This window comes from Mus caroli, unplaced genomic scaffold (assembly GCF_978045245.1).
Source record: "Mus caroli unplaced genomic scaffold, Mus_caroli_1 scaffold_17, whole genome shotgun sequence".
In the NCBI taxonomy this organism is placed as follows: domain Eukaryota; kingdom Metazoa; phylum Chordata; class Mammalia; order Rodentia; family Muridae; genus Mus; species Mus caroli.
In genome coordinates, this window is record NW_028227272.1 from 24,280,522 (window position 1) to 24,424,700 (window position 144,179).

The 144,179-nt window shown below is 38.5% G+C and overlaps 3 protein-coding genes and 1 pseudogene across 5 annotated transcripts in view; 2 read left to right on the forward strand and 2 right to left on the reverse strand.

Moving 5' to 3' along the window:
• Nucleotides 1-21,487: 21,487 nt before the first annotated feature.
• Ostn (osteocrin) lies at nucleotides 21,488-66,252 on the forward strand. Of its 2 annotated transcripts, XM_029470661.2 has the most exons (6): nucleotides 21,488-21,650; nucleotides 28,850-28,876; nucleotides 35,454-35,552; nucleotides 38,642-38,850; nucleotides 62,039-62,135; nucleotides 65,698-66,252. In XM_029470661.2, exons 2-5 carry the CDS (start codon nucleotides 28,859-28,861, stop codon nucleotides 62,121-62,123), a joined length of 411 nt encoding a protein of 136 aa, XP_029326521.1. In that variant the 5' UTR covers nucleotides 21,488-21,650; nucleotides 28,850-28,858; the 3' UTR covers nucleotides 62,124-62,135; nucleotides 65,698-66,252. The 2 variants fall into 2 exon arrangements, with proteins under 2 accessions (XP_029326521.1, XP_021041008.1); XM_021185349.2 differs by lacking the exon at nucleotides 28,850-28,876.
• On the reverse strand, nucleotides 56,765-57,589 carry LOC110311802 (non-selective voltage-gated ion channel VDAC3-like; annotated as a pseudogene).
• A 2,737-nt stretch (nucleotides 66,253-68,989) lies between the features above and the next one.
• Uts2b (urotensin 2B) lies at nucleotides 68,990-83,805 on the reverse strand. Its single transcript, XM_085832500.1, has 5 exons — nucleotides 83,706-83,805; nucleotides 79,354-79,437; nucleotides 77,638-77,675; nucleotides 75,912-76,005; nucleotides 68,990-69,015 (listed from the first exon to the last, which is right to left on the reverse strand). Exons 1-5 carry the CDS (start codon nucleotides 83,803-83,805, stop codon nucleotides 68,990-68,992), a joined length of 342 nt encoding a protein of 113 aa, XP_085688626.1.
• Nucleotides 83,806-103,496: 19,691 nt separating this feature from the next.
• Ccdc50 (coiled-coil domain containing 50) overlaps nucleotides 103,497-144,179 on the forward strand; it is a 50,574-nt gene continuing 9,891 nt past the window's right edge. The window contains exons 1-7 of one of the 2 annotated variants that reach the window (XM_021184785.3): nucleotides 103,497-103,719; nucleotides 120,478-120,540; nucleotides 121,482-121,608; nucleotides 124,207-124,297; nucleotides 132,804-132,921; nucleotides 137,187-137,711; nucleotides 143,883-143,998. In XM_021184785.3, the coding sequence (XP_021040444.1) occupies nucleotides 103,671-103,719; nucleotides 120,478-120,540; nucleotides 121,482-121,608; nucleotides 124,207-124,297; nucleotides 132,804-132,921; nucleotides 137,187-137,711; nucleotides 143,883-143,998 (1,089 nt within the window). In that variant the 5' untranslated portion in view covers nucleotides 103,497-103,670. The remainder of the gene's footprint in view (nucleotides 103,720-120,477; nucleotides 120,541-121,481; nucleotides 121,609-124,206; nucleotides 124,298-132,803; nucleotides 132,922-137,186; nucleotides 137,712-143,882; nucleotides 143,999-144,179) is intronic. The other variant, XM_021184786.3, reaches the window with a different exon arrangement.

Here is a 144,179-nt window from a genome sequence, read left to right on the forward strand (position 1 = left end):
TAAACAGGGACACAGTGAAACTAAGAGAAATTATGAATCAAATGGATCTGGCAGATATCTACAGAACATTCTATCCTAAAACAAAAGGATATACCTTCTTCTCAGCACCTCATGGTACCTTCTCCAAAATTGACCACATAATTGGTCACAAAGCAGGCCTCAACAGATATAAAAATATTGAAATTGTCCCATGCATCCTATCAGATCACCATGGACTAAGGCTGATCTTCAATAACAAAATAAATAATAGAAAGCCAACCTTCACGTGGAAACTGAACAACACTCTTCTCAATGATACCTTGGTCAAGGAAGGAATAAAGAAAGAAATTAAGGACTTTTTAGAGTTCAATGAAAATGAAGCCACAACATACCCAAACTTATGGGACGCAATGAAAGCATTTCTAAGAGGAAAACTCATAGCTCTGAGTGCCTCCAAAAGGAAACTAGAGAGAGCACATATTAGCAGCTTGACAACACACCTAAAAGCACTAGAACAAAAGGAAGCAAATTCACCCAAGAGGAGTAGACAGCAGGAAATAATCAAACTCAGGGGTGAAATCAACCAAGTGGAAACAAGAAAAACTATTCAAAGAATCAACCAATCAAGGAGCTGGTTCTTTGAGAAAATCAACAAGATAGATAAACCCTTAGCCAGACTCACTAGAGGGCACAGGGAATGCATCCTAATTAACAAAATCAGAAATGAAAAAGGAGACATAACAACAGATCCTGAAGACATCCAAAACACCATCAGATCCTTCTACCAAAGGCTATACTCAACAAAACTGGAGAACCTGGATGAAATGGAGAAGTTCCTAGACAGATACCAGGTACCAAAGTTGAATCAAGATCAGGTTAATGATCTAAACAGCCCTATATCCCCCAAAGAAATAGAAGCAGTCATTAATAGTCTCCCAACTAAAAAAAGCCCAGGACCAGATGGGTTTAGTGCAGAGTTCTATCAGACCTTCAAAGAAGATCTAATCCCAGTTCTTCACAAACTATTCCACAAAATAGAAACAGAAGGTACTCTACCCAACTCATTTTATGAAGCCACAATTACTCTGATACCTAAACCACAAAAAGACCCAACAAAGATAGAAAACTTCAGACCAATATCCCTTATGAATATTGATGCAAAAATCCTCAATAAAGTTCTTGCTAACCGAATCCAAGAACACATCAAAACAATCATCCATCCTGACCAAGTAGGTTTCATCCCAGGGATGCAGGGATGGTTCAATATACGGAAATCCATCAACGTAATCCAGTATATAAACAAACTCAAAGACAAAAACCACATGGTCATCTCGTTAGATGCGGAAAAAGCATTTGACAAGATCCAACACCCATTCATGATAAAAGTCTTGGAAAGATCAGGAATTCAAGGCCCATACCTAAACATGATAAAAGCAATCTACAGCAAACCAGTAGCCAACATCAAAGTAAATGGTCAGAAGCTTGAAGCAATCCCTCTAAAATCAGGGACTAGACAAGGCTGTCCACTTTCTCCATACCTATTCAACATTGTACTTGAAGTCCTAGCCAGAGCAATTCGACAACAAAAGGAGATCAAAGGGATACAAATTGGAAAAGATGAAGTCAAAATATCACTTTTTGCAGATGATATGATAGTATATATATGTGACCCTAAAAATTCCACCAGAGAACTCCTAAGCCTGATAAACAGCTTCGGTGAAGTAGCTGGATATAAAATTAACTCAAACAAATCAATGGCCTTTCTCTACACAAAGAATAAACAGGCTGAGAAAGAAATTAGGGAAACAACACCCTTCTCAATAGTCACAAATAATATAAAATATCTTGGCGTGACTCTAACTAAGGAAGTGAAAGATCTGTATAATAAAAACTTCAAGTCTCTGAAGAAAGAAATTCTAGAAGATCTCAGAAGATGGAAAGATCTCCCATGCTCATGGATTGGCAGGATCAACATTGTAAAAATGGCTATCTTGCCAAAAGCAATCTACAGATTCAATGCAATCCCCATCAAAATTCCAAATCAATTCTTCAACGAATTAGAAAGTGCAATCTGCAAATTCATCTGGAATAACAAAAAACCTAGGATAGCAAAAACTCTTCTCAAGGATAAAAGAACCTCTGGTGGAATCACCATGCCGGACCTAAAGCTCTACTACAGAGCAATTGTGATAAAAACTGCATGGTACTGGTATAGTGACAGACAAATAGACCAATGGAATAGAATTGAAGACCCAGAAATGAACCCACACACCTATGGTCACTTGATCTTCGACAAGGGAGCTAAAAACATCCAGTGGAAGAAAGACAGCATTTTCAGCAAAGGTGCTGGCACAACTGGTTGTTAACATGTAGAAGAATGCGAATCGATCCATTCCTATCTCCTTGTACTAAGGTCAAGTCTAAGTGGATCAAGGAACTTCACATAAAACCAGAGACACTGAAACTTATAGAGGAGAAAGTGGGGAAAAGCCTTGAAGATATGGGCACAGGGGAAAAATTCCTGAATAGAACAGTAATGGCTTGTGCTGTAAGATTGAGAATTGACAAGTGGGACCTCATGAAACTACAAAGCTTCTGCAAGGCTAAAGACACCATCAATAAGACAAAAAAACCACCAACAGATTGGGAAAGGATCTTCACCTATCCTAAATCAGATAAGGGACTAATATCCAATATATATAAAGAACTCAAGAAGGTGGACTCCAGAAAGTCAAATAACCCCATTAAAAAATGGGGCTCAGAACTGAACAAAGAATTCTCACCTGAGGAATACCGAATGGCAGAGAAGCACCTGAAAAAATGTTCAACATCCTTAATCATCAGGGAAATGCAAATCAAAACAACCCTGAGATTCCACCTCACACCAGTCAGAATGGCTAAGATCAAAAATTCAGGTGACAGCAGATGCTGGCGAGGATGTGGAGAAAGAGGAACACTCCTCCATTGTTGGTGGGATTGCAAGCTTGTACAACCACTCTGGAAATCAGTCTGGCGGTTCCTCAGAAAATTGGACATAGTACTACCGGAGGATCCAGCAATACCTCTCCTGGGCATATATCCAGAAGATGTCCCAACCGGTAAAAAGGACACATGCTCCACTATGTTCATAGCAGCCCTATTTATAATAGCCAGAAGCTGGAGAGAACCCAGATGTCCCTCAACAGAGGAATGGATACAGAAATTATGGTACATTTACACAATGGAGTACTACTCAGCTATTAAAAAGAATGAATTTATGAAATTCCTAGCCAAATGGATGGACCTGGAGGGCATCATCTTGAGTGAAGTAACACAATCACAAAAGAACTCACACAATATGTATTCATTGATAAGTGGATATTAGCCCAAAACTTAGGATACCCAAGATATAAGATACAATTTGATAAACGCATGAAACTCAAGAAGAATGAAGACCAAAGTGTGGACACTGTGCACCTTCTTAGAATTGGGAACAAAACACCCAGGGAAGGAGTTACAGAGACAAAGTTCGTAGCTGTGATGAAAGGATGGACCATTTAGAGACTGCTGTATCCAGGGATCCGTCCCATAATCAGCTTCTAAACGCTGACACCATTGCATACACTAGCAAGATTTTGCTGAAAGGACCCAAATATAGCTGTCTCTTGTGAGACGATGCCGGGGCCTAGCAAACACAGGAGTGGATGTTCACAGTCAGCTATTGGATGTATCACAGGGCTCCCAATGGAGAAGCTAGAGAAAGTACCCAAGGAGCTAAAGGGATCTGCAACCCTATTGTTGGAACAACATGATGTACTAACCAGAACCCTGGAGCTCTTGTCTCTAGCTGCATATGTATCGAAAGATGGCCTAGTCGGCCATCAATGGAAAGAGAGGCCCATTGGACTTGCAAACTTTATATGCCCCAATATAGGGGAATGCCAGGGCCAAAAGAATGGGAATGGGTGGGTAGGGAAGTGGGGGGCGCTATGGGGGACTTTTGGGATAGTATTGGAAATGTAATTGAGGAAAATATGTAATAAAAATATTTAAAAAAAAAAGAAAAGAAAAACCAGCTGAATTCACTTAGTGCTGTCTATATGTACGTGGGTATAGGACCAGAGTCCTCACCAATTTTCATCTCCTTCCTACCCCTCTTATAATTACTTCACAGGTTAAACAAGCTAAGTACAATAATAAAACAACAGGACATAGAGAGTAGTGGTTTCCAGGAAGTATTTGATGATGATAATGATGAATGTCAAGGGCATCACTATTAGACTCAAATTTTGGAGATGTAGAATGTGGAATGTGCCATTGTATGTCTGAACTTCCTTTCCTTTAATCAAGATGTCACTCTAGATTTCACAAGAATGGGGTTCATGGCATGATTTAGAAGAGATAATGAAACTGAGTAAATAGTTCTTGCATTTAGTGAATGGTTTCATTGTGCTATCGTTGATGACTCTGGCACCTCCTATCCACCCTCCCCTTCCACAGGATGGCCCAAGTTCTGCCTAATGTTTGGCTATGGGTCACTGGATCTGTTTCCATCAGTGGATGGGTGAAGCCTCTCTAGTGAAAATTGGGCTAGGCTAGGCATCCATCTTTTTTTTTTCTCATCATATTTGAGTCTATCCTAGGTCTCTAGGCTATCCAACCTCTGGTCCTGGTGCTCCAAGCAGTGTCTGAATGGCCATTCCCACAATTTCTTTACCAAGTACATCTTGTAGGTATAATAAATTGTAGACTGAGGGTTTTGTAGCTGGGTTGGTATTGTAGTTGTCAATTTATCCCTTCTCTAATTGACCTGGTGGTGGCTATGCATTCCTTGATACCTGCCTCAATGTTCTGGGTTCTCAAATGAAACACACACACACACACAAACTTTTATTTTAATATACCTTAAACAGATCAATGGCTGGGCCACTTTTTAACCTCCACTCAGTTAACACTCTCCCCTTCAATAATCCTGACTCATCACTTACTACATTTATATTCCATATTGGCTGCTTCAGACACAGACCTGTAGCCTTCCTGGGCCATGATCCCTGACTCTGACATTTTAGCTATGTTCCCTCTTCTGCATCTCTCAGGATAGGTCTTTACTCGTCTCCTGGTATGTCGGTGCTATCTTCCTCTTCCTCCCTTGGTCCCTTGCCTAGGAATCCTAAAGTTCTGCCTCTGTCTTCCCTCAACAATTGTCCAGCAACAATTTTATTTACCAATCAAAACGAGCTGGGGGGCAGAGACACTCAGCATCTTACCTGTGGATTCTCATGCAATTTTGGAGACTCAGCATAATACAAGTGTTAGACCAAACCCACAACAGGTTGGGAGTCTCAATCCTTTCACTGGAATTCTTGCCTGACCACAGGAGATGGCCAGTTTAGACTTCATATTTCCTATTTCTAGAAGTCTTAGATTTTGAATCAGAATGCAGCATGTCATCCAAAGATCAAGAAGAAAAAATCCTGAAGAGCATAAATAGACAAACTAACTTTTCTAAACATCTAAGATGAACATTCTCTTTCAGCATCAATGGTGCCTAAAAGAAAATATGAATCAGAACCCAGGTTTAAAGTGACCTCAGCCTTCATGTACTTTCCATGAACAAAATCATACCTGCTAAGGTTTGATTCACTGACCTTTCTGGTGTTCTCTGGTCTTCACTTCATAGAGAGAAATAAGCCAAAGAACTTCTCATGGTATTCCGTCTGATTCTGGCTTCTGCCACTAACTGAGTCTTACTATTTCTTTTGGATCGGGCAGCCACTATTGATTGATGGTCAGTGTTTGCCATTGAACTGGACTTCTGGTATTCTGACTACTATTGCCCCAAGGAACTACTGCTAAGCTAGCTGGTCTACAACCCCTTTTCCTTTTAACCTTCTTTTGCCCCTACCTCCATTCCATTTTGATCATTTATGTTGGTCATCTACTGGGAGCCATACGACCTGGCTGTAAGTATGATTTGAATACCCAGTGAATCTCTGCTGAAGAAAACTAATCTTTCATTTGTGAATTATTATCAGTTGGAGATAGCTTCTGGGTTAGGATGTGGCCTTATGTCCATTTCTCAGCACTGGAATTTCTTTGACTCCAGTCTATGTGGCCCATGTACATGATGCTACAGTCTGTCAGCTCATCTGTGTATTTTTCTTGTTGATTAAGAGGGCCTTGTTTCCTTGGAGTTCTCCAACCCCTCAGATCTTACAATCTTTTTGCCTACTGTTCCACTGGTTTCCCTGAACCATGAGGAGAAGGAGTTGATGAAGGCATCCCATTTACAATTGAGCAATCCAGGATCTCTCACTGCACAGTTGTCCTCAAGCAAGCAACTGCCTAACTTAATAAACAAGTAACTTAGTAAACAAGAAGACTTGAATATTAGAAGAGGCCTTGAGAATAGAAGATCACACTGCTCATTGAAAAAATGAGAAGTTGGGAACCTGGAAAATGAGATGCTTGCCTTCAAACTGGTACTTCATCTGCAGAGTGATGCTAATAATCACTGCTCCAAGAGTCACACATTCTCAGTCTGATGATTTGAAACTAGAAACCACATATTAAAGAGACCATGTGTCATTTGACTTTCTGGAGTTGGGTAACCTTGTTCAACATAATTTTTTCTAGGTCAATCTAATTAAACTGCAAATTTCATAATTTCATTTTATTTTATAGCTGCATAGTTATATAAAATAATCATTATTTTATTGTGTATATGTAAACGTGTATCTGTGAAATAACATTTAGGTTGAATCTACATCATGTCTGTTGCAATGAACATTGCTGAGCAAGTATCCATGGAGCAGAACGCTGAGTTCTCTAGAACAATGCCAACAAATGATATAGCTCAGTCATATGGTTGATTTGTTTTTATTTTCTCTGAAAGTTCTCCATAGTGGTTTCCAGAGTTACTGCACATCTTTGCTTTCCTATGTTAACACTGAATGGGGATTTCTTTCTCTACAACCTTGCCAGCATTTCACTTGCTGTGTTGATCTCGGTCACTCTAGCTTGGGTTTTAATTTGTATTTCCCTGTTTGCTAAAGATGATGAATGTATCTTGAGGTATTTCTCAGTCATTTTATTTCTTTAATTGAGGACTATTGGGTAAGATCCCCAGCAAAAATTTTAATTGGGGTAATTTTCTTGGAGTTGGATCTTTAGTTAGTTAGTTCTCTGTATAGTATTCCTATGAAGGTTATCAGACACATATGTGGCAAAACTTGTTTGTGCCCATTTATATACGAGTCTTCACATATGTGCACATATATACACATATATGAACATTTCTTTGTGTGTATATGTGAATATGTGTGTACACATATATATGTGTTATGCACACACACATATGTGTGTATGTGCATATGTCTGTGTATGTGTGTCTGTGTGTGTGTGTCTGTGTGTGTGTCTGTGTGTGTCTGTGTGTGTGTTAGTGACACTGACTTCTAATATCCCCAGAATATCTGTAACCTTTAACTAGAGTTAAGAATTTTGTACTTCATGTATCTATAACTAGTAAGCATGAACTTATGGGGGGAAGATTGAGGTATCAGATGGCAAGGGTGTTCCATTAGAGTCAGCAAAGTGTGAGGCTGTAAAAACAGTGCTGAAACAAGGCTACTCAGGCCAACTGAAGCTCCATCTCTATAAAAATAAAGGTGAAGGCAAATATTCCTTGGATAAATATAGTATCTGTTGGGAAAACCCCTGTTACTGTAGCTTCAGAGGCTCAATGGGCTCAGACATGAAGTAATAAAAGATCATCATGTAGACAGAGCAACTTGTATTTATTTATTTAATAATATATTTAAATACATATCTATGTAAAGCAAAAGGAGGCTATGAATTTGATAAAGAGCAAGGAGGATGTATATAGGAATACTTGGTGGGAGAAAGGAGAGGGGGAAATGATGTATATATTAAAAACTAAGAAAATTAAAAAAAATACTTTTTAGAACATCAGAACAAAGTGTGCAAAAACTGAGAAGTTGCATGGTGCTGCAGAGACAGAAGTTGGTCCCTCAATCATGGGCATCAGGTTGAAACTGAAATGCAGCCTCTGACCTTTACTACAGGATACATGGACAGGGAAACATGAGGAGGCTTTTACCACTTTAGAATCACTTTCTTATGTGTATAATTTATGCAGTAAAACAGGTGGTGGACAAGGTGGATGTCAAATAAAAGACACACTGTAGAGCTTGCTTCTACATAAATGGTCTTGGAATCTATTTAATATCCCTAAAATTGGGATAGAGATGCTACTATCAAGATAACTTGTACTACAAATAACTATAAAAGTATTGGGGAAATTTGTGTTTTCACTTAGTGAATAGAGAGCTTTAAGACTATCCCTTCCACAAAACGATGAAATGCATATATTTAATATATATTTATATAATATATTAATCACAATTTTAATGAATTTGAAATGTTAGATAAGAGGTGGTTCAAATCATTGTGTCCTTTCTTGGGAATGAGTGCATAGAAGTTGTTTCCCATTGGGTAGCAACTTAAGGAAGAGCATTATGGTTATAGTCTAGCCACGACTGAAGAAGTTAAACTATTGTAATTATGACTAAAAAATAAAGTGTAGGCTGCTAAAGAGTAAAGACTTGCTGAAAGTCATGGATGTAAGTAAAACATATAATCATTCTAATCAGCATGCAAAAATAAACACAGGGAAAGACTGGATTCAGAAAAGAAGACAATACATGCATGTTAAGGGTAATCAAAAAAAGTATCAAACTTAAGTACATTAAGAAAGTGTGTTAAAAATATCAGGTTCGCCGGGTGTGGTGGCACACGCCTTTAATCCCAGCACTCAGGAGGCAGAGGCAGGCAGATTTCTGAGTTCGAGGCCAGCCTGGTCCACAAAGTGAGTTCCAGGATAGCCATGGCTATAACAGAGAAACATGGCAGTTGTAGAGTAGTCAACCACTTGCTGCTTGTCCCTGAGGCTTGCCCTATGTAACTAATGCCCAGTATGAAATGTGTTGCAATGTGTGTCACAGGCTCTAGAGAGGAACTTACAATAGTTGCCTTCTAATAGTTATGCATGTTTCTGATAGCCTAGTGTGGCTCTCAGCCCTAATCAGAGAAGCTTCTCATTGCAGTGAGTATTGGGTATTTGGAGACTCCCAAGTGATCCAGTTACAAATAAGAAATCATAGTTGAGTGTTAAGCTCCAAATGGAATATCTATATCACACCCTCTGATGATGCCTAGGGAAAATTGCAGAAGAGGGCACAGAAAGAATGGAAGAGTTAGAGGGTAAGGACAAACACAGTGAAATGGCACTTCCATTGATATGACAGGGCCCACTGGAATTAAAAAATTCAGTGGCTGGGACATCTACACAAGATTATCTTCAGTAGTCTTCAAAGCTCCATGAAGGAAGTGAGAAGGGCTGATGAGGTTTCAATCTTACTTTAGCAACTATAGGAAGTTAATGGCTTCCATGGAGGCAGAGATACTTTTCTTGGGTGTATAGCTGTGGGTCCATGAAAGGCAGACTGTTTTCTGGTTGAGCTAGGTTAAAACCCCGGAGACCCAGCAGATAACTCTCCAAGGGACAGAAGGAAGTTTGCCAAACTCCCAGACACTAGGATCCTTACACTAGGACTCAGTTTCATAATTCTGTGGCCATCACTCATGTAGAGCAATGCCCCAATCCCCTTGTATTCTGTCTGGACTCCACCCCCACAGATACCTGACAACAGCCAAGTATGCTCCTCCCCACAGTTACCTGGTAATAGCCAGGTAGGCCCGGGCCCACTATAAAAGGGTCTGCTTGCCCCCTCCTCTCTCTCTTACTCTTACTCTTCTACTCTTGCCTCTCTCTCTCTTGACCTCTCTACTCTCTCCCCATCTCTGCCTTTCTCTGCCTTTACTACCTTCTTAGCTCCCCTTCCTGCCATGACAATAAACACCTTAAAATCATGGACTGCCTCTTCTCAATGGGAGCCCCATGCTGGAGCAATGGAACAGGTCTTCCTCTGAAGAGCTGCATATAATCCCCTGCAGAAGGCCTCCCTGTATTCCCAGCCATGGCTTCCACGTAGCCAAGCCTAGCTGCCAGAGCAAACCAAAGACTCTTCTCCCTGTGAAAACCAGTCTGAGTGCTCTCCTCCTGCTCTTTTCCCTTCAGCCCCAGGCTAGAGCCTACCCTTGGGCCCCCACTCTGTTCTCAGCCCTTCCAAGGCATCCAGTGGCCTCTGCAGTGTCCAAGAGCATGAGAACTTGCCGTCCCCGGCCACCATGCAGGTCTGGGGATGCCCCAAGTCCTATTCCAGTACTTCAGAGGGAACCTCAGATTTATCTTCCTCATCCCCACAGAGGGATTCTGCAGCTTTCACAGCCCAACACTCGCCCAGCAACAGTGTGGAGTGCACACAGTCAAACTTCCCTTGCCTGCCTCCATAAGCAGCCCTAGCCCTGTAAGCAAGCCAGATATGGGACACCGTTTTAACCCACCTTTAGCCATTGGCAAGTTATATAAAAGCCAGAAAATTGCTCCTTATCCATTCTCATAGAATCACCTGTAATTAAACTCAGTGGGTCAGAATAAAACTAGAAGCAGGAAGAGGAATGCTTGCACATAAGGGAGAATTCAAGAGAAGGAGAGGAACATTAAAGAGTAATAGGGTAGATGTGATCAAAATACAATGCACCAAACTATCAAGTTCTCCAATAAAAATGTAAAATAAAGACCCAAGCCAAATATTAAAATTACTACAACCTAGTGCATCACATCCAGAATACAGCAGTGTTTCTGTCCAATATCATACAGTCCAAAAGACAGATGACGGAACTAACCTACGACAGAAAGAGGTTAGTCAAACTCCCTAAGCTACTTAGACAAAAGCAAAGTATTTCTATTTTTAACTTTCAGTCTAAATGTATATGCCATGTACACATAAAACCATTGGCAACCATGGTAAATGTGACAAATGTAAACTGTTAAACATGTAATTTTGCTACAAATAACTATGTTAGCTAAAAGCAGAATTGTAAGGGACTGGAGAGATGGCTCAGTGCGAAACAGCATTTGCTGCTCTAGCAGAGGGCCAAGGTTTTGTTTGGTTTCTGGCACCTGTAACTCCAGGTACAGAGTAGCCCATGCTCTCTTCTGACCTATGTAGGCACCCATATCCATTGTGTGTGCATGCCCACACGCACAAACACACACACACACACACACACACACACACACTAAAACAAAGCATTTTAAAATAATGATGATTGCAAAGACAGAACACGTAAAGTTAAAATGTATAACAATATGGTAAAGGGTTTGTGAGAGACAATGGATATATACTATGGAAAGATTGTTAGAATACATGTGAAGGAAAGATCTAGTATTGGAGGAAGCTTATGGAGATGTGATGGGGTATAATATGAGCTTAGAGGTGGTTCCATGGTTAAGAGCACATATGGTACTTGCTGAGAACCTGAGTTCATTTCTTGTTAGTTGTTGGGCAACCTCCTGATGCTGCAACATCAGTTCCAGGGGATATTATATTTTCCAGTATCTTTAGGTACCTGCATTCATATGCACAAAATCACATAAATAAATATAATTAAAAATGAAGTGAGTTTTTTTTGAAAAGTAAAACAGCTATAAATAAGTCAAAGTAAGACAGAATCAGAGTAAAAGCAACATAAAACAAACGAGATAAAAGGGAAGCAAAGATAGAAATTATAAGTTACAACATAATAAAAAGAAATGTTCCCAAACTTTTATGAAGCTAAAAAAAATATATCAATCAAAACAAACAGTACTAAAAAAGAAACAGACTGTATAGTTATTTTTATATACATCAGGAGTTCCTTTTTTAGTAATTTTGAAAATTAAGTAGAAAAAATGTCATTAAAATATAGATTAGACCATTATTGGTTACATAAGATTTGTATAGCTCCCTATTTAATAATAATGAGCTAGCACTGTTTTTTTTAAAATCTGCAGGATATACCGTACAACATAATATTGTTAACTATTAAATATTCAAAACTTTAAAACAATTAAAATAATAGAAAATATGCTTGGTGACAACAAAACAAGCTAGAAACCAATAGTATAACAATAAATAATAAAATCATTACCAAAAATTTAGAAGAGTAATGAGATATTTAAGTAACCAATAGTTTCATTTTTACACTCCATATTCCATTCCATTCCCCCCCCCATCGACCCTCCAACTGCTCCAAGTCCTACACCTCATCCCCATCCCACCCCATCTCTACGTGGATGTCCCCATCCCCCACCCCACCTGATCTCTAAACTCCCTAGGGCCTCGATTCTCTTAAGGATTAGGTGTATCATTTCTGAATGAACACAGACCCAGAAGTCCTCAACTGCATGTGTGTTTGGAGGCTTCATATCAGCTGGTGTATGCTGTCTGTTTGGTGGTCCAGTGTTTGAAAGATATCGGGAGTCCAGAATAATTAAGATGGCTGATCCTCCTACAGGGTCACCCTTCTCTTCAGTTTCTGTCAACCTTCCCTAATTTAACAACATGGGTCAGCTACTTCTGTCCATTGGTTGGGTGCGAATATCTATATTTGTCTCTTTCAGTTGCTTGTTGGGTCTTCCATAGGGCAGTCATTCTAGATTCCTTTTTGTGAGTGCTCCACAGATTCAGTAACAGTGTCAGGCCTTGGGACCTACCTTGAGCTGGATCCCACTTTGGGTCTGTTGATGGAACTTCTTTACCTCAGGCTTCTCTCCATTTCCATCCCTGTAATTCTTCAGACAGGAATAATTAAGGGTCAGAGATGTGGCTATGACATGGCAACCACATCCCTCACTTGATATCCTGTCTTCCTGCTGTTGGTAGACTCTATAAGTTCCCTCTCCCTACTGCTGGTCATTTCATCTAAGGTTCCTTCCTTTGAGTCCTGGGAGTCTCTCAGGTGCATTCAGGTTCCCCTCTCCTCCCACTCTCTCCCACCCTGACTACTTTCCCTCCAAGGTCCCTCCCTCTTCCCCTACTTGTGATTGTTTTCTTCTCCCTCCCAAGTGGACTGAGGCATCCTCACTTGGACACTTCAGCTTGTTGAACTTTTTGAGTTCTGTGTACTGTATCTTGTATATTCTGTATTATTAATTTTTTTGGTTAATACCCACTTATTAGTGAGTATATACCATGCATGTCATTTTGAGGCTGAGTTGCCTCACTCAGGATGATATTTTCTTGTTCCATCCATCTGCCTGCAAAACTCAGGATGTCCTCATTCTTAATAGCTGAGTAGTATTCGATTATATAAATTAACCAAATTTTCTACATCTATTTTTCTGTCGAGGGACATCTAGGTTGTTTCCAGCTTCTGGCTATCACAAAAAAGGCTGCTATGACCAAAGTGGAACACGTGCCTCTGTGGCATGATGGGGTATCTTTTGGGTATATTCCTAAGAGTGGTATTGCTAGGTCTTCAGGTAGAACTATTTCTAATTTTCTGAGGAACTGCCAGACTGATTTTCAGAGTTGTGTTATCACCTGAGGTTTTGATCTTAGCCATTCTGACTGGTGTAAGGTAGCATCTCAGGGTAGTTTTGATTTGCATTTCTCTGATGAGTAAGGACTTTAAACAATTCTTTAGGTGATTCTCAGCCATTCAAGATCCCTCAGTTGTGAATTCTCAGTTTAGTTCTATACCACATTTTTAAATTTTCATTTATTTATTTATTTGTTTGTTTGTTTGTTTGTTTGTTGATTAATGTCTTGAGTTCTTTGTATATTTTGGATATTAGCCCTCTATCAGATGTGGGGTTAGTGAAGATTTTTTTCCCAATCTGTAGGTTGCTGATTTGTCTTATTGAATATATCCTTTGCCTTACAGAACCTTTCAAGTGTCATGAGGTCCCATGATCCATTCTGGATGTTAGAGCATGAGCCATAGTAGTTCTATTTCTTAAATAGAACTACTATGGCTCATGCTCTAACTCACACCAGTCAGAATGGCTAAGATCAAAAATTCAGGTGACAGCAGATGCTGGCAAGGATGTGGAGAAAGAGGAACACTCCTCCATTGTTGGTGGGATTGTAAGCTTGTACAACCACTCTGGAAATCAGTCTGGCAGTTCCTCAGAAAATTGGACATAGTACTACCGGAGGTTCCAGCAATACCTCTCCTGGGCATATATCCAGAAGATGTCCCAACCGGTAAAAAGGACACATGCTCCACTATGTTCATAGCAGCCCTATTTATAATAGCCAGAAGCTGGAAAGAACCCAGATGTCCCTCAACAGAGGAATGGATACAGAAATTATAGTACATTTACACAATTGAGTACTACTCAGCTATTAAAAAGAATGAATTTATGAAATTCCTAGCCAAATGGATGGACCTGGAGGGCATCATCTTGAGTGAGGTAACACAATCACAAAAGAACTCACATAATATGTATTCACTGATAAGTGGATATTAGCCCAAAACTTAGGATACCCAAGATATAAGATACAATTTGCTAAACGCATGAAACTCAAGAAGAATGAAGACCAAAATGTGGACACTGTGCCCCTTCTTAGAATTGGGAACAAAACACCCATGGAAGGAGTTACAGAGACAAAGTTTGGAGCTGTGATGAAAGGATGGACCATCTAGAGACTGCCGTATCCAGGGATCCTTCCCATAATCAGCTTCTAAACGCGGACACCATTGCATACACTAGCAAGATTTTGCTGAAAGGACCCAAATATCGCTGTCTCTTGTGAGACTGACTATGCAGGGGCCTAGCAAACACAGGAGTGGATGCTCACAGTCAGCTATTGGATGTATCACAGGGCTCCCAATGGAGAAGCTAGAGAAAGTACCCAAGGAGCTAAAGGGATCTGCAACCCTATAGTTAGAACAACATGATGAACTAACCAGTACCCCGGAGCTCTTGTCTCTAGCTGCATATGTATCGAAAGATGGCCTAGTCGGCCATCAATGGAAAGAGAGGCCCATTGGACTTGCAAACTTTATATGCCCCAATATAGGGGAATGCCAGGGCCAAAAGAATGGGAATGGGTGGGTAGGGAAGAGGGGGGCGCTATGGGGTACTTTTGGGATAGCATTGGAAATGTAATTGAGGAAAATATGTAATAAAAAATATTAAAAATTAAAAAAAAAGAAATATCCCCCTGAGCCAATAAGTTCAAGGTTCTTTCCCACTTTCTCTTCTATTAGATTAATTGTATCTGATTTCATGTTGAGATCCTTGATTCACTTGGACTTGAGCTTTGTGTAAGGTGACAAATATGGGTCTATTTTCATTTTTCTACATACAGACAGCCAGTTAGACCAGCACCATTTATTGAAAATGCTTTCTTTTTACCATTGCCATTCACACTTTTTGCCTCTTTTTCAAAGATCAAAGTGCATAATTGTGTGGTTTTATTTCTGAGTCTTCAGTTCTATTACATTGGTCAAGGCATCTGTCTCTGTACCAATTCCATGTAGTTTCATCATTATTTCTTTCTAGTAAAGCTTGAGGTCAGAGATGGTGATTCCCCCAGCTGTTCTTTTATTGTTAGGAATTGTTTTTGCTATTCTGGGTTCATTGCCTTACCAGATGATTTTGAGAATTGCTTTTTCCATGTCTTTGAAGTATTCTGTTGGGATTTTGATGGGGATTGCATTGATTCTATAGATTGCTTGGGTAGGATGGCCATTTTTACTATGCTAATTCTGCCAATTCATGAGCATGGGAGATCTCTTCATTTTCTGAGATCTTCTACTATTTCTTTCTTCAGAGATGTAAAGTTATTGTCATAAAGGTCTTTCACTTGTTTGGTTAGAGTTACCCCAAAATATTGTATACTATTTGTGGCTGTTTGTGAAGGGTTTTTTTTCCTCTAATTTCCTTCTTAGTCTGTTTATCATTTGTATAAAGGAAGGCTACTGATTTGAGTTAATTTTGTATCCAGTCACTTTGCTGAAGTTGTTTAACAGCTGGAAAATTTCTCAGGTAAATTTTTTTGAGATCACTTATGTATACTATCATATCATCTGCAAATACTTATACCTTCATTTCTTCTTTACCAATTTGTGTATCCTTGATCTCTTTTTGTTGTCTTATTATTCTAGCTAACACTTTGAGTACTATATTGAATAGATATGGGGAAGTTGGGCATCCTTGTTTTGTCCCTGATTTCAGTGGGGTTGCTTGAAGTATGTCTCCATTTAATTTGATATTGGCTGTTGGTTTGCAGTAAGTTGCTTTTATTATATTTAGGCCTGATTTGAATTCCTGATATCTCCAATATTTTTAACATGAAGGGGTGTTGTGCTTTGTCACATGCTTTTTCTGCATCTAAGGAGATGTTCATGTGCTTTTTTTCTTTGAGTTTGTTTATATAGTTGATACTACTCAGCTATCAAGAATGAGGGCATCCTGAGTTTTGCAGCAAATGGGTGTAATTAGAAAATATCATCCTCAGTGAGGTAATTCATACTGAAAATGGCATGCATGGTATGTACTCACTAATAAGTGGATATTAGCAAAAAAATAAAAAAGTACAGAATAGCCAAGACACAATCCACAGAACTCAAAAGGTCAACAAGCTGAGGTGTCCAAGTGAGGATGCCTCAGTGAGGGAGGAGCAAATAGTCACAAGTAGGGGGAGAGAGAGGAACCTGGGAGGGAAAGTAGTTGGGGTGGAGGAGAATAGGAGGAGAGGGGAACCTGATCTATTACTGGGTAAGGGAAAAGGACTGAAGTATTGAGGGCCACCAGAGAGAATGAAAACAAGGAACCTCAGGAGATAGGAGGTAACCCTCCAGAATGCACCAGAGACCTGGGAGGTGAGAGATTCCCAGGACTCAAAGGAAGAGACCTTAGATGAAATGCCGGATAGTAGGGAGAGGGAAATTATAGAGCTCACCACCAGCAGGAAGACAAGGCATCAAATGAGGGAGGGGGTTGCCATCCCACAGTCAAAATGTTGACCCAAAATTGTTCCTGTCTGAAAAAACTCCAGAGACGGAAATGGAGAGGACCCTGAGGAAAAGAAGGTCCATTGACAGGCCCAAAGTGGGATCCACCTCAAGGGGTGGTCCCAAAACCTGACACTATTACTGAGGCTGTACAACAAGACCCAACAAGCAGCTGAAGGTGTCAGATGCAGATACTTGCACCTCACCAGGTGACATAAACTGCTGACCCATGTGTTTGAATTAGGGAAAAGCTGGAAGAAACTGAGGAGGACAGTGATCCTGTAGGAGGACCAGCAGTCTCAGTTAATCTGGACCCCTGAGATCTCTCAAACATTGGACCTCCAGACAGCATACACCAGCTGACATGAGGCCCCCAACACACATACAGCAGAGGACAGCCAGGTCTGTGTTAAATCAGAAATGATGCACCTAACCCTCAAGAGACTGAGGACCCTAGGAAATGTAGAGGTGAGGTGAGATGGGGAGTGGGAGTTGGGGGTTGCGGACACCCTCGTGGAGACATAGGGCTAGGGAGGAATTATGGGATGTGGAGCACTCAGAGGTTTGATTGGGGGCAAATAAAATCTGATGTATAAAAACATAAAATAAATAAAAATTTAAAAGTCACAAATATTTCAAACTACATAAAAGTTTTAAAGTGTATCAAGAGATATAGAAAACTACTAAATTGATGATGCTTTGAAGATAAATTGTAATAATTATATTAAAAGAAAAAACATATAATCAAACCTTTCAGCTCTCACCTTAAGAAAATTTAAAATAATATACAAATTAAATATATATGGAAAAAAGAAGTAATATATATAATGCAGATATCACCTGATTAAATGACAAATAAGCAGAGGAAAAGTAGTGACACATGAGATTAATAATCCAAAAAAATAAAATGGATACAATTCCAGATTAAATGATCAAGACAAAAGGAGGCACAAAGTAATCCTAGAGTCAAGTAGAAAATAGTGACATTAAAATAGTCCTACAGATAACCAAAGAAAAAGAAATAATTGTATGAATTACATTGACTTAATGGTTAATGAAATTCATGGATGTCAGTTGCAAAACTGTGACAGTTTCTTAGGCTATAATATACAAATGAATATCAAAAAGTTAAAGATTTTGAAACTTAATAAAATTTTCCCTCAAAGAAACAAATAGCTTAGATGGATTTACTATTGTATCTCATAATTATATACTGATAGATTTTCCAAATATTCGAGAAATAATACCAATATCTTCAAGATTTTCAAAAGGTGGGTGAGGCTGTAATTTTATGCAGTCATTATGAAGACAAGCATGAGAGTGACATGAAATTTTGAAACATGATTAAAAAACAATGTGCCTTCCTAAAAAGCCAAGCATGCTCAATGAACAACCAAGGGAAAACACATCACCATTAAGGGAAGCTTGCCTCCATAGCAAAGGGAGAACGCACCATGTAGATTAAAATGAAAACCAGCTCAGTAATAAAGCAAAAAGGTAAGAAATACTTAACAGCATGGATAAATGTCTAAATGAAATTATTTTCAGTGAAAGAATCTAGGCAACAGAAGCACATATTGTATGTGTTATTTCTTTAGCCTCTGGAAAGGTGTGCTGTCAGGGTGGCCTTCAGGTCTATAGGGTCAGGAATGGAGGTGGAGGTAGAGGTTGACCAAAAAGGGCCACTGGGGAATTTTGATGAGATGTAGAAATGTTCTGTATTGCTTTTAAAATGTTAAATACTAGTTGTATTTGCCCAAACTCATTGGACTCTGTGCCTTAAAAGGCTGAGATTTGTGTATACAAACTATATATACTTCACTGAACCTCCCTTGACCAAGCAGGATGAATCAGGTAATAAAAAGGATAAAGAAGGCAATTTGCATGGATGGATATGATGTACTTTGATCATCCCATTTTCCTCTTGTATCCCTTTTCCCCCACTCACTGATCAGCCCCTTCCATTTCCTCAATAGCTCCCCTTCTCCCCTTCTGCTAGCATGTAATTTTTTATACTCTACATATGAAAGGAAATGGGTAATGGATCTCTGAGTCTGGCTTATTTCACTTAATATCATGGTCACTGGCTCCACCCATTTTCCCACAACAATATAACTTCATTCTTCTTTATGTCTAAATAGTACTCCACAGTGTATACATACCACATTTTATTTATCTATAATTCAAGGATTGTATAAATTTTCTATTGATAGTAGTACTGCATTTAATTGCCTTTGTGGGTTTTGTTTTGTTTTTGGTTGGTTGGTTGGTTGGTTGGCTGGCTGGTTGGTTGGTTGGTTGGTTGTTGGTTGGTTGATTGGTTGGTTGTTGGTTGGTTGGTTGGTTGGTTGGTTGGTTGTTGGTTGGTTGGTTGGTTGTTGGTTGGTTGGTTGGTTGGTTGATTGGTTGTTGGTTGGTTGGTTGGGTTTTTTGTAGAAGGTCACAGATAACTGTGCCTCCCTAATTCTTCTGTTTTGGAGTCCTATGATCAATAACAAAGCATTTAGGCTTTAGGATACAGGTTGCCTGCCATTTCCTGGACCTCTTGTAGTTATTGAAGATCTCCTTTAGTATGTGAACCCTACTCCAATGACATTTTCAATGGCTCAGTTTGAATGTGTCTTCTCTTTACTACCAGAATCCCAATTAATGAAAACAACAATAGCCAATCCCTGGTCCCATCACTTTGAAGCTATGAGTACTTGAGCTATTCTTTTAAAGATGTGCAGTCTTGTGGTTTGTTTGATTGCTGTGGTGTGAATAATTCCTCCTTAATGAGGTTTCTATCTGAATGAAATAAGGATCTATTGGCTGAAAAGCTTTCATTAATATTTTCTCTCTCTTGTTTTAATTCCCTTCCCCCTACACTTGTCATGGGATGCCTATTTTCTTCATCTTTATATACCTTTGCATGTTCCTACTTCCCTTTCTTTTGCAGGATAATGGAAAATGTATAAGTAAGTCCCTCAGAAGTGTACAATGTACAGAAGCCTATTCAAATGACTTCAATGTACCATGGCTTTGTTCCTGGAATAAACTGCTGCTATTTTTTTTTCTGCTGCAGAACAGTTAAGTTAAACTTTTGAATTAGGTCAACAAAATCCACAAATAGACTGGAATCTTTGGACTGTGTAACAGGGACAGATCTGGAATAAATCAGCTGTAGATATCACTTGTCAGAATGCTGGGGCGGGTGGGACATCACAGATCCTGGCTGTGGTAGCATCATGATGCATCCATTAAAACTATATTGAGAGTTTTCCATCATGTGGATTCAAGCTTAACATAATTGTTTTATGGCGGTAATGTCTAAACAAGGTTCCACAATTAGGTTATATTTTTATCTTGACTTGGGAACCACTGCTGCCAACTGCTCAGATTTCAGACTTGTTGAGACATATGTTACCCCTGGAAGCCCTTCATAAAAACAAAGTGTTTTACTGTCCCACCAATTCAGTGTGCTCTGGTTGGCTCGCCTGTGTAACTCCAAATTAACCATGCAATAGTTCCTATGCTAGTGAATAGTATTTTATATGGCTTGTAAGCAAAACCAAAGAACAATTTTATTTCTATTTGTGCAAAAATATAATCTGGTTTAGATTCTCTTTGGTAGCTTTAAAAATAGACAGAATGCAACCATGGGCAATGAATTGGATATGGAAATATGATATGACTTTGTAATCTAGCTCTGGCAGTGCACTTAGGTGTGTGTCCTCACTGAGTCAGTGAATTTTTCTAGCCTCAGTTACTGTATCTGATAAATGAAGTGCTACAGTGAATCAAACAAGCCAATAATGATCTAATAACATAGAAGGTGCCTATAAGGTCAGTCATTTTTAACTAATGTGCATATGTAGAAAACTGTGATTTCCAAGTAGTGAAGAAAATTTTCAGACAGAACAGGGAATATTTTGGTTGAAATAAAAGACAACAAGAGCAAGATAAGGGCGACTCTAACCTCTGCATTTATAGCCACATGCCACAGTGCTTTATTTATAGGGTTGTTAGTGGCTGGTTTCCTAATATAACCATGTCAGTTAAGAAGTACCTGTCTGATTCAGGGACACAGCACAGTGCTCCCAAGGCACAAACCACTCATCATTTCTGTAGACAATCATCTGATGTAAGATTCCCTCACTCCACCAATAAATCCGTATGTGTCTGATTAGAATCTTTTTAAATCTTGCTCCAACTCTTTAAACCTTGTTAGTGACTTTCACAAATCTTTGTGCATTTAGTTTCTCAAATACATTTTTATTACTCAGAACTCGACTAAAAGCTCTGGTAGAGATGCTGCTGCTGCAGCTGAGCACGAGCTAAGTGTGTACTTAAGTTTTCCAGAGTTGAGCTACTATCGCTACTCAAATACCACAATCAAAGCAACAGATAGAACAAATGTGGAAAGGAAAAGGGAGAATAGGGGAAATGGAGGGGGTGAGAGAGGAGGTGAGAGACTGGAAAAAAGGGAGTGATCAAGGAGGAAGACTAGAGGGAGGGAGTAAGGAAGGGAGAGAGAGAGAGGGAGAGAGAGAGAGAGAGAGAGAGAGAGAGAGAGAGAGAGAGAGAGAGAGAGAGAGAGAGTTGGTAAAATGTTCCGCTGAAAATCTGTGGAACTGATGTAAGAGAAAGCAACGACAGGGGTTGGAGTAAGTGGAGTAGAACTGAGACTATAAAAACACAGAAAGAAACTCACATCAGGGCTAAGTTTGGGATAAGCTGCAGGCAGAACTCTAAAGTTAGGAGCTCTGACTTCTCACAAGGTAAGCCAAATATGAAAACTGATAAAGATCTTGGGATTAGGTTTCTTTCTAACTGTTGCTTTTATTCCACATCCTTCTTAACTATTTCGTGTATTCCTTGGTTTTGATAAAATTAGAAGCAGCTTTTGATAAGTTTTCCTCTCTAGTGTGGAGTGGAAAAATCTAGCATATTTTGTAAAATATATTAGAAAGAGATAATTGGTAGACACTTCATATTTATTTGTGGTCTGTTTGTCTTTTTATTTCAAAAATGAGAGAGAGAGAGAGAGAGAGGAGAAATATTCATGGTTTTGTTTCTCACTCACCACAGATGTCTAGTATCAAGAAATGCAAGAAATGGGTTTTTTCTACATATGATTTAGATAAATTAGAATAGATGAGAAGGTTTTAACAGTCATTATATTTCTAACAAAATTAGAGCTTAAGAGTAACCCTTAAGAAATAAAATTCTATACTTATAAATTCTAAAGCATCTTATTTGTCTTAGTAGAAAAATAAATATATTAGCAACAAAGTTAAAGTAGACATATGTTTTGTTCAGTTTTTGAAATGTTCTTGCTACTTACTGATTGAATTAAGTATTAATAAGCTAATACATATTTTTGTGCTGTGTTTGAGACAAAATTAAAAATTCTACTTCAGGTTTTGATCATTACAGTAACATGTGAGGATGTATTCAATAAATTGAGCTCCAATAGTACAATATTCCTGCTCTGAATTGATTATGTTGGTATGGAAGAAAACTATTATTATTATCATTATTATTAGATATGTGATTACTATGTTCTGGTTCATCCTTTTGGAAATAAATTATAGCAATTTAAATGGATATGCAGTTACTGAATTAGAATCATCTAGCATGCTGTACTCCCAAATCAACTGTGCCTGTTGTCCTTTCTCTTTACTTTGGTACAATTCTTCAAACTGTTTAGTGACTTTCTCCAAGGGCATCATCTGCACAGCGTTCATGTCTCCCCTATAATTTTATTGCTCCATAGCCTCAGTCAAGCAATAAAAGGATTTAAGATTGGCATTTGCTTTCTCCCTTTTATTCCACAGGGTTTTAAAGAACTCTTATAAACTGAGCCATGAGCAATAAAGGAGAAGATACCTTTGTGTGACAAGATGTAGGAACCTCTGAGTTATATTTCTCTTTCTTCCTCAAATCCTCTTAATGACTTTGGTTTTTGTTTAGTCAACTTCGATCACTTCAATTTGTCTCAAATGAAAATATATTAAAAAAAAAACCACTATTATAGTTATGTCCCATCTTCCTATGCACTTCACATAAGCCTTAAGCATAAGAGTAGGACTTGGCAGTACTTTGTTATTGAACAGATAAAATAAATACAAGTGGCAAGACTATGAGAAAATATAATGACCAGGGCTCCTTTACCAATTACTTTTCCCATGTTAGAGAGTAAGTGTCAGTACCAGAAAATCTTCAGGCTAACCTTTAGATGTGATCTAATTTAACTTCTATCAATATGTCGCCTACTGTGTTCTGACCCTCTAGACAAATCTTACTTGGATTTGTTGGTTCAGCCAAAGGAACACAAGCCTTAGATTCTGGAAACTAGATTTCTAACGCCAGTGCCACCCAATAACTCTCTGAAACATGCAGATTGCCTGGGGCATATCCTAGTAAAACTGAAGTCTCTAGAGATGCCATTGTGTAGTAAAGGTCCTCTCCTAAACCTAGCCATTTTTAGGAGAGTACATTTAACCTGGACAGTGGCTTCAGTGTAGGTCAATTTTCAGATTATACACCACACACACTTATCCAGATAAATCTAGAGCTGTGCTCTAGAGCAGTGATCAGCATTGCTTGGCAACAGTTGTTCATTGCTTTGGCTGGCTTGAGCTGGGTTTAACTCAGTACTAATATTTCTTCCTTCTAGACATGCTGTCAGCCCAAGTCTTAAAACTAAGCACCCACTCCTGCCAGCAACAGTGCTCTTCCTCCTCTTACCCCCACTCTTCCAACACTTCTCTGTGTCCCCTTCCCCTCCCTTTCCAACAATGCTATACCTCTTCCCCTCCTTCCAATGTCAGTACACACCACCCCCTCCCTGCTCACACAGGTATTAATTAAATCCTCTCCTTGAATCAAGTTCATTTCTTTCTCTCCAAGCCTTACTTTCTCAGATATTGGGCTAAATTCAAATACATCTAACATTGCCCCTTTCTTTCCTAAAACTCCAGATTCTTATAGAACTTAAAGCCCTAACCATAGGAAAACTGTACTTTTTTGTTGGTGGTGGTTTGTTTGGTTTTTGTTTTTGTTTGTTTGTTTGTTTAATTAGATATTTTCTTCATTTACATTACAAATGCTATCCCAAAAGTCCCCTATACCCACTCCCTGCCCTGCTCCCCAACCTACCCACTCCTGCTTCCTGGCTCTGGCATTCCCCTGTACTGGGGCATATAATCTTTGCAAGACCAAGACCTCTCCTCCCAATGATGGCCGACTAGGCCATTTTCTGCTACATATGCAGCTAGAGACACGAGCTCTGGGGATACTGGTTAGTTCATATTGTTGTTCCTCCTATAGGGTTGCAGACCCCTTCAGTTCCTTGGGTACTCTCTCTATCTCCTCCATTGGGGCCCTGTGTTCCATCCCATAGCTGATTGTGAGCATCCACTTCTGTGTTTGCCAGGCATGGGCATTGCCTCACAAGAGATAGCTATATCAGGGTCCTGTCAGCAAAATCTTGCCAGCATATGAAAACTGTACGTTAAAAAGCATATAATTTTAGAAATTCACTTCATTTAATGTGGTCAGAGCTTGAAGAGTACTTATGGTTTGTGTACAAATGAGATCTCTTTCCTTTGTCTTCTACCTAGGAAAACTGACTAGTTAGAACAGAATGCTAACATTTTCATGGAAATACTACAACTCAAAGTAGTGATAGCACATCAGACATAACCCTGACTGTTGCTTGGAAAAATTGTTTCTGTTTTTACTCTTCTTTTATTTAATGTTTTTAACTAAAAGACAATCATATCATTTACTGCCTTTCTTTCCTTACCCCCAACCTCCCTTCTAAATCGATGGCATAGTTTTCTTTGATAATCGCTGTTCCATATTTATAAATAAACACATAAATATAAACCTATCATGGTAAGTTCATCATTATTGTTTTTGTGCATACTTCAGAGAGCTGCCACTTTGTATTAAATAACCAGTTAGTGATCTCACCCATGGGAGATGCTACTTCTCTGTCTCAGTACTTAATGTTATTTTCATTATTGTCTTGGTATTCTACGACTATACCATGTTTCTTGATTCTAGACACTAATGTTGTTTCTTAAATTTGAGGTCCAAGGATGACAGCCTTTTTAAAACTGTGTAGAATAGGCTTTTCTTGAAGGATAATAGAACTATTATTTATTGAATGATTGCTATTGCTGATGAGTTTACATGAACTATTTCTAATCTTCACAATAAATCTGCAGAGTCAGTCTCTATTTCCTTTCCAAAGTAAATAACAAAGAACATGAATGAGTAACAGGTACTGCTAGAGCTGAGATCCTGTGCTGTGTAACTCAAGGGCTTGCACACTTTCTCTCCTTCTCTTGTTCTAGTAGGAAGTGCAGAAAGTGCAAAGCAATTAGGAGGTTCTGGTCCTGTGGAAACTCAGCTTATCAGCTCATCAGCTCCAAACAAAAGAATTGTAATGCATTCCACACGGACTTAACATGCCTGTTGTAAACCAAAAAAGGATGCACAATAATTTTAAATATTAATATTTTCATTAAACTGTGCAAAAGATTTTTTATTTTATCAGTAAGTATATTTTTAAAACTTCAAAATAGCAAAAACTCTTTGAAGTTAAACATCAAACAAATGCTAATTTCAAGCCCAGTGAGGAAAATTATCAGTAATATTCCCATGATGTTTGTAAAACATGATTTTAATATTTTCAACTGTTAATATTCAAATAAATAATAATTATTTTAAGATATATTTTATTGTTATATCTCCCTTTTCATTTCTAATTTTAATTTGTATACTGTGCCCTCTGGTTAGTCTGACTAAAGGTTTAGCTATCTTATTGACGTTCTTTAAAAAAAAAAAAAAAAACAGCTCATTGTATAGTTCTTTTTGTTTCTATTTGGTTGATTTCAGCCTGAGTTTGATTATTTCCTGCTATATAACTCTCTTGGGTGTATTTACTTCCTTTTGTTCTAGAGCTTTCAGGTGTGCTGTCAAGCTGCTAGTATAAGCTCTCTTCTGTTTCTTTTTGCAGGCACTTGGAGCTATGAGCTTTCCTCTTAGCACTGCTTTTGTTGTGTCCCATAAGTTTTGATATGATGTGTTTTCATTTTCATTAAACTCTAAGAAGCCTTTAATTTCTCTCTTATTTCTTCCTTGACCAAGTTAACATTGAGTAGAGTGTTTTTCAGCTTCCATGTGTATGTGTGCTTTCCATTGCTTTCGTTGGTATTTAAGACCAGCCTTAGTCCATGCTGATCTCATAAGGTGCATGGGATTATTTCAAGCTTCTTGTATCTGTTGAGGCCTGTTTTGTGACCAGTTATATGGGCAATTTTGGAGAAGGTATTGTGAGGCGCTGAGAAGAAGGTACATTCTTTTGCTTTAGGATGAAATGTTCTATAAATATCTATTAGATCCATTTGGTTCATAATTTCTGTTAGTTTCACTGTGTCTCTGTTTAGTTTCTGTTCCCATGATCTGTCCTTTACTGAGAGTGGGGTGTTAAAGTCTCCCACTATTATTGTGTGGGATGAGATGTGTACTTTGAGCTATAGTAGAGTATCTTTTGTGAATGTGGGTTCCCTTGCATTTAATGCATAGATGTTCAGAGTTGAGAGGTCTTCTTGGTAGATTTTTTTTTCTTTAATGAATATGAAGTGTCCTTCTTTATCTTTTTTTATAACTTTTGGTTGAAAGTCAATTTTATTCAATATTACAATGGCTACTCCAGCTTGTTTCTTGGGACTGTTTTCTTGGAAAATTATTTTCTAGTCCTTTACTCTGAGGTAGTGACTGTCTTTGTCACTAAGGTACATTTCCTGTATGCAAAATGCTGGGTCCTGTTTAGGTATCCTGTCTGTTTGTCTATGTCTCTTTTGGGGAATTGAGTCCATTGATGTTAAGAGATATTAAGGAAAAGTGATAGTTGCTTCCTGTTATTTTTGTTGCTGGAGGTGGAGTTATGCTGTGTTGCTATCTTTCAGGTTTGTAGCTGAAGATTACCTTCTTGCTTTTTCTAGGGAGTAGTTTCCCTCCTTGTGCTGGTATTTTCCTTCTATTATCCTTTGTAGGGCTGGATTTGTGGAAAGATATTGTGTAAATTTGGTTTTGTCATGGAATATCTTGTATTCTCCATCTATGGTAATTGAGAGATTTTTTCTGGATATAGTAGCCTGGGCTAGCATTTGTGTTCTCTTAGGATCTGTATGAATTCTGCCCAGGATCTTCTAGCTTTCATAGTCTCTGGCAAGAAGTCTGGTGTAATTTTGATAGGTCCACCTTTATATGCTACTTGACCTTTTTCCCTTGCTGCTTTTAATATTCTTTCTTTGTTTAGTGCATTTGATGTTTTGATTATTATGTGACAGGAGGAATTTCTTTTCTGGTCCAGTCTATTTGGAGTTTTGTAGGCTTCTTGTATGTGCATGGACATCTCTTTCTTTAGGTTAGGGAAGTTTTCTTCTATAATTTTGTTAAAGACATTTACTGGCCCTTTAAGCTGGGAATCTTCTCTCTCTTCTGTACCTATTATCCTTAGGTTTCATCTTCTCATTGTGTCCTGGATTTCCTGGATGTTTTGGGTTAGGAGCTTTTTGCTTTTTGCATTTTCTGTGACTGTTGTGTCAATGCTTTCTGTGGTAACTTCTGCACCTGAGATTCTCTCTTCTAACTCTTATATTGTGTTGGTAATGATTGCATCTATGACTCCTGATCTCTTTCCCAGGTTTTCTAAGTCTAGAGTTGTCTCCGTTTATGATTTCTTTATTGTTTCTATTTCCATTTTTAGATCTTGGATGGTTTCGTTTATTTCCTTCACCTGTTTGATTGTGTTTTCCTGTAATCATTTAAGGGCTTTTTGAGTTTCCTCTTTAAGGGCGTCTAGGTGTTTACCTGTGTTCTCCTCTGTTTTCTTTAAGGGAGTTATTTATGTCCTTCTTAAAGTCCTTTATCACCATCGTGAGATGTGATTTCAAATCCGAATCTTGCTTTTCCAGTGTAATGGGGTATCTTGGAATTGCTATGGTGAGAGAATTGGATTCTGGTGATGCCAAGTAACCTTGGTTTCTATTGCTTATGTTCTTACACTTGCCTCCTGCCATCTGGTTATCTCTAGTGCTACCTGCCCTCGCTATATCTGACTGGAGCCTGTCCTTTCTGTGATCCTGGTTGTGTCAGAACTCCTCAGAGTTCAGCTGTGTCTGTGATTCAGTGATTCTGTGATGATTCTGTAATCCTGTGATCCTGAGATCCTGGGAGTTGAGCTGCCTCTGGGACTCTGAGATCCTGGTTTGACCAAGCTCCAGGGATCATGTGATCCTGTGATCCTGGTTGTATTAAAGCACCTGGGAGTGGAGCTTCTGGCTCCACTTGTTGGCCTGGCTGTAGAGTTAGCACCCAAGGTCTCCTCATGGCAACAGACCAGACTGGAAGGAACTTGTGCCACTGGTCAGGTGGAGTTCCTGTGTTCCTGGGTCCCGCTGGTCCCAATTACTTCCTGGTGTTGGGGAAGATGTTTTCTCTTCCTTACCTCTGATCCTATGATGCAAAATTTCTTTAAAGATTATCCAAATATTGAAGAAATAATATGCTCTTGCAAGAAGAAATTTGTGGGCTGCTCAAGTAGGCAACTAAGGGTTGGACAGGTGTCTGTGTACAAATCTCACATTCCTAACATGTAAAATAGACTACTTAACATCTTGTTGTTAGGTAGAAGAAAATTCATATTTACTCTTATATTTACATTTTAGAGAGTATTTTTCATTGCTTCTAGTGGCTAATTTTATGTCACTTAAGTATAAGACTAATGTTAACTGTTGTATATGTAGAAGGGAGGATAAAGGATGGAGTGGTAATAGTCTACTTTCTCTTCATTCCACTTATCTAACTTGACCTTCTGAAAACCTTTCCATGTTATAGTTTCCATGTATCAAACCTGTGCATTTGTGTGCAACTCTGTCAGCTTTTTCTCTATCTACAGTGTCAAAGGATGTATTTTGTCCCATTGGTGAGTATCAGAAATAAACAACTAATTTTATTCAAAGATTTGACTATAATAACAGGCTAAAGTGTTTGTTTGTTTTTTTTTTTTTCTGGTTGTGAGAAGCATTGTTTTACACCATCATTTATCTATGCAGAGGTCTAATTGCCATTTGGCATTTAATAAGATGTCTGAAGCTAGCTCCAAGGGTGATTCTTGGGGGTTGTGATGTGCGTCACTTCCACAGGGATGATGATGTGGAATGGTACTGAATGTGACTGGACTTTAGCATGGATTTAATCAAACTTCATTGTTAGTGTGTAAACTTGCCCGTGTTTTCTCTTAACCTCACTTAGCATGTTGATATAAGTTAGATTCCATATCATTTAAACTTGGTTATTAATAACTACCATGTGCTTGTGCTTACCTACTAATTAAGACTGCTTTCTAAAATATACAATGTTGCCTGGCAGGCATTTTTCAAGGTGCAAACGTGGACTGGAAAATATCACCCAGCCACTGCCTTTGAGGAGCTTATAAACACAGCCAAACTGTAAATGGATTTAAGCATTTTGGTGGTAGTGTTACTGGGATCATTCTTTAGGGTAACATGTTAAGCTTCAGACTTCTTTGCTAATTTTTAAAGATTATGATTAAGAATTTTTTCTAATTCCAGAGGCACTTAATACAAGTTTAATTGTTGTAATATTGGAAACCTATAGTAGATGAAATGGTGTCAAATTAAAGAAAATCAGTTGATAAATGTGTATGTGTGTGTAATTATATCTTTATAATTACATGCATAATTACATACATTATGAGAAATGGAAATGCATTTTGCATATTTGTATATGTACAATATATAATATTAGCATATATATGTATATATATATATATATATATGTGTGTGTGTGTGTGTGTGTGTGTGTGTGTGTGGGTGTGTGTGTGTGTGGGTGTGTGTATAATATCAGTTAAGGGGAAGTTTTTAAGGAAGCATTTTAAAATAACTTTCCCTGAGTGTTGCAAGTTGGAAGAATGATAATTTGCTAGTATATATATATATATATATATATATATATATATATATATATATATGTGTGTGTGTGTGTGTGTGTGTGTGTGTGTATGAAACTAGTGTGTATATATATATATGTTATATATTATGCTAGTATATACATATACATGCTATACATATATGTATACACTAGCATAATATATATGTATGTATGTATGTGTCACTCACTGGCTTCAGAAAAGTAAGTAAACATCAGAGTTCAGTGAGCCAAGGCCCATGTCACTTGATACAGAGAGGAAAAGACTTGCCCAAAACTGAATCATTAGGTAGTAGTCAGGCTAGGATGGAGCCTGCTGTTCATGACTCCTGCATCTGCTCTACTTTTATAATAAGCCTCAGATTTTAAGTTAATCAATTCCTCTGTTGGGATCTCTTTCAGAATGACAATCTGTTGTCCCTCTGGTCTCTCCTGTTCCTGAATTCTTCTCTACTAACAAGGAGGTCTGCATGACTATGAGATGAGAGGAAGGGGACATTTAAAAAACTTAGTGTGATTTTAGAGTCTAGTTAGGATGGTGCTCACACACCTTGTGCATTGAGGAGCATGTGCATTTCCAGATGAGGAATAATAATATGGTCGTTGAGTGAACAGGGGCAGCTAGCCATGACAGAGAGTCAGTGCTAGTGCTTATTGGTAAAGGCTTTGCCCTCTCTCACAGTGGGAAAGGCTTAAGAAAAGGTTAAAAACTTGATCAGTTAATAATAAATCCTCTATTTTTAATTGATTGTATTCAATTTTTAATTTATTTCTATTGAAAATGTGGGTGAATGGGTGATATGTTAAATGTTTCCAATCTAGATATTAGAGAAAATTAAAATTTTCCACATTCTACTAAAAATGTACCCACAAAACTAGTACCACCGTGAATTTCTGATGTTTGGGTCAACTATCCCTAAGTTAGGTAATTATCATAAAGTTCCAAACTAAAAACAACTTTAACGATCTAAAGAGTTTTTTCACCACTAGTCTTCAAATCCATGTTTTAAGACTAAAGGGATCTGCAATCCTATTGTTGGAACAGCATGATGTACTAACCAGAACCCCGGAGCTCTTGTCTCTAGCTGCATATGTATCGAAAGATGGCCTAGTCGGCCATCACTGGAAAGAGAGGCCCATTGGACTTGCAAACTTTATATGCCCCAATATAGGGGAATGCCAGGGCCAAAAGAATGGGAATGGGTGGGTAGGGAAGTGGGGGGCGCTATGGGGGACTTTTGGGATAGCATTGGAAATGTAATTGAGGGAAATATGTAATAAAAATATTAAAAATTAAAAAAAAAACAAAACAACAACAAAAAAAAGAATCTTAGTTCCAAAGTGCATCCGATCAGGCACCATTTTCTTTAGCTTCCCCTCTTCTCTGTCTATGTTACAGAACATTTTATCCATTTCGACACACCACCAACGTTCTGATTCCTTTGTTCACTGACTATTATTAAACTGGAAGCTGCTTTCTTCACACTCAATTCCCTATTTTGGCGTTCAAACAAAACTAACGCAAGCTTTGCACTGCTGAACTTCCACATTTCAGTATGCTTAAAAAGCATGAATAATGTGCTTTTAAATAATGTGCACATTGTATCTCTCTCCATGGATCTATGCTCCACTACTACAACCTAGGGTTGGAAGATCCTTTCCAGATATAAGAAATTGTCACACGGGGAAAGTCTAAAAGGTGGTTTCCAATATTTCACAAAGTAAAGTATTTACCAAGATGATTAAATAGTCCAATTGTAATACATAACACAAAATATGATGGAGTGTTTAATATATACTATACATTTTATTGTAATAAATAGTATCTAGGCATACTAAATAAAATGTCCCAATGACTTACAAATGAGACACCTACAAAATCTTAAAAGGTATATTCTGCGCCCTGTTTGCTTTAGAATTCTTTATAACTCCAAGAAATATAACTCAAAAAGCTACTCAGTTAAAGTGGGAAATCTAGCATGGTATACAACCACCACCCTGACACTTCGGAACTAATGTAGAATAATAATGAATTTGGGTTTACCCTGGGCTACATGACTTAAAAGAAAAGAAAGAAAGCTTTAGGTTTTTTTGTTTTTTTTTTCTTATTTGTACTTTACTTCTCCTTTGGTGAATTTGTACAAAAATATTCATTGAGAGTTTCTTCTGTGATTTGGAGAGCACATTGGTCCTAGGAAACTTTTAAATCATGGGCTATATTTATTCACTATCAACAAAATAGAGAAATGTGGCTAAACCTGGTCATTTTCTTCCCTCCCTATAATTTCCTCTGTTTCTAATTTTGTAGCAATCAAGTTTGAATGAGTTAATCAAATGTCGCTTGTTCAGCAGGTGCCAGAGTGCTTATTTATGTTAGTGTGCAAAGCCATATTTAGGAGCTCAGTCTGTTGGTTTACTGGATACAAGCATGGCTTTAAAACATTAAATACATGTATTTAAACTCGGCGTTTATTTTTACACCTTCCTATCCAAATGATCAGGATGTGGCTATCTGTTAGAAGATATATTAAAACTGTTTTTGTATATACACCCAAGGTCCAAAATACTCGTGTTAGATGTAATCATCAATATTGAAAACACAATTATTCTGTTCCATTTAAAAGCCTGTGGGCTTGAAGGAAACTTTGGTTGGTAAGATGTTCATAAAAATAGGTAAAGAAAATCCACATGGAAAGCCTTGTAAAACAGATCACTTTGGCACTTTAAAAACTATTTTTAGAGTAATAAAAACTAAAGAAGGTAAACATGAGGATTGGAATTTCCCTTTGATTAAATGGGAGTGTTACTTCTAAATGTAGGTATATAAGAAATCTGGGATTATTTTTAAAATGCAGCTATACTTTTTAGGTATCTTTCTTTGTACACATGAAAATAAAAGAAACGAGCAAAATCTGGAGAAAAGTATAAACAAAGAAGTGACACGTTTCCTGAAGGAAAAACTAATGCTTTTTGTTGATGTTTTAATTAAATGGTATTTTAATCAAACGATTACTGCTGTGCTCTCTGAAGATTTTTGTTTTCTATATTTGGAGATATAATTTTATTTATCATTTTCTTACACTCTATGAATATATCAACTAAATACCAACTTACCAAACAGAAAACACACACTTTGCTTTCCTTTTCCTGAAATGGTAGGATACAGACAAGATGCTAGTGACTGGCATTAGCCTCAAGTTTCCAAAGGAGAATAATTAATGTCATAACAAACAAGTAGTTTAAGCTAAATTATTATTGCATTTGATAAAACAAACATTGTAGACATGGTGACGATCTTTTTCTTTGTTTTAAATCTTAAGCAAGACATTATGAAGATGTTATTCTGTCTAAAAAATAATTATTCATGTCATTGCATATGACACAAATTACTAAGATCTACTGTCAGATTTCACAGCAATAATAAGGAAGTATAAAGTCAGGGGACACAGTAACACATGCATAGTTACTAAGGCAATGTTGCATAGTGGCACATAGATGTTGCTTCATGTGCAAATAATAGAGAGCATATAAGAGAAAGGCCTTATAGGTCAATCAATTCCATCCTATTGAATTTTTTGAAATAAAAATTATTTCTCACTTCATAAATTAGAAAATTAAAGCTCAGGTGAGTTAAATAAACCATGTCCAAGATCATAGCAACACTAAAGCAAAATGAGACTCAAAACCAATTCTTCAAATTTCAAACTCTTTTTCTGTTTGTCCTAGAAAGTGTTCTAAGAGATTATTTTATGAGGAGATTAACATCCAAGCCTGTGGTCTTCCATCACTTCAATGGGCAATTCCTCTTCCTTTATTATGCTGTATTTTAAGACGATCACATCAAACCTCCAGGCAACAAACTTAATGGAATCGTGATGAGCTGTAATCAGAAGCATAGTGTTTTACTGTAAAAACTCTGAAATTTGAAATTTGTTCATGCTTACTACTCACAGTTAAAAAATGTAATATACTCAGGTGTGTTTACTTTCTAAAATTAACTTCCTTACATTTCTTCAAGTCATATTAATTTTATTCCCACCTTTATCTTCCTTCCTCAGAGGTAACCATAATCAAGAAACAAGTTTTGATGAGATATACACACACACACAAACACAGATAGAAGATAGATAGATAGATAGATAGATAGATAGATAGATAGATAGATAGATAGATAGATAGATAGATAGATAGATAGATAGAAGGATACATGGATATATGGATAGATAGCTAATAGGTAGGTAGGTCGACAGAACACAACATATGGAATTGTTTTGAATATTTACATAGCAATTTATGTAATAGTTTGTATAATGTAGATAGCTTTATGTCCTGTATATGTTTTACACTTCCATATTTACTCAAAATAATTACTTTGAAAGCACATAGCCATATACATATTAAATTTATTTGTTTTAAAACTAGATATCCATTTGGGTAGTATCATTTAAACCCATAATTTGAATGTTTCTTATTTAATTCAGGCCGTGCTCTCTTGAATTAGAGCACCTCAATTGATTTTTATTTGTACTACTAAAAGTAGTGAGGTTATGAACATTCCAACAGCTATATCCTTATACGCATGTAGACATTTCTCAAGGATATAAACCTAGAATTGAAATAAAGGAACAGTTGTTGCAACCTGACTATTTTTAACCTCTCTCTGTATTTTGCCCAATTTCCCTCAAACAACTCTATGCAGTTCCAAGTCCACCAAGAATTTTTGTGACTTTTTTCCCAAATACTTCTAATACTTGCAGCGAAGAATTTTTAATGTGATGTGCATACTACGCAATGGTGTTTGTGCTGTGGAGTATACCATTGTCTTCTCTCTTTTCTATGAAACATCTATATATAATAACTTGGGCCTATTTTTTATTTGATTGTTTTTATACTTTTCTAATCAGAGTGAATTATGTGTCCTAGTAGCTTTTTTTTTTCTTATTTATACATGTTGGAAACATCATCTATGTTCTAAGTCTCTTAATTTTGTTATTAGGATTTGGTAGAATCTCAACATACATAATTTTCTAATTTTAGAATATTAAATTTTGACACTTTTTAAATAACATATTCACCCTTTTGAATCTTGTTTATGGAATCTTGATTCAACAAAGAATATTAAGATATTCTCTTATTGAATATATAGTGTTTTCAGAATTTTTAATTTAATGCTTTCAGGTGTACCATGAGCCTGTTTCAGAGACAGGCCCAATGCTTTATTCTCTCACATTTTTTGTCAAAATGAAGTTGTAATCTCCCCACTGCTTCAGTAATAAAATTGTATAATATTGATGTCTCAGATATTTGTCTAGCTTTAACTAAGTTATTATTATAGATATATAGATAAAATGTATGTTACCTTGGAAATAAATCCTTTATATATTTTGTTACAGGAGACTGACAGATTTTATTAGGCATTATTTAGGTTGGTTGACATGCACTGCAGCACAGAGAAGTGAATGGCTTTACTTCTAAGAAACTTTTCATTAGCTTCTGTTTTCTGTATTTATATTTAAACTAATTACTCTAAACCCTGATGTATCTGATCCTAGATGCTGGACTGGAGATCAGCAAGTACACACTTCATCCTGGCTATGATTGTGATGCTGTGGGGCTCAGGAAAGGCATTCTCTGTGGACTTTGCATCAGAGGTAATGGAAATTAGCTTAGGATGTCACATGAAAGGGCGCAGGAGATGGCTCAGCCATTAAAATGTTACTCAAGTAATCATGAGAGCATGAATTCAGCTCCCCAGCATCCATAGGCAAGCTGGCTACAGCAACAGGCACCCAGGATTCCAGTACTGGGGATGTTAAGACAGAACTTCTGGTACGTTTTAGCTAGCCAGTCTACCCTTGTCGGTGAGCTCCGTATTCAACAAGAGTGCCTAGCTTAAAAAATAAAATAAAGTAAAATACTTGATGTTAGTCTCTGACCTATTTTCACACACACACACATACACACACAATGATTACATTTTAAGAAACATAAGCTTTTTATACTACAATCAGAAGATTATAGTATAACCATCTTCAGAACACAAACTCAAGAAGATAAACATTTTTTTCTGTTATTTCCTTTCATTGCCAATGGCATTCAAGGTCACAGACTTCAAATACATAAATGATAATAACTATTGAGTTAAAAGAACTCAGAGCAAGTGACTTAGATATTTTTAAAAAGTTAATAAGATTTGTATTCCTCAAAAAAATAAAAAAGTAAAAATTAATTTATTATCACTACAAACATTTTAATTTCATCATTGCATCAACATGAGACATTATTGTATATAATATAAAGTTGGTTGCATGCTGAATTTTACATAGTTTTAGCCAAACCTTTTATTACAATAGGACACAAAATTATGGTTTTTATATTATATTAGTTGGAAGACTAAAAACCCTTTCCAGATGTCTCAGGTCCTGTTATTTTGTCTGTGGTCTTTTGTTCTCCCAAGAAGATTCTTTTTTCAGGGCTTGGTAGGCTGTGACCATTGGCTTCATACAGTAGTCAAGAGTATCACAGCCAGATACTGCTGACTGAATAATGTTCTAACATTCTTGCAGGCCACAGGTATAGGCACCTGTTACACCCCTGGCACAGTCCTAGGATGTTCAGAATCCCCAGCCCTTAACAGCAAGGAGTAGTACAATTTCTGGTCCTAAAGTGTCTAAGGTTCGTAAGGCCTGCCACATGTCTCTGGTATAATTCCAAAGACTGTGATTTTACTTTCCTAGCTGTTTAGAATCATCTGTCCTTCAAACTCAGGTCCATGATCGTTCACACCTTCTCTTCACTGCTTCCACTTATGTTGTTTCTGCCTTGGAGGTTCTCTGGTCAAACTCTCCAATTATCTGTTTCTGTTATGATGGTCACAGCTGCCATTGAAGAGAAAGTAACCAGCCTTGGTTTGTACCTCTGCTACCTTGGTGCCTGCTACCCCTCTGCTGCCAGCTCCTGTCTTTGTTGTAAAAACTGTGAACTGTTTCTGAAGCTCTGCCTTGCCTCTACAACCATAAAGGCGGCAGGAAAAGCCACTGCCAGGGAAGAAGCTTTGCAGTGGACCTAACATTGCAAGGGCAGAAGAGGATTTCTATCAGTCGGTAGTTTAGCACATGAGTTCAATGTCCTTATACAGCCAGCAATACAGACTGCTTACAGAAAATCTTCATGAAAATATGTTTACACTAATCATAGCACTGTTGGGTTTATACCAAAGGCAATGGTCCATCTGCTAGGCCACCCCTCTGAGCCTGTTGGGAGTAATTGGAGGGAAAATCGAGCCCAGCTGATTTGAAACAGTGTCATGACTCAGTGTCATGACTCGGTAGCCAGCAGTTTCCCCTGTCATGCAGCTTCCTCCAGCCACCTCTTTAGTATGTGAAGATGTTAAGCGTCATTGTGTGTGGCAGGTGATGGTGATGTGTATGTGATGGGTGCTCAGCATAAGGGTATTATGCTCAAGGCCACCAAGGTAAAGATTATCAACTGCCCTTTAAGGAGTTGAGTCATTCCAACCACACTATTATCTTGAAAAAGAAACTCAAAGGGAAATAAACCTCAAAGAGAGAATCTACAGTAAGAACATATTAAAGTTCATATTAGCAGCACTCTTGCAATGCTCACCCCCTGATTAGAACCCAGCAGAGATCTAGGACTCCCCAGTCTGTCTCATTTGTGTCAATATTAAAAGATTTTTGCCTTCGAAGTTATGTCTCCCCCCTCTTTGTGGAGTCTTTCCTGGGACTTAGCACCCTTCCTCCTCACATCTTTGTTGTGATCCACCTTGTGACCCAAGGAAGCATGTGAGTAAAGGGAGAAGGAAAGAAACACTGAGGACAAATCTCCTAGAGAATAGTCTCAGGTGCCTAGTACAGAAGCTGTATTCCATGACTATGGAGGAGCTTGAGATTTGTAACAACAGCAGCTTCTAAAACGCTGGTCCTGGGCTTCAGAAGATAACAGAGACTTTCCACACTGAACACTCTCAGTCTTTTATGGCTAGCATGAAGTACAAAGAGAAACCATACATAGCAGATAAACAAATAAAATTTGCCTGGAACAGTACTATTCTTGGGGTAGTTCTACACATTGTTTATACTTTGTTAGTAAATCATATGGGCTGAGATATTAGTTTCCTAGGGCACAGAAACAGCATTTTGTATATTTTCACCTCCCTTACCTCTAATGCAGAACCTGGAACACAAAGATGCCAGTGGCTAATGAATGAGTCATGGAAGTAAAATAGAATGACAGAAAAAAAAATTCAGATTTTTGTTATAAGCAAAGTGTCAGGACAGACATTGCATAGAAGAAATAAAAGCTTAATCAGATAGCCACTATCTTGTGTTACTTATACTTTAATAAGCAATGTAAATTTGTGGTAACATTTAAAGTAAATTGTAATGTAGGGACGAAAGAGATACAGAGGGGGTACTATGATAGACAAGGAAGGATGCAGTTGTTCTGGGGCTGAATCTGAAAGACTAATCAGTAAATATGTTAAATTTTAGAAACATGCTGGGGGGTGGGGAAGGGTTGTTCTTTTCTCCTGGGTGTATTCTACCTCTGTATGTTTTAGTCCCACAAAGTTTAGCTTTCTTTCTAAATCGTAACCCTGGGAGAACATAAAAGGATCAACAGGCATGTCATCTAGTGGTAGGAAGTGGCTATTGCTAATCTTGTACATACTTATATTTCATGATTTAAGTGAACAGGAGTATCTTTACCTTCCCTGTAGGAGTTTGGAACAGCAAGCTTGCAGTCGCCACCCACAGCCAGAGAAGAGAAGTCAGCCACTGAGCTTGTGGCTAAGCTCCTGCGTCTTCATGATCTGGGGTCCTTAGAGAATGATGTATTTGAGACCAAGAAAAAGAGAAGCTTCCCTGGCTTTGGGTCTCCCCTTGACAGACTCTCAGCTGGGTCTGTAGAGCATAGAGGGAAACAAAGGTAGGTGGACAAGGAAAATAACCCCACGGATGGCTCTTCCATTTTAGATTCTGCAGCATGATCCCACGATGGGCCAAGGGTGGGAGTGGGTGGGTAGGAGAGCAGGGTAGGGGGAAGGTGCAGGGAACTTTGGGGGTAGCATTTGAAATGTAAATAAAGAATATATATATATATATATATACATATATATATATATATACACACACACACACACACACACACACACACACACATATATATATATATATATATATATATATATATATATATATATATATATCGGCAAATAAAAAAGCATCATGGAAAACATAGATGTGAACAGAAACTGAGTGTGCTGGTCAACTTGTGGGTCAAATGATTATGTAGAAGCAGGAGGAATATGGTGGTTTGCTTTAATATCTTAGTGTGCTTCTCAAGGAAGACATTCTTACATGGAGTTTAAAATACTATTGTTTGTGGTAGGTAAAGGCAGTGTGTATGTGATGGGTACTCAGTCACCTGAGAATGCTACTTCAAAGGTATAGGCAGAGCAGTGTTTTCATGTTATTCTTAATACAGAGCTTCTTAAAACAATATGAATTAATATGTCTCCTACCGTGGATGCTCTACCGCAAAGGATGTTCAGAATTTGTTTTGAAACACACTTGTTTAAATCAAATTTCTTTTTTTTTCCTGGCCATGTGTTTCATACAAAATATTCCATAATCTTTGGATTATTTCTCTCTAGATTGAATATAAGTACTTACCAAGATAAAATCAGATGACAAAGTCAATCAGAACTGTTTTGTAAGCTACTAATAGTTACAATATGATTAGAATATATTCTTCGATGCTTTCCCTTAATTAACGGTTAAAGAATCACTGTATTACTCTCAATAACTTAAACCACCAATCTATACATAATTCATTTTCTACCCTAAGTATCTGTTCTTCTCGCTGCAATTGCATATTATAGTGCCATAAGAGTCCCCTCGTACCACATCTTATTTTCGCTGTCCTCTAATCCCATTATGTGTATGTGTGTTTGTGTGTGTGTGTGTGTGTGTGTGTATACACACACACACACACACACACATATATATATATTGCATAAGTATTTCTCCCTCACTAAAGCTTCTCTGATTCTAACCTAGTTATTTGTTTTTCAAATTGATTGTTTCTGGTCTTTCTTCATGTCTTTCTTTACACTATCTCCATTTTATCACAAACCCATCCTAGTCTTCTGTCCTTTGATGATGATCATCTACATAAAAATGCTTATATGAAACATTTCCCATTGCTTATAGAGTGAAGATTAATTGCTCAAGAAATAGTGCAAAATATTTCTGGAATAGCACACCATGCTTTTCCATCATCAACATATCTTCTGCCAAGAATCCCTTGGTTTACTCAGTATCATGACTGGTTCTGTTTGGTGATTCCATGATTATGTTGATAATAAAGTTGCAGAAAGCAATGTCTTTCAGTCCTGAAAATTTCTCAAAGTTCTACTAGGAATGGAACCATTCATTAGAGGTTGAAATTCATTTAAACTGTAATTGAAAACCAACTTATAACCTATTTTGAAATTTATATACTCTAAAACAGACAAATAAAGATTTAGTTACATTTTGAGTCTAAGTGTGATGTCATACTCTTCCCAGTGGGAAGGAGAAGGAACACACATGCACGCATGCGCACACATGTATGCATGCTAACTAATCCTCAATCCGAATTATAGATAGAACCATAAACCAACTTTATGAACCAATGAGTTTTTTAGGTTACTTACATAAATGTGGGTGAAGGGTCACATACAGGAGCAGAAAGAAAGATGACTCAAAGACAGCTGTATCACCGAAGCTCACTGAGAACTTGAAACACACTGCACAGCCTACAGGCAGCTTAACAGTTTGGAACTTGTCCTTTCTAGGTCCCTCAGTTGTTCTGAACTTCTTCAAGGCAGCTCAGTTTTTCCCTTCTTGCCTGGTTTGTGAATCATCTAAGCCACTTGTCTATCTAAGTATGTCTCTACTATTTATATACTCTTGGAAAGGACGTGGTATAGTAAATCTGGTTGGTTTCAGGGACTTCCTGATGCTATTTATGAGTGTTTACTTCTTGTCTAGAGAACTTTTCTGAGGATGGAAAGTTTCAACTTCAGATGAGCAAAGCAACCAGAGAGACATTAGCATAAGAATTAGCTACATCATTACTTTTAAAACTATGTTAGAATGGTTGGTTTAAGGAAGACAGAGTTGTATTATAGTATATTACCTGACATTATTTATAAGTATAATTAGCAAATATTCTGGGGTAATGATGATAGCAAATAAAATTCTTAATGAAACTTTACCATTTTGTAGTTAATTGGGAATAAAAGTGTTTTGAGACTAGATGCTTGTTGATTTTAAAAGGAAAAAAAGCAAGAAAATTAAATATTAAGTTTAATGTCTTTTGTCTTAAAAAATAACAGATAATAGCTTAAAAGAGAGAAACTCAAAGTTATATAAAAGCATTAGTGTTGTAGAAATTTTTAATCTGAAAGAAGCTTTCTATCCCACCTTTAACCATTTAGTTCCCAGATAAAAGACACATACAACCTTTATATTGAAAACAATCCTTAAACAGCACAAGAGCTGGGCAGATATCTGCTATTAGAATCTACTTTTCTATAGATAATCTTGAGTTATTACTTACTAAAACTGTTTCATCTAGATTGATCTAAACTCCAGTTGGTCAGGCAGCAGAGTCATATTTTCATAAATTCACCTAACTTATGGTGTCTTCTCCTTCCTCCTCACCTTCTTCTCTCCTTGTGGTTCTCCTCTGAGCATCCAGGCCCAGGAACCCTAAAGCCCACTTATGTCACTTCTGCCCAGCTATTGGTTGTCAGAATCATTATTTACCCATCAGAAATAACTTGAGGGTAAGGTTACACAGCTCACTTGAGTCTACATATAGTCTCTGGAACAACCAGGTCTTGGGGACCCATACTTTGTATTACAATACACAACAAAAGACCAAACCTCAACATATTAGTACAAAAGTCACCATGAAAATAAAATTCATAACATTCCTATGAACAAAGAGATTGAAAGGAAGTACAATGGAGGTGTGCAATAATGTAAAAACTCATAACCACATCTGCTAAAAGATTATTAAAATCAATTACAGACAGAAATGTCAATGAAGATAACTTGAGCATTACGATCTGAGCATTTTCAGGAGGGTAGGATATGGCGTATGGCAGAGCAAAGTACCTGGCATGTGAGACCCTGTGCCATTCTACAAAACTGAAAATAAAGTCGTAATTATGTCTTCTCAGGTTGACTGATAAAGGAAAAATTCAATCCCACTTTGTATTGAAGGAATATGATTAGAGGTAAGACAATTTAGAAGGGTAAAGAAAAGGAAATGGACAAATGCAAATCACATCATAAAAAAATAAGTTAATTGAGGGCTAGGAAGATGGTTCAGTGGTTAAGCATACTTCCTGCTCTTTTTGGAGACCTGGGTTTGATTCTGAGCACCCACATAGCAGCTCACAACCATCTGTAACTCCAGTCAGCCCTAGCAGAACTGATGCCTTCTCTGATACTTTACAGGCATCAGACATACATGTGATATATAGGCATACATGCAGAAGAAACACCCATACTCAAAAAACCTTACTTAATTAATTAAAATGGAAAAACATTTAACAGCATTCATATAGGAAAAAAACCATAAAAATGGTAAGTAGAAAATTAAATCATTAAATTCTGCTATCTAAGTATTTAAAATAGTTGTGTCACATGTAACTTAAAATACTACCAGATCATGTGGCTAGTTCGTGAACTGAAATAAGTGAAATTACGTATCTCAGATGATAATACAGTTACTACACAAAAACGATTTACACCGAGCAAATCAAGAAATAATTTTACCACACACCTCTGGTAAGAGGGATATGGGAAACGCCTCTAACCAAGATCAGTAGTAAGATTCCACATTTAGATGCACACAGTTCTGGGTTAGGTATCTAGCACCATGAAATATATTGAAAGAAAATAAACCTTAAAACTTTCTTCAGAAATTACATTATGGCTGATGACATTGATATTTCTATGCTAACAATATTGATAATATATCATGGGATAACGTGTATGAACATATATTTAATAATCCATTGCTCCTGATGCTAACAAGAACTCAATTTCATAGAGGTGGAAAAATGAGATAAAGTCCTTAGACAAAACTGTCAAATAAAATTTATCCTCAGATATGGCATGATTTCAAACAGCTTACAAAAGTCTGAACTACAAAAAAAAGAAACCTTTTATTTAATTTTAATATATTGAAAATTCATTCAAAAAATCATCAGTCTTTAGCAAGCAGCCTGAGCACTAAGACTGCCACAATGCAGGTCCCTTCTCACTTAAAGAATATGCGAGACTCCTCAGAGACAAAGCTGTACTAAATTTCCTTCAAGATTTTGATATACCTGATCTGAGAGAGCTTTCTTTTATGATAGCCTGACCAATGGACCCAAGCGCACACTTAGACACATTCCTGCTGAGGAATACTCTGAGCTGGGCTTGAATCACAAGCTACACAGCGTTAATAGTTTAAGTCCATGAATGAACAATGTTGTTTTAAACTGCTAGCTTCCTTTAAAGAATGGTTTTCCAGCTCACAGTGGGAAAACGTGTGCATGAAAGGGAGTTTTAAGCCGACCTTTCTTGCATGAACTCTCCCTCTCAGAGATGTAAACTTTTCTATTCAGTCTCTATTTGTTCTCTTATTATCTGGAAAAAAATAAGAAATGATGTGTTTGTAGATAAGGAAGAAAGCTTCTTTTATGGAATTATTGCAGCTAACAAGTACGAATGGGATAATGGAGTATCCATAACCTAAACCACTAACACTGTCCTGGATCCAGACACTGTCACCAACTTCTGCTGTCACGACAGAGGAAAAGGTCACATGGTCATCATGTGAAAGAACCCCATAGCACCAGTCAGGAAGCATTGTTGAAAAACAATAAAAAGGAAGAAAAGAAAAAAATTAGTTTTATCTTTAGATCTAGATACAATATTCAGCAAACTTTATGTCAGAAATCCTTCAGCGACACTTTGGTGAAGCAAACAAGCACAAAACCCTGACTGTGTAAAACAGAAAAACAAATAGCTTGAATTTTGTATAGGAAAAAAATGATGGAAGGAAAAGGGATGTTAAAATAAATAGACTTAAGAGACTCATGGACTACGTTAGTCCCTTTGGTAAATCCTGATTTAATAATGAGAGTGTTCTAAAGTGTGAATCTACAAGAAGCAATATGAGTGAGAACAGAGACTACTTAATGATGCCAAATAGTTTTTAGGAAAATGATGACAAGATAAAAATGGCATACTCAGTTAAATATTTAAACACGAAATTATAGCCCTTGAAATGTGGTTTGATATTAACTTATAAATCCAGAATAAATTGAGAATTCTATCAGTATAAAATGCATTTAATACAGATGGTCTACTGAACGCAGTGACACATTGCCTGTAGAAGAAAGCATGCTTACTCTAGCTGAGTGGAACTCCAAAGAGTCATATAGACTGCCAGCTCAGGAAAAGACTGAAAATCAAAATATGATTTCTATTTATTGTTCATGGCTTTCTTGGCATCCTCTAATCAAAAATTGAAAGTTAAAATACCGAAGTTCAAAGGCCATCCATTTCTATTCGAACTTTGCTTGAAAATAATATAGTGGTGGGGTCACAAAGAATGAAGAAAGTTAAGGGTCCATTGTATGATTTTTATCTTGGCAAGCATCTGGAATATTATATAAATTTTAATTAAACAATGAAATAAATACTAAATTAGAACTACTATATGATGTACTAAGAAAAGTATTCTAAATACATAAAAAAAGATATGGAAGAGAGAATGAGAAGTTGAAAGATATAATTCAGTCTACCAAGAACTTTTTGTGAACAAAATAGAAGAGCTAAAATAATATTTGAAGATATAATTTCTGGAAATTTTTAAAAGTAGTAATATATACATATTAATATATATACATATGCTACTGTGTATATAAATTACTAAGTAAATCTTGACAGATATAGTTAGTATCATTATTTTTATAATAGTGCATCCTTGTAATCCCACAATATGGGAGGTAAAAGGATATGAATTGACAGGAAAAAATTCACAGAAACAGAAAGAAATTAAATAAAACATTGTTCTTACTTTTCTAAGGGAAAAAAAAACAGCATAAGAAGTAACTGAAACCTTTGGGACATCACTTGAGAAGGTGACATAGGACAGTTCAGGTTCCACATAGTTAATAAGGACCCAGAAATAGCTGTCTCTTGTGAGACTATGCCAGGGCCTAGCAAACACAGAAGTGGATGCTCACAGTCAGCTATTGGATGGATCACAGGGCGCCCAATGGAGGAGCTAGAGAAAGTAACCAAGGAGCTAAAGGGATCTGCAATCCTATAGGTGGAACAACAATATGAACTAACCAGTACCCCCCCCCCAACCCCCAGAGCTTGTGTCTCTAGCTGCATATGTATCAGAAGATGGCCTAGTCAGCCATCAGTGGAAATAGAGGCCCATTGGTCGTGCAAACTTTATATGCCTCAGTACAGGAGAACACCAGGGCCAAGAAGTGGGAGTGGGTGGGTGGGGGAGTGGGTGGGGGAGCGTGTGGGGGACTTTTGGGATAGCATTGGAAATGTAAATGAAATCAATACCTAATTAAAAAAAAAAAGAACAGGAAAGGTAAAATAAATAATACCAGAAGGAGATCTCAGCCATGCACAGGAATGCTATCTGTCACAGCCAGTAAATATTCCTGGACCCAAGCTGTGGGCCAGCAACGATTGCTATATAAAATGAAAGAGGACTCTCATCGAATTGATCCCCTTGACAAGCTAAGTGGGGGTCTTTTCATGGGCCTCTCTCCACCTCCACCTCTTTCTAGAAGTTTGGCCATGCTAAGAAGAGGGAATACATTTGTTTACACAATGGCTGACCTTCATGTTTGAGAAATTTAAGATTTGCTCTAACTTTTTTTTTTTAAGATTTATTTATTATTATGTAAGTACAGTGTAGCTGTCTTCAGACACACCAGAAAAGGGTGTCAGATCTCATTATGGATGGTTGTGAGCCACCATGTGGTTGCTGGGATTTGAACTCAGGACCCTCAGAAGGGAAGTCAGTGTTCTTAACCACTGAGCCATCTCTCCAGCCCAAATTTGTTCTAACTTAAAGTCTTAAATGATTTATATTATATTTGAAACATAATACTTTATGCATTAGAATTACATTTCAAGGGCATCCTCTCTAAGAAGTTCTGGTATTACTCATATTCAGGGGAAGGACACAGGAATTCATTTTCTTACTCTTAAAACGTGTATTAAGTGATCTGTATATAAGACAGGTTGAAAACTAAGGGAGGTAGGTTTTAACTACTGCAGAAAGCATTTCTATAAGCCTGGAGTTTGAACCCATTTTCATTTCAACTCAAGGTTATATGAGCGACAAAGTTCTGAGCATTTAATACCTCCTGACTTGTTCTCTGCACTGACAGTTGAAGTGTAGGCTTTGTTTCAGTTACATGGTGCTAAAACTGAGAAATCCATTCCTGTCCTCATTGGTAGATTAGATTTATATGAGTGCATGTGCCTTGTCTGAGAGAACAGAACAGTGCACATTATGCCATGCACATTTATTGTATACCTGTAAAACAATATTTAGGGAGGAAGAAAACTGTATGCTTTGGAGAGGTCTCATTAGAGATGAACCCAGAAAGATGGAGGAAAACCAGAGGCAAAATGAGAGCGTTAAACACACTGGAGTGCATGTCAGGGCATATGAGGCAATGGGGGGAAGGGATCTGATCCTTCTCATTTTCTGTTATTTGGCATATTTTTCATCTAAATATCACACCAAGTTTATTTTTAGGTGCTTGGAAGAATTACTTTGACTTATAAGGAAAATTCAACTATAATTTAATTTTAAATAATTTTCCCATTTCAGCACACTTATTTAATGTCTGACATTAATGACTGTCCATCCCATTTGCATAAATAACAAGAAGCAGGCACGATTCCATCCTCAGTATACGGAATGACCCTTTAATGCAATTGCTACTGATGATTTAATGCCATTGCCTGGAATTTTTCTGAAGAATGATATTTCACAACATTCAATATATCTTGCAAATGCAATAACATTATTCTATATTTGAACATTTTTATAAGTATTATTCATATAACCCCATTAATATTTTGAGGACAGAAAACCAAGTAATATTACAAGAAGAATTAGGTGACACTTCAGGAACAGAAATTTTTGAAGAGGCTATTTCACCAAAAGGCTGTATAGAAACTCTCAATATAGTCTAATGATGCTAGACATGCAGCAGCCCAAGGGCCTGGCCTAAGCACACACTGAAAGAGGAGTCTGTATATCAGGACAAAATTAAGAAATTAGAATCCAGTGGGTGTCATTCAAGAATATAGCTCACTGAAAATCTTCACAATGGAGTTTGAGGAGGATGGGAAAAAATAATTTCAAGAGTGTTCTTGTTCTTCCTCCCCTTTCTCTAGCCAAGGACATCTATGGCTGGACTCAACAGAAAACCAAGAAACAAAGGGACATCTATGTATTCCAGATAGTTCAGCCTCCCAGGGTTGAATTTATATGAGAAGATATGAACAGACAAGTCAGAAGAGAAGATGAAAGATGCCTATTTCAATTACTCACATACTATACATCTAGATCAGTAAATCAGAGCATTATTCTTATAAATTTAGGACAGAAGAACTCCACAAAATATAATTAGAAAAGAATACTTATTCCTTACCCACATGTGTTCAAATCAACCCTGGAAGATGGTCTCCATCCCTCAAGTGATATTAAGGGCAGATCCTACAATGCCTCTGCTCACATATACGGAATAAACACATTTCCTTTCAGTTTTGTCTTTTTAAAAAAGTAATTCATTAAAATATCCATTTATGCTCTTTCATCCAACCTCCAGTCTTATAAAAACTTTCCTTTACTCAACTCCAGCCCATTCAAGCAGGGGAGTTTACCTGGGAAGGGGTTGTGATGTGTTACGTTTATTCTATCCCCTCTGCCACTTCCCTGCACTAGGCTGCTTTTTTCTCTCTTCCAACCAAGTGAGCAGTAAAGCAATACTGACAAGCACTATCAATATCTACCTTTGTGAGCAACTGTGGCTTCTTAAATCCCCTTAAAGGGGGATGTTTCTGCTGGCCATCACATAGCATCCACTGGAACTGTTTTAAACACTCTTGCCCCAAGTAGTGCTTTCCCTCCTGGAAGCCAAGTATACTTTTCATCTTTGTCTCAGTTTCTTGGCTTTTCCATTCAGTAGCATCACCAGCATTCCTGCAGATGTGTACCCCATCACAACTGTCAGAGAGCCCTCAGAAATGCCCCTGCCATATGTAACTCAAGCAACTCTAGCCTCATGCTCCATGTCCTTGATTTTGGTCACTGAATAAAGTTGCTTCATGAACAGTTCCCTCCTCACTGCATAGAGTTCTTTGTTCTTAGATACTGAATATCTGGTCAACCCTCAGATTCTCTCAGTGGTGTTCTCAAGGCCTTCTCTTCTTGGAAGGTAGAAGAAAAGCACTTCTGTTGTCCAGTAACTTGATCCTTTGAAATTCCTCCTGACCTACTTGACAATGCTCCCTTTGGGATGTAAGATTGGAAACAATCAGTTGTAGCAACATCCTTTCAAATATTATATATGCCTGCCTCACTTGAGAATGCAAAAGGAAATATTTGCTACCTAGTCTATTTTCAGTTTTTCTTCACTTTTGGAGTGATCAAAACCAAATACTAAAATAAAGAATATCATTCTAAGATGCTGACTCATGACAGAAGAAAGAGATATGATGATCCTCATTTTATTACGTGATTTCAGGTAGATAAATTACTTCTCTGATATGATCTAGCTATAAATTATACATCTTCATTTATCTTCAAGTTTAATGACATTCCATCTAAAATTATTTCATACATAGAAATTAAAACTCCACTGGAATAATGTGCTTATCAAAGGCCAGGAAAAATAAAGTTAACTTTGATTATGGGCATTAAGTAAATTCTCAGCATTCCATGCCAATGATATATGGTCTCTTGCCCTACACCAGTTGGAGATCCAGGATAAAGTGGAGAATAGTGGTGTCATATTCAATTTACTGGCATGACTGGTAGTCCCCCAAATCAAAACGAACATCCTAACATTTTTATACCCCTTTTGATGCACTGTAAGGTAATGTGACAGACTTGGGCCAGCTGAGTCATCTCACAGTCCGTGCTAATTTTTTCCAACTTCTGTTTGGTGATGCCTGGCGGGAGTAATTCAAATGGGCTCCATTTCAGATGTTAGAACACACAAAAGGTTACAGAGGATAGTGCCCCTTTTACAGGCCCCTGTGCTCCTTGTTAAAAGGCCTGTCTATGCACTGGGAAATGCCTTCAAGCATAATGATCTTGGACCCTGCTTGCCAGGGCTCCTGTTTTATTGCCAGTCTCTTCTCACCTCAACACCACATGCATGTCCACATCATCTGACTTACATACTACGCTGAATAACGTTCTCTCAAAGGGATAATGCTGAGTTGAAAGAGTGATTGTAATGTACTTTATTATCACTTCCAAAAAGAAATTTCAGTGCAGCATTTTAGTGTAAGTAGAAAAGTACTAAATAGAAGTGTGGTAGAAACGCAATGTATATTAAGAATGAGAATTAAAATTAAAAACTAGTACAAAGTAGAAAAAAAATGAAAAGGTAGAACTTTAGAAGAAAAAGTTTCATTACCTCCTCAGAAAGGTCAAAAGTCAACCCAGTGAAGCTCACTGTGTCTTAGCCTGCAGCACTGTAAGCCAGTGAAGCTCACTGTGTCTTAGCCTGCAGCACTGTAAGCCAGTGAAGCTCACTGTGTCTTAGCCTGCAGCACTGTAAGCCAGTGAAGCTCACTGTGTCTTAGCCTGCAGCACTGTAAGTCAGTGAAGATCACTGTGTCCTAGCCTGCAGCACTGTAAGCCAGTGAAGCTCACTGTGTCTTAGCCTGCAGCACTGTAAGCCAGTGAAGATCACTGTGTCTTAGCCTGCAGCACTGTAAGCCAGTGAAGATCACTGTGTCTTAGCCTGCAGCACTGTAAGCCAGTGAAGATCACTGTGTCCTAGCCTGCAGCACTGTAACCCAGTGAAGCTCACTGTGTCTTAGCCTGCAGCACTGTAAGCCAGTGAAGCTCACTGTGTCTTAGCCTTCAGCACTATAAGCCAGTGAAGCTCACTGTGTCTTAGCCTGCAGCACTGTAAGCCAGTGAAGCTCACTGTGTCTTAGCCTTCAGCACTATAAGCCAGTGAAGATCACTGTGTCTTAGCCTGCAGCACTGTAAGCCAGTGAAGATCACTGTGTCTTAGCCTTCAGCACTGTAAGCCAGTGAAGATCACTGTGTCTTAGCCTGCAGCACTGTAACCCAGTGAAGCTCACTGTGTCTTAGCCTTCAGCACTATAAGCCAGTGAAGATCACTGTGTCTTAGCCTGCAGCACTGTAAGCCAGTGAAGCTCACTGTGTCTTAGCCTGCAGCACTGTAAGCCAGTGAAGATCACTGTGTCTTAGCCTGCAGCACTGTAAGCCAGTGAAGATCACTGTGTCTTAGCCTTCAGCACTATAAGCCAGTGAAGATCACTGTGTCTTAGCCTGCAGCACTATAAGCATTCTTAGTGAGTTGGCACTGCATTGTCTTGATTACTTGGGTCTCGGTATTTAATTTAGTGCTTGGATTCTCTGTCTGAATGCTTGTGTGTTCACACAGCTCATTAGTTGTAGAAAATACTTGAGAAGACAACATTATAAGGGCAACACCATCATCACAAATGTAATAGAATCTGTAAGCTAAACTACTACCTTTGAGATAGCATGCTAAATCAGACATAACCATTCTTGCTGAAGCAGCATTTCCCTTTATGATCTAAATTCACCTGTGACTCCACAACTTAAGGAAGCACTGCCGTAAGAAAAGGTCTGACATCTTGTCCCAACCTTTAAACTCTCTTCCCAGGGAAAGAATAGCCTGAAGCTTGCTCATTTGAGCAGGAGGGACTGAACATGCTCACCATATCTATTTGCTTCCTATATTTATGGGGTAATAAGTCCTTTCTATGCAAGTCTATCTAATGCATAGAGGCCTTTGACATGCTGGTGGACTGCCTTCTTTTTCATTTTCTATGGAGGAAAATCCAAGCATGTTTGTTTTCCTCTTTATGCACAAAAACTATGTCAGAAAAAAAATCTTGGGGTCCTCAATTTTGGATACTTATTTGCCTAGCAATTCATTGTCTAATACTTTGATACTTGTGAGATTGGAAAACACACCTATTGGGGTAGTGTCTCTGAATAACATAGGGATTGTGTAGTAGTGTGTAATCACTCACTCTTGAATTCTGCAACTTAATTATCAAAATGGAGAATCCAGAAAGAATGAGGATCATGTTCAAATCAACTTGGAATGAATGGTATGGCATGTGATGTAAGACTGAAAAAACCCCAGCAAAGACCCAAGACATATTAAAGGAAATGCCTACAATTCATGGTCAAATTTGAAAATAGCTAGTTAAATAGACTTTCAATTTTAAGTTAAAAAATGAATTTGAGTCATGATGCTTTTTTGAGTAGTCAACATATAATGTATTTTATTCTACAAAACCACATCTAGGATTAATATAAAAAAACAAGATGTAAATAATCAATGCATGTACTTGGCTAAACCTCCTGACAAGGACTATGATTACTTGAGGTTACTTAGAGACCAGAGAATCTACTACCAAAATGTCCCATTCACATGGCTAGAATGTCTCTATTTCTCTCAGGATATTGGCAGAATATTTCCATATTTTGCTATGTGGACACTTTATGAGGCTCTTAGGAAAATGGCAGCTAGATACCCATCACAACTAGTGGTCCAGCTAAGAAAGGCAAAAAGCACAGTAGTTTACAGATCTTCTCATGGTGCCATATATACCCTGATTATAGAAGTTGAATTTGCAGCATAGAAGACTATACAATGAAGGAATTATTGAGACCTAAATTGGAACCTGGCTGCTTCAGTCTTGATAATATTTTTTAGTATAATACAATTTGTTGTTTTAATGATCTAAATTATGAACCTGTTGAAAAGAGCATTCTCTCTCTGTCTCTCTGTCTCTTTGTTTCTGTTTCTCTGTACTCTGTCTCTGTTTCTCTCTCCATATATATCCTACGACACATATTCTTAGGTAAAATATGACTTACAACCTACCACATTCAACAAGAAAGAATTTTACATGAGTTTATGTCACATCTGCTGCAGAGATCACATACTGTCATGTCATCCATCTCCTCCCCAGAACCTCATGGTCTTCATGATCTTTATGGTAAAAACTATGACACTTTGTCTAAAGACATCAAAATTGCCTACATGATAAATCACTTGGAATAGCAAGACATATTCATAAGAATTTTAGTTTTCTACAGATCGACTTAGACTATATAATCAATGCAGTTCTAGTCAAAGCTGCAATAAGATTTCAATAATTCAATATGCTGAATCTGTTATTACAAGAGAGAAAGAACTCATTAAATGAAACAATTATATACATTGAGGTAACATTAAAGGTTATCTTTAAGAAAAAGGAAAGTTAATGGCAGAGGTAGAAGATACTCAAATACATAACACTGATAAAGTGTCATATTCAGTGTATTCTAAGTTCAGCTACCATCAAATTTGAAAGAAAATCAAGTAAATATGAAAAAATACATTTAAGTAGACACTCCAAAAGAAAAATCCAAGTCAGCAATGAGCAGATGAGAAGCTACATTAGCAATATAAGAGTCAATATTACACGCAGTGTATCATAGTCAATAAGACATCTGGCTGTCAACGCTATAAAGACGTGCCCAGGATCTGGCACAATCTTGAAATAATAGAAACTGTGGCACATTGCCCTTGGGTGTATAAATAGATACAAATACAAAAAAACAATCTGATACTGAACAATAAAATTAAATATGGTCATAGGTGGCATTTCTAATTTTGAAAATACACTGTCCAGAAAACCCTAAAATTAAAGGATGTATGAGGCACTTTTCAACTGAACAGTAATTAACACCAAACAATTCAAATCCCCAGAATTTCCTGGTAGGCAGAATGAACATGCTAGATATTCATCCAATGGAAAGGAAAGGAAAGGAAAGGAAAGGAAAGGAAAGGAAAGGAAAGGAAAGGAAAGGAAAGGAAAAAGGAAAGGAAAGGAAAGGAAAGGAAAGGAAAGGAAAGGAAAGGAAAAAGGAAAGGAAAGGAAAAAGGAAAGGAAAGGGAAGGGAAGGAAAAGAAAGGAAAGGGAAGGAAAAGAAAGGAAAGGGAAGGGAAGGGAAGGGAAGGGAAGGGAAGGGAAGGAAAAGAAAGGGAAGGGAAGGGGGAAGGGGGAAGGGGGAAGGAAGGGGGAAGGGGGAAGGAAGGGGGGAGGGGGAAGGGGGAAGGAAGGGGGAAGGGGGAAAAAGGGAAAAAAAGGGGAAAAAAGGGAAAAAAGAAGGGAGGAAAAAAAGAAGAAGGGAGGAAAAAAGAAGAATGGAGGAAAAAAGAAGAATGGAGGAAAAAAAGAAGAAGGGAGGAAAAAAAAGGGAGGAAAAAAAGGGAGGAAAAAGGGAGGAAAAAAAAGGGAGGAAAAAAAGGGAGAAAAAAAAGGGAGAAAAAAAAAGAGGGAGGAAGAGAAGAGGGAGGAAGAGAAGAGGGAGGAAGAGAAGAGGGAGGAAGAGAAGAGGGAGGAAGAGAAGAGGGAGGAAGAGAAGAGGGAGGAAGAGAAGAGGGGGGAAAAAAGAAGGGGGGAAAAAAGAAGGGGGGGAGGAAAAGAAGGGGGGAGGAAAAGAAGGGGGGAGGAAAAGAAGGGGGGAGGAAAAGAAGGGGGGAGGAAAAGAAGGGGGGAGGAAAAGAAGGGGGGAGGAAAAGAAGGGGGGAGGAAAAGAAGGGGGGAAAAGAAGGGGGGAAAAGAAGGGGGGAAAAGAAGGGGGGAAAAGAAGGGAAAAAGAAGGGAAAAAGAAGAAGGGGGAAGGGGGAAAAGGGGGAAGGGGGAAAAGGGGGAAGGGGGAAAAGGGGGAAGGGGGAAAAGAGGGGGAAGGGGGAAAAGAGGGGGAAGGGGGAAAAGAGGGGGAAGGGGTAAAAGGGGGAAAACAAGGGGTAAAAGGGGGAAAACAAGGGGTAAAAGGGGGAAAACAAGGGGTAAAAGGGGGAAAACAAGGGGGAAAAGGGGGAAAGGGGGAAAAGGGGGAAAAGGGGGAAAAGGGGGAAAAGGGGGAAGGGGGAAGGGGGAAAAGGGGGAAGGGGGAAAAGGGGGAAGGGAAAAGGGGAAGGGAAGGGAAAGGGGGGAGGGAAAGGGGAGGGAAGGGAGGGAAGGGAGGGAAGGGAGGGAAGGGAGGGGAAGAAGGGGGAAGGGGGAAGGGGGAAGGAAGGGGGAAAGGGGAAGGGGGAAGGTAAGGTGGAAAGTAAGAAGGGGGAGGGGAAAGGGGGAGGGGAAAGGGGGAGGGGGAGGGAGAGGGAAAGAAGGGAAAGGGGAAGGGGAAAGAAGGGGAAGGAGAAGGAGAAAGAAGGGAAGAAAGTGAAGAGGAAGGGAAAAAGGGAAGAAGGGAAGAAGGGGAAGAAAAGGGGAAGAAAGGGAGAAGAAAAGGGGAAGAAAGGGGGAAGAAAAGGGAAAGAAAAGAAGGGGAAGAAAAGAAGGGGAAGAAAAAAGGGGAAAAGGGGGAAAAAGAGGGGAAAGGGGGAAAAAGATGGGGAAAGGGGGGAAATAGGGGGAAAGGGGAGAAAAAAGAGGGGAGAAATAAAGAGGGGAGAAAAAAGAGGGCAAAAAAGAGGGGAGGGAAAAAGAGGGGAGGGAAAAGGGGGGAGGGGAAAAGGGGGAGTGGAAAAGGGGAGGAAAAAAGGGAGGGAAAAGGGGAGGGGGAAAGGGGGAGGAAAAAGGGGGAGGGGGAAAAGAGAGGGAGAAAATGGAGAGGGGAAAAAAGGGGAGGGAGGAAAAGGGAAGGGAAAAGGGAAAGGGAAAAAAGGGAAGGGAAAAAGGGGAAGGGGGAAAAGGGAAAGGGAGGGAGGAGAAAGGAGGGAAGGGGGAGGAGGGGAGGGAAGGGGGAGGAGAAGGGAGGGAAGGGGGAGAAGAGGAGGGAAGAGGGGGAAGAGGAGGAAGAGGGAAAGAAAAGGGGGAAAGGGGGGAAAAGAGAAGGGAGAAGGGAGGAAAGGGAAAAGGGAAAGGGAAAAGGGAAAGGGAAAAGAAAAGGGAAAAGGGAAAAGTAAAGGGAAACGGAAAAAGAAGGGGAAAGGGGAAAGGGAAAGGGGAAGGGGGAAAGGGAAAAAAAGGAAAAAAGGGAAAAAAAAGGGAAAAGGGGGAAAAGGGGAAAAAAGGGGAAAAGGGGGGAAAAAGGCTATGATTGACAAAAAGTAGTTTCTCCATAGAAACAGACTTGGTCTGATGACATGACCCAGGGAGTAAAATGACATGTGATGCATTAGATGTTTGTTAAACTAGGAAATCCTGTGCTCTCATTATAAAATCAGATACCATGTGAGGCAAAAGATAACATCTTTGGTAAAAAGAACTGACCCCCCAAATTGTTCTTTCAACTACACTGCACAGCACATACACACACAAAGAGAGGGTGGGGAGAGAGAGAGAAGTTTTAAGTATGAAAACAAATAAAAATGATTTTTGACATAAACATACATTATGAAATTATTGTCCCCATCAAGCTAATTGTCCTATTGTTTGCCTCACATGGTATCTGATTTTATAATGAGAGCACAGGATTTCCTCGTTTAACAAACATCTAATGCATCACATGTTCTACAGGCATAATTATTAATGCAGTTATTTTAATAACTATTATTCACACTGGTAACACTATCAGTTGTAAGCAACATTAGTTTGTACCTTGGGTTTGCAGCACACAAAATTCTAAAACTGCCTGAAGTAAGTATTATCCTTTTGAACAACATACACGAGATAATGAGAGGCAAGAAGATGACTGGACTAAGCTTGAGTCCACAAAAGACTCCTGGAACTTGGCAGCCAGTGACATGCCACGTGGGAGGGGGACAGTGGAATATCTACTGTACAAGTAAAATTCTGTATCGCTTGCTGGTGCTGAAAGTTTGGATGCTATTCTTATTTTCTTTAATCACTCAGTGATAATTGATGGACCCACTGCCTTACATGGGGTAAAACTTAATGAAATGCTTAAGTACAATTTTTCTACTGCCCTTTTACAGTGGTGAGCCAGCTTTAGAGAGAAAGATGGATATAAAGATCAAAGAAAATGCAATTTGTCGTGAAAAGTATATTTTATTGCAAATGTAGAAGGCATGTTGAAGCTAAAGAATCCAAAAATGTGCTTGTGTTAGTGTGACAGATAAGCCATCTCTTTAAACTTCTAACATTTTTCTTTTTTTTTTTTTTTGTTATGATCCAAATGTGATGTGTTTATTTTTCTTTGATGCAAAACCAAAGATCTCACTAGAGCAGAGAGTGATGTAACAAAAGACCATGAAAAAGTGGACTGGGACATGCAGGATGCAATGCACAGAATGGGGAGGCAGGTCACTTCCTTTAACATGACACTACATTATTGCTGAGGAACATATTTAAATTAACGCTGCAGGACTCACCTGAAATGTGGCACAAACATGGCATTTCTAGGCATGCCTTGAAGGACCTCCCATTGGATGGGTCTGTAATCTCTAGACTTCAGTGTGGGAAGAATTACAATTCTTTGGAAGAATTAAAAGTTCACACTTTTGAAATGTCACAGAATTTTAAGGCCAAAACATCTTGGGTTCATTTCTCTTCATTTCCAGGGACAAGTGATACTCCAAACCACATTAAGCCTCCAGTTCAAATCCCAGTCCAACCTTGTGGCCTCCTGCATTGAAGTTCTCTCCATCTATTAAAGCTGACAGAGTCAGTTTGACTCCTGGTTAGAGGGTCTATGTATAACCCAGTCCAATTAAACTGGCATTGTTTACTTTGGCAGATAGAGAAGTTTAACAATCCAGCAATGCCAATCTGAGTGTTGTTGCTGCCAGCTGTCCATGCCGGGTTTATTGACGTTTCAACCTTCTCATTAACTTTCTGGAAGACAGTCTCCAAATTCAATGCCATCATTCACAGTATGATGGAGTTGGAAGTCTGCAGCCCTGTAACCAAGAGCCAAATTATTCTGAGATAGTATGGATTTGGCTGTGACAAAACTCATCTGATATCCTGAGAACCTCAAAGGCCAGTACAACCCAGGTCCAGAAAAAAAAATCTATATCAACATTACTGCTGAGCCTAAAACAATCCCCTTTATAGGAGGTCTTTAATTTCTCACTCTTCTCTCCTGTGTTTGGTACAAATATGGTATCATGAGTCAGTTTCAACCTTTCAGCCAACTTATTCTCCCAAGAGATTTCTGTCCCAAGAGTATTGTCTATATTCTATTTTTGGGTGAAGGTGAGCCCATAGTGACAGTCCTTATATTTGGTCTCTGAGTTGTCTGATGCTTTCCCGGTGTCAGTATAATAATGACCTGAAGTAGAAAATCCCATCACTCCACTCCAAGACTTGGATTTCAGATCTATTTTGACCATGCCAAACCCACACCGTTCATTAAAGACATCTTTGGCAGCCTTTCCTGGGTCAAAGTAAGTTGGTGTGTTATACATATCTACAATCTGAGGGTGGGCCCATCCCGCTCCACCAAGGACATTTTTCTATGAAAATGGTGGACTCTTACACCTGCATCTAATCTAAGCCATGCCATGCCATCATCATTTTGTCACAAGAGGGACTAGACAGAAGTACAGCTCTCCTGTGGGATCTTATACTAACTTCCTTCTGTCCACACTGTGTACTACTGTCAGCATATCTGTCAGAGTTAGGTGCATATGTAATATCACCAAAAATGTTAAGAAAACTACTAGCTTACCATTTTATTTTTGAACTGTTATAAAAGTATAGAGAAACTCCCTGAATTCCTGAGCCATTTTGACTTTCATGGACTTTTTAAATATAATTGCTTTTGTGGGTTTTATATGTGCTGATTTGTTTATATGCTGAGCAGATTTATATGCACAAGCCTATAATTAATTACTTCTAAATATCTGTAAGCCTTTGTAGTGGATCCCACACTTGATAAGATGAATCAAAGTGATTAAGATGCTAGAACAAAGCCACGTGCTACCTGTCTCTGCCCGCTGAGGCTGATCCTCTGCTCTGAAGTAGCTCAAATAGTCTGGAAATAATTCAACTGGACTAGGAAGAATACCAGCTAAATATCTGTGTAAATGTCTGTGTGTGTGCGGATGTGTTTGTGTGTGTGACCACTGCTCTGTTTTTAACATCAACTGGGCACATGAGAGATAAAACAAAAATATAATGACATAGAACCTAACAAGTGTTTTGCATTAATAATCAATTCTAACAGATAGGAATACCAGCTATTACTGGAATTTTATCAGAAAATAATGAGTTGCCTAGAATAACAGAATTGTAGAGGGTGCCAGAAACAGGAAGTAAAGGATTTAATAAATGCTCATGTTCTAGTTCCTGGTTTCAAACACATTTTAGATCAGACCTTGGAACAGTCGGAGGGTAGAATAATTGTGGAGTTTGGACAGAGGGAAGTTAATTATTTTGTTTTCTCCACAAGGGCAGCCTCTGCTTACTTGTTTAAGCAGGAAATCATCAACTACAGCAAAGCAAGAAAACTGTTGACAGTTATTTTACCTTAGTTTTAGAAAACAAGTATAATAACCAATAAATGTTCCATTGTAATTTTATATACTCTATAAGAATATACACTTATTTTATTTTTAAAAACCTAATATGCATTATTTTCACAGCATGTGAACCTAAAGTGGCTTTGGGAACAGAAAACATAGCATCTAAGTCTCAGCTGCCATTTTCTTTTGCTTTTTAAATCTGGGAGGATTTGATTCTTTTCTTCCTTTTTTCTTGTCACCCTGAACATTTCTTCTGCCCAATATTTGCTTCTGCCTACCCACATCCTGGAGTTCTAATCAATTTAAAGAAATGGGAGATCACATCAATTTAAGACCATGTATACATTAACCCGATAGCATGTAGACATAAACCCTAAATCATACCCAGAAATGTATCTATTCTAGGTGATAGCATACTAAATTATAGGCAGCTATCTCATAATTTTGTTCATCATGGACAGTCCATCAATTCAGGTCAGTTTTCACAGGCTCGTCCTCTGCTAGGTGGAGGAGTGGCTGATTTCTGACCAATGGGTGGTATATGAAGTCCCCTTTGTCCCTGTACTCTATTTATTTTTCTGTTTTGTACATCTTTCTTTTTTCTTTTATTGGATATTTTATTTATTTACATTTCAAATGTTATCTGCTTTTCCAGTTTCCCCTCTGGAAACCCCCTATCCCATTTCCCCTCCCCCTGCTTCTATGAGGACACACACACACACACACACACACACTCCTGCCTCCCTGCCCTGGCATTCCCCAATACTGGGGCATAGAACCTTCCCAGGACCAAGGGCCTCTCCTCCCATTGATACCCAACAAGGCCATCCTCTGTTACATATGCAGCTGGAGCCCTGAGTCCCTCCATGTGTCCTCTTTGGTTAGTGGTTTAGTCCTGGAAGCTCTTGAGTTCTCTTACCTTCTCTTCTACCTGGACACAGATGATGTGAGGGTATCAGACAACTGTGATCTTTCCTGCCTCCAGGGCAGCATTTTTATGTTGTCTAAATTGCTGGATGAGTTTAACTCTTTATGCTTGAAAGACTGGGGTCCCATTTTCTTTGATAAAACCTGAAGGAGCCATGGCATTTCTTCAGTCCTGACTCCTCTGTCATCAAGTTTTCATCAAGTTGTAATTGTGATCATTCTCAGACTGTTCTTACTGTCTGGTGTTTGATGCACTCAGCTGCAGCTATAAGCTAGTTTTAAGAACTACTGTGCAAAGGTATCAGGTTCACTCAGTTAACCCAGTATAATCTTCCATTCTTTAATTTTATCAGAAAACCAATTTGACAATATAAAATTACATATTATGATTCTGAGAATTGTAAAGTGGACACTGGTGGGAAGCCATTATTCTGATTACTACAGGAAAATCATGTTAAATTAAGAGTCTATCTATCCTCTTGCTCTTTTGCTTTCTCTTGTTTTGCTTTCCCTCCCCACCCCGCGTTCCCTTCTCCCCTCTCTGCCCATGGCTGGTCTCTTCTCTTCTCTTCTCTTCTCTTCTCTTCTCTTCTCTTCTCTTCTCTTCTCTTCTCTTCTCTTCTCTTCTCTTCTCTTCTCTTCTCTTCTCTTCCCTCCTCCTCCTCCTCCTCCTCCTCCTCCTCCTCTTCTTCTTCTTCTTCTTCTTCTTCTTCTTCTTCTTCTTCTTCTTCTTCTTCTTCTCTCTCTCTCTCTCTCTCTCTCTCTCTCTCTCTCTCTCTCTCTCTCTCTCTCTCTCTCTTCCTTTTTCTGCCTCCATTAGCCTCTTAACTCGCCTCTCCATGCCCTGAATAAACTTTATTCTTTTATTCTATACTAAAAAAGAATTTTATGTTAGTCTTGGTAAAATCACTTAATTTAAAATACAGAACAAAGCCGGGCATAGTGGTACACACCATTAATTCCAGTTCTGATAAGGCAGAGGCAGGTAGATCTCTCTAAGCTCAGGGTCAGCCTGGTCTACATGGTGAACTCCACAACAGCCAGAGCTACTTTTAGGAGACCGAGACTCAACATCCACCCCACAGAATAGTAATAATAAAATTAAGTTAAATACAAAGGAGATTTTTTTTATTCCAGCACATATTGTTTAAAATCACAACAAACTTTTAAAACATGACTAGTATGTTAGTGTCTTATAACTCTTGGACACTGATTTTAAGCTAATTCTACAAATTGTATGCTTTACAACATTGTTGGAGAACGTGTGTCCGTGAAAGTGGGCTTTGAGATCTCATTGTGTTTAATATAGGTCAAAGATAGGTCTAGTGTTGCACAGTCTCTTTCTTCTGTCCATGGATCAAGTTGTAGAAATCTTACCATGTATGCCTGTATGCTACCCTGTTTTCTGCCATGGTGATGATGGATGGAACCTCTGAAACTGTAAGACAGCCCCAATTAAATGCTTTCCTTTATAAGAGTTGCTGTGGTCATGGTGTCTCTTCACGGCATTGAAAACCTAAGACAGAAGTCATTGAAGACATTGTGAAGCAAGCCTTTGTTTTCAGTTCTGATAGAAGGGAATGCATTTGACTTCACAGAAGTAGTGGTAGCTTGAAGGAGAGTGTGCCCCATGTTCTCAAATGGTGTTTCGGTCACCAGTCGATTGATGATGCTGTTTGGGTAGTTTTAAGAAGTATGGCATTGCTGAGAATGGGCTTTGAGGTTCACAGCCTCCCATCCTTCCTAGCTCATTCTCACTGCTTGTGGCTTGAGGTTTAGCTTGTAAACTCTCAGCTTGCTGCTCCAGTTGACATGCCTGCTCACTGTCATTCTTCCCTGCTGTGTAGTAATAAATTCTTATCCCTAATCCCCAATAAACCCTTCCTTCTACAAGTTGCCTTGGATGTGCTGTATTATCACAGCAACAGAGAAGTAACTAAGACCAAAGTCACTGTATCAGGACAGTTCATTTCCTCAACTAATTCTTGACAGAAATATTGAGGCAGACATAGATGATGATCTACAAAGCATTAGTCCTAGATCTCTATGAGAAGGCGTGAGAGACAGGATTCCACTACTTCAGTTTTAACATCTATACCTTTTTCTTTCTCCAGCCATTATCCTTGCTGAAATATAAATGGATCTTGATTTAAAATACAAGATTCCTTTAGAGGCATAAGAGCAGTAAGAGAATGAAACCTGCAGAGGGAGCAGGATTTATCAACTAGATCATTGACAGTTTAATATGCTGATAAGATGTGGGTTTTTATGCAAGTTAACTGATTGAATCAGCTTCTCCAATTTTGACACATAGGCAAAGATGAGAATGGCAACTGTAAACAATATGTATCATGGTTTGTTCCTACTTCTGAAGAAAGTCCAAGTTCTGCATTAAAGTGAAAACAAGAGCAATGGTTCATAACTTGGACATTGGTTTAAAATATTCTTTATGCTTTGTTATAGGAAAGCAGTAGATCATTCAAAAAAGCGGTTTGGTATTCCCATGGATCGGATTGGTAGAAACCGGCTCTCTAGTTCCAGAGGCTGATGGATTCTTATTGTGAGTACACTCTGAACAAGCATCCTATGGGCCATTGCCAGAAACCATTTCACACTAGATGAACAGACTCATCTTTAAGTGCAAATGTTCTTTTTGGAATGTGTTTAACTGATATATACACATTGGCAAACATTTCTCTAGTCAATTAATACATTCACATTAAATAATTTAGGGGGCTTTTAGAAAGGAAACACACATCCTACCAAAAGTGCCTAAACTTTTGAGATTGCAACATGACATTTTTACCTATCTGCAAAACTCACACTCAACATAAAATCAAGTTTTTAAAAGTCTCACACACGCACACACACACAATCTTATAATAGTTGAAGCAAGTTTACAGTTTGTATTAGGTTGCATTCATAGCTACCCTAAGGAATATGAAAATCAAAGGCTGCAGCATGGGAACACGTGAGGAACACCTAGATTTTATCTTTCAAATAGAAAAGTCACTTATCCCAATGCCTTATAAAATAAATTTAGCTATTTTTGTACAGTCATGTGCAATTATCTATTAATATGCAAGTATGGGTTAAGATTCTAATTAACACATGCCCTAGCGAACTTTAATTGTCAACTTGACATAGTACAGAACTATTATGAGAGGAAGACCTGACTGGGAAATCATGGATTAGATTGACCTGTGGGCACATGCATGGGTGAACATAGTACAGAACTATTATGAGAGGAAGACCTGACTGGGAAATCGTGGATTAGATTGACCTGTGGGCAACTGTCTTGCCTGCTAAATGATGTATGAGGTCCAAGTCTACTGTGAGCAACTATATCCCTCAGGGGTTGGACTTTGTAAGAAAATTAGCTAAGTATGAGCATGGACACAAGCCAGACAGTGTGCCAACAAACAGCATGTCTTGGTTTCAACCTCCAGCTTCCTGTCTTGAGTTCCTGCCCTGCCTTCCCTCAGTGATAGCCTGTGACCTGAAAAATATAAGCCAAGTTTCCTCCCCAAGTATCCTTTCATCAGAGAGCTATAGGAAGATGGTAGAGGAGCATAATGAAGCACTTTTTATTTCATTAAAATATATCATAAAAACAGTAAATTGCTTGTTGATTTTGAAATCTAAATACCATGCTTTCTTCCAGTAAAGCACATGAAAGTTCCATACTTCCCTGACCCCCCCCCACCAACCTCCCCAGATAATTCCAGCAACCTGCAACCTCTCTAACCATCCACATATGAAGACATAGGAATTGTGTTTTCTGATTTTTTTCATGACATTGACCTAATCCTTTCATACATTAAATTAATGTGTTTTTTCTTTCCCCTCAAATTTTCCAAAGTTATTATGAGGATCAATACTTTATGATATGACTTAACTAAGAGAATTGCAGATGCCCATGAGTCTGTTCATGTTGATATTCTGCAAGTCCTAAGCACCTAGTACCCTTAAAAATAGGAGTATGCACTGATTACAAAGAGGAATACTGTCTCTTGAATAGCACTACCTTCAAAACTTGCATGGAGCTGCTTCCCTCATATCTAGAAATAAACTAAATGTGATCACTCCTTGGGTCTGCTAACAACTGCTGCACTTATATTTGAACAGAAATTAGCTATAAACAGCCAAGTACTTCCTGGAATCAAAGGCATATCTTCCAATTTCCTGATACATTTACATAACCCTGAGATTGATAGAAATCTGACTGATTTTTGCATATTCCACTCTGCATTGCCATATCACATACTTTCGTAGTTCTGAATTCCCCCGAACTGTACATGATAGCAAACTTAGGAAACTCATTTTCATATGAACATTGACACACTAGACCTCTGGATAGAAAGAAGATATCTCAGCTGCTATCATGTCCAGATTCGTGGTACTGATGTCCAAGTTTATGCATTAGTGTACACTTATCAAGCTGCAATGTCTTCATAAGTATGGATCTTACTAGTCAAACCTGGAGACAATGATATCAGAAGAGAAGCCTTAGGAAGACATCACGTTTCTCTGTTATCCATTAATCACTGTGGGTTCACCTGCTCAATCCTTATGTTTTTGTAATTTCCCAGCATCGCTACCAATACTTCTCAGATATTTATTTTCTCGTGTGACATTTGAATGGATAACAAAAACCTATAAAATTCGCCTAAATTTCTCTTATTTCTGATATGGTTTTCCTACTGCTGCCATAGCCCTTTGAATTAAACGGTGGGTGCAATTTGCACAACATGGCATTTACAAGATACGAATTTAAGCATTGTTAAATGATGTTCACACAGTCAGACAAATAATTGCAGGCTTGAGGACATATAGTCTTGTTTAACTCTAACAATTTGCAAATTTGTTGCTGGATATTGGTGTAATTGACATTTTATAGAACTTGTTCACATCAAGATGGAGACATCAGGTGTTCTACCCTCTGGGTCAATGTTCTCAGTGTGGTCCATCAAGTTTTCTTGGTTCCTGGCTATTGATGTTGTTTGGCAGCAGCACTGGTCATTTTTGTCATTCAGCTGGTGAATGTGATCAAGCCCAAGTCTTTCTCATGCTGGGCTGGTGTAATGCTGCTTGCCTTTAGCTCTAACTTGTCATGGTGGCAAGCCACAGAGAAAGTATGTTCAAACTCTGTTTCACTTGGGTTGAGCTGAAGTGCTTTCCCGTGCAGGGGTTTTGGCTATGGGTTTTTACCTTCTGGGTTTCACTTTGAGTCTCCCAATGAAAGTGAAACTGCTCTCTAGTCTTGGGTTAAGATCAAGGCTACATACTGCTGCTAGGAACTAACAAATTTCCAGGGGAAATACCAATTTCTTCTCTGTTGTATTTTTGAAAGGAATATAGTCTGATGTTTATATGTTTTATTCCTACAAGAAGTACATCAGACTAAAGTTTAAAGATGGTAGAGGCATTGGCTTAAGCAACTCACATTCAATAGATATTCAAAGTACATTAATTCAAAGTTTGCCTAGGTGGAGTTAGAAACATCAGGGCTAATGTCAGAATTACCTTCTTAATGACATTAGAAGCAGAGCCCTTGATGGGGCAGTCACTTGTTAGCTCCTTAATTATGACTTTCCTTGATTGTGTGAAGCACATATCCACATATCATTGTTTTAAGTTGTCAATTTTATCTTAGCAAGATGTTGATGCCATTGTTCAGATAAACTAATAAAACTCTGAAACACAGCAGGAATCTCACAAATTCTAGTTTTCAGAAGCAAAGTATAGTTATCACTGTGTGTCTAAAAATTAACCACGTGTTAGTCAATCTTTCCTTGTCTGCCTTTTACATTTTCATGACAACATCCTTTGAACTAATATATAAAACTAAAAGAAACTGGATACTTGATATCTGAAAAACTGACAAATAGAATTTTCACTAAAAACTTGAGCCTAGGCTCTTAGGTTTATACATCACAAATGCTCTTTAAACTCACTGGTATTTGAAATTAATTTACATTATAGAAGAAAATATGCTGTGTAACTAAAAGCTGCCATGAAATACCATGTGGTGAAAGGATTGCATCTCTGTGAAAGTTGTGGGTTTTCCTCTGCTCTACAGAGTGCAAGAACACTTCTAACTTCACTTTTCACTTTTACAGGTGCAACTTACTTGTGTGAGATGGCACAGAACTATAGAAGACACTTCAGTGAAGTTCACTACCCCTTTTGTCAAGGAACTGGCCTTCTGAAAACCTTCCCAAAGCTTGATCCTCCCCAGATCATCATGTCATAGTGTTGCTGTGGTTTTAGTTTAGTTGTGCAGATCATTTCAGTGCATGGATATTTCTGAAAGTATTTTTCAATGATTCACAAATTGTAATGTGGCCCCTGAACCTACTTTTTAAAACAGCAGTCCAATATAATGCATTCTCTTGCCATTAATATTTTCACATTTCAGTTAATCAATGTGTTTTCTAGAAACCTAGTGTTTAAAGATCTGATGATCTAAAAAAATAAGAAATGAGCACATGGTGATTTATACAGGTTTCTTTAGTTTTTCTGAGGTTTGTCGAATTGTTGTAAACTTCAACTTCAAGCTTAGTAAAAAGACATTACATGAGTGTTTGCTTCAACTGTGTCAGAAGGCAAATAAATTTTGAGAAACCTGAGCAACTGTGTTCTTTAGAAACTAATAAAGGATAGTATAATTGGCCCATATGTAATAATCTGACAAACTCTGAATGTAAAAGACTCATTTGAAAAGAAGTTACTGCCTGTCTTGTTTACTTCTACCAGCCTAGGGGTGAATTGTTCAAATGTTTCCTATGTTAGCAGCTTTTCTTCTTCTTTTTTTTTTTCTATTTTTCTTTTTTTTCTTCATTCAATGTTTATAAGCTAAAAATCCAACCAAATAGTGCTTTGTGCTTTAAAAAGGGGTATTAAAATCAACATTAATCTACAATCTCTCATATAAATTTGTTTAATTTAATTCAAAAATAAGCTATGAGAGCAAGGAATACAGATCAACAGCACAGTGCCTGCCTAGCATGAAAGAGACAAATTTTCTGTATAATTGGTATCATGGCTCATGCCTGTCATCCCAGCCATTGGTAAGAGCAGGGTGATCAAGAACCCAAGACCTCCCTAAGCTAAGTAGAAGATTTGAAGCCAAGCTTGGCAACATGAGTCCTCTGTTTCAAAGGGAGAAAAGAAGGATGGAAGGAAGGAAGGGAGAGGAGGGAGGGAGGGAGGGAGGGAGGGAGGAAGGAAGGAAGGGAAAGAATTATTTAATGTGGAATCTAGTTCTAAGCCAATGTGTTATCTACGTTTCCAGGTGTTTGGAACACAGGGCCCACAATAGAGGAGCTAGAGAAAGTACCCAAGGAGCTGAAGGGGTCTGAAACCCTATTGGTGGAACAGCAATATGAACTAACCAGTACCCCCAGAGCTCATGTCTCTAGCTGCATATGTAGCAGAAGATGACCTAGTTGGCCATCACTGGGAAGAGAAGCCCCTTGGTATTGCAAACTTTATATGCCTCAGTACAGGGGAATGCCAGGGCCAAGAAGTAGGAGTGGGTGGGTAGGGGAGCATGGCAGGAGGAGAGTATAGGGAACTTACAGGATAGCATTTGAAATGTAAATGAAGAAAATATCTAATTAAAAAATGAAAAAAAAAAGAAGACAACACCATTTATAGGTAAATCACCTACCTAAATATTTGGTTAATAAACATTGAACATTGTTCTCTGGAATGAAGGCAAGCTCATTCCAGCAGATAAGGATAGAATAAGAGTGTTGTGGTGAAATGAACACCATTTGTGCTCCATGGCTTGTCTTTGGTGACAGGTGGAAGAAAGCAGCATTCTTTGTGGTTCCCGAGTAGGAAGTCCTATCTCAAAGACTTGAAGCACATGCAGACCTTGCTCTACTCTGCATCCATCAGAGATGTTTGTGTGTGTGTGTGTGTGTGTGTGTGTGTGTGTGTGTGTTTGTTTGTTTGTTTGTTTGTTTAGAATAAACTACCAGCCCATTATCTTTCCCTAGTGGGTATAACCCATCTGCCTAAGTTATTACACTTTTTCAGCTTTGCTCACTGGACACAACCATACTAACTCCTTTCCTTTTTCAAGGATTCCAGGTTCTTCCTACCTTGGCTTTTGCATGCTCTTTCCCCTTTTCTCCAACACCTTGAGGGATTATTTCTTCTTTCCAAGCACTTTGGCTGATCCTCACAGCATTGAAATTCAGCCCTCCAAATATCACATTTTGAAAGGACCTCAGACATATTGCTATACATTCAGCTGAGTTCCTCTATTCTACTCTACTCATAATAATGTTCTTTGTCATGATCTGCAAAGGACTTGCTTGGGTTCCCAGGCTACAAGTTATCTTTATTATGCCCGTGTTTTCACTCTTATCACAGGGCTTTGTATGTTTTTAGTTTAATAAATACTACAATCCCATCCTTTATCATTAAACACTGCACAATTATTAATACAGAGATAAAAATGCACTTCTCAGTATTATAAAGAAAAGAATGTATGTGAACTACATAACATTAAAGCCATCAACATTTAATTCTAAGGTTACTTTGAGAATGCTTCTGAGCCAGAGTGGATATCAGGCAAAATTAAGGTTAAACTCTGAAGCTTGAATTAATTTAACAAGCTGGTGCCGATATAAGAAAACCAAACCAAACAAACAGTTCAACAATGGGAAATTAAATCCTACAAGGAAAAGCCAATGCTTTCCTGGGGAGTTTTGTTTCTGAGCACACAATCTAGCCTGTTCAAAGCATGTAGTATGTCAAAGAGTTCCTGACCCTCTGCAGGAGGCAAATTTGAGAGGTAAGAATCCCCAAGGCATGTCATTTTACTACTAGTTTCTTCACATACTATTTCTTAGCTATCTAGTATCACTTTTTTTCGGTATCTACATCAACAATGCATCTCTGTACCTTAGCCATCGACTCATTCTTAGTATTCTCAATGGCAACTGTTCCAATTAATACAAAAAAGTACAAACATAAAAATGGGAAAGAAGCATAATGCATATTTTCCACATGAATTGAAACAATGTGATTCATTTTAACTAAGATGCCTTTTAAAATATTTTTTATTGACAGCCAAAAACAAAACATTGAGAGAGGACAATGGACTTCATGGAAGCATACAACAGCTCAATCCCCCCAGTTTTATCACTAAAGCCATTTTGATGACAGTTCCATTCCAGAGTGCAGCCAGTGCAATTGTTCACCGAATGAGCATTAAGTAAGCCGTAGCCCAGGGAGGAGCAGGTTCACAAAGTGAGAAAAATGATGTGCAGAACAAGGGCCAGTTTCTTAAAGCTTAAAACAGAAGTAAACTTTAATATGCATATTATGTATATATACATTACATATATATGTAATTTTTCTAGTTTTCTTCTCTTCTGTATATTCAGAAATATCTCAGACACAGTACTTCCAAAAGCAAGCTAGAGAAGAAAACAAAGAGAATTATTTTAAAATCTTGCATTTGCATAAAACAGTCTATGTTCTTGAGTAAAAGATGGAGACCATTTAAAAAAAAAACTATGTTTCCAATTGAACTGCTAGCTTTATGTGGACTTAAAATTATATAAGTTAATAATTCAAATTCTTCATCATACTATACATCCACAATCAAATAGATTCCCAAAACACCTTGATTACAGAGACTACCAGAACAGGCAGTGTGAATTAGAGAATAGTCCCATTTTTCAATTTTATTGGGCACCACTCCTCTGCATTATAATATATTTAATACAATCTGAGGATCATAGGGGCTAACCTAGGAGATTCGAATTTCACATTTTGCGTAATTGAAAAGAAGAGGTGTGTGTGCTAAAGAGATCATGTAAGTAAAAGAGAGGAGCTAAATGATTCTCTACTTATGTAGGGAAGAAAGGGGAAGCTTACAGATCACCTTGCAAATTACCAAATGATATTTACATAAATTATTCTTCATCATACTGAACCTTATTATTCTGATCACATTACACTCCTTCAGACAAATCAAAGGCAAATTTAGCAGCATTTCAGTCTTCAGATGCATCAATGACTCATATTAAATCTTTAGTAGGAGGAGTCATAATGCATTCTGAAATATTGCAGTCAACTTCTGTGAAGGCTGGAGTCTATTTTCAGATCTGAGCTGAGAACGTGGCCCTTAAGTCCAGTCTTCCTTTAATAGTTTGTTTTGGAAAGTCATCATCACCATGCAGTTTGTTCCTTCAGATATCTTTGGATATCTCTGTCTGGCACGAAAATAAAAGCTGACACAGAGGCAAGACTTAACATCACATGAGCAGTTAAGTGTGCAGTGGAATATAGTTTTTAGATATATTTTGGGCCTGGTTAAAAGGGACTAACCATGCGTGGTACTGCCAATAGAGTTGGTTCCTCCTATACATACAAATCATCTCTCAGTTTCATGAAGTTAAATTCCAGCCAGCTCACCCACTGCTGCCCTGGATGTCCACTTCCTCCACACTTGTGTTCAATACTGTGCACTTAGCAGCTATCTGTGGACTACATTACACTTGTAAAGAAGGTTATTTCTGTAAATGAAAATTCTTACTGCTTTCAGCTGGATGTGGGGTGCATTTAACCTTCATTCATGCCTGTTTATAGTGATTATTTCTTAGACGTGCCAGTAATCCTGACTTCCTGAGGAATGCATATTTTCTCATGAGCTAACCTTGTCAGGTACTTCCTGTAACCATCATTTCAGAACCCTCTTAGTTACTACCACATAGGAGCATGCTTTCATATCTCTAACTTTACAAAGAGAGAGAGAGAAAAAACAATAAAAACCTTTCCTTGATGCTTAAACCACTCTAGTTAATGACAAGTGCTTCATCAAATAAGTTTTCAACAAAAAGCTGTCTCTGCAGGCAGAACTCGATGTATGGCTGACATGCCTCACTGGCAAACTCATACCCCAGTGAGAGACATTGTATGAACACTAGGGTTGACAATGTCTGAGGAAATGACAACTGAGATTGTCCTCTGGCTTCTACACAGATTGGCACTTGTATCTACATGCACTCATGCACATATACACACATGAACACATATACACATATGACATGTCTGCTGTCTGTGGTTCCAGTTGTTTAATCATACCCCTTAAAATAAGATGCTGGCCCACTATTGATAATGTTTCATTCAGGGTTTCACCCAGCAGGTCTCAGCTCTCACCTTATTGATGCTATCATAGTTCAGATTCTGTGAAATTTCTTGAAATTTCTTTGTACTTGGTTTCTGTTTCCTTCCTTGGTATCTGCTCCTTCTCAGTCTTTGTTACTAATTCTTTCCCATATTCCCAACATTGCTCTTTAACTGCTCTGTAATTCAGTCCTTGAATAGTTTCCCTCTATATACGGAATCACTCTATGGATTGTCTCATCAAAATGCAAGATGTGAATTTGTTGATAAATGTCAAATTTATACCTTCCATGTGATCTGCTTTCCTTAATACCAAATCGATTTACTAACTGAAATCTCTACCAACACACTTTTGCTATCCATATCATAATAAGCCCGAAACATAAATGCCAGGGAAAGAACTCTCCATATGTCACTTACGTTCCTAATGTTCTCAACTGCACACAACCTCATTCCATTAGTATCAGGACCACTCCATAATACGTTCTGAAAGGAAAAGGCCCAATGCCCTCCTTTATCATGTCCTACCCTATTATGAGGCCACTGGACATTGTGTCGCACATAACATTTTGACAAAACCGTCTGGATGACAAACATCACAAACTGGGATGCTTTTTCCAATCCTTTTAAATGAACTTTTTTTTTTTTTTGCATTGGAGAAAGTTTTGATTTATAGGAAAATTGGAAATCACTACGAAGAAATCTTATGTACCTTACCAAATCACATTGTAGTCAGAGTAGGTATCACCAAAGAAACAAAAATAACAAACAAAAATGTTGAATGCAAAAAAAAAAAAAAAGAGGAAAGAATTCTTATTCCTGACTGATAGAAGTATAAGTTAGTCTACATCTTATGGAAATCACCATGGTGCTTCCTCAAAAATTGAAAGTAAGGGCTGAGATTTTTCAACAATTAAGAACACTGCTCTTAAAAAATACCCAAGCCTACCTTTGGCAGCTTAGAATCACGTATAAATTCAGATCTTAGGGATTTGATACCTCTTAAACTGTAAATACCTGCAGTTCCTGAACATTCACAGAGAGACTCAAATATATACATGTAATTTTAAAAATGCAAATAGAGATATCATAGGATACAGCTATATCATATCTGAGTATACATTCAAAACATGAAACAGCATAATATAGAGATGCTTATAAACCTCAGCTTATCACTGCAGGAGTCACAATAGACCAATTATGGAGTCAGCTGAGGTTTTCACTGCATGGATCAAATTAAATACTTGCTCAATCTCTCTCTTCCTCGCTCCCTCCCTCCTTCCCTACTTCCATAAATTTTATCATTTCCACATAAATGGATGAAACTGGAGATCATCATTTTAAGTGAAATAAGTAGATTTTAAAATTTCATTAAATAAAGTTGGAGTAAAGAGGTCATGGAAGAAATCAAACTAAGAACATGGAGTTTAAGGAACATTTCAGTTGTTTTCAAGGAAGTTGATATTAGTTATGGATAAGACTAAAAAAATTAATAAAATATTTTAAGGAAATATTTGTACATAAAAATAATTGTTGAGTTTCCTTGGTTCCTTCCTTCCTTCCTTCCTTCCTTCCTTCCTTCCTTCCTTCCTTCCCTCCCTCCCTCCCTCCATCCCTCCCTCCCTCCCTCCCTTCCTTCTTTTCTTTTCTTTTCTTTTCTTTTCTTTTCTTTTCTTTTCTTTTCTTTTCTTTTCTTTTCTTTTCTCTTCTTTTGTATTGAAAAAGAAAGCCTGACCCTCAGAATGAAAACTGTCTCTGGAAGTTTTAGACAATATAAACCATGTAGTTCCAACTGTAAGAGTTTGAAAACACCTGGGAAATTTTTGAAATTTACAAGAAACTATTTTCCTAAGTAAGCCATATGGAAAAGCAAAAATCTCAGGAAAGATGAAAGAGGAGTAACAATGCCATGGACAGAGAAATCTAGAAAACTGCCAAGTCAGAAGAGAACCCATTCTCCACCCTCAGAGTAACATGTGCTGTTATTAGGTGGCCAGAAAAATTCAGGACTACTAGGAATAACATTCCAGATGTTCCTGTCTCCTCTTCATTAAGGGGACAGGCGATTGCATTTGTCATTTTCCTATTCCCTTAGAAATTATTGGGATTTGTGTCAGGAAAATAACTTGGCTTTTTAGTTCAATTTTTTATATATATTTTATTTATTTTTTATTTAAGGTATTTTTATTAGGTATTTTCTTCATTTACATTTCAAATGCTATCCCCAAAGCCCTCTATACCCTCCCCCCACCCTGCTCGCACTCTATACCCCAGCCCACCCACTCTTGCTTCCTGGCCTGGTCATTCCCCTGCACTGAGGCATATATCTTCATGAGACCAAGGGTCTCTCCTCCCATTGATGGTCTAGAGACACAGCTCTGGGGGTTACTGGTTATTTCATATTGTTGTTCCTCCTATAGGGTTGCAGATCCCTTCAGCTCCTTGGGCACTTTATCTAGCCCCTTCATTAGGGGCCCTGTGTTCCATCCAATAGATAACTGTGAGCATCTACTTCTGTATTTGCCAGGCATTGGCATAACCTCACAAGAGAGAGCTATGTCAGGGTCCTGTTCAATATTTTAAAAAATACAACGGAAGAGTTACCACATTGCTCCTGATGGGACATGCCCAGGAAATCCAGTTGTTCATATTTTATGGAGTTAGGGCAATGCAATCCTTACAGAAATGGGATAAATACCATCTCTTTTATGGGGGGGGGTATTCGACTTACACTTCCATACTGCTGTTCATCACCAAAGGAAGTCAGGACTGGAACTCAAGCAGGTCAGGAAATGCAGAGGCCATGGAGGGATGTTACTTACTGGCTTGCTTGCCCTGGCTTGCTCAGCTTGCTCGATTATAGAACCAAGACTACCAGCCCAGAGATGGTACCACCCACAAGGGGACCTCCCCTCTTGATCACTAATTGAGAAAATGCCTTACAGCTGGATTTTGTGGAGGCATTTCCCCAACTAAAGCTCCTTTCTCTGTGATAACTCCAGCCTGTGTCAAGTTGACACAAAACTAGCCAGTACAATTGACCCCTTGTCAACTTGACACACAAACACATCATGAGTAAGCCTCAACCCTTAGTTCTTATTCATCCCCAAGATCTAAATAACTTTAAAAGTCCCACAGTCTTTACATATTAAAAGTTCAACCCTTTTAAAATATCCAATATCTCTTAAAATCCAAAGTCTTTTTACAATTAAAAGTCTCTTAACTGTGAGATTCACTAAAATACTTCCTTCAAGAGGGAAAAACATCTCTTTTTAAAGAAAGATCAAAGGATCTGGTGGTGTGCTAACCAGGTAACATGGGGACTTCCTGATATTTACCATCTTGAGTTGTCAGTTTGTTGGTGATAGCCCATAACTAATGCTGCCAGTAGGATTAGCATGTATAACTTTTTAACTGAGTATGTTCATAAACTGAACACCTCTTCTGAGTTCCTACTCTGCCATGACCTCCCTGAAAGTAGTTAAAATATTTATAGTTGATATAGTGGCGAAATATGAAGGTGCAGAGCTATGTGCATTGAACATAGTAATACTGAGTATCTGAGACTTAGATTAACATTAGATACACAGCACAGTTTAAACTGCACTAAGGAAGAGTCCAACCAATCTCCATTTCTACAATTTCAATATTTCTTCTCTTCCATGCTTTCTCCAACTTAACCTGCCCTTGGCTTGATAAATATAAAGTAGGCTCATTTCCTACTTTCTCAGATAGGCATTGTAGGGTCATTTTAATGCCCAGCATTTTTTTTTTACACCTCAGATGAAATCCCACAAAAATCATCCTTCACATACTGTTCAGTACATATCCATAGTTGAATCCCTTTGTAATTTGCTTCTGCTAACCTCATTCTAGTGATCACCACTGAGGAGCCTCCATCCTGCACTCTGCTTCCTTTTCTGTGCCTGTTTGGGGTATATGTAGCATATGACACTAAAAATGGTTCTGATAAATTCTGTTCACAATTAATAACTTATTTTCTCAGAATCCCCCATTATTTTCTATGATGGAAAGTAGAAAGGAATATTGTAACACTCTTTAATAAAGCTAATGTTTCCTTCCTTTCCATCATTTCTCCACTTTACCTCATACCACTTATTGCTTTACACACATTCCTAATTGTATGGTTTGGGACATGTAATCTAATCTCTATAAAATATAGTTTTCTTCTATATAAAATAGTCATAGCAATAATAAAGAATAAAATAAAAATTATGGAACAATTATTGAAGTGTTAAGTATACAGAATAGTTATCATATCTCAAATAGCATTCTGAATTAGATTAAATAATTTAGTTATAACAAACTATAAAATTTATCTTTAGTTAAATATAATTATATTTGTATATGGACAAAATTCCAATTCATAAGAAATGTATTGCCTGAGGTCACAGAGATAGGGATTAGCAAAGTTAATATTTGAAAACAAGCCATATAGCTCCAGAGAGTAAATGCTTAACCATGATGTTTGAAAATATCAGGATATAAAATGGCTAGTATGAGTTAAGTTGTTAATGCTATCTTAACTTCTTTCATTTTAGGAGTATTGTAAAAATATTCTTTTATTGATGTTATAGACATATCAGGGTGGTGATAAGAAAGTCAAATACACTTTAATAGATTCACATATTAAGGAACTGGAGAAACACATATAATAGTTACTCTTTTGTTCAAAAATAGGAACCACGTTCTCCAGAAACAAGAAATATTAGAAAAACTATGGAAATCTAGTAATTAAAAAAAATAATTTTCTTAAGAGTACATGTGTGAGTCAAATCTTTGTTTATAACACATACTGTAGCAATATGGCTTCTATTTATGTAAAGTAAAATATTAACTTGTTTTAAAACTTGATTATTTCTAATTCCATCCTTCTGATTTCAATCTTTAGACCAAAATGTGGAAGGTAGATGAGAGTTTTAATCACCAAGGACTTTTCCATTTAAAACTGAAAAGTGTGAGAAAACCGGTTAACCATTATTGCTGTCATTAGAGGGGCAGGTATATTTGTACTGCAAAGCTTTTTCTTAGCAACATAATCTTTATCTTTATTTCAGCCTAAGAACCGAAAAAAACATGTCAACACTATCTCTTTATTTATAGAGATGTTTACCAAAAGAATCCTTTCAAAATAAATTTTACAACTAAGATTAAAACTTACCTCGTTTTTTAGTGTGAGAAGAGGATAAATTGTCTAAAGCATTGGACAGCCCAGTGTTCTTTGCTTCCATAATCCAGTTTCTTAACTTCTTTAGCTATAAGAAATTAAAGAACAGGAAGACAAAGAGAAAAGAAAAAAAGAAAGAAAGAGAGAGAGAGAGAGAGAGAGAGAGAGAGAGAGAGAGAGAGAGAGGGGAAGGAAGGAAGGAAGGAAGGAAGGAAGGAAGGAAGGAAGGAAGGAAGGAAGGAAGGAAGGAAGGAAGGAAGGAAAAAGTTTAGAAAGTAGAAAAAAAGAAAAATAAGCAAAAATAAATGCAAAAAACACCCAAAAGACTGGAATTTAGAAGTTGTCTGGAATAAGTATGAGACTTAACCAAAGATTGAAAAGAAACAGGTTGGAGCCATTTGAATAGGAATTGCCCATCCGTTCATAGACTCAAATGTTCCCCAGCTGGTGGAACATTTACAAAAGATTAGTAGATGTGGCATTGTTGGAGAAGGTGTGACACTGGGGGGGTAGAATTTGAGATTGCAAAGACCATGCTAGGTCTAGTCTTACTCTCTGTCTGACTTCCATTTATAAATCAGAAGTGAGCTCTCAGCTACCATCCCAGCACCATACCTGCCTGCCTGCTAACATACTCGCTAACATGATGTTCTTGGACCCTCTTAACCAAACTCCCAATTAACCAATCATCTCTTAACTAAGCCCCCTATTAAGGGGGCTTTCTTATGTAAGTTGCCTTAGTTATGATATCTCTTCACAGCAAGAGAACTGTAATTCAGACACATGTTATTTACAAATCAAGTCACTTTGAGTATAGCCTAGGTAGCTAGACTTAACATTATATCCCCCATAGGATCAATCCCCTCCAATAAACTCTAGAAAATTATGTGATTACTTGGACTTCCCGGAGTCCTTTTGTTTTCTAGATGACATAAAAGTATTTCAGGTTCTATAGTTTTCACCCCGCATTCAACACAATCTTAATATTTAACAAGCTCTCCAAACATCTAACACATACAAACCAAGGTAGAGTGGGCCTCCGTATTGCATGCACCCATGCTCTTGCTCCTCAATGGAGAATGATGGGCCTAATTCTGTTGTCAAGTGGCCAACCTGTTTACATAATGATGGAACAGTACCACCTTGTTTTTGAAGGAGTTTAGAAACTGTATAACACAGACATTAAAGTGCACTTTGTGAGATATTAAGATATCAAGGAGTAGAGAACATGAGGCTGATGGAGAAGATGGGGCTCCCTGTCAAAATGGCTAATCTTCATTCGCTGCAAACCAGCTGCTTGAAACCAAGTGGATATATATCCTTAAATGTTTTATTTTCTGAAACCAAGTAACGTCTGTTAGCACTAAATAAAATTCCAATGTTTACAAACTATAACTTCAGAAAACACCAACTTATTACCTCCAGTTTTACAGATGACAAGTTCAGAAACTGTTTGGTATCTCAGGAACGCATGCTTGGGTCACTAGTACCACATTTGCTGTTTTGTGTGTGTGTGTGAGAGAGAGAGAGTGTGTGTGTGTGTGTGTGTGTGTGTGTGTGTGTGTATAGTTTGTTTTCTGTTACTTGGAGAAGCACTTTATTTTTTCTGGGGTAGAAATTGAAGTTTCCCACTGTAGTATTAATACTTCCTGAAAAATAATGTGTCAAAGATTTATCCAATAACAGTTTGCTAAAGCATTGAACTATTTTGCAATCTCACCTGTCTAAGTTCTTCCAGTTTGCTGGGCAGATCTACACCTGTAAGAGACATTGTGAAGTGAAAAACATAGCAAGGGTAGCATTTAATCAACTTCAGGATTTGCATTTATGCTCTCAGACTTTCTCATATGATTTGAGGCTGCCCTCCATTTCCTAATTCCAAACACAGAATGTATTTCTAATGTTCATAATACTGATAATCCATATCAACGAGCACAAAATTGTTTTAAATTACAGTATAGCTCTATAATGAAGTATTTTTATAAATAAATCATAATATTTTATAGACATAGGGACATTATCCTGAAGGAATGTAAAATAAAGAAAAAGACTGAACAAAATTTTTTCATAAAATCTGAAGCAAGAAAGAAAAATTTCAAAAATATTAATGGTCAATCTCCAAGTTATTTCTTATTGGGCAGGCTTTTTTTTCTCCATTTTATAATTTTACTTATTTCTCAAATAAAAACGTCTTTTAATTATGTAATATTTGTGTAATCCAGCTTTTTAAAAGTACTAATACTTTTTGAGGATTTCATGTTTGTTGTTTTAAAGTGCTGAAAAACCTCAAGCCATGGACTTGGGTGTGCTAAGCATTAGAACTAAGATATGCCTCCAATTCGAATGTATTTTTAAAGCAATATTTTATCCAACAAATATAAACACATTTTAAAAAATGGTTTAGATGATGTCTAAGAAGGCGCCACTTTGTCAGCCATGATACTTTCTTTTGGGTTGTCCCAACTATATTTATGACAGGATCTTGACAATTTATGGGATGATGTCTTCTTGTTCAAAGGACTATTGTTTCCCTGTTGATGCAGCTTAGATGTTCAACTTGTAATCTCCATTTCACAAAGCAGAGGACCACAGAACAGACCTTCAGTTCATTGATGAAATTCCTAGTGGAAACCTATGTGCAGATCCCTCTTGAAATGTCTGATGTAGAAACCACTAACTGTACCCGAGAGTCCCAAATGGGAAAGAGTTGCATGAAGTAGGATAATTGTTCTTTTTCTCAGCAGTTACCAGCCCATTAGAATTCTCATATAAAATAAAATGTGCTTCTAATATTTTAAATAACTCCATTGGCTTGTATCATGAATGTATAACATTGTTCTTTATTGAAGGCTTTTGTATATCATATATGCTCTAGTGAGATCATGAATCTGGGGGAAAGCCTCCAAACTCCCACTTTATTAATCCGGCATAACCGCTAACTACATTGAAAATGTTTGTCTTTATAACCAAAGATAAGTGTAGTCCTCACTCCTCTACAAGAAAACTTCTAATTGTAACAGGTGGAGTCCACTATAGAAAACTATAACTAATCAAAAAGCAGAGTTGTGGAGCCCAATCCCCATGGATATCCCTACAACACAAGCCCAATTCTAACACCCAAGGAACTGTGTAAGAGGAGGCAGGAATAAATACTATAGAACCCAGAGGATCAGGAGTCTGCTGGGAGACTGCTATCCTGGTTTTTGTTTGTTTGCTTGTTTGTTTTGGTTTCTTTTTGTTTTGTATTTTTGGTTTTTCGAGACAGGGTTTCTCTGTGTAGCCCTGGCTGTCCTGGAACTCACTTTGTAGACCAGGCTGGCCTCGAACTCAGAAATCTGCCTGTCTTTGCCTCCCAAGTGCTGGGATTAAAGGCCTATGCCACCACTACCTATTCTGCTGTTTTTAACAGCGGTGGTATGCCTTGTTCTTGACTCACCATCGTGGAAGGGCCTCTGGAAACCAGGGTTTTGGGTCAACTTCTCTTGAGCTGCATATTCTTTAGCTGGAAACAACTCATGTCCTGTAATAATCAAATGTCGACATGGACATGTTTAATGAGTCACTGAATGTGCTTCTAGGTCATTGGGGTTTATAGTCCACTCTTAATGTATACATTCTCAAATGTCAGAGGGATAGGAAAATATATGATCTGAGAGACGGGGCCATTCTCAAACCGAGCGATGTATATGAACACCTTGAGAGACATACTTGAAAGGTGGGGGGATTGCTGGGGATTTTACTTTCCTTTTTGTGGGTCTAATTTTTAAGCGTCTGCAATTGTTTTGAACACATGAAGTAAAAACTAAAAGTTGATTTTAAGAGAAAATCATAGCACTTCATTTTGTGATTTATTTGACCCGCTTTAAATATGAGACAAACTGTCCTATTGGCTTCTCTTTAAAGACCTCGAGGTAGAGTTAGAAAGATGTCTACTTAAGTGTCTACGTCTCCCCATCATTCTTGACTTACCCCACAGGCATTTAGGATTACAGTTCTTCACATCCTTCAGCATTATAAATGTTGATATTCTAAAGTTTAAATTGGGACAGCAGACTTCATTCAATTTGGGAACTATGACTATTTAAAAACTTTTTGATTAACAATGATGCCATTAGAATAGTAATTACTATTAAAGAATGAACTTAAATGAGGGCCTAAAAAAATCAAAAGTTATTTCTTATATCCTCTCCAATCCATTTCCCCACCCTACTCCCATCACCTGACTGTCATTGTTACTGTGTGGGCAGGAATTAAATTGATGAGGGTTATCTGCAGTAGATGTGTTAACTGGACTGACCTCAATTGCTGAAAGTGTAGTTTTGTGTTACTTTCAGCCAAGAGAATGGCTCACAACCTGACTAAATTATTTCCTCAAACACAGAGAGAGAGAGAGAGACAGACAGACAGACAGACAGACAGACAGAGAGAGAGAGACAGAGAGAGAGAGAGACAGAGACAGAGAGAAAGAGAGAGAGATTGAGATTGTAACAGAATTAAAAAATATTCTAAGTAAATTTAAAAACAAACAAACAAAAACAAGCCCTTCATGAACCTGTTGCCACCTTGAATATGGTATTTTGGGGGCAAACTGAATCCTGGGCCACGGTTCCTCACGTGCAGCTTAAAGAACTTGGGGGGTGGAGAGAGAGTTCAATGGCTGAGTGCATAGTGCTATTGAAAAAGATGCATGTTCAATTTCACATATAAGGTTGTTTATGAACTCCTGTAATTACAACTCTGGGGGATTTGATGATGACTTCTGAATTACACACACACACACATACACACACACCCCTAAAAAATACACTGTCTTTTGCTCCGTGGATGGGGTATTTCTGAACATCTGAATGTAGAAGGAAGATAAACTGCAGTGGGCAGAGAGAATGAATGCTAGAGAAAGGCACAGAAAGGCACACACCATTCATGGTTACTCACAGGGCTCAGCACTAACAAACGGCTCTCTTTTTGCTCATAGGGACATGTAAAACTTCAAAAACAAACAAACAAACAAACAACAACAACAAAAACAAACAAGAAATTCTTCCAAAAGCATCCAATAGAGGGCTAATATCCAATATATGCAAAGAACTCAAGGAGTTAAACTTCAGAGAACCAAATAACCCTATTAAAAATGGGGTACAGAGCTAAACAAAAAATTCTCAACTGAGGAAAACCAAATGACTGAGAAGCACCTAAGGAAATGTTCAACATTCTTAGTCATCAGGGAAATGCAAATCAAAACAACCCTGAAATTCCACCTCACACCAGTCAGAATAGCTAAAATAAAAAAACTCAGGTGACAGCAGATGCTGGTGAAGATGTGGAGAAAGAGGAATACTCCTCCATTGTTGGTGGGATTGCAAGTTGTTACAACCACTCTGGTAATTAGTTTGGTGGTTCCTATAGTACTACCAGAGGACTCAGCTATACCACTCCTGGGCATTTACCCAGAAGATGCTCCAACAGGTAACAAGGACACATACTCCACTATGTTTATATCAGCCCACGAGAGGAGTGACAGAGTCAAAGTATGGAGCAGAGACTGGAGGAAAGGCCATCCAGAGACTTCCCCACCCAGGGATCCATCCAATATACAGTCACCAAACTCAGACATTACTGTGGATGGTAACCAGTGCTTGCTGGCAGAAGCCTGATATAGCTATCTCCTGAGAGGCTCTGCTAGTGCCTGACAAATACAGAGGTGGATGCTGGATGCTCTCAGCCAACTATTGGTCCCCGATAGAGGAGCTAGAGAAAGGACCCAAGGAGTTGAAGGAACTTGCAGCCCCATAGGAGGAACAACAATATGAACCAACCAGTTACCCCCAGAGCTTCCAGGGACTAAACCACTAAACAGAGTACAGGACTCTGCTCTCATATGCTTAAAAAGTAAGCATCTTCTTAGTTCAATGATTCCGAGATCAAAGTGGGTCAAGGTGTGTTTCCACTCTGCAGCTAGGGATGCATGCAAGTCAAGTCACCCTGTGGAATCCCGAAGTTATACATGTGACTTATAAATCTTATTGACGCCTCAGAGTCATGCTTGTATGTTTATATTTCTCATATGCACGAAGGCAGAGTTACAATGACCAGTAATACATATGACTGTTGCAAAGTGCCACAGATCACCACAGTTTTGCTGGCATGTTTACGCTCTACCAGAACCATCAGAAATCTCCTTATTTTGCAGAGAGAGCAATAGCACCCTCTCTAGAATAGAGCCATCCAAAGGCAGTGCCTCAGACTGAGAGAACAAACATGAGTGCCATGAATAGAATACAGAATGTATAAGTCCCACCCTTGAGCTGACTTTTCTGATAGTATTCACCTGTCAGTAGGAAAACCTTCATTAGTAAGTCAGTTTTGTAAATTTCCTTTGTACAGCCAAAATATAACTTTAATTTCATTGGCTTTTAAAACTTCACTAGGGGTAACAAGGTCGAGTAAACGTGAATTAGATCCAGATGTAAGAAACTTGATCCCCTTTTTTACCTTCATGTCACATACCATTAATTAAATTCCCTCTGCCTTCCAGCTGTGCATGATAAAATGTCTAGCTCCTTCTGATAGGGAGGTAGGTTAGATAACAGAAAAGAAAACCTCACAGTTTCAAGCAGGAAGGATATTGTCTTAAGAATGGTATTTTAAGTCACTACTTTTAAAACAAGAATAATAATAAACAAACACTCCATGTAAGTTGGTCAGGTCCCAGAGAAAAGGATACGTATATACACTGCAGTAACATTGTCAAAGTTGAATTTGTTATAATGTAGTAAGCACAGGAAGCCACTTTCCCCCATATTAAAACTGGTATATTTTTATAGACACCACAGTTAAATTATTTCCTTAGTGTGCTCACTACAAATGTAGTGACACAGATAAAAAGTGACACAGAGGCACTGCCTTTGGATGGCTCTATTGCAGAGAGGTTTCTATTGGTCTCTCTCTCTCTCTGCAAAATATGCAGATTCCTGATGGTTCTGGCAGAGCGTAAACATGTGAGCAAAACTTTTGTAATCTGTGGTACACTTTGTTGTTGTTTTTGTTGATTTTTTGTTTGTTTTGGTTTTTGGTTTTTTTGAGACAGGGTTTCTCTATATAGCCCTGGCTGTCCTGGAACTCACTCTGTAGACCAGGCTGGCCTCAAACTCAGAAATCCACCTGCCTCTGCCTCTGGAGTGCTCGGATTAAAGGCGTGTGCCACCAAGCCCGGCTTGTGGTAAACTTTGTAACAGTCATATGTATTATTGGTTATTGTTAACCCTGGCTTCATGCATATGTAAAATATAAGTATCTAACCCCAGGGTCGCCACTCACTGCCAGCCCATCAGGCTTGCTGTCCACAGCTTTGCTCTTTCACAAGCACATTTTTATTTTCTACTTTTCTCTAAAATGTTCCTTTCACGGACATCAAACGAATAACCTCCTTTTACGGAAGCCCTGTCCTTTCTCCAGGATACTCCGGAAATCAGACTGACTCTATAGCTTGTTCTACCTTTCAAATCTCTAACCATCTAGGACAAATTGTAAAATAAATACTCATGACTAGGAAAAACATAGCTGAAGTTAATGTGGTCTTATATTGGACAATTTGGCACAATTTTTCAGAAAAAGAAAAGCCCCAGGGACCACCCTCAATTCAGAGCAGCGGCTACTTAAGGAGAATTCAGTGATTGACTTACATTACTGCCTTACGAAGTTATTTCACTAAGGGCAGAAATAGAAATGAAATAAAAGGGAGGAGGATTACTTGCCCACCTGTAAGACTTTTGATCCATGCACACATACCTGAGCTCAGATGTGGCCGTCCGCACACAGATTTGAAAAGGTTCATTACAGACAACAAAGTCAGGAGTCCACAGCAGAGAGAGGTTGAAAAGACCTTCATGTTAAAAATCTCTTCCTAACAGAGAAACTAAATTTTCAAGTCAAGACAGATACTTCAATGGCCGTGGAGTGCAGCTGAGAGAGCGAGCCTGCCTTTAAAAGGTGAGTGGGCTTCAATTATGAGTCTTCTAAATAAGGAAAGACATTTATAAAATGTAATGCGTCCTGTCAATATGATTCACTGTCTGGAGAAGCGACAGACTGGCTACACACTCCATGGCAGGAAGAAGCAGATCAATACATCTTGTATCTGCCCATTTCACTAAATGCAGGCATTCTTATGCAGGCTCACACAATCAAACACATGCTCAAAGCCCAAAGCAATTATTCAGGAAATAGAATGTGTACGTTGGCCAATCATAAACTCTTGTTTCTTTTCCTTATTATATAGGATTACTCATCCTGAAATTTTTATAATGCTAAGGTTGAAAACATAGGAAACTGGCAAAAGTGGGACCAATTCGTCCGATTTAGAGTCAAGTGATTATATTGTTAATAGTAACAGGAGCACCACTGCATTCTTAAACAACCAAAAGGCTGAAAGTTGGAAAAGCTCAGGTGTTTAAATGCTTTGCTTCACTAAAGAAATGGGCTCTTTCTGCTACAAGCAGCATTTTCTTAAATCAAGGCTCAATTTAATTAATTCAAAGCTGGCAAATGGCCCATCAGTTACTCTCTTTAATACTTGCCTTAATTGAGATGGTTTTATTTTAAGTCAGAGTATTTCATTACATCCTGAATTCTGATTTAATGCCAGTGATACTGTAATGACCTCCAATCTTGTCATTTGCTTCTCCTAAGGGACTGAGGCCATATTAAGATTCAAATGGGGTAAACGCAATTTTATTTTACTATGCAGTTGCTTTGATATTTTCATGAATAAGTCTGAACTACCCATTTTGATAGCCGTGTGTGTTCTTCTGTGTTCTTTCAAGGGTTCATTATCTAGTTTTAACTCCTGAACCCGCACCTTACTCTTTCTGCCTCAAAGCTTCACCAACACATTGCCAGCTGGCTGGTGAGCTGTGTTCTCTCTCCATCTTCTCTGTTCATGTCAAAGGCCTCAGATCAATGCCACCCACATTAAGACTTTAGTGTCTTTGCTCATTCATCTTACTCCAAGTTGTGACCTTTTTTTTTTTTGACCCTTTGAAGTGTATATATCAAATATCATAGTCCCTTTCCCTTTTATTACCATTGTGTGTCTGTATGCCTGCCTCTATTTCTAAACTGGAAAGCTTCATAGAGACACCATAGCCATTTCTGTCCCCGTCTAAAAGTATTTCTATGAACTGAAAAGAAAAATGAATGAACATGTTTGATATGTAAGTAAATGATTGCATTTATTGGAAAGACAAAAAATGGAATAATAACTCCCAACTCTGTTGCTGGTTTTAAAGATAAAAGAGTCAAAAGAATGTCTATGATTCTTTGTTTATTGTTAAGTCTCAAAATTTAAGAATGATCAAAGTCTTTACAGTTTGATAGTGCTATCCTACTATACTACTGTGTTTAAAAATTATCATTCAAATAAACCTCACATCAGTCATAATTTATTTACAGGTTATTAGAACTCTTTCAAAAGTCTATTTTTAAAGTCATATAAAGATAAAAAAATCATAATCAGTACCACTTAGTGTTGAGATGAAATACAGATATGACTTTAAAACTTGTAATTCCAAGATAAATACTAAAAGAAAATAAATAATAAAATATAAAATAAACTCATCAAAATTAAACAAATAATGGAAAACTAAGAGTTCTGGATGATTTTTACAAGAAATCATAAAGTTAAATGTGAATAGCTTTAAAAATATATTCAGCTTATGCCTCTTCATTTTAAAAGAAAGCTTTAAAATACACATGTATGTAATGTTGCCCCGGTTTAGCCTGTAACTTGTGGTATAGGCTAGGACGGTCTTGAACTCATAGAGATTTAGTTGCCTTTGTCTCTAAGTAGTGGAATTACATGTATGAGCTATACTGGCCAGCCGTGAGTAAAATTTAAATATAACTATATGTGAATTTCCTTTTATTTTATATTTACATTTATGTTTAAGTATAAAAATTTTATTCTAAACTTTAATGTAAAATTCATGGGGAATCCTAATTCTCAAGATGATTTTTGTTATTTTCCTTTGTTGTTACTGCCTGTGTGTATAAAGTACAAGTATTTATCTATATGTGTGTGTATAGTTGTGGATGCATTTTTATACATGTGTACATACATATGCATGCATGTGTGTACATGTGTGCACATGTGTGTGTACTGCTCTTCAGCAGTAAAATCTAGGACTAAATAACTAGCCACTCTACCACTGAAATACACCATAGTCCATGAGCATGCTCTTGAAAGTTACAAACTAATTTGACTGTGATGATTCACTTCGAAATAGATGGATTCTCTTCTGATTTTTGTCATGCAGATTTTTCTTTTAGTAAGCCTAATGTTAACTCGCACATTTTTTTTCCTGTCATATTTACAAGATATTGACAAAGTAAGCGAAAATAACTCTCAAGCTACCTTTTATAAATAGGGAGGAAAAACACTTTCCCGGATGCATGAAACCTGAGTAGGTTCATGACCCTCAGGTGCACGTTATATATGTACTCACTGATAAGTAGATATTAGCCCAGAAACTTAGGATACCCAAGATATAAGTTACAATTTGCTAAACGCATGAAACTCAAGAAGAACAAAGACCAAAGTGTGGACACTTTGTGTTCTTAGAATTGGGAACAAAACACCCATGGAAGGAGTTACAGAGACAAAATTTGGAGCTGTGACAAAAGGATGGACCATCTAGTGATTGCCATATCCAGGGATCCATCCCATAATCAGCTTCCAAACGCTGACACCACTGCATACACTAGCAAGATTTTGCTGAAAGGACTCAGATATAGCTGTCTCTTGTGAGACTATGCTGGGGCCTAGCAAACACATAAGTGGATGCTCACAGTCAGCTATTGGATGGATCATAGGGCCCCCAATGGAGGAGCTAGAGAAAGTACCCAAGGAGCTAAAGGGAACTGCAACCCTATAGGTGGAACAACAATATGAACCAACCTGGGCTCTTGACTCTAGCTGCATATGTATCAAAAGATGGCCTAGTTGGCCATCACTGGAAAGAGAGGCCCATTGGGCTTGCAAACTTTATATGCCCCAGTACAGGGGAACGCCAGGGCCAAAAAGGAGGAGTGGGTGGGTAGGGGAGTGGGGGTGGGTGGGTATGGGGGACTTTTGGGATAGCATTGGAAATTTAAATGAGGAAAATACCTAATAAAAAATTAAAAAAAAAAAAAACAAGAAACCAGAAAAGGACTTCAGTGCGATGAAAGGAGAGCAGGAGTAAAATCTCACAGCTCCTTATAAAGTTCGAAACTCATGTTCCTGATGGCAGCACGTGGCAAGACCTCGCAGCTTCAATACAAAAGCACCAAGATACAAAGTCTTCATGATAACAATCACAACCACAGCTTGTTAGGTGAGATATAACAGTAAAAATATTTAAAGTGAAATATTAACAATATAAAATATGATTGGGTGTGGTGGTGCATGCTTTTACTCCGAGCACGTAGACGGCACAGAAGGAGCAATCTCTATATATTAGTTCCAATCCAGCATCTTCCACACAGCAAGTTTCATATCAACCAGGTTTGGTGGACACTAGTGGTCTCTTAGTGAATTTCAAAACAATTTTTTAAAAAATTTTTATTTTATTTTATTTTAATTAGGTGTTTTCTTCATTTACATTTCCAATACTATCCCAAAATTCCTCCATACCATCCCCCCCGACTCCCACTTCTTGACCCTGGCGTTCCCCTGTACTGAGGCATATAAAGTTTGCAATGGGCCTCTCTTTCCACTGATGGCCGACTAGGCCATCTTCTGATACATACGCAGCTAGAGACACGAGCTCAGGGGGTACTGGTTAGTTCATATTGTTGTTCCACCTATAGGGTTGCAGGTCCTTCCTTGGGTACTTTCTATAGCTCCTCCATTGGGGGCCCTGTGATCCATCCACTAGCTGACTGTGAGCATCCACTTCTGTGTTTGCTAGGCCCCGGCATAGCCTCACAAGAGGCAGCTATATCAGGGTCCCTACTAGTCATAGAGGTGTTAAGTCAAACACAGAGATGGGGAATGATTGGCTATGATAAGGGACATCCTTTCCAATATAGGTGGCTCCAAAGCGTCAGGATCTAATCACTTTGGTAGCACTTCTACTACAATGTTGAATAGAAATGTTAGGCAAGATCCTTAGGAAGTCTGGTTTTTCAGGTTTTTGTTGTTGTTGTTGTTGCTATTGTTGTTGGTTTTGGTTGTTGTTTTGATTTGTTTGCAGGTTTTGTTTTTATTGATTGTTTTGTTGTTATTTCTTTGTAGTTGCCATCTTCATATTGAGGGAGTTTAATTCCTACTTTTGTGTTTTCATTTTGGAAGGATATCAGACTTTTATAAATTCTTTCCTTTCATATACTAAGGATCATGAAATAAAGTCCCTCTTTATTGATAATATTATTACTTTGAATTTTATATATTTAGCATACCTTGGTTATGGTATATAATCTTTTTTATATATGTTTGCTGAGTTCAATTTGTTTGCATTTTACTGAGGATTTCTATATTAATTCATTATCCAGTATGGTTACCAGGTTGGTGATGGTCTCACATAGCAGATGGAGACAGCTTCTTCCTTCCTCTATGTTTTTAAGGAGCTTGTGATACTGAGGCCAAAGTTTCTCCCTACAGTTATACCCCTTGCCTGCTTCCTTGTATGTCAACCTTACCTTCCTGTTTCCTTCCCGACTTCCCTAAAGCAGCCCTTTCCAAACCCTCACTGCTGTTAAATCCAGCAAATGCTTAGCTTCTCCTGTCCCTGGCTGTGTTCAGTGCTGACTTCATGCTTAAGTAAGGAAATCTCCCTGGTTCTCTCCTAGGTTGCTTATCACCCTTTCTCAGTTCCTTCTTCTCTGGCTTTGAAAACCAGAACTTCCCCAGGCTTTGAGGATTCTGTTCCCTTTTTAGATGAACTCTTCAGCCTACTCTTAGGAAGTGCTGTTCATGTTTACAGCCAGCCAGAGTTCATCCTTCGTTTCTTACCTACCTTTTGAGTAACAAAACTACATATCTCAGGATGCTTTGTTGTCAGGGTTTTTCATAAACTTCTCAGTAATGTTCAAACTGAACCTCATGCTTACCTCTAAGTTTCTTTTCTCATTTCATAACCACTGCTTTATTAAATGGTTTTTATTTGCATTCATCATTAAAGAACATCTAGCTCCCCATGTGTCACAGCACTTTCAGTTATTTCTTCTAAGTTCTTGAATTTTCCAACTCTCTGCTGTTTCCTCTTCAGAGCCAGAAAGATAACACTTTACATTGCTACAAATAAAACACCCTCACTATCAAGACTCCTCCCACCCACTGTGTCTCCATGAAGATATTCTCAAAGTCACTGGAACAATCTTTGAGAAATGTAAATGCTTGTCCATAATTGTCTTACTGAAAACCTTTTGACATTTTTTTTTTGATTGCTAATATGATTGGTCCAATCTGATGCAGACGGTCTTACATCACAGTCTTCAACCACTTCTCTGGCTTGTCTGTGTCTATCTTCCTTTGCCATCATTGAACTACAGATGCTCTCTTCCAGTTCGTAAAGTTTTCCAAGCTTCTTTCTGCCACAGGACATTTACGCTTGTATGGAAGCCCCCTGCCTTTCTATCTGTCTCTCTGTTCACTTTTCTCTCTCTGTCTCAACTGTGCATTTTAAGCTTCAGGAAAAGTGTTGCTTCCTCAGCCGAAATTATTATTGATTCCTCTAGCCTACAGTCATCTCCCTCTCATAACCTGCCACCCAACTAACTGCCAGCGAATTGTGAGATTTTCCTGACAATCCCAAATATAAATCAGGTACATGGGTATAGTTTGGGTTTTTCCAGTGCCTCTCTCCATTGAACTATAAGATTTGAAGTGTCATGAGTTTTGGCTAATTTATAACTAAATCTGTCTAATGTATAACTAAGTCTCTCTCAACCACCAGAATGGTTGGCCTCATTTGTCACCCAGAGATAGGTAATGATTAAATGGGATGGGTTTGTGGTCCTGTTTGTGCAGTACTCAAAGTTCATGTGTTAAAGAGAGTAAGTCTCCAACTATTCCACACAGCGCAGGGCTGTTCCAAGGAAAGTAGAGGAATGGAAGGTTTCAAAACCATGCAGAGTCAAAATAAAAAAGGTGATATATATGTCTGTTAGCCTACAGTATGGAGGAAATCAATGGTATTGAGTGGATGAGATAGAGAGTAGCCAGATGTGAATTGATGACTGGTAGGTATGTCAACTACAGAAATACAGATGTTTTCATATAGATAGATAGAAACATAGAAACTTAGATGATAGATAGATAGATAGAGGATACATAGATAGATGATAGATAGATTGTTAGATTGATAGATAGGGGATAGATAGATAGATAGATAGATAGATAGATAGATAGATAGATAGATAGATAGATAGAAACATAGAAACTTAGATGATAGATTAGATAGATAGATAGATAGATAGAGGATAGATATACAGAGGATAGATAGATAAGATAGATAGATAGATAGATAGATAGATAGATAGATAGATAGATATCTAGATTGATAGATAGATAGATAGAGGATACATATAGACATACACAGAAAGAGAGAGATTGAGGGAGAGAGAGAGAGAGACAGAGAGAGAGAGAGAGAGAGAGAGAGAATAAAATATGAAAGCTTGTTGATCTTGGAAATAATGTTGATATCTTTGAGAAATAACTTTATTGAGACTTACCACAAAAGAAGATAGTAGGCCTCAGAAGCAGGGTCTGTACTGAAGGAAGCTCTGTAGAAAAAGCCTTGTCTATGAAAATTCCATCAAATAAATGAGCCTTCCTGTAACTTGTGTGCCCAAGTCTTCTGTGTGACTTTTGGATTTGTACTGCTGATTAATCTAAAGGTTTTGCCCCTTCACAGTCCACAGTGTACCATATCTGCCCTGGCTCCTTTCCTATCCCCTATGAGGCCCTGTTTTCTGGAGTCCTTTTCCTCTTCCTCAAGCATGATTTCAGCCTTTGCTTTTCTCTCACCCTGACAGATGTCTCTGATATTGCTTCACTGTGCAAAGCAGGTGAAGGAATGTGCTTAAGAAACCAGCCTGTGTTTTCACAATTCTTTTTTTTTTCTCATTGAGCCCTCCACTTTTGCTTATTGTAGCTGTAAAGTTGATTATTTTTAAGCCATAGATCCTAGGGTATGCTTTTCTAATTTAAAAGAGGGTGGCTTGATTTTCTCTATAGGGCAGAATTAGTTGCTTCATCTTTCCCACACTCGCATGCTAATGTCTGTTTGTCCACCTTTTGTATTCTATTAGAGTTTCAGCCAATCTCTGTCTAACCTAAGTCTTGGTTGTGAGAAAATAAAGATGCTAAGTTCTCCTTTTGCCTTGCACCACATTTCTTTCAGTTTGTAGTGGGGATTAAAGGGGAAATGCATGTAACACAGTATGACAGATAGTAGATAGAGACATAGGTAGGTGGGTAAATCATATAGATAGATGGATAGATAGACAGACAGACAGATATTAGGAACCTCAAAGTACAAAAGCAAACAAAAAAACTAAAAAAAAAAAACAAAAACAAAATAAAGATGTCAAGCAGTACTACATCTACATATACAGCAATAGAAACAACAAAGTTTAAACAGAATACTACAGAAGGGGAAGTCCAAGGAAGAAACCACTTCCAGAATATATAAGGGATGTATAGTGTAACATGCATTTAATACATTGCCTGGCACATTACTCTGTGCCATCTTTTTCTCTCTGACCAATGTCCATTATTCCCTCTCAAAGTGGACCCCACCTATTTCTTGGTGGCCAACCAAATTCACATGTTCCTTAGTTCAACCATAGGTGGAATTTAGTCTCCTTCTGTCTAGAGACCCACATTTTTACAGGAAGTACAACAGAACTGCTCTATCCCAATGGTTTATGCTACAATATTTTTCAGGGTTTCACTATGGAAAACCTTCCATGTTATTGATACACTCAGTAGTAGATAAAGTTATATGTTGAACAATTTAGATTAATTTTGTTAAGTAGAATTTTAATATGTGTCCACAGTGCCTGTTTGAATAACCATGCATTAAGAAGAAATTGCCATTATTCCAGTGAGATTTTTTTTTTTTCTCTGACACAAACGGTTAGTTGGAGTCCATGTTTAGGGAGCTTTTACCCTGACTTGTATAATTTGCAGTTTCTGCCTGGCTATAAATTATCAGCTCAGCTGACCCTAAGTCCATTAACTACTGTAATGGAATGAATCCAGATTTATTGGCACTAGAAACAGCTTTGCTTGCAGGTGGGAGTTGAGAAGAATGGATTTCCTGAATGGCAGGAGAGGTGGGAATGATAAGTTTTGCTTGCTGCTTCAGCTCAGCTTCACAGGGCTAAATAGATTCTTTTGAATCTTCCCCTTCTCCTTTAAGGACTCAGTTCTTTTCTTTACTGAGGCTGTTTGGTTTTGTTTGTTTGTTTGTTTGTTTTTTGTTTTTGTTTTTCAAGACAGGGTTTCTTGCTATAGCCTTGGCTGTCCTGGAACTCACTCTGTAGACCAGGCTGGCCTCGAACTCACAAATCCACCTGCCTCTGCCTTCCAGGTGCTGGGATTAAAGGTGTGCACCACCACATCTGGCTCTGCTGTTTCCTTTTAAGTGATCTCCCCCAGCTTTTCTCCATTCAGAGATATCAAGCTTTACATAAAACCATCTCATGCTGAGAGCTCAGACTAATCTTCAAGATCTGGAAACACAGGACCCTGCAGAACAAGACTCCCCAGCCCCCACCTGCTAATAAATGCCCAAGTCCTCTTTCTTGATGTAGAACCTTGTTCTTACCATGCTGTGTGTACTCTAATTGTGCTCCACATTATCAGGACAAAGAGTGATCATAATACTTAGGTCCACACTGAGAAGCCTCCATGATCTGGAGTTAATGCAGCCATACAAAATCCTCATCAACTCTATTTCAATATTCCGTCCACATTCTGGGTCACTCCTTAGTTTCAATCTTCTGAATGAGAAATCAGAAGTAAAATCCCACAGTGATGCTTTATTGCAGGATACAAAAGAACACCAGACAAAGAAAGGTGAGGAATGCAGGGTGTTTTAGTTAGGCTTTTACTGCTGTGAAGAGATACCATGGCCAAGGAAACTCTTATAAGGACAACATTTAATTGGGGCTGGCTTACAAGTTCAGAGGTTCAGTCCATTATTATCATGGTAGGAAGCATGTCAGGGTCTAGGGAGGCATGGCACTGGAGGAGCTGAGAGTTCTACATCTTGATTCAACTACAAACATGAGAAGACTGTCTCCCACATAGCTAGGGGAAGGTCTCAAAACCTACCCCCACATAGTGATACACTGCCTCCAACAAGGCCACACATTCTCCTACAAGGCCACACCTCCAAATAGTGCTGCTCCCTGGGCCAAGCATATTCAAACCACCACAGAGGGAGAAAGTCAACCACATATGATGATGTTTCTTATGAAAGTGAAGTCAGCAGATGGGTCTTAAAGGATAAATCTAGATTGTTGAAAGGGATTGTCACAGAATCTTTCAAACTGGGAAGTGGCACCTGGAGCTTTATATAGCTCAGCTGCTTCTATCATCACTCAGGCATCAGTTACTCTGTCGAATCAGCACAAAACTGACACAAGGTCAATCAGAATGTTTCCTGAAAAGCCTATTGTGCATTTCACAACATGTGGGAACGATCAACTACAACTTGGTCAAGATATCTTAGGATTATGCTACAACAGAGAGTGGGAGAGAGAATAGAGCCCATGTAAAGGCTAACTATACTTATTCCTAGTAAGATTGGTAATAGAGAAGAGCAGAACAAAGTACCAGTGGCTGGCCCTTACACTTTAATCATGATACTATGTCTGCTACTGGAGCCATTTCTTCAGTGTCCAAGGCTCCCACATAATCTTATTGGACCCTCCTTTGTTTCCTTGAAGGATGTTTGAATAACAGTTAACCTTGAAAGGCAGAGGTAGCTTCTTCCTCAGAGGAACAACCGTGTTATTTCTAGTTCAGAATAAGAAAGATAATATGCTTCACCAAGCCAAAGGTCAAGGAAGATACTGCCTGCTAGAAAAGATTCAGGGTACCTAGGCTTGACACTCCTCTCTTGTAACATACTGTTAAACACCAAGCTATTTCTTGGTTGTCTTCCTATTACCCTTTGTGAATGAAGGTTGGGATACTGATGAATGTTATTGTCTTGGTTAGGGTTTTATTATTGAGAAGTGATTCTCTTTTTTTTATAAGCAATTTTTTATTAGATATTTTCTTTTTTACATTTCAAATGTTATCCCCTTATCTGGTTTCCCCTCCAAAAATCCCCTATCTCCTCCCCCCTTTCCCCTGTTCACCAATCCACCCACTCCCACTTCCTGGCCCTGGCAATCCCCTATACTGAGGCATAGAACCTTCATAGAACCAAGGGCCTCTCCTCCCATTGATGACCTACTAGGCCATCATCTGCTACATATGCAGCTGGAGTCATGAGTCCCACCATGTGTTTTCTTTGGTTGGTGATTTAGTCCCAGGGAGCTCTGAGGGTACTGGTTATTTCATATTGTTGTTCCTCCTATGGGGCTGCAAACCCCTTCAGCTCCTTTGGTCCTTTCTGTAGCTCCTTCATTGGGGACCCTGTGCTCAGTCCAATGGATGGCTAAGTGACCCCAAAAAATCTACCAGAGAACTCCTAAACCTGATAAACAACTTCAGCAAAGTAGCTGGATATAAAACTAACTCAAACAAATTAGTGGTCTTTCTCTACACAGAGGATAAACAAGCTGAGAAAGAAATTGGAGAAACAACGCCTTTCACAATAGTCACAAATAATATAAAATACCTTGGTGTGACTCTAACTAAGCAAGTGAAAGATCTGTATGATAAGAACTTCAAGTCTCCGAAGAAAGAAATCGAAGATCTCAGAAGATGGAAAGATCTCCCATACTCATGAATTGGCAGGACTAATATAGTAAAAATGGCCATCTTGCTGAAAGCAATCTACAGATTCAATGCAATCTCCATCAAAATTCCAACTCAATTCTTCACAGAATTAGAAAAGGCAATTTGCAAATTCATATGCAATTCTTATAAAGGAAAAACATCTAATTGGGTCTGGCTTACAGTTTTAGAGGTTTAGCCCATTATCGTCATGGCAGAAAGCATTGTAGCATGCAGAGAGAGATGCTGCTGGAGAAAGAACTTAGAGTTCTACATCTTCATCCACAGGCAGCAGGATACTGATACTGGTCCTAGCTTGTGCATCTGAGACCGAAAAGCCTACCCCCAGTAACACATTTTCTCCAAATGAGCCACACATACTCCAACAAGATTACACCTCCTAATAGTGCCACTGCCTATAGACCTACGAAGGCCATTTTCCTTTCAATGACCCCAATTATGTTTTGTTCTTTGTGTAAAACAAATAAGCAAGCAAACAAACAAACAAAATACACTCCATTTTGTCTTGAACTCAGGAGTAATACATGTTCTCTCAGCATTCATTAAATATAGCAGACCAACTTACTGCCTAGCAAGTGAAAACATATCTCAGACCCTTCACACTTAACATACACACAATTGTTTAAACTAAAGTTTAGTTGAAGTTAGCAAAGTCTTCACTCATCTACTCTGGCCCAGTTGCTTATTACAAAGGTCACACAGGTGAATTGATTAGGAAAACTCTGGATAACAATGATCAAACAGGTTTTTGTGTTGTGGGAATTATTAAATATATATAAAAAAAATCCCATGATACTGCCAGCAACTCTTAGCCCCGGTGGACTGGCCAGCCACACACTGTTGGGCAATGGCCCACGTTTTCTTATCTCATGGAGACTCTCTGACTCACAGCTCTAAAATCTCTCCACCCAGCTTGCTAGGTTTTCACTGGTACTGGTTGTTACCATGCTAATCCCATACTTCAAAACCTCCATAGCATTTTGTGGTGCACATCCAGCAAAGCCATGCTTTGCCGCTGTACCTGTCTCTCTAGAAACCAGTTGAACCACAGTGCGAAGAAATACACCACACAGACTTAGTTCAAAAACAATGGTAACTCAAACTCTGGACACCATAACTTGAATTCTAACCTTGTAAACCATATTAAATCTAAATCCTCCAGTGGCGAATCCGCCAGGACAACCCCTACTGGGAAAGTGGAATTAACAGCAAAGTAAAGTCAGGACCAGGGCCATCTACAACATTTTTGGTCTCTGATGGTAGCTCAGATCTTTTATATTCCTTGAGAATATTACACTTTGCTTTAATTATTTATCATCCTTTGTTTAGGGAATGAAGTTACAGATGCTTAAGGTTGTTGTCATGATTTTTTTTTTTAATCCCAAAGGTCAGAGAATCAATGTTATGGTTTTTATAACTGAATTATATAAGCTATATATTTATTTCACTGTGACATGAGTCATAATGTTATGATAGACATCTGTTGAGCCCATTAAAGACATATTTACAACTCTATTTCTGTATATCCAGCTTTCAATAGAATGTCATTATCCCACATGCTCATTATAAGACCTACTTCCATTATAGAATCTCCTCATGTTAAAGGGGGCTTATATGTATCTGTCTAGTAAAACATTTGACATCAATGGTTCCAAGTATAAGCTGGTTTAAAAAGCAGATCTCATTGAAAGGTAGGCCAACATCTTTAGGTATATACAGTTAGTTCCTCTAACCTTTCCAAAGGACATTTGTAGTCATTTGATGCATGACTTGGAGTCAATTAGTCTTCACCATGGTCTTTAAAGTACACAGTTTTCCACTGACAAGGGACAGTTCCTGTGACAGGGATCCATTCTTTTATTTGGCACAAGAGACCCATTAAGTTTACATCTTTTTATGAAGCTCTAGCAACTTGATAATTACAATTGCTATCATACGAAGAAATTGTTGGCCTTTGTTTGTGAGAGATGTATCACTATTTAGGTTAGACTGGGTTCAAATTCCTTCTGCATCTGAATCTGTCCTTGGAACTCTCTGGAGTCTCCTGCCACACCTTCCCAAGTGTTGAATGACAGGTTTGTGCTATCATGCCCAGCTCTAAGCCAGTCAATTGTAACAACCATTCACCTCTTAGTGATTGCCCATCTGTTCACGCTAGTCTACCAAGAGTGGAAGTTTAATAATTGTGACAGTGATGAGGGCCACTCCTTCACATGTTTGCCCCAGCAAAACATTCTCCTACACAACTGACTTTCCAGAGAAAACAGAATTTTCCACTTCATTGGAATATTGATATGTAAATCAAATAGTTACTAATTTAGGGAACTGGTAGGGCTGCAGTATCTTCTGGTAACAGTCTTCACTAGAGAAAGATGGAAAAGGTGGATCCAACAGGAGACAAAGAGGATTGGGTAGATAGTGGCTGAGGAACTATACTGAAGAGACTTGAATACGGTGCTACCTTGAAAGTCTGATTATGGGTCCTGAACTCCCATGCAGTATTGCCACGAGCAGCGTCAGAGACACAGCTCCACTCCACCACCCATGGTAGCCAAAAGAGTTGCCTTTTCCTTTAGAGACCTCTACTTGGGCCAAACCAGGCTTTGGTATATGAAATAATTTGAAGGTATGCTAATATGAAGTGGAGCTGGAGATTAAGACATTTGTGACACAAGCGATAAGGACATGGGTTAATAGAAAGGGTGGGATGCAGGAAAAGAATGAGGCACAGTTCAGTGTGAGTATGGACTCCTTCAGGAAGAGCTGTAATTAAGTACCTTTGCAATGTTATATGAAGGATTTGGGTGGCTCCCAAGTTACACCTCTAATGGCTGCTAAGAGCCCTTCCCACTTTACTCATGCTAATGTACATGTGAATGCAAGTGCCTATAGAAGCTGGAAGAAGGCCTGAAATTCTCCTGGAACTGGGGACAGATAACTGGGATATATTTAACATGGTTGCTGGAAACTAAACCTAGGCCTTCTGCAAGAACAGGGCTCACTCAACCATTGAGCCATCTCTCCAGCCCTGTAAGATTTTTTTTTTTTAATATCATTTAGAAATGTAGTTTACAAGGTTAAAAGTTAAATAAAGATTTGAGGTGGGTGGAGATATGGTCGATGAAGGACAGTGGGTTGTTCAAGAAACACAAGGTTACACATCACATGTAAACATGGTCTATTTATTGTCATTAACAAGGTGTCTTCCGGTGGCTTCTCAAGTTTCCTGTCCTGTGCCCACACCCCTTTCTTCCATGTTATCACATTCAGTTTTCTATCTTTCTATCCCCCTTCATTTCGAAGGACCATATGAAAATTCTTTGAGGCCTGCAGCAAACAAACACAAGCATCATGAAGCATTTGATATCTTGGTAGCATCTGTTAGACCTGAGTGATAGCTCCCCTATAGAGACATGCTGAATGGCTAACTCCAAGTCCTTTTGAATGTGGCTGTGTTTGGAGGCAGGGGTTGTCACAGTAAGTTAGGTGGGCTTGCTGCTAATGTGAATGATACTTGTGCATACAAATAAGAAATGTAGGCATAGCATAGACATATTGATTGCATACTCAGGGAACAAAGACTGTATGTGAACCCATGAACAAGGCAGACGCCTGCAAGACAAAGAGTTAGAGGCTTTAGAAGAAATTATATCTTTTATACCGTTCAGTACTGCAGTTCTCTCTTCTAAATTTGAAAAACATGTCGCTTGATCCACCTATTCTGTAATGCTCTGATTTGCTGTCCCTAGAGAATAGACAGCATCTCTTTGGTGTAGAATATTTACAGCCTCATTTTGGAGTGGCTCTCATGTGTAGATCCTGTTGATGAGGCAGCCAAAGTCGGTTGTCAAAGAGGAAAGGAGAGTGTTTTCTACTCTGTATAATGCCACGAGCAGCCCTTCATTCCTGTGTGGTCAAGGTCTAGAGTCATCCATTCATTTGTCCATATCATTTTCTGTTTGTCCTTTTTTATTTGTGATGGTTACTGATAATACAATTAGATAACTTTGATCATTTCTAACAAATACTCACTGACTGCTTACTATATACCAAAGGCTAATCTAAGTATTAGGGAGGATGGTCAGCACAACAAACAAAAATCTCTGCTGTCAGAGTCTACTTTTCAGTTGCTCCAATTGGGGGAATTTTATGTTTTCCAAGTAGATTTCGTATGACCATTTTCTACACATTCTGACAGGTATTTTTAAAATTAATATAAAATTACTCTTGCTTGGCTCTATTTAAATGAGGTGGGTACTGTTAGCCCAGGCTGGTTTCAAATGTACAACTGGCTGCCTCCACCTCCTGTATCTGACATTACAGGTATATGCCGCCACACCTAACAACCATCTAGCTGAAAACATATCATAGCTTTAAAAAAAAGTAGTTAGTGCTACCGATATTGATTTATAAATAACAGTTCTTGTGACATTGAAGTCATCATTTGACCTTGGAAGAACATTTTAGGATCTGACCCAGCTTAGGGATGTACACATCTCATGGGACTGTTATTTAAATTGCAAAGCTGACATTTTAGAATGCTAAAATATATGGTTAGGGGAATTAATCTCACAATCATTCCTTGCTAAATTCTTTTAAAAATGAGCTATCCCCTATGTTGCTTTCAATTCTTAGCTAATGATTCTCTAACCCCAAACTTGAATTGTTCAGATTTAGGACAGATACAGCGTGGGCGTGAGTCACTGAAAGCAAGTCCAGCCATGCAGGATTTTTTTCCCCCCAAATCTTCTACTTTAGAAATTGGACAGAGAACCAAGTTCCTTTTTTTTTTTTTTAATACTTTCTCTATTTAAAGCAGCTGATTCTTTAAAGAACAGGCACATCTTTAATTATTTATTTAATTAATTTTTTTTGTTTGTTTGCTTCTATTTACCTTCTGGCCAGAAATGTGAATGTTTTTTAAGGGGAGCAAACCTGTGGAATATCTCACTGAATTAGTCAGCTTCTAGTCAGGAAACATGTTACAATCAACATGATGTAATGGAAAGAACACAACGAAGAGACCATTCACAGGGTGTTGGCAAGATTGAGGCAACTAGCAACAGTGGGGAGCCATTCAACTCGAGCAGAGAACTGCAGGGCCATTGGAAGGATTTGCCCATTAGAGACCTGTGCCAGCTTGAAGCCCTAGAAAGGAGCCTTTTGGGCTCTGTGCTGATTAAATCTGTCAGTGCTACCTTCAGGCTCAACCTACAAGGCTTAAATCCTTTTTATGAATCTCAAGCCCAGTGGATACTGTTCCATCCTCACCAGGCAACTGCAACACTCACTAATTGGATGGATCTAAAAATGCCTCCTGTCTTGAGTCTTTCCTGCTCTGTGGATGCTTCCAAAAACAAGTCAAATCAAATAAAACCAAACCCAAATCCAAAACCCAAAGAAACAACCCTCCTTTTAATTCCCTCATTGCACGACAGGCTCACTCCTGCCTCTCTGCCCCTTTCCCTAATGGGTAAAACTGTTTCGAAGTGTCAGGTCTGAGGCTCTGCTTTCCTATTGGCTACTGGTTTTTCTAGTCTCTATTAAGATTGACACATCCATGGTGTACCCCCCAATCCCTTACCTACCTAATGATTGTCCTCATTTTGCTTGATATTTTGGTCTCAGAGTCTTTCAATGGCTAATTGGGCTTACTTGTTCCAAAATTAAACAGATTCCACTTTAATTGGTTACAAATGATTTCAATATCAATCTAGGTTCTGACCGACCCAAAATCTGCTTACCTTTGTTCAAATCCACCTTACTTTCCCCTTTTATAGCATACCTAACCTCATATGTGACAGCTGTGTAGTCTTCACTTTTCTAATGGACTATTAAAACCATCAGCAGCTCCATCTTTTTCTTATCCCTGCCTCAATAACGAAGAGCTCATATATTCTTTATAGGGTGCAGGTTTATCTCTGCTACCTAGGCAATGGGCTGAAAGATAAATCTTGCCATCTTTCTTCCCCAAATCACACTTAAGAAGAATAAATATTTCTGTAACTACATACATCTCCAGCCCAAACTAAAAGGCTGTTGTTGCTTTGTTTCTTTCTCTTGGCTTCATCTTAGTCATAGGTACAGGAGTTGGGGGGGGGTGGGTCTTATGAATGCCTAGAACTTCACAAGGGAAACAATTTCAATAGTCAAGAACTTTCAGCAAGGTGTTGGTATCACATGCCTTTAATCCCAACATTCTGGAGGTAGGAGAAGGGTGATCTCTGAGTTAGAAGTCAGCCTGGTCTAGAGTTCCAGGACAGTCAGGGCTACAGAGAAAAACCCTGTCTGGAAAAAACAAAACCATACTAAACCAAAACCAAAGAACTTTGAATAATATGGGGCCAATTAAATTTACTTATAGAAGTGGTACTTCAAAACTACCAGGTCCTAGATTTACTTGTAACTGTGTACAGTTACTCCTTTGCTTTTAAAGTCAAAAGGTTTCAATAAGACAACAAAGACTCCAAAACAGTGTTAAAAACACTAGTGATTGTTAAAAGCAAGGAATAAAATAGACTCTTAGCTGGTGATTTTAAAAAAAGATTTATTTTTATTATATGCCTTTGAGTGTCTTACCTTCATGTGTATATGTGTACCACATGTATGCTTAATGTCTGTTGAAACTAGAAGAGGGTATTTGATGCCCGGGACCTGGAGTTATAGTTAATTGTGAGCCACCATGTGGATGCAGATACCTTAACTCAGACCCTCTGCAAGAGCAACGGGTACTTCTTAAAAATGAAAGCAACTTTCCAGTTCTGACTGATGACTTTTAAATAATGTCTGTGGGCTGTGAGGTGAATCAAATAGCAAAGGTGAATGCCTTTCCTCCCCTGGAGACCAATGGGAAGATAGAATAGACTCTTCCAAGCTCTCCTCTGGCCCATTATGGTTGGGTTAAGCATACCAGCAGAAGAATGGAATGCAGATTCTATCATGTCTTTCTTCAGACTCTTATTACTTCTCCTCGTCACACTCATCAGAAGCAGAAACAAGGAGCTCATGTCAGTCTCCAGTGGAACAATGTGGTGAAGTAGAAATAGAGAGAGAAGGAAAGAGAACCAGAAATCCTGTCATTATAAATGCTCTCTATAACTATAGGACAATTTAAAAAACAGGTCCATATATGGCAGGACATTTATAAATACCCCCAAGCCACTTTGCTACAGCTTCCTTCTTCATACTTCGTTTATGGAGTGCTCTCTATCTCTGACAGGGCTGTGCAAAATTTTCTTGTAAAAGGTTTGATAGTACTTTAGATTTTGGGCTTAAAAGGCAAAATTTAAATGGCTCATATTAAAAATAATTTAAAATGTAATATTTAAACAAATATAGTCACAGGGTTTCAGCGGGCTGGGTTTGGCCTGTGGGTAGCTGCTTGCCAACTTCTGATCTAATTTTTGCTCTAATTTACATCTTAGTTTTTGCTAACCACTTTTAGTGTCAAGTTAAAAATCATACCACTTCCTCTTGACCTCTCACACTAGGAGTCTGAGCTGAGATGGAAAGCCAGTTTAAACCAGTGGCTGAAGTGACACATTGAACTTTGACAAGATGACATTCCAGAGTTCAATGATCCTGCCAACAAGCTTAACTCTGAGGAGGAACCTTGGTTTGCTACTGTGTTTCCATCAGAAATTGCCCTCTTCTCCGCCTTCTCTTATCTTTGCTTATCTTCAGTTTAGTTTCATTGTCTGCTAGTGAGAGTGACCGCCCACTCAGGAAACAGATACTAATTTGCTACTCTACCCTTTATGTAGCAAGCCTAGGGAGGTATTCTGCTCCACCAGTTTTGATCTCACACCCATTCTTTGATAAATATGCATGGTTTGTGGACTAATGGACTGAAAGATAAGATTAGTGAAAACCCAGTTTAGGACTGGAATGTTTCCTTTAGAGGGAAGAGACAGTTCCTAAAGGAGCGTGAATCTGTACAGATCCACGGGATGAAACGCGAAAAGTCGCTCATTTCAGAGAAACACAAATGTCAGAATTAAAGACCAGTGAGTGGCATGCTGGAAGGGGAAGCCCATACAAGTCTCTGTCACAATCTCTCCACCCCCGAACTGAACATCCGATCTGGTAGACATTTATAGGTTTTTTGTTGACTGAATGACTCAGTTCTCCCTGCTGGTTGTGAATATTCTGTTTCCAGAAGGGCCCAGAATTTAATTCAGTGTCTTGTATTCTGGTTTCTTTAAAAACAACAACAACAAAAAAGAAATATAAAGCACACACACACACACACACACACACACACACACACACACACGTATGTATGTATGTATGTATGTATGTATGTATGTATGTATGTATGTTTGTTTGTAAGTATGTATGTATATGCCCACTAATCCCAGATATAAGGATTAGTGCCTGGCACTCAATAAGCACTTTACACAAGTCTTAAATCCCACAGTGGAGCTCAGATAGGCCGTGTCCCGGCAGCGCCTAGCTGGCAGGTGCAGCCTTGGGGCCCCGGCCTTCAGGCCGCAGAGCTGTGGCCTGGGCTGGGTGCGGCAGGCACAGAGGCGAGGGGAGGCGGTCTGGCTCGCGCGCCTCTGCGTGCGGTGCAGCCTTGCAGCCCCCGCCCCCCGCCGCCCCCGCCGCCGCCGCCGCCGCCGCCGCCGCCGCCGCCTTTCTGGCCGCTGCCGCCGCCTTTCTGGCTCCTCTCTCCCTCCGTACTGGACTCCGGTGCATTTCCGGCCCGGGAGAGTCCGGCGTCCACCCGGGCCAGCCCGCGGGGTGGGCGTGCGCCGAGATCTCCGCGCGCCCGAGGCCCAGCGGCCGCCATGGCCGACGTGAGTGTAGATCAGTCCAAGTTGCCGGGCGTGAAGGAAGGTAGGCCGGGGCTCGCGGGCTCCGGGGAGCCGGGCTGCGCGGGGTGCGGGGCGGGCTAGGAGCGCCGCGGGCTGGCTGGGTCCGCCTGCGGCTGCGGGAGGCGCTCGCCTGGCCGCGCGGCCTTGTTCTGCCCAGTGGACGCTTGATGTAAAAATCCCAGCCCTTCCAGGCTGGCCAAGGCCAGGGGGTGGCGTTCCGTGTGGAGTGGAGCCTTTGTTTTGAAACATGACCCTCTCCCTCCTCTGCTCCTGTTCCTCTCTTCTCCCTCCTTCTTTTCTCTTCTATCCTCTATCTCCCTCCTCCTTTCTTTCCCTCCTCTCTCCCTTCCTCCCTTCTCCCACTTCTTCTTCCTAGTCTAAAGTCTGGCTGGCTCTTAGCTTCCAAAATGTTGAAAATCTTAGGGTTGACATTGCTTTGAATGGTGGACCTCAAGCCCCTATAAAGATGATCTCCCCACTTCCATTTTAATAAAGACCAGACTGGAGGGGGTGGAAGCTTGTGATCCTGTTACCCCCGCCACCCCCCATGGCTGCTATATTAAAGTCCAGGAAAATAAGATTGACTAGTACTGGCCAGGCCTAGCTTACTTCATCTCTCCTCCCCTCCCCGGGGCCTAGCATTTTTTATTGTTTTGGTTACTGGCTCATCTTCATGTCACTCTTTGTCTTTCCCTTCTTGGGAAGCACTGGAGTTCCATTATAACAACACCTAGAACCTTCAAGAGTGCTCTCTCTTAAAGTTCGGAGGGGCGTCTTTGTTGTGGATCTCTTTTGTTTCATCAGAGATCTGTGGCCAACACGGTCTGGGACTGGGGTGTGTGTGTTGTGTAAGTGAAGGAGTTTTTCCTTTCTTGAGACTTTAGGCTTCATTGCCAATTTCAAGTGACTCAGATGGTCTCGCTCCGGCCAATTTGGAGATCCCAAGACAATTAGTGACTACTTGGCTGCATCTGCTCGAGGAGCACCGTGGCTAGGAGTCAATGATTTTATGTTTAAATTGTAGTAGGTTTGGATCTACTCCATTGTTTCTAAAGAGTAATAATGCCTTCGGGCTGAGCTTTTGGTCTTGGTATTTTTCCATCGTTTCTGTCCCTAACTTGACTTTGGTTATTATAGTTTTTAGTTAATGGAGTCTAAGGAGCCACTGGGAAGACAAATTGGTTCTTCACCTGGAGACCAGCTGTAGAGCTCCCCTCTTGCTTTTGGATAGGGGTTTTGTGTGCAAAGGTGTTGGTTTTCTGTCTGAAGACAAAGTGCTCCCTTGGTAGTACTTTCATTGATGGTGGGTGTTGCTGATACTGGAGTTCAAACAAAACCTGACCTGAGGTGCAAAGCTTCAGTGTTGAGGTGCCATGACTTCCCCCAGCCTTCCACTTGTGTCAGTGATCTGGAAAGAACTTTTTTGCGTACGCTTGGAAACCCTGAGGTCTTTTCATTTTTTTTTTTTTTTTTTTTTTTTAACCAAGACATGCCTAACTTGTGCTAGTATCTTATTTCTCAAGGAGTTCCCCACTTTCCATCTAGGCCTGTAAGAGTTTTTCACCCCCCAGCTCTACAAGTTTTCATATGTTTACTTTGGTTTTCATTCTGGATATTGTGGTACCGTGGTTGGCAATCCTGTTTAGGGACTCTGATGAAATGACAGGGACATTTAGTGTGGCTCTTCCACGTGTCTTTGCTAAATTAGAATTTGTCACATGCTCACTTTGAAGGAGGTCAAAAGCTGTTGGGATCATCATTCTTACAAGTGCCTGGCTCTGAGACCATCAAAGGCCATGATGGGTTTACTAGGAGCATCCCCAGAGTGGTGAGAATTTGATCTTGGAAGTATTCAAGCCTAATAACTTGTATCTCTCTCATATAATTCTTAATTATGACCCAGTTGCCACCTAACAATCTTTCCAACTAATTAAAGAGAACCCGAAGAGACCAGTGAAGAAGCAGAGTGTGTTCTGACACTGAGTAGCCCTGAAGCCCCTCAGCTGAGTCCAAGCCACTTAGTAGCACTTTGTTTAAAGTTTTGGCTCAGATTATTTGAGCCTCATTAAAAACGCAAATACTACTTCTTGTGTTTTCCACTTTTCTTCGGAATTTAAACTTTGGTAGATTTATGCAGGTTACAGTTGACATCATGGGGTAGATTGTAATAGAGACTGAGAAAAATGAGGCTGTGTGTCCTGTCTCACTGCCCTTTCTTTAAGAGAGGGAAGGATGCTTTGATATTTGGTGTATCAAAAACAGATAGCAAGGTACAGGACTACTTCACAATCTTCTTCCCTAGATTAACATGAAATGCTTGCCTCTTTGGTTTGTATGGAGGTCAGAGCTTCATTGAGAAGACCCTTCAAACATACACAATTATGAAGTGTATACTTTCGAAAATAACAAATTCGGAGACAACACAACTCTGAGTTTATACAAGTGATAAGAGTTAAGCCATTTAAATGTCAGCACACCCCTATTTCCTAATCAAAATAGGTTTGGAACCTCCATATACTTTTTGTAAAGGAAATATTTTCTCCATCAGTCTTCCCCCATCCCTCGAACCCTATTTCCATTTCACAATTCTCCAAGTCTTGTTTTGTTTTGTGTTCCTATTGTTCAGATGGCTGGCAAGGCTCATCGTTTGCCAAGTCCATAACAGCCCCTCGTGTGCTTGTGTGTAGTGGCTTTCCATCGAAAGTCAGGGCATGCAGACTTACTTTTAGAGTACAGGCCTTGTTTGTGACTCTTTATTTTTTATAATAAACAGTAAACTTTAATGCAGTTTTGGAAGTAGTTATACAAAGAGTCACACCTAGAAAGCACTGATTGATTAGGAGTCTCAGACTCCCAGGTTGCACAGTTGGGTAAATTAAATTATTGGTGTAACTTTAGAACTTGGAGAGGAGGGTAGAATCATGCCTGGCATGGTGAGTTAATTGGGTGCTTTCAGAGGTCCAGCACACCTGTCCTGTGGGCAGCTGCTGTGGGTCCCAGGGCAAGGTTACCTTTCCTTCTCTTCCAAGTTCCACAGCAGAGTGTGCTGGTTTTCATGAGTCCATGATAGGGTTTCTTACAAATATTTTATTTATCTCCTCATCTAGATCCATGGCTTTTATGGTGCCAGCAGTTACTCATGAAATATTTAAATATGTGAGTGAATAACAAAATGAGTATACATATTTTAGATCTCCATTGTCTGCTTTAGATATCCTATTTATAACATAACTGTTTCAGATTCTTTCTCTGACTGTAGAATTTTAAAGACATAGTTCCTTTTAATTATGTATATCACATATCAATAATGCCACCATGGAAATTGTAAACACACTTCTATATATGCACATGTATGTAAATATCTAATATAAACATGTAAAACATGCAGAAGAAATTGCTTGCTTTACTTCTGGCTTTGAAAATTATATTAGAATAAAATTATACTAAAGGCATCATTTTAAGTACAAAGCAGTGGGACTCTGTGTGTGTGTGTATATATATATATATATATACATACACACATATATATATATATATATATATACACACACACATATATATGTGTATATGTGTAATTTTTTTTGTGTTTGGGTGTTTAGTCTGTATGTACAGCTTTACCATTTGGATGCTTGGAGCCGATGGAACACAGAAGACAGTGTTGGAACCCCTGGAACTGGCATTACTACAGATGGTTATGAGCTGCCATCTGGGAATTGAATACAGGGTTTCTGGGAGAGTAACTAGTTCTCTTAACCTGTGAGCCACCTCTGTAGCTGCCTGATACAGATCTTTGAAAATCTGTTCCTTGCCATATAAGGTGAGAGAGACAATAGCTCCATAATAAAAGTGCTCTGGGCTACATGGTTATGATCTTGCCTTCAATTGCAGTATAGAATGCAGAGTTGTAGAGAACCTTTTAGATTGAGCTGTCTGTACCATGCCTGTAATCTCAGTAAGCAGGAGAGGTATAAATTTGAGGCAGTCTTGAACTACATAGTAAGACCCTTTGTCATAAACTAAACAAACATGTACACATTTACATTCTTGCATGTTGTAGGAGGTGAAAATCTGTCACTTTATTTTAGTGTAATGATTTCTTGAATGAGTAAGTGCATTTTTCCCCAAATGGGTCTGTAAAATAGAAAACAACACAAACAAAACTACAGACCCAGCAATACTGCAGGTACAGAGAATACAGTTGCCCTTTAGAAAACAATAAAGCTCGCTGTCATTTGTAAATGGACAGAGTAGAAAGCACTAAAAACAGTGTATGCTGGCAATGCAGCCCTTTTAGTTACAGAGCTCTGGGCAGCAGAGATGGGAATGGGTGGTCATACTGAACAGGTGAGGTTCTGAGGGCCTGTGGTACCAGCTCAGTCTGCCCTCCTCTCCTGCCCCCTGCTCACCCTTCTTCCCACCTGTTTCTTTTGAATTGTTGTGTTTATATGCACATCTCACCTGTGAAGTGTGTCAGATTGTGCTATCCATCGTGTTTAAAATACTGGGGTGAACACTATGAGCGACAAGATTGAGGGATTTTTCTGTAAAGTGTTTTTAGGGATAATTTTCCTATGATGTTTCATAGGCTTTATTTTCTAACCAGACATTTTTTTTTCAGCTCTTATGGTTGAGGAAATAAATTGTGTGAATTATTAAAAAATCACACCCCTACCTCAGTGATTTTCTATTTGGGAAAAAAAGAAAAACAAAAACACTTGTCTTTTCTTTTGTACTCAACCTTCATGAAAGGGTTAATATTTAAGAATATGAACTGTCTAAAATTAATTTTTTTTAGAGAAGTATACTCAGGGAAATCATAGTATTCTCAGGGAAACCATAGTTTCTGATCTTTCCTTACTATCTGTAAGCATTTTCCAGATGCATGAATTTTACTTCAGTCACTAAAGCATTTTGCCAAGTAGCCATTGTTAGTGGCATTGGATGAAGAATTTTAGCTGGTGACACACTTAAAAGATGTCCTAGCTTCATAGATAAGACAATTAGGACACCTAGATCTTTGATGAAACCTTGAATGGATAATTAGTGTTATATTCAAGAGGACTCAGAGATTTTTTTTAGGTGTTTGAAATAAGAAACTAGCGTAAAGGAATACTCCAATAGTTTTAAAAACATACCGTCATTTCATTTAAAAGCACAAATGTGCACACACACACATACATGCACATACACACACACACAGGTGGGTGTGTGCACAGGAGAGTTGGTAATAACAGTGTCATGAAAACCTTACAGTTTACCTAATACTTGTTTGCATATCCCTCTTCGTCCTTTCCCTTTGCTTCCATTTTCAATAGAGTTCATTGAGTAATGATTTATATACAGTAAAATACTCTGTTTAGTATGTGGTTGTGAATAGTTGTAGAGTCTGTTAACAAAGTTTGCTTATTTTTATAATTAGACTTCTAATTGAATTTGAACAATTCTCCAGGCATTCTTAATATCTTTGAGGCATATACTTATCAAGTAATGTCAGTTTTAAATCTTAGTTTAACATCCCAGCACTGTGCACAGCTTTATTAAATATCTGTACCTAACCTGTTTTTTAACCTGTTTCCCCCCTCCCTCCCTCCCTTTCTTTCCTTTCCTTTCTATTTTTTCTTTCTTTCTTTTTTTTTTTTTTATGTCAGTTAGATGTCTAGTAGATGTTGCAGGAAGTTTACTTTATACACAAGATTGTATTTGTATTGAGCATTTGGGAAATATAGGTGCAGAATATTGTGGCATCCTTAGCCCAAGGATGCTTGAGTTTTAAAAGTTTTTGCAGTGACTATACACACACACACACACACACACACACACACATATATGCTTTCTTGACAGGTGAACTGAAGGTGTCTTTTAAGCTTTTAATGGTTCAAAAATGCAAATTATAATGGCTGTAAAACTAGAATTTCAGCAAATAATGTGTTGTAGGACAGTCGTGACAGAGGCATTGGCTGCCACAGTGTAGTGATGTTGCCTGGTACTTTATAAATGACAAACAAATCTTTTAAACTTAGTTCAATGAAAATTACCTAAGATAACTCCTTTAGTGTTACAGTTATCAGTATGAGCACTATTATAACTTTACCTTCATATCAAACCCAGAACTTTACATATTCCAGACAACCATTCCACCACTGAACTATAGACCTGGTTTTAGGAGACCCATCTTTTAAAATAAATTTGCTTGCTCTTATCTTTTACCCACTCACCCACCCGCTCTCCCTCCCTCTGCTGCTTTCTTTTTTTCCCTTCCCTTCCTTTTTCTTCTTCCTTCCTTCCTTCCTTTCTTCGTTCCTTCATTCCTTCCTTTCTTCTTACTGCTTAAACAATTGGCTGTCTTCAAAAACCTATGTGCATTTGCATAGACGAAGTACTACTTCAGTGACTCTCTGCCTCAGTTTGCTACCAAACCTTGAAAGCTTTGTATCTGCTGGGCATTTGCAATCCCAAGGAAGCTCCTCACTGAAGATAACCAGGGAGGCTACCACTGGGCATTTTTGCTTTGCCTTTTGTAATGAGTCTTCAAGATGGGGTTACTTTCCTTCAGTTTACTCTAGTTTACTCAGTTTATTCTAGAAAAAAAATTTTCTTCACTATACTAAAAGTGTGAATGGTGTAAGTCTTTCTTCTCTGTCTCTGTACCAGTAGCATAACTAGTTTGTTTCCTGACTGTAGAGGAACTCACAATTTACTTTAAGACTCACATTCTCCAATTTTGAGGACATTTGGAAACTGGAAATAGAGAAAATCGGAGAAAGGACTCAATGTTCTATTAGTTCTGTTAATTCGAATCTAGAGTGCTCATTTGTTCCAAGATCTGGGCCAGCAGCTTTTAAAAAACCTTAGTGTCTTCATTTATAGGTCACATTCTGGCTCTGCCTACAAAACGTTCCTTGTTTAATCAGTGATAGCTGGATTCTAATTGAGGTCTGCTTCTTTTGTTTTCCCAGATATCTGTTGTATGGCTTCATTATTTTAAGCTGGGCTTAAATTTTTCTCCTTTTATTGAAAATAGATTCTTGGGGTTGGGGATTTAGCTCAGTGGTAGAGCACTTGCCTAGCAAGCCTAAGGCCCTGGGTTCGGTCCTCAGCTCTGGAAAAAAAAAAAAAAGACAAAATAACGAAAATAGATTCTTTTCTCAAATATTATATCCTGATTGTAGTTTCCCTTCACTCTGCTTCCCTCCCCCGCTCCAGTTCCTTCCCACCTCTCTTCCTCTTTGGATCTACTCCCTTTCTGTCTCTTATTTAAAAAGAACAAGCTTTTAAAAGATAACAATCAAGCATAAGAAAATAAAATGTATTAAGATAAAGCAAAAACCATCGTATTGAAGTTGGCATGGCAAGCCAACAAGAGGAAGAGTCCCAAGAAGCAGGTACAGGAATCAAACACCCACTCATTCTCAGACTCTGAAATCTCATTTAGATACTAAGCTAAAAGGTATAAAATATACGCAGACATCCTGGCTCAGACCCATGGTATAGGCCCTGTGCTTGGTGCTTCAGTCTGAGTTCATATGCACTTTGCTTATTTGATTTGGAGTGCCCTATTCTCCTTGTGTCTCCTGTTCCCTTCTGGCTCTTACATTCTTATTGCCTCCTTTTCTTTGGGTATTCTGTGAGCTCTGAGGAGAGGGATTTGATGGAGTCATCCCATTTAGATTCTGTCTCTCTCTCTCTCTCTCTCTCTCTGCATAATGTCTGAGGGTGGGTCTCTTTTCGTCTCTGCTGTTAGAGGAAGCATCTCTGATGAAGGAATGATGGACTGATCTATAATTATAGCCAAATATTAATAGAAGTCATTTTATTGTTAGCTTTTTGTTTGTTTGTTTTTGTTTTATAGACTAGTAGTGCCTGGTTTTACCTTTGGTTTTTGGGCTATCTAGGCTCTGATTCTTGGTTAAACTACTAGTATGTATTCCATCTCATGGAGTGGGGCTTAAGTCAAATCAGATATTGGTTGGTTACTCCCACAAAGCTGATGCTAGCATTGACCTAGCATATTTTGCAGACAGGGCAAATTATAGGTCAAATGTTTTGTGGCTAGGTTGCAGGTTGGTATTGTACAGAATACCTTTCTATACCACAGATACTACTTTTGGTTAGTAACATTAAAGGCCTCTGGGTTGCTGTTTTCTCCAAGGCTGCTTGGGTGTCCTGTCACCCATCTGTTGCTCTTGGGCTCTAGCTCCTGAGGCTGGGCAGACCCATGCTGTGTGTTCCTGTGCTCCAGTTGGTCCTCACATCAGACACCAGGTACTCCACTTGAAGGTTGTCTTTACCCATCCTGGGATGATCCAGAAGCTGCCACCCCTTATTGTTTCTCTGTTAAAATTCCATAGAGTTGATATTTGAAAGTTCTGAACAGAAAGGGGGCATTGCTGAAATAGCAGGGATGTGATGACCGAGTGGGAGGGAGCCTTGTCAGAAGCCCTTTCTGGCATGTAAATGTACAACTTCATTAACTGCTAAAACCTAAAGGATATCTGTCTCCAAGTCTGTCTTGAGGATCTTAATTCATTTTTAAATTCATAATCATTAAGTGAAACCTGAAGTGCACACTGTAAAATGCAGTGGAAATGATTGAGGCTTCATGCATCCAGTGCTAATTTTACGAAGAAGACTCACTCTCCTTGTCTTTAATTAGCTTTTTGCTTGCTCTCTATTTATGGGTTTCCCTGTATATTTCCTTAAAAGGTAGGGAACTATTTTGCAGGAGAGGAGTTCTACAAAATGTGTGCATTTACAATTCTGCATTAGCAGTATGTAATATAGCTATCATTTTTATTTTTGTCTTTATTTTAAGATCAAGTGTAGGAGATGACTCATTTGCTGTAAACATTTCTAATGTACACTTTTTCAGTAACTGAGCCATCCCTAGAATTACTTGATTGTACATATTTAAATATGGGTATTTTGATACATGGATATATGACATAATGTTTAAACCAAAGTTAACATGTCTAAATATTTATCAAGAGCCTTTTAGCCTATGGAAATACTCATTATTTCCATTTTATATTGAGTCCTATTGTTCCATAATGTACCAGAAACTTTTATTCCTGGTCTTTAGAACTTTGTACTCAATAAATTACATTCCCCAGATAAGAAACATGAGGTTGAGATTCTCCAAATAAGAAACAGATTAAAGAATTTTCTTAAGGGTTTTATCTGATGAGTAAGCAATGTATGAGTCGGATCTGTGTAGCTCCAAAGATGATGTTTTATTTTCCATGGAAATAGATCTGTGAAATACTAAACAAAATTCACAACATATTCACGTTGCCATGTTGTGCTGTTTATCTTGGAGCTTAGCATCCTTACTGGAATCCATCTCGGTGATTTTTTTGCTTTTCTGCTTTCATGGTAATAGCTGAGTTTCCAGCCTTTTGTTGAGAATAGAGAGCTTTCAAAAATTCACTTGTGGGGCTGGAGAGATAGCTTAGCAGTTCTGAGTACTAGGTACTCATTCGACCCACAAGGGAGCTCACAGCTCTCTGTAGCTTCAGTCCCAGGAGATCTAAAGCCCTTATTGGCCCTATGTAGGTACAATATACATCTGGTATATGCAAGTATACGTTCAGGCAATACACTATACATATAAAGATAAAATTTTAATTATTTATGTTATTTGAATACCAATCAGATAAATAAGGTTTTCTTACTCAAAGAAATAAACAAAATGTCTTAGTTTGGTTTTCATTGCTGTGAAGAGACACCATGATCACGACAATTCTTATAAAGGAAAACACTTAATTGGGGCTGGCTTATAGTTTTATAGGTTTAGTCTATTATCTTCATGGGAGCATGGCAGTATGTGGGTAGACATGGTCTTGGAGAGGTCTATAATTTGATTTGAAGGCAGCCTGGAGGAGACTGGAGTTCTACACTGTGTGGAGCTTGAGCATAGCTGACCTCAAAGCCCTCTCCTACAGTGGCATACTTCTTTCAACAGGCCTCATCTCTTAATAGTCTCACTCCCCATGGGTCAAGCATTTACATACTCGAGTCTGTGGGGCCAAACTGTTTAAACCACCACATAAAACAAAAACAAACAAACAAAAAAAAGTACTGCACTCAGTTTACGTAACCACTTTAAAGAGCTTTGTGTATTTCCTCATGTTTTGTATTATAGTCTTAGGTTTATACTGGGAACCACAGGCTGGTTTCTTTGTAATTACTGCTTATCTAATTTTAGTCTTCTTGTGTGATATTAGTAAAGTAGGTCTGATCTGTGCGGACCCTGAATCATGAGACTGAATGTAGTCTAGGAAGGCGCCTGTGATCTCAGGGTCATCTACATAGAGATATGGTGATGTTTCAGACTAAACTTGTGGCAATCTCAAGACTTGCTGATTTGTTTCTTACCTAATTTTTATTTTACATATTTTGAGGTTACTGGAAACTTGTATAGATTTTGACAGAGTTATCAGAATGAAAATCTGAATTTTACAATTTTGGGGAAAATCTTTTAGAGATATTTCCCTTGTCTACTTTTCTTATGAGCTCCAATAAAGTTGGAAGTTTTTAGTATAGGTTACTTATTTTTAATGAAATAAATTTACTAATGATAATAGGGGAATACACAGCAACCAAGTATGTACTTCCAGAAGAGAAGTGAAAGTGTACAGTCAGACTTAGATAAACCAAATTTTTAGGAACTAGGACTTACCAATAGATAGGGTAAGTTGGGTTGGATGTGATCATTTGGGTTTTAATGAGCAGGACTAGGTTTATTCTACAGAGGTTTAAGGAGATGAGCGGCTTTTCTTTCTAGGCAAACAGAGAACTTGCTGCCAGGGACAGTGCTGCTCAGAAAATGAAACAGATGGGTGGAATGTCTTTTGGGTAAAAGAATTCAAAGTAGGATAAACTAATTCTTACTATCTGGATGATTTTAGAGGAAAAATGCTTTGAAACACTTTTGTGTGTTACTGCATATATATTGCTATAGATAATCTTTGAGAATGCCTTGTGGCTCACAATTGTCTCCTGTTTTCTAGACTGAGACTGCCTTTGTCAGAATAAGAGGAGTAGTTTGAGAATGATTGGCTTTGCTTCATACTTACTGATGGTTTCTTCTGTCATAGCTGAGAAAACATGCTTACACTTACATGTTATCGGAATATTCAATTAGAGAATTTTTGAGCCAGACATGGCAACCCCTTTCTGCTTTCTTGTGCAGTGTATAATAATTGAGTGTCTCACAGGACTAGTGTCGTATAGAATACATACATATACTCCAGAAATGTATGAGAGCTTCATCTTTTTATAAAGATCATGAGGAAATTCTGTATTTATTTGAAAATAAATGGAATGTTTTAAAATAGAGGTGCTTCTGTTTTATTAATTTTTATGATAGACTAATTTAGTTATTTTAAGTCCAGATATTCCTGGATTGTTGTAAAATCAACCAAATACAATGTAATTATCCAAAAGGAATGCAGGCAAATGTTTAGGAGGAAAAAGTTTTTCAGTTGTGATCAGTTTGATTTTCAAGGCCTGTTGAAAATCATGGCTATACACATTTGCTAATCTGATTGCAGGATCCTTGGGTATAATGAGACTCTAGATGAGTGAACCCCATTAACTATGAGGAATGCCTGCTCCCTTTCCTGTTTGAGCTGTGTGATTGTATCTCCACAGTGGTTGCCTCCCAAATGTAGAATGACTCTTTTCCTTTGTATCCCTCTGAAGTTACAAAAACTGCCACCAGCTGTAGAGCTAAGGCACAGGAAACAGGAGAGCTCTTAGGACATAGCATCTGAGGCTAAATTAGTGGCTAAAGTAGTCACTCTCTCAAGACCCTCAGGTGTTTGTGCAAAGTGATTAGTAACTGTTGGTTAAAACAGGTGTGCTTCCGCATATCTGCAGACACATATACATACATATACCTGCACACTGATGTTGCATACATGTGTTCACATGTAGTATTGGATTTAGGCATTTAATGTTGTAGAGCCTAATTCAGGTTCCTGAGTGATGCATTTATCTAAATGAGCACTCTTCCATCTGTGGAGATCTAATTATCTAGAATATTGTTACCCAATAAAACTTCTTTGATGATAAAATTATGCTATATCCTACAAAATAGTACTCACCAGTTCCATGTAACAGCTTAGCACTGGAAACATGTCATGGAAACGGCTGAAATAGGTACATGTGACTAGTATAGTGTGAGAAAGTACTGTGTTCTTAGGTTACAGATAAATAATACTTCAATCGAGCATTCAGCTTTTGGTCTTCAAATGAAGTCTTCCCTAATTTGTCTACTGATTGTTGGGACATGGAGAATATACATCACATGCAGTGCTGAGGGAACCCTTATGTCTACTGGACGGCATATAAGAAGGCAGAGCCCAGCCACCAGTTTGGTGGTCTTCTGACTGAACTGATCTCAACTGTAGGTGTTCCTTGAGAAAGCAGATGCTGTTACTCAAGTCTGTATATCTATGAGTGTGTGTATCTTTATTTTCTGAAAATAGACCAGATCTGAAATGTAACTTGCTTATGGTTTGTCACTACTGCCAAATGATTTAGGTTTCACAGTAATTTCAACACATAAAGTTCATTTCTGTAACAAAGGAAGTTTATGGAGTTGGATTTTCTAAACTTATAAGGGCAACATGAGTTACTAATGGAAAGTTATTTCTTTCAAGAAGTGTCACCAGTATGAGTAACAATTCTTCTGTCCCCTGCTGCTTTCCTGGAGTTTTCCCTGCTGCTCTGAGCCCCAGTCATTTTCCCTGGCAGATGGAAATTCCTGACTCAGTGTTTTCTCTTTGAATACTCACTTAGTTTCTCTGTGGTCTTGATAATGAAGTAAGTGGCTTGCGATAGTAAAGTAGTACTTCTGATTTGATGACTTGTATCATCTCAGCATTTTCAGAACTGCTGGCCTATAATCTGCTATGTCTGTGGTTAGCTATAGTGCTGCTTGCCAAGTAAGTGGTTTAAGTTACTGGTTTTACACTTAGCTTTGAATTTGGCGGTAGGACACATTAGTGGCACAGAAATTTACTTTGATAAACTGCATAAGAGTTAAAATTTTGAGATTAGATTGTTCTACTTTTAAAAATGTCTCTTCTGTGCTTAGACTTGTGTTTTGTGTGAGTGTGCCGGTCTGTGGGGGGGGGGGTCTGTGTGTGTGTGTGTGTGTGTGTGTGTGTGTATGACATTTGTGCATCTATGCACATGTTTAAGCTTACACACGTATCTTTCTGTTCTATAAATCTTTGTTTTTATTTAAGTTTCAACATGAATTCACCTGCATATTGTATGCTAATGAATAGTTGCTCCAAGTGGAAAACTGGCTTTATTTATTTTTCTGGTAAGAGTGGAACAACTATTTGTATTTTACATTTGCTGCTTCAGAAAAATCAGACAGATTTACATAGATTTATTTGTATTCTTTGCCATAATACACAAAAGCTCTAAGGGAATAGTATAAATTGAATCAAAACCTACTAAAACCTGTCCTTTTCCTAATGAGTATTTGTTGCTCTACTGTTTGGATATTTAAGCTACTGTAAAAACACATCTTTTTATTATAAAATGTTTTGAAAGGATTGTAAGTATCCACTTTATGGAAAATTATTGGAAAATAGAATGTCTCAAAAGGAAAGGAATTTTAGTTACGTTGTAATCCTATGCTATATTATTAGGGTTTTTTTATGCTTATTCTTTCTGGAACATTCTGAAAATTCAACTCAAGTTGAAAAGTCAGATATTACTGTTGTAGTCCAGAGTATTCTAGCTCTTAAGTTCTTACCTCTCTTATTCTCTAGCTTTCTTTCTCCCCCTTCCTTCCCCCTCTCTCCACTTGGCCATGGCTGGCCTCTCCTTTTCTACCTTTTCTCTTTCTCTCTGCCTTTCTACAGTAAAGCTCTAAAACCAATAATAATAATAATAATAATAATAATAGTATTCTATAAGGCTTCCCAACATCACTGTTTGGCTCTTCTACTTGTATATACCACAGATGTTACTTGGTCTGTACGTGTTATGCAAAACAGGAGGCTTCATAGTGCCACGGTTCCGTAGTATGCTTTAGAGAATGTGGATGTCTTCCGGCTTAAACTAAGACTGCACTGTACATGGTATCCACTGTAGGTCACAGATTGTATTTTTCTGAAGACCATTTTACTTAGTTACTTACTGTTCTGGTTTGAGAGGAGGCAGCCTTTATGCTATAACAGTACTTACTGGGGATATAAACCATTACTTGGATTGGACAGGCTAAGGCTGGATTTGACCACTATTGAAACTGTTTGTGTTTATCACTGTTGTTTACACATTGGATGAGGTGATAAGCTATTTACCTTTTCTGTGAACAGTGACTGTTTGGAATAAAGTCTGTCATATAATGCTATTGTTCTTGATATCTCCTTGGGAATAAAGATTTCTGGTGCTATATGTGTTGGTATTGGAATTAACACAGTAACTCTTTTAGTTGCATATCTGCAAGGATCTATCCTGTTGCAGAACTTTTTAATGCAAAAATAGGTTTTTCTCTTTTTATCTGCTGTCCATATTGCAGGATTATTAACCCCTGAGATGTCTTATTACTGGATTTAAAACTTTTTCTTTCTGTTTTTGACTTACTGACCTTGACTTGTTTTATTTAATTTTTTTCATATAGTTAATATTTTCTATCTTTAAAAGTATTTGGCAGCCAGCAACTTCTGAGGTCATAGGTTAGATTTTTCAAAGCAGTGACTCAAGAAACTAATTACAAATTCTGCAAATTCTTATCGGTTTCTTACCACATGTTACACTCTGCTTCAAAGTGCTACATACATCCTAAGTCTTTTTGCTTCTTGCCTTAACAAACTTAAAATTGCATGTGTGTGTGGGTGCACATGTACATACAAACACACACACACACATACAAACACACATTACAGTGTGTTCTACATTAAGGCAGCATCACTCTCACCATTTCAGAATTGTCAGGATTATTTTTTATACATTTAGTGGTATGTTTTATTATGGTCCAAGGAGATCAATAGTGGACCACCTGTCTGAGTAGACCATCTTTCTCGATGTTCTATGGTTCTATCAGAGGCAGATACATGTACTGAATTTGGGTTGATGAAATTTTGCTGTTTCTTGAAGAAGGATTGATAGATACCTTCTTAGGCCTGTTTTGAGTAGGTGGAGAATATGAGTGGATCAGTATACTAGGTAGACATGAGTGGGAACATTTAGAACTTCACATGCATGGGGTGTTCTCTGTGTGTGTGTGTGTGCATGTGTATGTGTGTGTGTGTGTGTATGTATGTAGTGTGGTGTGTATGTAATGAAATCATCCTTATGCTCTATTTAAAAATTACTGTCCAGGCATTATTATAGAGTGGGAATAAAATGGCCCATAAGATATTCCTCTCTTTCAGGATTTACAATGGGTACTGGAGACTCAGATGAATAAAATTGTGTCATGAGTTAGTGCAATAGTACTATCATATAAACAGCCCAATTTGCTGGTGTAAGTTTGGATTAATAGACAAATGGTATTTGAAGTGGGATATTGAAGGCTGATCATAAATTTTCTATCCAATATTAGTGGGTAGTTTTGGCAAACAAAACAGGTTTCTCCCTTTTACTGTATCTTTATCACATATAATGATGTCTGAGCTTTTCCATACTTGCCAGGCCTTCCTCTTTCTTTGCTACATATATGCAACAACCAGATAAATGAAAACGAGAACTCAAACCAGTAACTGTAGGGATCATTAGTCTTATTTCAGACTTTAACATTTTTACATATTTAAGTGTTTTGCTTGTGAGCATGTTTATGTACTATATACATTCATGGTACCCACAAAAGCTGGAAAAGACTATGGATCCCCTGGAACTGGACTAGACTGTTGTGAGATGCCATGTGGGTACTGGGAATGGAACCTGCCTCTTATACAAGAGCTGTAACCTCTCTTTAAAAACCACTGAGCCACCTTTTCAGCATCAATATCCTCAGCTTTACAACTGGTTAATACGACTTGATTCTTCAGTATGCAGTATGCAGGAATAAATGTCTTCATCTTTTCTGATTTTAACAAAGAAATTTTAGAAGTCTTTGTACTTTGTGAATAGTTTAGTAGAGGATGGCAATATACTATATATATATTATAAAATATATAGTATATGCATATATTTATATATATTATATACATAAATATATTATACATACAATAACACACACACAGACATACACACTATGGATCACTGTCTGTCTGCCAGGAAGGATCAGTGTCTCCCAGGCAGATTGAGAGGTAGATGGGAATTTGGATTTGAAGGCTGTACTTAATATTTTTACATCAGGCAACAGAGGAGAGTTAATCACTGTTCTGTGGCATACTTGACATTCAGCAGGAGCCATGGGTTTTCATTTTATGATTTATTTACTTTTGTTTATTTGTATGAGTGTTTATCTGCATTTATGTATGTGCAACACATGGGTGCCTGATGCCTGTGGAAGCCAGAAGAATGTGATCCAATATTGTAAGCTTCCATGTGGGTTGCTGGGATCCAAACTAAGATCCTTTGCAAGAACAGTGATTGTTCTTAAACATTGGACCATTTCTCCAGACCCAACATTAAGGATTTTTGTGAATGATGAATTTATACTTTAATGAGACATTTTATGTATTACAAATTATTTAAGCTAATAAACTAAAAATTTGAAATTGTTCTAAAGTACACAGAATTCTTTTATTTTTATATTAAAGTGAAATAGTACTAATTAGTTCTCCATTCTGTTCTTTGTCCTCTACAGTGTGTAGAGATTTTGCCGTCCTGGAGGACCACACCCTGGCCCATAGCCTGCAGGAACAAGAAAGTAAGTAGCATCTAATTCATGAACCTGCAGCTTTCTCTTTAGTGGCAGCTTGCCTGGTTTCTTCTTGTAAGGGAAGGAGAAAGTCACTAAGTATACCTTAGTCTACCCTGAAGGATAGGTCTAGGCAAATGACAGGGGTACATAATGAATTCTACATGTTTTGAAGTGAGAGTCAGGGATAAGAAGAATACTCACTGTCTGGGGAACGGGACAGACTTTCTCCTCCCTTCTTTGGGAGCGAGACAGTGGTTGTAAGTATATCTGTAGTATGTCAGGCTTTCCCAGGAAATAGAGACTGGGGCATTTTTCACAGGTAATGGTAGTGTTTACTTTCAGTAACATTGTGGATTTGTTGTTTAAGATAGGGTATCATGTAGCCCAGGATGAAATGCAACCTGCTGTATAGTCTAGGATGATTTTGGAAGTCCTTCTGCTCTGTGTTCCATGTGCTGAAATTACAGACATGTAACACCACTCTAAGTTGATGCTGTATGTCAAGGATAGAACCCAGGGCTTCCTGCATGCTAAACATGCATTCTGCCAAATAATACTGGTATAATCCCAACACCACATTGTGGATTGTTCTGAGTACTTACTAAGGATTTCAGTAGAAAGTAAAACACAGTTAGATAGCAATTTGTGAGTTCTTGGGATGGAAACAGAAGTTAGTTGAAAGAACAGTGGCCAGCTTAGAGTGTCTATATAGACATCACGACACTGCTACTTTTATGTCATATGACCAAAGCAAATGACTTACTCCTTTTTGTATTCTTTGTGCCTAGTGGAATAATTGCTGTAGTGCTTTTATCTATTGTTAGAAATATAAAATGGAGTGGTGGAAATATAGATCTTTTAATTGTGAGGCTTTTCTTAAATTAACTGTGAGGTTTTTATTAACCAATCAGCATATTGTTAACTCCCTTTTTAATGATTCTGGACAGTTGAGCATCATTTGGCATCCAACATTCAGCGGAACCGTCTGGTACAACATGATCTGCAGGTTGCTAAGCAGCTCCAAGAGGAAGACCTCAAAGCCCAAGCTCAGCTCCAGAAGCGCTACAAAGCCCTGTGAGATCTGGGGAATGGTGTGGACTTGAGGCATGCCTATGGGACCAGCAGCTAGGGCGGGGAGGGGCCCCTCCCATCTGTTTCTTTTCTGTCTGGGATTTCAAACTGTATGGTGGCTGTCCAGTAATTTTCCTTGAAAAATGTTTTTGTTTTTGAAATAAGTATTGGGAAATGTTAATCATGTTCGGTACGCTTTTAGCTCTATGACTTTGAACTGATTGGTTTGTCTCTTTCAATTTAGTCTTTGTACCCATGTCATGAAGAAAATAATCTCTTGTCTTCTGACTGTAAGTTTGTTTGGGGAAAGCATTGGAATAACAGACACCAATTCTTTATGTGCTATAATGAGTTCCTTTAGTTTTTCTTAGCTATGTTTGCTGCTCCGTCTTTCTTTGATTTCCTTGCTTTTCAAGAAGCACAATGTCCTAGAAAGCACTGGGTTGTAGAGTGATAGGTTATATGTACTAACTATGAGAAATACAACATTTCGTTGTAGGATCCCCCCCAAATCAGGGGCTTCTGGGAAACTAGAAATGGTACCTTTCAGCCTTTGCTCTCTGGCAGTCTAGCTAGCTGGCACAGCAGGGATTGTAATTAATAGTACTTGTCACTCAAATCGGGATCTTTAGCCAGTATGGATGGCTGCTTGCTCAGGTACTCCTCCTTCCTCGCTGTTCTGTATGTTTAGCTGATGACTTAGAGCTCACCTCACTTGAAAGCTTTGAAGTCATGAAGCTCAGCCTGAGCTTCACTTTCACATCTTCTGTGTCATCTGTGACTTTCAAATTTTGATCTGCTTTCCACATTGTGCTTCTGCTTTCTTTCTGTTCATTATTACCATGTTACCGTTTATTTCTTGTTTTAATGGGTAAGATCCTAACTTACTTTACCTGCAACAGAAAGTCATTAAGCCTAAGCCATGATTTATAACTTATTCAGTGACATGAGAACCCATAGCTCATGACTGACCAAGATCAGGCCTATAGATGGTTTATTTAGGGATTGTTTGGTTCCTACATGTCTTAAAGCAAACTCTGATTTGAGCTCCTATATACTCTGGTTTGTTTTACTACTACCTTATAATGTGTATACTATGTGTACAGTGTATAGTGTTAGTAGATACTATTTATATAGACACATATGAACTTTCAGGTACATCTTCCACTTTTGATACAAACTAAAATGATGTTTATTTCCTTGGGTTTGTTGAGATAGGACATTTGGGTTTCAGTTGCTCCAGGGAAGTTAGGGTTATCCTGAGAGTCCGGTGTAATGTAACATGCCAATTCTGAACATGGAGGACACAAACGTGTCTGACACTCAGAAATATTTGAAGTTCAGTTTTTTGGGGGAAATGGTGGGAAATATATTTTTTAGCAGGTGAACTGCAAAATATAATTGTTTTTTTCCCCCAGCTTGTTTCAAAGTAGTAATTGCTAAGCTCATTTTTGTTCATTTTTCCTAAATGATTACTTTGTAAAAGCAGTAACTTCCCAGACTACCACATTATACAATTTTAAACCTTTCCTTAAAAAAAAAAAACCTGAAACTTTATAGTTATTTCTGAGAAAATGAAATTTCTCTGTTTTAAAGATGCTAGGAGAGATGGCTCAGTGGTAACGAGCACTTGCTGCCCGGGGAGAGGACCAGGTTTGGTTCCCATTACCACCTGTAGCAACCATCTATAACTCCATTTCTAGGGGCCTAATGCCATCTTCTGGCTTCCCTGTGTACTAGACATATGTGGTGCCTACACACACATATGCAACCCTTATACATAAATAAAAACATCTTAAACGTGCTATTTAAAGGTTCTGTTTTTCTTAGCAAAATGATTGCCCTGATTCCTTCCATCAAAATGTAGGAAAGACTTTCGGATTGTTTGTTTTCTCCACGTTGAACAATGTTCTGGGCCCATAGTAGGTGTTTGTTAATTTTCTGTTTTATGCATTAATACCAAAATTGAACAAATAAGCAAAAAATTAAAACAAAAAAAAAGCTGTGGTAGCAACAATGTTTCTAATGTCCAAAGCATTGAGAAAACTGGCATTTTCCAAAGAGGCCTCCACTTGGAACCACAGTTAAAGAAGGCAAGCTCTTTTTGTCCTATAAAATTTTTAACACATCATTTTGTTACTAAATTTAAAAATAATAAAGCTTATGTGTTATTTATATAACATTTAAAAAGCCATACTACTACTTATAATCACAAAATTATTGATGTTTTCATGAAGTTGCTCACACATTCTTTTTCTATGTGTTCTGTGTTTTGATATTGGTGGGTATTGATCTCCTGGGCAAGGCAGCTTCTGCAGAATTCTGGAAGAGCCGGTGTTTTCTTGTAGAGTGGCTCCAGTTGGGTGATGTGATGTAGCTTTCATTACAGTGTCTGAAGGAGATGCCAGTTTTCCAATGTAGTCCCTTTGTGTTCCAATTTTCTCCTCCTTTCAATTGGGCATTGATTCTTATTTGCCAGTGCCATGCAGATTGAGTTAAAATATGTTATCAGCTTATAGTGAGTATTCAATAAACTTTTCTGTTTAAGAAGAATGCTCCCTTCTGTTCTTTGTTTATATCACCTTTACCTTTGCTTTATAGTGAACAACATGATTGTGAAATTGCTCAGGAAATCCAGGAGAAGCTAACCATTGAGGCTGAGAGACGACGCATTCAGGAAAAGAAGGATGAGGTATGATTCTGTTAAAGTTCTAGGTCTATTGAAGAGATTTAGCTCAATGTAGCCTTTCTTGATGGCAGCAGGACTCCTCATCTGGAGTTCAGGTGAGCCTGGGTGTTGTTTTCTGTGGACCACTGTTTATTGTCTCTTCATGGCTTGTATTGTGGGGAAATATTGATATGCAATTGAGTTAGTTTTCTAGCACTACAGAAAAACATATGTTATCTCTGCCATGATGGCCTTACCAGATAGGAAAGCATTCTCAGAAGCAGAAAATCTAAGATTAGATACTGCAAGCTTCTCTGGGGAGCTGTGCCCTAGCGGTCAATGTCCACCTTTGTCTCGTCATATGGAAGAAACTCATGATTGGTTCAAGCACCATGTCTCAGCCTACATGACCTTAAATAGTTATATCCCCAAAGGCCTCAAATGAGGCCACATTCTGAGTCTCTGAGTAATTGAATTACTGAGAGCATTCTCCAGTTTGCTAAAGGTCTCTGCATCTGAGTTCAGCTTTTGAGTGCAAGCCTGAAGTAGAACTCAGACTAGAGTGAGGACTAAGTTCTTGTGAGGACTCAGGAGTTGGCATTAGTCCTACTGCCCTTATATGCTGGCCAATGCATTTGATTATTCAGGTCTTTTGATGGTTTGTTCTTAAACCTGAATTGAATACAGTTGACAATAGTGCTTTGATTGTGAGATGATGAATTCACAGATGTTTGCTTTTGTGTTATGTATATGCAATATTCTATACTGAGGATTTTATTTCTCTGCCTTCTTTCAAAATCATTGCCTGTAGTTTTCAAAGCTTCCTCTTTTGCTCTGAGATTGGCCTGCCAGCAGCCCCTCCCTGCTTCCCTTTTGTTCTGCCTGCCTTTTTTCTGGGAGGGATACCAGCTCTCACTTGAGACCCTTGGATCCACAGATAAAAGATACACGTACACAGTTTGTTACTTTACAACTTGCCTTCTAGGCACAATTGCTGGGTGTTACTATCCCCCATCTGGAAAAGTGTGCCCTTATCAATTTATTATCTCCTTCTTCTCTCCACTTGCCCTAAACTTCAGTGGCTAGTCCCACCCAGCCCCTGCCAGGCATCCTTGGCCACCCGCCTGTAGCAGAGGCTACAGTCCCCAGTCACCTTCTCTCCCCCCCTGGGGGGACCTTACATGTCTTCTTCCTCCAAAGCATGGCAGAAAAAAATCCCCTCTCCTTCCTCTGCCTTTTCCTCCTGCCACCCAGAAGTCAAACCTATACCTTCTACACAGCAATTGGCCCCTGGCCTTCTTTTACTGACAAATCAAGATCCATTTGGGGAACCAGACCTTAGCATTAGAACCACCCCTTTCATGAAATAGGCTTTTGTGGTCATTGTATTGATTTATAGCACCGAAGAAAATGATTGGTCAATCCAGGGACACATTTCATAGATAGCTACAGGGGGTGATGCTAAATCAAATAAAGTGGGATTGTTCTACAATAATCAGCATGTGTCACTTTTAAGTAAATCGGGGTTATTAGTAAATTATCCTTTATACCCAGAGCCACCTTTGCTCCTTGTTATTTAATTAATTACAAATGAGTGGAGTTATCTGAGTGTTAGCTGTTTGTTAAAGAAATAAATCATGATTATCTGATAGTTATGACAAGTACTAATTAAAGTTGACATCTTACTTCATTGTTTTAGTGTCATAAGAGACCTTTTCTTATTGCAGCAGGTCTAGCTTCTCTTTAATAAATATTCTCCTGGGATGAAACCAGGCGGAAAGAAGTAATTGTACTCTCTAGACAGGAAGCTTCTATGTGTAACTTAACAGATGGCGTGGCATCTTGTAAATACTACTTGTCTTCTCTGGTCCTACCTCAATTCAGGAAAACAGGAGAGAAAGAGAAACCAAACACTAGAGTTTAGGTCTGTGGTAAACAAGGTAGTAGTTAATCCCGGTTTGCAAAATAAGAAAGTCAGTGTTAAATAATGATTTCTTCCAAGTTACAATGAGATACTAGAGAAATTGTGTGCTATTTAGTTCTAACATATGTATTATGCACAATATCTAAGTGTGTGATTTAAAGTTGGGATGATCAGGCCTAAATATTATCGCCTTAGTTTTTAGCTGTTTAATTTTCACCTTTTCGATTAAATATGTGTTAAGTTCCAAAATGTCTAGGCATTTTGTCAGTTCCCTATATCTCTGCAACTGGGAGACTGTGGTTGGAATTCAGTGAAATGGTATGTAAAAGACCTCCAGTGCTTGCAACATTGATAAGTGCTTTCTTGTTTGCTTTGGCTGGCTGGGTTTTCTAGTTTTCTATAGTATATATGCAAAAATAGAGGAAAAGTAAATGACTTAAGTGGGTTCCAATATGGTGTGGTTTAAAGGTTTTTGTTTTTTGTTTTTTGTTTTTTTGCTTGTTCTTCATTGCGTTGATCTATCTGGCCCTTCCCCTAGTAGAATCGAAAGTTAACTGAGAAACACCAGCATGGAGATTTTAGCAACTAAGCTGTTATGTTTGGCCCATAGAAGTTTTCTTCCAATTTTTTATCTGCTCAAACTCATGCCTTAGTTATATCAGGATGGCTGCTGTGAAAGCTATTCTTTCTTCATGAGAAAAGTGTGACTTTCAGTGACTTGTGTGTTAGTAGTAGTAATTGACTGACGTTCCTTTATTGTTGCTGGAGGATAGGTCTGTGGTCCTCAGAAGCAGAGTGGTAGCCCCACATCTCTGGCCTGGTTTTGGCAAAGCACTCTTGGTTACTAATGAGCTGCTCTCTCTGACTTCCCCTCTCCTCTCCTTGTTCTTTCTTCCTGTGGAGTGTGCTTAGTTCATTTCTCAGTAGTGTAGTTGTGGAAAACTACTCTCCTTTGCATTTTCACCTAAATCTTTGGAGACTGTGTCAACTCCCCTGAGTAGTTTATCCATCCCCTCATCCCTACCTCCCCCACCCCCCACCACCGCCCTGACCACAAAGTAAAGATCAAAGCCTTTCTTCTTGGGTCAGAGATACTTTTCTAAACAGTGTTGCTCAGGAGACATAATAGAGTCATACAGCTTTGTGTAGGTGAATGAGCATTTTCAGCTATTGCAGTGTTTATTATAGCTCCTATTGGATGTGTTAGTGGAGAGCACGTGTGAGGAAAGCAGGGCCATTGTGCAGACAGATGTAGAAAGGAGGACAGGAGGCTGCCTGCTTCACATGATTCTAGTCCCCATTTTCCCTCCCTCCCTCCTTTTCTTTCTTCCCTATACCCCTCCTCTTCTTCATTCTCTTCCTCACCTCACATTGCTTTGCTTTTTAAAACAAACAAAACCCTTATATGTAGTGTCTTAAATACACTAGTTCAAATTTTCTCTAGGTGCCCATTGGAGAGGCTGGAGCTTGTTGCTGTAGTAGACTAGTAGTGTTTGAGATTAAGGCGTCTGGGTTGATTCCATTTTGTTTGTATCTCTTAGGTCACAATATAGGCATTCATTAGTGTTTTTAAAGTAAATTCAAAGAATGTATGTCTAGTTGACATAACTTAAATTCTTATAACTCTGTGTATGTGCATGACATATATGTTTGTGTATGTTTGTATCTCTCTCTCTCTCTCTCTCTCTCTGTGTACACAAAGGCATACTATATCTTGTATATTTAAAACGTATATGCGGTGTGATGCTATTTATGGAAAGTTTTCTTTTCCTTATATTAGTGTGGCTAACTCTCTCATGGTTCTGGTGTATCAGCCATGTGGACCACTGTTAAGAGAGAAACTTAGTAACTGATTCATAAGCAAACGAATCCTCTGTGAGCTGTGTTATTGGTAGCATTGTCAGGGTGTTAAGAGTCCACTGAATTGTGTTATATAAGTTAGTTATTTTGAGAGCAGCTCCAGTAGCAGTAGATTGTGTTAGTACAATTTTGGCTGTGTTTTGATCTGTAAACTACATGTGTATATCTGCAGCAGTAAGGCAGAGGGAGGGAGGCTTCTGGTTGAGGAAAGCTTCCTCATCTTAGCCTAGGGATTTGGCTACATTCCACCTAGAGCCTTTCCCTGGCTTTATAGGGCAACCCTTGATATTATACCTACTTTGAGAGTCCCCCTAAGTTAGGCATTCGTTTATTAAATACTAACTAATAAAGTAGAGTAGCAATCCAAATGAGTGCTTTTGATGCCCTCTTTCACCCCTATTACTGCCAGTCGTGTAAAGCTCATTATTTTTAGATTATCTTTTCATTTTTAACTAAAAAATGTCTTTCTTTGAAAACCTATTATGAATTGTAAGACAGAGGTGAAACCCTTCTGTAGTGTAAAATTTCCCTAAATTGCTCAGCCTTATGGTTCAGGAGAGTGTTCCCTCTGGGAAAGGTCTGAGGCTGCCTGGGCTAGGTTAGTGGCTATGCTAGAATAATGAGCTGCCATGCTCTGCATTATTCTCCTGTGCTCTTCTACCAGATCGATGAGGTTAAGGGCCCTGGCCCTGTATTTGTATTTTCTACTGTTCAGAGCTTATTTAGCCCCTTCAAGAACATTTGTATGTATGTTTCATTGCTCCTCCCCCCACCTCCACCAGTTCTGCATTTCTATGCAGAAAACAGCAGGCCTCCCATGAAGTCAGCCAACCATGGCATTACAAGCTGCCCTTCCTCTTTTTTTTCATTCTTTCTGTAATTTTGTGGAGCAATACTGGTAATTGAACTCAGAGCCTTGGGGATGCTGGGGATACTTTTCCACTGAGCTGTACCCCCAGCCTTCAGTGTTCACTTTAAAGAGTTAACTACACTGCATGCTTTGGACCGAGTGCTTTACTTCATTTTGTTTGGAAGATCTGCTGAGACAGTGTGCTCTGTTTTGGATTCCGTGTTAACAGGAAGGGAACCGAAGATCACGAGTTTGTTCCTGTCAAGAATGATCAGTTGATTGGCAGCATCAAGTTCAGTGACTAGTACTAGCTGCCTGTAACTCCTTTCAGAGAAACCCTTTTTGTCTCTAGTCACCTACAGGAGTGCCTCAGGCTGCAGTGGAGCTGGAAGGTTGAAGGAGATCTCCCTTTGTGACCTGTGACCTGTAGTGCAGTGGCAACTTCCATTGACTCTGTATTATTCTTTTTTAAAATTAATTAATTAATTTTTTTAACCCTCCATATTTTATTCCCCTCCCACAGACCCTCCCACTGTTCCACATCCCATACCTCCTTCCCACTTCTCCTGTCTCCACCCCTCATTCAACCTGACCGCTAAACTCCCTGGGGTCTCCAGTCTCTTGAGGGTTAGGTGCATCACCTCTGAATGAACACAGAATCAGAAGTCCTCTACTGTATGTGTGTTAGGGGCCTCATATCAGCTGGTGTATGCTGTCTGTTTAGTTCTCAGGGGTCCAGATTAATTGAGACTGCTGGTCCTCCTACAGGATCGCCCTTCTCCTCAGCTTCTTTCAGCCTTCCCAACAACAGGGGTCAGCTGCTTCTGTCCATTGGTTGGGTGCAAATATCTGCATCCGACTCTTTCAGCTGCTTGTTGGGTCTTCTGGCAGACAGGACATGCTAGCTCCCTTTTTGTGAGTGCTCCATAGCCTCAGTAATAGTGTCAGGCCTTGGGACCTCTCCTTGAGCTGGATCCCACTTTGGGCCTGTCTCTGGACCTTCTTTTCCTCAGGCTCCTCTCCATTTCCATCCCTGTAATTCTTCCAGACAGGAACAATTATGGGTCAGAGTTGTGACTATGGGATCGCAACCCCATCCCTCACTTGGATATCCTGTCTTCCTGCTGGAGGTGGGCTCTATAAGTTCCCTCTCCCTACTGTTGAACACTTCATTTACGGTCCCTCCCTTTGAGTCCTGGGATTCTCTCACCTCCCAGGTCTTTGGTGCATTCTGTGGGAGGGAGGTGTCCCCCAACCTTCTACCTCCTAAGGTTGCCTGTTTTCATTCTTTCTGCTGGCCATCAGGACTTCAGTCCTTTTCCTTCACCAGCCTACCACGACCACTTTTCCTCCCAGGTCCCTCCCTCCCCACTTGTGATTGCTTTCTTCTTTCTCCCAAGTGCTCAGACAGGGCCTGTGCATTCCAGGCAGAAGTTTACCTTTGTACCTTCTCTTTTACTGTTAACATAGCAGTATTTCTGTGAAAAGCTGATTCAGAATCACCACCAAAAATTAAAAATCTTATCATTTTTAGATATAAAAATTGTAAAAATACAATCTTAATAGAATTTCATAAAATTATAAAACTTTTAATTGTATTGTAAAAGTACAAATTTTATAATTAAATTATAAGTCAGTTTATTAAGTTGTGGAGCTTGCTATTTCTTTGCAAATCCTAATCATATATTTGGATGAAAAACATAAATATATATATTTTAGAAATTATGTTAGAATTAGCTTTAGGTAAACTTTGACTCTATAGATTTAACTAGCTTTATAGTTTTTCTAAATTGAAATTTGTATTTTTACTTATTCACTTTCCATCCCACTAATTGCCCCCATCCTGGTCACCCCCTCCCACAATTTTTCCCCATCCCCCTCCTCTTCTCTTCTGAGGGGATGGGGCCCCTCTGGGTATCCCCCAATCCTGGTGTCTCTGTGAGGCTAGGGACTTCCTCTTCTACTCAGGCCAGACAAAACAGCCAGCTAGAAGAAAATATCTCAGTCAGGCACAACTTTTGTGATAGTCCCCGCTCCAGTTGTTTGGGACCCACATGAAGACCAAGCTGCACATCTACATATGAGGGAGGAGGCTTAGGCCCAGCCTGTATATGTTCTTTGGTGATTCAGTGTCTGTGAGCCCCCAAGGGTTGAGGTTAGTTGACTCTGTTGGTCTTCCTGTGGTGTTCCTATCCCCTTAGGGCCCCAGAATCCTTCTTCTTATTCTTCCAGAGGATTCCCCAAGCTCCATTCACTGTTTGGCTTTCGGTGTCTGTATCTGTCTGGGTCAGATGCTAGGTGGAGCCTCTCAGAGGACAACATGCTCCTGTCTGAAAGCATAACAGAGTATCATTAATAGTATTAGGGACTCGTGCTTGCCCATGGGATGGGTCTCATATTGGGCTGGTTGTTCATTGGCAATTTCCTCATTCTCTGTCCCATTTCCTATCCCTGTATTTCTTGTAGACAGGATAAATTTTGGGTTGAAACTTTTGTGGTTTGGTTGGTGTCTCCATTGCTCCACTGGGTTTCCTGCTTAGCTATAGGAGGTGGCCTCTTCAGGTTCTATATCCCCAGTTTAGTAAGTCACAGCTAATGTCACCCCCATTGATTCTTGAGCACTTCCCTTATCAAAGGTCTCTGTTTACTGCTGGAGGTGCCCCCACCTATTAACCCCCCCCCCCAAGTTACAGGTTTCCATTCATTTTTGTGGCTATATAGCAATTTCTCCTGTCTTTCAGCACATCTGACCCTGACCCCCCCATTCCCTACCCATTCTCCCTCCCTCCCAGTTCCCTCTCTTCTTCTGCATCTTATGCCTATCTTATTCCCCCTTCTAAGTGAGATGTAAGCATCCTCGCTTGGGCTTTCCTTCTTGTTTGGGTCTGTGGAGTGTAACATGGTAACTGTATTTTATGGCTGATATTCGCTTATAAGTGAGTACATACCATGCATGTCTTTTTTTAGATTGGGTTACCTCACTCAGGGTGATATTCTCAAGTTCCATCCATTTGTCTGCAAAATTCATGATGTCTTAGTTTTTAATAGTTGAATAGTATTCCATTGTGTAGATGTACCACATTTTCTTTATCCATTCTTCAGTTGAGGGACAGCTAGGTTGTTTCCAGTTTCTGGCTATTATGAATAAAGCTGCTATGAATATAGTTGAGCAAGTATCTTTGTGGGATGCTGGAACATCTTTTGGATATATGCCCAGGAATGATATAGCTGGGTCTTGAGGTAGAACTATTCCCAGTTTTCTGAGAAACTGCCAAATTGATTACCATATTGGTTGTATAAGTTTGTACTCACCCAACAATGAAGAAGTGTTCCCCTTGCTCCACATCATTGCCACCATGTGCTCTCTTGAGTTTTTTATCTTATCCATTCTGATAGGAGCCTCAGAAATACTTTAATTTGCATTTCCCTTATGAATAGAACTTGGAACATTTGTTTAAGTGCTTCTCAGCCATTCACGATTCCTCTGTTGAGAATTCTCTATTTAGTTCGGTATAACTTTTTTTTTTTTTAATTGGGTTATTTTGGTTGTTGGTGTCTAACTTCCTTAGTTCTTTATAAATTTTGGATAATATCCTTCTGTCAGATGTAGGATTCTTGAAGATTCTTTCCCAATCTCTAGATTGGGACAAATCAGCAGATTTGCCCTATGTAGTGTCCTTTGCCTTACATGATATCTCATTTACCAATTGTTGGTCTTAGAGCCTGAGCCATTGGTACATTTTTATTGAGGAAAAATAAAGCCCAGCTTGCCTTTCTGCATGGAAGTCTGAAGAATCTTCGTCACGGAGAAGAGCTGACAGGGGAGTCTAGTTTCACTATGTCAACCTTGTTCACTCTCTGATGATCTTGTTTTCTCCTCTATTTTACTTTTTTAGGACATAGCACGTCTTTTGCAAGAGAAGGAACTACAGGAGGAGAAAAGGAGGAAGAAACACACTCCAGAGTTTTCTGGGGGCAGTGCTTTTGGAGATAACTACTATTATGAGGATGGAGGTAACAGCCAATGCCTGCATTTGACCTTCTCTGTCCTTAGCCTCAGCTACAGAACTCCTTTTTCATTTGGTCCATAAATCAGCTGAGGAGCTTGGAGACATATCTCTTATCCTCAGGCCCTGAGTACAGTGTAGATTTGTGGCAATGTTCTATTTGATTTTAGAATTTATATTTTATTTTGTTTTAATGAACGACTGTATTTCACATTTGTGACAGTTGTCTTTTTGACTTAGAACTTGAACATGGCTTTGTAACGTTGATGCACTCCTTTGTGATAAAGCCATTGTAGCGTTGTACTATTTCCTAAGTGCAAAACTTGTGGTAGAGAAAATGGTGGGTGTGGCTTAGGAGGTAACATTTTCCTCAAAGACGACTTAGCAGTGCTGTTTGAGTGCAGAAAGAGTGTCATGCATCAGTCACTGGGTAAGAGCTTTGTCCGCCCTTTCCTTTCTCTGATGACTTGCAGTACCAGACTGGGCAATCCACCGTTTACTGTTGTTCTTGATTCCTCTGCTGCTTCATTACTGCATAGAATAATTGGTGAGGGAAAGAACTTCCTCTGGAGTCCCATGTTGTATTGCCTGCTTTTCAGTGTGGTGGTGGTGACACTGCAGTAGTGCAGATCATCTTCAGAGTGTGTTGGGAACAGAACATTTGCAAACAAAAAACTTAGTTCAGCTCTCTCAGAGATTTAGCAAATGAAGGACATTTCTTCTATTTTCATGTGTTATTGATTTTTGAGGTTCAATTTGAAGATTATACTTGCAGAAATACCAGTGAACAAAACTAAAAACAACTTAGCGAGTAAAAAATTTCAGATCAGTGATCCTAGAGTGTTTAGAAAACCAGTTACCAGCTTCTTTTAAAGAATTCTGTCTCATGAAAGTAAGTGTGCTTTTGCCTTTAATAAGCAGAAGGGAGTGTGTGTGTATTATTATAGTTTGAGAATAATACTGCCCAGCTGCCTCCTCCCCAATTTTTTTTTCTAACAAGACTGTAATTAGCAGTCACCTCTTTGGCCTGTTTGGAAAGTAAATTGATTTTGATTTCCTCCTCCGTAAGCTCAACTCTTTTGTTTTTTAAATTGCTATCTTTATTCATTTTTCTTCTGACATTGTATATTGCATCTTACACAAAGAAAAATTATTACCAATGTTTTATATAATAGGATCCAGGAGTTATAAAGTTATTCTAGTGTGGAATCAAATCTTAGAAATGTAGAATTTTAGTGGTGGTGGCTTTTATTTTTTTAATTTTTAAATTTGCTTTCAAAGTGTGTTCAATATAACAAAAATTACTCAAATTTTTAAATTTTATTTTATGTGTATGAGTGTTTGCCTTCAAGTATGTCTGTGCATTCCATGTGCCATGGAGGCCGGAAGAAGGGGTCAGATCCCCTGGAACTAGATTTAAAGATGGTTTTGAGTCACCCAGTGGGTGCTGGGAATCAAACCTGGGTCCTCTGGAGGAATGTTCTTTACCACTTGAGTCATCTTTTCAGCCCCTCCATTTTAAGAGTCTGAAAAACATTAGTCAACTAAAATGTCCATTTTAGGTCCTTAAACCCTAATACTAACTTTAGCTGCTACTCAGACTTTATGATAGGAGACTATTTAAATATTTTGTGGTTTTTGTTTTTTGGCTTTGGGGTTGGTTTTGTTTTGTTTTGTTTTTTCCTTGTTTTTGTTTCTTTTTTTTTTTTCTTTTCAGGATCCCAAAATTTATATTTATTTTATTTACTTTTATAAAGTTGTAGAGAGTAGAATAAGTGCTTGTTTCAAGGTATTTGAGAGTATTAAGAAATAGCAAGTGTTGGTTCCTCTGAACTTGTATAGACACTGGTATTTCCTTTAGCTCGGCTATAGTGAGGGTTTTTTTTTTATAGTTCTCATTTGCGGCCTTTGCGGTAGACCACGTTGGATTACATAGGGAGTATGCTGTTCACCTTATCTTTACAAAGCACTCCTTATATGCTTTATGTATGGGTTCTTTCCCAACACACACGATCAATTGAGCAATTCTTAGATTGTGCCTTTTTGTCTTTTTTAAATCAGTTTTTTCCTTAATTATGCAATAATCATAAGTGTGTCAATATGTTTGCCCTTTCAGCTTTTGCTGTACATAAGCTTTAATTAATCATAAAAGTGATCAACTATAGATTATAAATTTGAAATTATCCAAAACATTTGTGAGATGTTTGTAGAAAAATAGCACAGATTATTCGTTTGTAAATTTATGCTTTTCTTCAGAGTCACTTGCTTTGTATCATGTTCATATTTGTGATTGTCTCTTACCTACAATAACCTGTGAAGATTATTATTTCAGCTTCTTAGGAAAATTTGTAGTTTGACTTCTGGCATTTTTCTTATTTATAAAATGAAATTTTAAAATATATATTTCTTACATAGATTCTGAAAAGATCAAATAATGAGGTTTTGATGAATGACTTGTAATTTTAAAGTTTATTTAAAGTGTACTGTACATGCATACTATATAAATACATATATACATACATATGTAGATACATATGGATATGCATATTGTTTAAATAAAAACTTCCTTTGAATGAGAAACATGGAGGCACACACTTAAAATGTATACATGTGTATATGTGTGTGTGTGTGCCATAGGTACCACACACAGATTGCCAATGAAGACGTTAATGTTATTTGCCAGATAACTTGGTCTCAAGAACATCTAAGTCTCTCTCTGCAACCAGAGGGGTTGGAAAGGATTTGGGTAGAGTCTTTAACTGTGGTTTCCCCTACACTAGATTGAAAGATGCTGTTTTAGGTAAACTATAGAAAATACAACTCCTCTCAATACCTGTTCAGGAGAAATTAAAACTAAATCATACTTTCATAAATTCATGCACAAACAAAAATCTTTGGTTTTGCTGTGAGCTTAATGATGGACTCCACTCACACAGCTCCATAAATAGGCTGGTACTGATACTGTAAACCACCTCTCTGAATTAGGGCACCAGTATTATATTCATTCTTTGGAGTAGCCAATTCTTTATCTGTTATGAAAACAGTTAATGAACGTCAAAAGAACAGATGTTTTTACTGTAGAAACTGCTACATCTCAGTTAATTTTATGTCAATTACAAATTTGACTATGAACTCTGGATAAAATAAGTGTTGAATTTATGTAAAGACTTTCCTTCTTTATATAAATAGCAGTGTTTTTACATCCTTTCTTTAGATTAGAGTCCAACAACACAGCTCAACAAAATCCCCTTAAGTCCGCCTACTCATGGAAGCTGTTTCCAAGTTCAGCAAATGACTGATTATAGCAAGGAACAGCTTAGTTATCTGAGCATCTTTTCACGGAATAAGAATTTGTTTTTAACTATTTCAGAAGGGTTGTTAAATGCTTTAGAAATGCTAAAATTACTATGGCCTTGCAAAGTGCTTATTAATTTCTTTTCTTGTTTTTATAATATACTTGGACCTTATAAGATCCTATAAAAGCCCCTATGTACATGGTGGGCTGTTTTGTTTTTTGAACTAGGGACTTGTATTTATAGCTTATACTTTATTTTTAGATGTAGAAGATAGTATGGGTGATTTTGGAATATATTTGGAAGATGACCCCTGCTCATGTATGCCATATGGCATTCCTCTTTTAGTTTTTTCCTTGCAAAGATTCAACTTAAATAAGGAACAAAATTAGCTCAGAATAACAACTCATTTACTTCTTAAAATTTCCTCCACTCTTCTCCTACTCCACTGAACTATAGTAGTAGGCTGCTCCGGAAGTGTGTGGGCATGATTGTTCTGGACACATGGCGGAGATCAGTGAGCCATTTTGAACTAAGCAGCAGTCAGGAACATTGTTCTTTCTCTTTACTCTCACTTCAGTGATGATGTGTTCTCACCCCATTTAAAAACACAATAAAACCACTGTTTTACAAAACTTCACAACCTCTGTTAGCACCTATTTCAGCTGCTAGATGGCTTTATAAAGTAGAATTGTCCATCATTTTGTTATTGGCAAATATGAACATGCTAAGCTCTTCTTAATCATGATCAGATTCTTTTAGATTCAAATTATTTTACTTATGTTTTGCTTTTTACCTTTTGGCTATGTATGCATGGACCATTCCAGTATTCATCTCCAAATCTCAATCTGTAAACATTTCAAAACAATTTTATTCACCTAAAATATATATTAGTGTGGGGTCCCAACTCCCTTTGTAATGAATTTATACTCTCATTAAGTCATCCATTTTTATTTTTATACCCTTTACCTCCACTCAGACCAGTCAAGGTCAAGGAGGGACAGGGAACTGGGTTCTGGACACTCAAAGTTTTGTAGACTCCAAAACGATGGGAAGACTGTAAGGCAGAAGGAGAAACCAAGGCATCGGCAGAAGAACTTGGAAGATCTGGAAGAACACAACCCATCAGAGAGATCCCTGCCTTCTCCTACCTGGGGCAGAGGGAGGGATGATGCCCAGACTGCCTGTGAGCAGCAGGAAAGAAAGCGATCTGGTCAGGAGAGGCTCTGGAAACCTCCACTTCCGAAGATCCGAGGGGAGGTATTTCTGAGCATTGACTCTGAAGACCTGGAAGCTGACTGTAGCTCTGGAACTCGGAGTCCGGAAAAGCAGTCTCATCACCATGGCAGACTTTCACCCAAGTCTTCACAGAAAACAGGACTTCCCTGTAAGGAAATTGTATATGGGCGGGATCTTGGGCAAGGTGACCACAGAGAAAGGAGACATAGGCCCAGGACTTCTCCCTTCTCAGAAGATAAAGAACTTCGCCACCACCATGTTGCAGGTAATGGGTTGCCCTGTTGGAAGTCCTGTATCTAAAGCTCTTCCGTTTAATAAGCGTCTTAAGCAACCTTCATCTCTATTCAATCTGAACTCCTGTCTTTAAAAGGAGTCTTTGTGTGAGATACTATATGAGGTGTCTGGTTGATCTTAGGTCCGTAGGAAGAAGGAAAGGCCTGTACTATCTCCAGGAAGCATGTGCTGCATTCTTAGGGGCTTCCCCTGGGCCTCATTGGAAGAGTGCCCATCCCAGGTACTAGTCATTGTTTGCCACAGCCTTGCATAAGATACTCTCATTCTGCATTGAAACTTCTTGACTGTTTGGTTTAAATGAACTGAGTTTATTAAAATGAACTGAGAAGGTATGGTTGTAGTTGACATCTGTGTTTGTCTAGTGTAGTTCCAGTGGGTCTAGAAGTACTGTATTCTCTTGGTCTCTCATCATCTCACCCAGGAGTGAGATGTTACTTAGGCTGTCTTTTAGAGTAGTGTCAAAGAGCGGACATACAGCTCATCTCTATCAGGGACATTTGGGCAGGAGATAACTAGCACAGGGTACTGAAAGTTCTGGGTGGGCTTGGAAGAGTTTTAAACCTAGAAGTAATAATGTAATTAAAGCTTAAAATCACTGTTTTCAGTTAAGTTTTGTTTGAATATGCACTCTTCACTCTACAGTTGTTGTTCTGAGTACCAAGATATACAAGCTGTCAATACCTGTAAAGAAATGAGGAGGGTATGGGCTCGGTGGTTGCTCGGTGGGTGAAGCACTTCCTACATGAGTATGAAAACTAGAGACTGCCATATCCAGGGATCCATCCCATAATCAGCCTCCAAACACTGACACCATTGCATACACTAGCAAGATTTTGCTAATAGGACCCTGATATAGCTGTCTCTAGTGAGACTACTCCGGGGCCTAGCAAACACAGAAGTGGATGCTCACAGTCATCTATAGGATGGAACACAGGGCCCCCAATGGAGGAGCTAGAGAAAGTACCCAAGGAGATCTGCAAAAGTACTAAAGGGATCTGCAACCCTATAGGTGCAACAACATTATGAGCTAACCAGTACCCCGGAGCTCTTTACTCTAGCTGCATATGTATCAAAAGATGCCCTAGTCAGCCATCACTGGAAAGAGAGGCCCATTGGACTTGCAAACTTTATATGCCCCAGTACAGGGGAACGCCAGGGCCACAAAGTGGGAGTGGGTGGGTAGGGGAGTAGAGGGGGGTATGGGGGACTTTTGGGATAGCATTGGAAATGTAATTGAGGAAAATACCAAATAAATAAATAAATAAATAAATAAATACCACCACCACTTCCCCCCCCCGCCCCCCCCCCCCAAAAAAAGGAAAACCTGACTTTAACTCTCTTGAACCCATAAAAAAGTCAGGTAGCCTTGACAGCTGCCTGCAATCCCTGTATTCAGGAGAAAAAGAGGGTTCCTAGAACAAGCTGGATAGCTAGCTACCCTAGCCAGAATAAAGAGAGAAAGAGAGAAGAAAGAAAGAAGCAAAAACCGAAAATACCCAATAACTGCTGGAGTCTGTACATACATACATACACACACACAAACACACACACATTACAAACACAGTACACCCCGTACACATGTATACTTTTATACCATATTTTTACCTGCAAAAAGTAAAGTTAAAAAGCCCAAACTTTAAAAGAGAAGAACTTAGTTTTGGGCCCCTCTGGTACTTAGATCTGTAGTGCATCATGGATGCAGTAGGCATACACTGTGCTGCCTGGAACATACTGAAGGAAGGCTTTTCTTGTGGCTCTAACACTGTCATGGTACCATGATGTGTGTCGTTTTAGTAGGTATAACATTCATCAGTCAGTTTCAGTCAGTGTTTACTAAGGTTTACAGAGATGGAAAGGTTATTGTAACAGGAGTATGAAGGAAGACCTGCCATGGTCAAAGCAAACTTTACTTGTGATTGAAAAACTAGTTTCTAGGTTGCATATTCATTAGACTATGTTGGCTTTCTTATCATATTTCATGTTAAAAGGACTTGATTATAAGAAAATTTAAATTGCAGTTTAGCAAGCTATATTGAATACAACATATATTGTTGCTTTGAGTTTTATGTCAGTGTTTAAGCTTCAGAGGCAGATGGATATATTTAAAGATGTGTACGTAAACATTTTTATATTTGATGTGTCATGTTAGGGAGGCATGAACAAAGAACTGGGAGACTAGAGCGAGTATGCTGCAGTTCATAAAATAGGTTTATAAAAAAGTTACACTATAGCTAGATTACACTTGTGGGGTTGGAGAAGAGATATGGTGATTCCATTGATCTCTAAGTTCAGATTCTGTGAACCTGATATGAATGTGCTCACTTGAAAGGCCAATTAACCTTTGGTGCATTGACTTATGTGCTAGGGCTTTCAAGCAGATTTGAGCACCAGAAATTAAGCAGAATTAGAGTCTCTAGTACTGGAGCCGTAAGTAAATGTATGCTCTGTTAGCACAGGGTTTAGAGAACAGTGTGGCCATAGCTGAAAGGATTACTGTGTGCAGTGCATGCTGCTTTTCACTTTATACTCAGCCAGCTTCAGACTTTAGGCTTCCCAGGTCCTGTTGGGGTTTGATTTTTGAACCTTCTTGGAGTAGTTAGGAGAGAACATTAAGAAATCAGAGTTAGGTATTGGTGTCAGCTCTTGCTGTTAAAAACAGCTAGAGTTCTTAAAGATGTGGTATATGCCAGATTTGCCAGATTCTATTTCAGATAATGATGAATAAACTTAGCAGGAGGACAGACAACACTGAGTCCAAGAGCATTTGCAGAATAGGTGTGCAAGAAATCAGATGAGAATTAAATTGCTAAATTACAGCAAGGATTGATGGACTTTCCCTAACACAGTTAAACTGGGTCTGACTCTGAGAGGAGCTCACTGTGCTGTGCATCTGTGACAGCTCATTGGTTACACAGGCTATTCTTGCCTTCAGAACCTGACATTGTACTTACTGCTGTAAATTCCAGCCCAGGTACACTGTAATGTGCCCTAAATGTCAAATGCTTCTTATAAAATATGCATACTACACAATACCTTTAGTTCATACTTAGTGTAAATTTATCTTCAACACTAGTATTTGTGTTTCTCTTCAGTCACAGTAGTGGTACACACCTCTATCTATTTCCAGTACTTGGAAAACAGAAAATGGAGGCTCTTTGTGATTGGAAGGCCATCCTGGTCTACATAATGAGTTCTAGGACAGCTAGGACTTCATAATAAGCTCCTGTCTGGTGAGCTGTCCACTTCCATTTATGTTACTATATTAACTTTTATGTAAAGAGACTAGGTCATTTGAGTTTCTTTTGAGGAGTCTTTGTGTTCCCTGATGGCAGGATGTTAAGCAGAATGGATGAGGATGACTGTCTAGAAACTGGAGTGTTGCTTAGGGTAGAACACTTGCCCAGCAAGATCATCTGCAGTACCACACAACAAGAATAAGGGAAGGAGGAGGGAGATGGAGAGTGAGAAGGGAAAAATAAAGTGTAGCTCATTTACTTAAAAGTAGTTCCCAGGTTCTAGTTAGAGAGGCAAGATCCCCACTTACCTCTGTTTTTATACTGCTGACTTTCCAATGCACTGTATACTTAGATCATTTTTGTCACTTCAGGTGGGTAGGATACCCTATTAGGGAGGCCTGTCCTGTCTTGGGCTTGAAAGTTTCTAAGAAATGAATATTGCAAATGCCAGCAATTTGCAGGGATGTGAGTGAACTGTCATCACCTATGTAGTTGAGCCTGAGAGAGCTATTACTTTAATTGTGACTTCTGTTAATGAATTGCATTTATTCTTTCTAAATTTATAGTAGTTATAATCTTATAATTCTGTCCACTTAGTAATACTATTTATTCATTTGAATACATCTTTGTTAGAATTTTAAGTGAAATATTGTCAGTTAATTTTTTTGCGAATAGAAGAACCCACTTGTGGAAAATGTTACTTGTTTTGAAAGCTGAGTGTATGCACCTGTAGAATCTCAGACGTAATCTGTCATCCTCAGATGTTGCGGCCCGCCCGCGGTCCACAACATGAACGGTTCGACTGAAGAAGGGCAGTTCAGGCTGAAAGAGAGGTAACTAGATAGGGCGGAAGAAAAGAATGAAGCCAGGACAAACAGATTCTGTTCGAGGCTCAATTTAATATTTCCAGACACTCAGTTTATAAAGGAAGGGGGAGGGAACCCAATTTCCCGCCAAGTAACTCAGGGTCCAGTAGCAGGACGAACACGTGTGTGCCTCCAGACGGCAAAGGCAGGTTCCAGCAGTAGGTAGGCGTGGCAGGACGAATGAGCCGGTAGCTCCACCCTAGAGCAGGCAGGTTCCAGGCTGGGGGGAAGGGAGACCACACTCAGAGAGGCTTTAGGCTGCTCACTACACTTCTCTCTTCTTTAGGAGTGTGGTAAAACAATTACCCTTCACAGACTTTACCCAGGGCCAAGTGCCCTACTCAAATACATCTTTCTAAACATGCTCATGCAAATCATAATTCAGAGAATTGTATTTACCCAATTGCATATGCCCTATTCTTGAGACTATCTCAAAGCAGTGAGAAATGTGTTGTAAATCAGGACAGACCAGTGCAGGATTCAGCACCATTAGAGGTGATTGGTGGTGAACTGTATAGTCAGTCCTTGAGCTTTCTCTTTGTTTTTATGATAAGATTTTATAAGATAAACCAAATTCTCTAATTTATTTTTATTTTCATTTATTTATATGTATTAATAGCTTTGGAAACAAATTATTGAGTTATTTTTGCTATCTATTATTTTAATATGTGCTTATATTGATGACATAATACATTGAGCCAGTGATTCTATGTTTCGCAAAGATAAGAACCCATTACAAAGGCTTAAAATATATGCCCAAGGGAAGGGCTCACTCATCCTACACAAGTTAGAATATATGGTATTAGAGACAGTGTCTTTTTCTTTTCTTTTTCTTTTTCTTTTTCTTTTTCTTTTTCTTTTTCTTTTTCTTTTTCTTTTTCTTTTTCTTTTTTTTTTTTTTTTCCGAGACAGGGTTTCTCTGTATAGCCCTGGAACTCACTTTGTAGACCAGGCTGGCCTCGAACTCAGAAATCCACCTGCCTCTGCCTCCCGAGTGCTGGGATTAAAGGTGTGCGCCACCACGCCCGACAGAGACTGTGTCTTAATATACAAGCACTCAGAAGTGATTCTCATAGGTGTGGGAGGCTCTGACCAGTAGTTCAAAGAGAGAGTCTTTTAGAATAAATTAGGTGCCCCACCTGGTGTACATTTACTGATGGGTATACAAGATACCTGATCTATGGGTTTCCATTAAAAGGTTTTGTTATTTCTGAGGGCAATATAGTCATCCTATTGACTAACTGTAACTTATAAAAGCGTGCAAAGGAAAGTATCCACAATTTCACAATTTTGAAAAGACATTAACTTTTAGATTATTTGAAATATATAGAATGGTGTATGCTCCTATAACATTGCAAAATAACAAAGCATGATTGGCAGCCCTTTTCTCTAGAGGACTCAATTCTAAGGTCATTGCATTTTCTGATACTTCCTCTATATTTTGTTTTCTCTACAATTTTGTAATATCATTAGCAGATGGGTCAAAGCTGTGGGAAAGATCTAGAGCATTTTTTTTTTTTTTTTTTTTTTTTTTTTTTTTTGTATCAGACAGAGGGTGAGCAGGACCACTTTTGACAGGTTTTCACCACACTGGTAGACGGCCCTGACTGCTCTGCAGGAAGTGTACAGGCTAGACGAACACAGAGGAAGCTGTTGTGTTTGTTTACTTAGCCATATTAAAACTCTGATTCTGGAACCTTCTCTTCTGTGAATTCTCATTCTCAGTGGCTTTGTTTCTCTTTTCAGTTCCTGTTTTGATGACTCACTTTGGTTCTTGGTTCTTTCTGATGTTGAATAACTATATGAGAAATATTTCTACCATGTAGATTTTGGAAAATAACTTTGTTAAAATGTTTCAATTTTGCATACTACTATTTGATGTTCAGGAAACATTTATTTCAAATGTGCCCCATGGTGTAATCTACACACTGGAGGCACTGTCCTCAGTATTAAATGTTAAGGGAGAGTGTCTGTTTTGTAATATTTTTTGTCTTTTCAGAAAACAGCCCCAGTTACCTCATTGAATTGAGTTTTTTCTAGGAATGAAACCAAGAGGAATAAAAGAAGCTGTCTCTACTCCAGCACGAGCGAGTCACAGGGACCAGGAGTGGTATGATGCTGAAATTGCCCGGAAATTGCAAGAGGAAGAACTTTTGGTGAGTACATTTAAGGTAAAAGTTCAAACAAAGGGCTGTACGAGCTGAAGCATAATTCAGTTTTATAGTAAACACGATAGAGTTCCACTGTTGGCATTATGGCTCCCTCAGTGGAACTCTGTAACTTGAGTCATTCCTGGGGGTGGGGAGAATCAAGCCATTGGCAGTGCAGCAGAATGTA

Bases quoted from the DNA above. Each gene is read 5' to 3' on its own strand.
- Ostn (XM_029470661.2), top strand. The intron at 35,553-38,641 runs GTAATGGAAATT...CCTTCCCTGTAG, and splicing joins CTGTGGACTTTGCATCAGAG to GAGTTTGGAACAGCAAGCTT. The intron at 38,851-62,038 runs GTAGGTGGACAA...GCTTTGTTATAG, and splicing joins GAGCATAGAGGGAAACAAAG to GAAAGCAGTAGATCATTCAA.
- Uts2b (XM_085832500.1), bottom strand. From the start codon at position 83,805: ATGAAGGTCTTTTCAACCTCTCTCTGCTGTGGACTCCTGACTTTGTTG. The intron at 79,438-83,705 runs GTATGTGTGCAT...TGATTATTACAG, and splicing joins ACGGCCACATCTGAGCTCAG to GACATGAGTTGTTTCCAGCT. The intron at 76,006-77,637 runs GTGAGATTGCAA...AATTTCTTATAG, and splicing joins AACTGGAAGAACTTAGACAG to CTAAAGAAGTTAAGAAACTG.